At 43.3% G+C, this 120,596-nt stretch overlaps 1 protein-coding gene and 1 long non-coding RNA gene across 2 annotated transcripts; one reads left to right on the forward strand and one right to left on the reverse strand.

The window, feature by feature from the left end:
* Positions 1 to 23,833: 23,833 nt before the first annotated feature.
* On the reverse strand, positions 23,834 to 27,914 carry LOC141736230 (uncharacterized). Its single transcript, XR_012584925.1, has 5 exons — positions 26,649 to 27,914; positions 26,230 to 26,559; positions 26,012 to 26,151; positions 24,369 to 24,478; positions 23,834 to 24,242 (listed from the first exon to the last, which is right to left on the reverse strand). It is a non-coding gene; the product is annotated as an uncharacterized LOC141736230 (long non-coding RNA).
* Positions 27,915 to 27,969: 55 nt separating this feature from the next.
* Positions 27,970 to 97,985, forward strand: SHB (SH2 domain containing adaptor protein B). The gene is made up of 6 exons (XM_074570121.1): positions 27,970 to 28,895; positions 49,975 to 50,092; positions 73,988 to 74,203; positions 81,932 to 82,103; positions 86,450 to 86,569; positions 95,128 to 97,985. Exons 1-6 carry the CDS (start codon positions 28,314 to 28,316, stop codon positions 95,309 to 95,311), a joined length of 1,392 nt encoding a protein of 463 aa, XP_074426222.1. The 5' UTR covers positions 27,970 to 28,313; the 3' UTR covers positions 95,312 to 97,985.
* Positions 97,986 to 120,596: the final 22,611 nt, after the last annotated feature.

The raw sequence follows: 120,596 nt of genomic DNA on the forward strand, positions 1-120,596 counted from the left end.
GTAGTTCCTTCAAGACTGAATCATACAGTGAAACAAGATATTGTCATGTGACTTAAAGAAAAAAAAGTAAAGTATAACTTATTTGAGAGTCGAATAACATAAAATGTCAGTCTCAAGGGCTCAGAGTTAACTGGTTTTGTCTATTTTTATTCCTTTATGCAATGTTTTAAATGCACAGATTTAAAAAAACTTTTTAGATAGCCCCCAGTTTTCAAGACTCTCTGGATACTGTGTTAATGGGCCACACTGCTGATATGAACGGGTAGCCTGACAAAGCTCTATTGTACTTCAGTGGTTTTACAATGAATTACAAAAGCCAAGGATTTAACTCCATAGCTTCTAGACTGAAGATTAGTCTACACAGTATTGGAACTGAGGAATGCTTGGTAGGGTGGCTGTCTGAAACGCAGATTACGTATTTTGAAACATCAATGTGCTATGAGGTGATATAATACTAGGAATATGTAATATAATCACCATGTAACAATGTCAGGGGTAGTCAACTGCATGTTCAACAGCTGCCTCAGTTCATTTAGTGCTGATACACGGCAGTATGTTTCAAGTGTAGATGATGCTTGAAGACTGCCAAATGAGAAGACAAACTACAAACAAACACAGTCACATCAATATGAGAAGGCAAAAAACATCTCCATAGGCAGCAGACAAGGTGTCACTTCCATAATTTAACAAAAAATTTTGTGAGATGAGCATGTGCCCAAAGGACGCTGGTATCTAATAACAGCTTTGCCTCATGCAGGCTCTTACCATGGCAAAGCCTTCTGGGCACACACACATGGAGCAAAGCATTTATTTACACGCAGAGAAATCTGAGCTGATCATAAACAAGTCAGGCTGGGGCTGGGAAGCAATGGGAGCATGCTGCCTCCTCAAGACAGTCAGTTCTATGGCACTAATGTGGCACCTGAGCTGCAATAGGCACTTGGGCTAAATTAAATTGTCTTCTGAGAAGACAATGGAGTCTTCTGCAAAGGAGCTTCCTTGCATGCAGATTCCCCTTCGAAAAAGGCTTGTGAACTCTGTTGCTTAGCTTCTTACAAATCCAAGTGAAAAAGAAATCAGGTAGAAAGATGAAAGGTACTTAGGCACATAAGAAATACGTTCCTATGTATGTTCTGAAGGTTTTACAAAATGTAGATTGGTTTGATATTTGAATGCACTTAGTTTTATTTATCTTTGCTTCATCTTACCAAAAATACTGTCTTACCAAAAAATCGTTGCCAAGCCATTGAAAAGAGATTTCATCTTTATTCAGTTATGGTAAGATTCTTACAAAAAATTAGATTAAAAAAACATTAATACCTGTGTTCACACCAGCAAGATTAGATGATGTCACATCAGGCTTATTTTAAATCTCCCCTTCAAATGTCAACTAACAGGCCAGAAACAGAATATTTTCAGAACAAACTTAACCTGGCATGTACTTGATCATATTGAAATACTGTTACTTGCCTAACTACCTATGAGATCCAGTTATTGTTCGTTGTATTTCATCATCTTGTGGACAACATATTTGAGCTACAGAACAAATATAGGCTTCAGCTATTAGGAAGTTGGAGGCATCTTGACGTAAGTCTTGTTCATTTAAGGGATAGTGATAGAGATAAATAGTAAAAACTTACAGGAAAACTCTTGCACTTACTTGAACCAGTTGAGAGTTTTTGCAGTAAACTATACGTTTTTGGGAAAATATTACTTGCCAAACTGATTTTTTTCCCCAGAAATCTACTGTTACCAATAAAATATTAGTTCAAAAAGATTTTTCACATTATACATGGAATTAATATCTGAATCTAAAGATAGATTAATCTAACCAATTACGTGGCATTTACAGTAGTCATCTAAAATGCAGTTGTGTTAGGATATGCCTGCATTTGATATTTAACTCAGCCTTGAAGAAGGCAATCCTCACCTGTCCTGACTAAGAAGAACAGATGATTTCTTATGCTGTCCACTCTGTCCTTCTTTCTGGTCTTCTCACTATAGACAGAAAATGGAGAGCAGGATGACTGGAAACAGAGAATTGTAGAACTTGCATGGGCTATGTCCTCTGGCTTGGTGTGTGCCTGTAAAATCAAAAAAGAGAGCTGATCCTAGATCTAAACAATCATTTGATCTGCCAAGATTTTGCTGAGCGATAGTAAAGGTCAACTATATGATTGTCTGCAAAAGTTGGTGTGAACTTGAAGACAGCAAAGATGTGATTTTAGGCCTTTTTGTCTTAGTTAATACACTAATTTTCACAGTCTTATAGTCAGTGTGTTTCATGTCTGAGGCTGCTTTAAGGTCAAAATCTTTTCCTAATAGATGACTTACTAAGGTCACTAGTGAGATAGATGGCGTGATTCTGCAGTTCTGAGGTTGTGTCATCTAGTTGCATTTGCCACCTCTGAGTCAGGTAAAACAAGGACTGTATTATGAGCAACCAAGCCCTAAGTAAGTGTCCTGATTACTAGCAACTGAACAATATAAAACCTGCTCTTGTTTTTTTTCTGCAGAGGGAGAATAGCTTCTAACATTCCTAATTCCTCCTTACACAAACACCAATATTGTTTCTAATTTTCAGATAAGTTGTCATTCAAAGTTTTCTCCTTTCAGTCCTGATGTTACACATTTAGTAAAAATTCCTGATTAGTTTATTGGGCAGAAAGTAGATGGGGAAATGTCATCAGTAGTAAAAAGTCAGGCGACCAGAAATCTTACCACAGCTTAACAACCTACGTTCAAGGTAGATTCACTTAACGTAGTTTATTTATGAGACTACATGTCTGCACACAATCATTTATCAAGTACTTGCTGATTCAGCAGTAGCTCATTATGTCATTGTAACTTGATCTCTGCCTTGATCTTTCTAAGGCTTCAGAGTAGACAGGTGTAGCATTGTCAGTGAAAGTCTTTTCTTTTCAGAATTGAGTTCACCATCTCCAAATACATCACTCTACAGTTGTTTGCAGTTATTTCCTGCAAAGCTACATAACATGAGGAAAACATGGAGTATATCATAGTACAAAGCAAATACAGAAGATGGAGAAAAATTACCCAATGGAAGTGACTGGCTGTTGCCAATGGCAAGCCTTCTGATTCTGAATGAAAACTGTTTGACAATGGTATTCAGAATTGGCAGAACAAATTGGCAAGGGCCAAGGGGAAAAAACAGCTCTAAACAGGCCGATTTGTACAGACAGTGAGTAGTATATTTTCTCATCCTCCCAGAGAGGCCTATTAGGAGATCTAATTAGTTGTAAAATTTTCATCATATTAAATGTAAAGAAAATATTGTTGTGTACAGTAGTATTTCTCAGACGCTGGGACCCTGAACTTCACAGGAAGTGCAAGGTATCAGATGCTGTCAGGAAGCATCTCCTCACGTCTCCTTGTTTGTTAGCAATTTGCTTTCTCCAGGGCATACAAATGAGAACTATACAGCTGTAAAGACTGGCTGTAGGTTTCTACACCAGCTACCTACCTTTACTTGCTAGTGGCAGAGCACTTCTCCAGCAGAAAAGAATGACTATGATTGCATGCAGCCACTGAAAGATAGCTGATTCTCACCTCTTTCCAGCCAATGCTAGAAATCATACCTAAGCTAAAAGCAGATGAACTTGCAAAACATCTGAAGAACAGTGTCTCCGTGTTGGAAGTGGCAAACCAAAATCTTAAAGAAGGAAGCAAAAAAAAGCCAAAGCTTATGTGGAAGATGAACCGTACATAATGATGTAAAAACAAACTAGAGATAACGGTGTGATCAGGTGACAGACACAGTATCTCACAGCTCCAGAAACCCTAGAGTAGGTTGTAGCGCACATGACTTGGGAAAAAGGATGTTTCAAATTAGGCATCCAGACTGAAGCATGTAAAGTCCTTAGACATTTTGAACACCTATCTGCATAGTCTTAGCATTCCATTGCGTGAGGCTGCTGTATGCTTTATGAGAGCATGCTTTCACAGAAATAAATCAATTTCTTTCTATTAAAAGCCTCTATATGTCAAGTTACAGCAATCTTAAATGTAAGAGTCAAAGCTTTTTAACTCCTGACTAACTTGAATGGCTTATATAGGGTATTTTGTTGTCTAAATGCCTTTAAGACAACCAAACAATGAAAGCCCTCTAGAATGCTTGCTATGGGCTCTTGAATGAGCCAGTTGTCTTTTTGTGCTTTTACACATTGATCTGGGGGACAAGGGGGTGGGGGGAAACAACGTGTGATATTGTACACTGTTTATCTCTCATATTAGTACTTACTATTTCAACAATTCTGAATTAACAAAGTGAGGATACACACTGTAATTTCAGATGGGGAAGAAGCTGAATTAAGAATCTGCCATGTAGGAAAAGCATTAAAACCAGCATATTCTTCTCCCATGTTTCTGACAGTGAATTTTTATTCCAGTGAATTTTTCAGGCTACAGCTGAGAGGAGAGTCCATTTTAGACCATTGTTACAGAGAAAACTTTCAAGAGGGAGTTTAAATAGATTGTAAAGTTTTCTCAACAGAAGGAAACGGGAGGGCTTGGGGAGAGACAAATGAGGAAATTATTTGACCTGAAGTCAACGACAGAGCCAAAAGTAGAATTAAGATCCTTTCACCCAAGGTCACATGTTTTCTACTGAACAACTACTCTGTAGCAAGTCACTTTCCTATGGAAGCACCTCTTTTCAATCTATTTTCTATGTTCTTTGTCCTTACAGTTGAGACAATTCAGCCTGTACCCAAAAACTTTTAGCAATATCGCATTCATTTTCTTCTGTTATGAAAACCATAAAGAAAATAATAATAATTAATTTGAACAACAGAACAAAAGGAAATCGGAAAAAATATGTACTCAATTTCCTACAGCTAAGCTATAAACAAATTATATTCCCAGGCCAGTATTTACAGCATTGTATTGTGGCAAGACTAAGCCGTTCATGGCCCTTTTTTGCAGCAGATGCTCTTTCCAAACATACTTGACAGTTCTGAACCAGGGAGAACTGCTCAAATTTCCTTCACTTTTTACATGTACATTTGCTCTTGGCAGCTTCACCAGATTTGACTATTTGTCCCAAGATTTTCTTTCTGGATGATTGCTCTACCCAAATCACCACCACAAGGGAGAAAAACACTGGAGTATCTGGTTAGTCACAGGGATGAAAACCACACTGTGCATTCAAAAGGTATGCTGCATGTGGAAGACTGGACACTACTGTTGCAGGCAAATTCTGCCAACAGGAACAGAGACCCTGTCAATCTGGTGGTAACAAATACAATGGAGATACTGCTCCAGGATTTGGTTCACTGGCTCCTCCTCATCATCATACTGTGGGTGATAGGGGATGGAAACAGAGAGTTGCACCTCCAGAGCCAGGTAGAAAACTAGTCCCCATGATTTGTCACCATGCTGTCCTGCAGGCCGTGGCAATGAGACACATGCTGCAGCAACAATCATGCTGTCCATGGAGGATGCATCCAATGCTGCATGAACTCAGCCTTGGAAAACAGAAGCAGCAGAAATCAGTTATGAACCTTTAAAGCATGAATTAATACTAGGCTGAACATCCTAAATTAGGACATGCAAAGAATAGATTTCGTTCCAGATCAGCAAGTTCATCAATATGGGCCTTCAGATTTTAAGGGCTTCCTTCTAGTTTATTTTTTTGGAAGAAGATACTCTCTAAACCCATTAGGGGATGGTTCTGTGTGTCCCAATCTTCCATAGTCAAAATGGGTTTTATTTATACATTTGTTTTCTCCAAGTAAACAAGCGACCTTAGATTCTTTTATTTTTTTCCCTCTATAATACATTAAATCATTTACAGATACATATGGTCTTGCTGGAGAAGTATTTTACTGCTCTTACATTGAACACAGGGGGTGAGGTCCAGGGCGTGGCTGAGTGAGAGCCATCCTTCACTGTAAAGACGATGGCTATTTATATACAGTTTTGAAACACGAGCACATGCTCCTGTTTGGTTATTCTCAGCAAGATGCCTTCACCTTATGCTGTATTGTAAAAAGAACATGGGGCTATAGCTCCTGACGCCTGGATTCTTGTGTTCTAAGATCAGCCCTTCATTTACTTTATTTCAATTATTATTTTTTTTTGCTTAAAAAAAATATCTGGACTCAGTGTTCTCATTGACTGAGAAAAAGATTAAATTCTGCATAAAAATGCAATCAAGGTATCAAAACTATGCATTGGAATTAAGAAATTATTTTTACAACTTTTACTTAAGTCAAACAGTGGATAACTCTTCCAGAGAATAATTGTCCGTTCTAGATTTTACAGAAAAAATGAAAATTAAAAACTCATCTAAGGAAGAATGACTTTTATTACCCTTTAAAAAGATTCAACATGTCAGAATTTTTAATTTCCTACCCAGTAGTCAGTCTGTATTTGCCAAAAGAAGTGTGTCAGATAATTATAAAGACAGCATTAAATGATAATTATTATGGAATGTTTCCTACCTTATTAATTCATTATCATCTCTGCTACTTGATAGAGCTGAGTAGATCTTTCTCTGTTCAGCAACAGATACAAACACTTTGTATCTGTTCAAAGAAAACTCCAACCAGACGCTATTTTGCCTCCAACAAGGTACACAGTTCCAGGGACATCAGACATAATGTTACTGAAGAGGAAAGAAAGTTTCATTTGGAGATGTGGTCTAGTGTTTTTGAACAACAGTGGAAGAATGTTAAAATAAGGATCTGAATCTTTCTGCAGTGATTATCGCATCCTAACATGCAGGAATTTTCTACACTCGAAAATTGAATACCATAGTTTTAAAATAGTCTTGTTATTAATACGTATCTGTCATGACAAAAAGGTACTTTAGTATTTTGCAGATGAATATGTGTCCATAAATTATACAGTTGTCACCTCCCACTCTCAGTAAAGAGAGGGGGTAAGTGACTTCAGATTCATAAATTCCCAAAGTAAAGGACTAAAGTGAGATAAATCTCAAGGTCCATATACAAACATTTATTAGCTTCCCGAAATGGTTAGTATAGGTCTTAACAAGGCCACAGTAATTGGTTAGGTATATACCAAATGATGGCAAATGGTGAGGTATGCATTGTGTTACTTAACAGCAGGTATAGGACAACTTATGGCAAGTGGTACTTAAGGTCGTACTTAAAGTCGTTAGTCAAGGTCATGGCTTAACAACCCTAACCGTTACTTAACAACTCTAAGAGAAAAGAGAAACTGGGGGATAGAGAAAGGAAAAGACAGAGAAAAAGACAGAGATAAAGAGATCACCAGTCCTGGTTCCAGCGTCTTTTTCAAGGAACGTTCCCAGGCATAATCTTCTTTCTTGGAAAAATCTTCCCAGGCACGATCTTCCTCTTTTGTTTCTTCTTTGTTCCCCCTAGGGGCACTTATTTTCCCCGTTCGTGTTTGCTGAATTGGCATGGTCCACCCCCCTTGCCGAGGACAGCCTCTTCTCAGGCTTGTCCCTTCTCCCAGGTGACGTGTAGCATCATTTGGGTGGAGAGACGAGTGCCATAGTCATACATGTTTAGCATGACCTCTATAATCTTCATTAGCATATGCAGGGTTGTGCACTTTCATATGCATTTCACGGATAATGAAGCAAAGGTCACTTGGCCTTGAGAACAGAGAAGTATCAAGCTCACCACATGAGTGGTGGAACTATCCTGTCTTCATGAGACAGTTCTCCCACACTTCCACTGGAATCAGAAAGGACACCTACCTGCTAAAAAATTTTAGTTGATTCCATAATAATGGAAGAAAAAAACTGAAATACTTAAATAAACATATGGAAAGCAAGCAAACAAAACTGGTTATCTGCTCTTACACTGGGAAGTAAAGAAAAAAGTCATTACTCTGAAACCGTTTCACTGAGAAGTGAATTGGCTTCAACTTCTTCACCAGTTATAGACCTTCCAAAATTAAGACAGAACACAAAAGTTTTCTGAAAAGGAAGAGGACCCTTCCTTAGCAAAGTCTCTCTGTAACATATCTTCAAGATAAAGTAGTACTACCATGTTTTGGTATGCAACATCTCAGAATTCAGGGCATGACACAGTCACTACAACCCTTCCGATGCATATCACCCTCTATATTTCCACTGGGATAGCTCTATACATGCTTGGCTGTAGAGCTGTAGACAAGCCTACGACACTACCCGTAACATGACAAAGCTGAAAGATGTTCTGTAGGAATATGCTTTATCCAGGTGAACATATTCCCCTCCTAATTAAACCCAAATTTTACGTTTAACAGAGGAGCAGCTGTTAGAATAGATTCTTATGGAAGCTTTTGCTCCTTTGCAAGCAGAACAAAACAATAGCTCTAGCTTAACAGACTAAAGCAGCAAAACAAAGGAGTCAGAGCATAAAACGAATCTGCCAAAACAGGGGTTAAAAGTCTGAAAGTGCTTATCTTACCTATAAGAAGCCTTGTAGCCTGATAGGCACAGCCACCAGTTACAACTTTGTGGCCCATATGAATCTTAAATTGAACTCAAGTGGCTTTCCAAACACACAAGATCTGATTTACAAACATCGTAACAATAAGAGTACTACCAGAAGACCCGAGAGTGTAGGTTTTGCTACCTATAAGGTTTTGCATGCAAGATTTTGCCATCTGTCTGTTGTGTCCACACATGGAGAATATTCTTGTCTGCTGCTCTTAATTTGCTGGGTGTCACAGCAGTGCAACACGTGACACACATTGTGTGCTGCTGTAGCAGAGGTGGAAGAAAGAGTGGTGTGAAAGAGCAAGTGAAATGACAGGCCTGTGCATGTTCTCCACCTCGGTCACTGCAACCCTTGCAGTGCTGCCTTCATCCATGAAAAAGGAAATCTTGTATAAAAAGGCAACTGTGGGAACAGGAAAATACATCACAAGTTTCAACACGCTATTGGAAACCTGGATGGGAGCGAAAACACTCTGCTGAGCAGGAAAGAGGTATTCGGGCAGCCCTCTTACCATTTACCTAGTTCAGCTGTTCTCTATTTTTTTTCTTCTCTGTTTTCAATGGTTTGAGCCCATCCACATTCATAGAACCTACTGCCCTGTAACTTGTAATTCTAGAGCTAGATCCAGTTCAACTCCACCAACTGAGAAACCCACTTCTCATTTTTGTGACTGTAACTGCAGCCTGAACAAGGTGACTTGTAGAGGTGCTTTTCCCGGATGTGTGATTACATTTCAGTGAAAAATAATACACGTTTTTGAAATAGCCTTTTAACATGCAACCGGAGCTAGAAGCATCCTTCCAACTTTGCCTCATTCTTCCTTCCTGTTTGCAGGTAAGGCTTGATGAAAACTACTATAATTTTTTTGATGGCACCAGAAACAATATTTTTGTGTGTCCTCAGTTAGTCTAGAGCAATTCTAGTAAACTGGTGTGTTTGATCTGTTCAACAAATAAGAGTAGAATTGTACCTTTGGTTATGTCAGACTGAACTGAAATCATGCAAATGAGGGTCAACTGCTTTTTGCCTTGTTTCATTTGAGGGTTTTTTTTCCTTCATTGCTGTTGTTTCCAGAACTATGTAGCACAGCAGGTATTACCAGAGTGCTGGAACACATAGAACAACCAACACAGCATCAATCACCATCTCAGCTGCAGGACAGAGCCCTTCCCCGCACTATCAGACGTGCTGCAAACTGCTTCGTGGAGTTCTTAGTTGCAGCTCTAGGTACCTTCGTTTTCTCAGCACTCCCGAATGTGCCTTCCTGAAAACGCACGGTGTGCCATTCTCCTGGCGTCACCAAAGCTGCGGGGCTGCTGTGTCTTTCCAGCCTGCAGCATGTGGGCACCCTTCCTCCACAGTTTGCACTTCTACAGCCGTGTGCCACCCAGCGGCTGAAGCAGGAGGCCGCCTCCTGCCAAACGAACCTTTCCTGCCTTTACAGAAACGATGCACCAGCCAAACCCGGAGCAATTATGGCGGGGACTAGTGCGATTATTCTTTGTTTTAGGTAAGGCTTAATTCTAATTTAGTGTTCATCGTATTGTATGTTTTTTCTTCATCTTGAGTTTTCTTGTTGACGAACTGGTGATTTCAACAACTTCAACGAGGAAAACACAAACCGTGTTCAGCCTCCTTGTGGTCATTTCCGGTTTTGCAGTTTCTCTCTCCAGCTGCATTTCTTCTTGCCTTCCTTAATCTTAATTTCCCATTTGTCCTCCTTTTACCACCAACTGGAAAAGCTCAAATCTAAATGCCACATAATTGGCACCACTCCTAGACCCTGCTGCCCACATAGCACTGGAGGGAACCCAAGTGTCTGGGATACCCTGCCCCCAAAATCTTATTCCTTAATATTCCTGGTGGAAAAGAAACCAGTGTCCAGCAACTGCACCCTCTTTTGAGAGTACTTAACCCTTGTGTCCTCTGCTTCTCAGAGAAACCAGGTGTCCGGGATCTCACATGCAACATACCAGCCCTTCCCCCAGGCTTGCTGCATTCCCACTGCTACAAAAGGCACAGATGTTTTGGATAACCTGTCCTACAGACACCTATCTCCATCTGGCACAACTCCTCAGCACTGTCTGTGAAGGAGGGTGTAAAGTCTGCTGTGAGAAGGGCCTGAAGTTGTGTGCAAGAAGAAAGTTCCTGTAGCACAGGACAGCCATCCTGGATCCACTACTCTAACATCCTGGCTTCAATAGCATCCTAGACACAGGTGTTAGGGAACCTGTAAAAGAAGCTGAGCACACACAAATTATTGTTTTGCTTGACAAACTTTCTTGGGTTATGAGGTTAAGCAGTTATGTGTCTCCTGATTCCAAAGATCCTTGTGCTCTAGTCAGCTCAGTAGCCCAGGAAATAACTTCAAGCACATGTCAAATTTATAATAGATTTCCTCTTTCTGTAAGACTTTTTTTTCATCTGCCCAGAGTTTTGTTTGTAACTGGCACTGCTGTGTACTTCTGAAGCTGAAAAAAATAGTGAAACTGTCTAATAAAACTTGGTGAAGAGTGGAAGATAATAAAGACATGAATAATGGCACGTTCTTTGATGAACATAAGGTAAGCTTTTCCTTATAGTGAAGTAGTGGTATTAGAGACACTGTAATTCTATCAGCCTTAAATTTTTCCTGTGTTAGCTCTGATGACAGTGAGTTCTGAGACGGTTTTGATTTGCGTTCGATTTTTTCAGAGGCTCTTTGTAGTTTTGAAAGGTTTCCACTCTCTGCCCTTGATCCAGAGCCAAAGAAACCCAGGATCTTGTATTCCTATTTCTTTTTCTCACTGATGCTATAGACAGTTCCAAGAAATAGCAAGGCCACAGTGGCTGACAAGTTTTATGTAAGCTTAGAAGACAGCCTGTAATGTTGCACTTCTTTGGTACTATTGGACATATGAATTTGTTCCAGCAGGTGAATGTAAGCAGTGACACGTGGCTCTGTCTCATCTTGCCTAAGCAATCATTCCAGCACTAGAAATCTTTCAGGTCTGTAATTAAGAGAGGAAACACTCTTGACACTACTCCCTAGGGCTTTGTGTTCTTTAGTTCATTCCTGCTGCACTTGGTCTGCCCAATAGCTGGCCTCCAGATCCCAGCCTCCCCTGTTGCTGGTATCTGGATGTGTACACCCCCTGATCTGCTATGCCACTCCAGTAGCTGGTACAGACCCCCTTATTTGCATGCACACATGCACGTGCATGCACTTACAGCCCTGACTGGGATTCCCCTACTCCCTTGAATAAACAACTCTCTGATGTGGTTTTACCCTTAAGAACACACAGGCACAGACACCAAGCTTGCCAGCAGGCTCTGTGGCCTTGTCAAAATGATGTCTGAGACCCCAGGACCTCACAGAAATACTCAGAGCCACCTTGGAGCCCACCTGGAGGCACCTGGTAGTGTCTGGTGCACACAGAAAAGCACAAGGAGGTCCCTGGAGCACAGGAAGGCACTCCAAGGATGCACTGCAAAAAAAAAAAAATCCCACTCCAAGGGATGCACTGGAAAGTCCTCAGAGCCTCCCAGGGCACAGAGAAAGGCCTTTGGAGGACACTGTCTGCAAAGAAAGGCTGTCAGAGACCCATCGATCTAGTAGAAAGGCACTCAAATGCTCCTTGGTCACAAATAAAAGGCATTCAGAGAGCTCTGGAGCACTAAGAAAATTTAATGAGTGCCTCTGGGGTGCACAGAAAGACCCTTGGAAGGCAGTCATGATGGTTTGTGTGGACTTTGACAAAAAAAAGGAAAACAAACAAAAAAAGTCATGAAAGTCATTCTGCTTATTCTACAATTCTTCTTACAGTGCTAAAGAACTGGGGCAGATGAAAGATCCCCAGAAACTTCTGGTGTGCAAAACTACTGCAGTACACAACACAGGGCTATCGTCTTTTAGAAAGCATCTGTTCTATCCATTGATTGGACTGCTCCACGTTTTTACCCAGAGTCCCAAGCCCAGAGAGAGGAAAAGAGAATGGAAAACAGAGCTATCCCCTTCCTATGTTTTAACAAGTATTAAAAAGCCTGAGCTGCTTTCTGTGAAATACCTGTCTCCAACACAGGCTATCCAACAATACATTGAATATCCTGCAAGCACAGCAAGACTTATTTAAAAAAGCTTTTCCTGTGTGTCACCTTGCTATTTACCAAAAATGTTCACAGTTATATGAAACTCTACTCCAGGATTCTGCTAGAACAGCCACTGAAGAGCACCACATCAACTCTTAGACCGTTACTGCCAACACTGGGGTGTTACAGAGAGAGAACAGCACATATGTAAAACATAAAGTATAAATGACAAGGAATGAGAAATTGGACATCAGGGAGCAGCAAGAACAGGGCTGCTCTACAAGGGGCAACAAACTGAGAGCGAAGGGTGACGACAGCACAGGCAGCACCCTCCCCTGTAAAGGGTTCCATAGCACCTAACCAGGGCAGCGTTGCTGGGTCCATTGACAGTCCCAGACAAAGCGAGCTAAGAGACCAAGTGTAGGGTCCATTCAGCACATCCACTTAGAAACAGCAGGCAACAAGACTGGAGACAGGCTTACCTTCTCAGGGCAGGACTGGGTGCTCAGGGCTGAGCTTAAATGGCCCCCTGGGCAGAGGATGCATGAGTGAGGTTCCCATGAGGCCACTTGGGACAACTAAGGCTTACTAGTGCCCTCAGGGCCTTGACATTATGGTAGTTGATAAGCCATAGGAAAATACCAGACCTAAGGAAAGAAACATTAAACTGTATTGTACTTGCTTCACTCTGTGACAATAGTGCCGTTTCATGGTCAGGCCGTTCCTCTGAAGTGATAACATACAGCTTGACAATCTTGCTCATTTAGATGACAAAACCAAACTCCCCACTGTATTGTTTTAAACCAGTCAGGTATGAAGCTGGAGTTGGGGGTTCTCCATTAAGGTCCAAGACCTAGGCAGCTTCAAACAAGAGTTCATCTATTGTAAAAGATGAAGTAGGCTGTGCCTCTGCCCCACCTTGGCTCTTTTTGTCTCTCTCCTCCTGCTGTCAGAAAGAGGCCCAGAAGCTGTTTTCCTGCTTCCATCTGTCTGCAAAACTGCTAACACTAATGTCTTGATAGAGGACCAGCTTTTATTCTGCAGATAGGAACTGGCAGAGATGGTTGAGGCAAGAGAACACTGAACAAGACCTGATGGAGAGGGAAAAGCTAGTGGAGCACACTAATGATGCACAGGACTCGGGAACACAAGGACAGGGAGGTGTGTAGCACTTGCTTATGGACACAGACCTTCTATCTGCAAGGCTCCAGGAGCCACTGAGAGCCTGTGAGCTGTGACCCTGGCAGAGAGGGAGTGACTCTGGGACCCAGTGCTGGAATTGGAGCACCTGGACACTGCCCACCTACCTGACTGTGCTCAAGGAACTGTCTGGTCCCATGTCCCTTTCTGGCTGTGCTCTCCAGGTGCTGCTGCAACAGGAGACCACTGGCTGCTTGAGCACCATGGTGTGGCAGAAGGTTATGCTTGATATTGCTGCTATAAGGGACCTGCCCCTGCCTCCTGGCTTGGTTAAAGCTTCCCCACTATTCGTCCCTGAAAGCTCCTAGTTGAGAAGGATCCCTCACCCTGAGGTGACTGCCAATGCTGCCTGCTGGGCTTCTGTGCTCCCCTGCACTGAGCCCTAAAGTGATGGAGGCAGGAGGACAGAAAGGGCCTCAGGCCTTTGCAATGTCTCTGTGCTTTTCCCCCAAATGGCGAGGCAGGAGATGGTGAGGTCATTGGACCAAGACTCCCTTAGTCCACACAGAGGCCAGCTTGCCCATGGTCTTGTCCTCAGGCAAACACATGTACATCTGGCACTTAGAGACACCCCCAGTCCCACTGTCTCTGCAGCAGCTGGCTAGGACTCCCCTGGTTCCCCTGGTAGCCAACTCCTGCTGTTGTCTCACCTGTATACACACACCTAGCTCCCAGGACAGTTCAGCTAATTTCTGACTGTCTTGACATTCACTAGCAACCACACATTGCTAGGGTCACACACTCCGGTTGTTGGCACAATGGACACATAAGCCCTCTGGCTCCTGGTCCCACTCAAGTGCCTGGCACTTGGTTTCACTTTCTCCAGTCTCTCCTATTGCTGGCACGCAGGCATGTGAGCCCTCTGGTCCACCATCCCATCCCAGCTGCTCATCACCAGAAGAGCCATGTAGTCACACTCGATACTTTCAAGGTCACCCCTGGCTACTGCCTACTGGCACCTATATGGAAAGATAGAAGCAGGTTACAGTCAGAAGACTGTATGAACTTCAATAGCCTCTCCACAACCTTGTAAATGTGAGCCCCCCCCAGAAAGCAGAAAACCTCACTAAATGACAGGTCAGGTCAGCAGATGGGATCCTCAGACCCCTGCACCAAGGAGTCTCTCATCACTAATACTCACCTTTGGTTCCTTGGTGTGGCTTACACTTAGCTGCTGGAGATGATCCATTTGACAGGAGTTTTCACTTTTTGACTTCATAGACACAGGCCTCTCCACCACTGATACAGGTTCAGCACTTGAAGCTGCAGGGTCTCAGAGAAGATCTGGTCAATATTTCTTAGCCTCTCTGATGTACAGTCTGCTGACCTCCTTCCACAGCTCCTTCACTTGGCACAGATCCTTCCTTCCCTCCTTCCTTCCTTCCCTAGTGCTTTTCTTCTCCAGTGGAAAGTTTACTGACATTCTAGAACTGCAGATCTAATACTTCTAAGACAGATCACCTGAAATTAGAACCAAAACTTTCCAACTTCAAATCATTCCCTTCTCTGATGCAACTGATAGGAAAGTAGCAATTTAGAAAAAGTTCCCAGGAAGCTTCCTTTTCTGGCAGTTCCATATGCAGTATAATGAGAGGTGTTTGTTGCTTTGTACCAACCCAGGATGAGTGAAAAGACCTTACAATTTTGTCAGTCCAATTTTTGTTAGTCATGTACCATGTATTGTTCATTGACTTTCTAGTCTGGATGAAATCAGTTGCGAAACTGCTTGTACTGAAATTTTCCATGGAGTAATTTGTAATTGAGGTGAAAGGAATGTAAATCTGTGACTTTTACTTTTGGTTGTGCCTACAAAGATAGGCTTTGTTAAATGTAATTAAGTCCTTGAATACTGTTGTCCTTTTGGCACTGGTCGTCTGGACAAGCTGTATTAATCAATGTGCAAAAAACTCCAATGTGAATATAAAAATTAAGATCAATGTGAATAAATCCATGCATGTCTCCTTGTAGTTATGGAAAACACTTTTCTAAAAAATGTTAATCTATCTGTAATATCTATTCAGGTTCTTTTATATGCTCTTAATACTTAAACTCAGCGCCTCCGCAAGCCTTGCCGGAGGACAATATGTGTTCATTTATTTTGGTGCAAGCTTGTGATTGCAAAATAGCAAGTACTGAAATCCTTCACATGCTTTCTTTACTGTGAAAAACAGAAGGGAAGTGCCCTTCAGTCACAGTCACAGATCATTTCCTATAATAATGTAACATATAGATATGGTTGCAGTGGCATTTGTTAATTCTATACTATTAGTAACCATAATCACTTCTCAGAAACATTATCAGTACACATTTCATAACATTTATTTTCACTGAACTAATGAAGTAAATACATGTTCTTGAACACACAATGAAACATTAATGGCAGCAGTACATCTTTCTCCTTAACTAACTCCTACATTTCAGGTCACCGCAGCAAGCAAGGATCTTCCAGACATTAACAAATGTGTCCCTGCAGCATTCTAGAGAACATAAATTATTAATCCTATTTTACATAGGGAAAATAATGAACAGAGAAGCAAAGTGCTCAGAGCTGCACAGGGAGCATTATGCAGAGGTGGGAACAGATGGCATTTATGCCACAGGCATTAACTCCTCCCTTTATTGTCTTAGCTTAGGTTCCTTCTCATAATTGAGACACACTCCTTCATACTCTTAACAGGTTGGCTTCAGCTCTGCCTGGGATCTAAGAAGGGAAAAATAGCCTTGAGGAAAGGGACAGGGATTAGACTTGAACCCGATCTTGACTTTTCTCTGTAGGTAAGCTTACTTACAGAAAAACTGATTTCTGGGGAAGATGGTTCAGCCTGCGTAGTTAACCTCATGGTTTCACAGTGCCTGGGACACTCTGTATCACTCTGAAATAAGGTGTGCCCTAGTTTACATTTACTGACAGCTCTGGTACCAACCTTTTCTTGTGTTGTATAGGAATTATGATGATATCAGAATTTTTTTTGAGTTTTGGAAACTATGCTGAGGCACCTGTGCCAGACCATATGTGAATCCATCTGCATTGGTCCAGCCATTAGTACCTAGGAGTGAGGCTTTGGGTATTTCTGCACTATGATACAAAGAGTAAACACTTTATGTGAAAGACCTAATGTTTGACTCACAGTACAGCAGAACTAAGGCCACATTTATAGCCTGGAATAGTGCTGGGATAGCTATATTTTTGCAGCATAGTGAAGTCTTTGAATATAGCTAGTTGCAAATTTCTCAGCCAAAGTAGTTTTTGCCCTAGTGGAGCGTGTACTTAGACCTTCTGAGCACAGATAATTGGCTTATGTGAGCTTTTTCTGATGGTTCCAGATTGACTTAATCTGTCAAATCCTCTCTAAGAAATGTGGGGTGAGCCCATTCCTTTTCAAAATAACAACCTGCTTTCACTTCACTCTCTGAAACTTTCTCCATGGGAAACATTTGACATATGAGGCACTGGGCACATCTGTATTGTCAAGACCATACAGCACATCCATTAGACCTTATTAACCACTGTGTTGCATTTTCTGAGTAAGATGCTTGACAGGATTGTCAGGCAGGTTATTTATTCCGTGGGAGCTGGCTGGGAAAGATGCTTTCTTTGCTGCTGCGTTGGGTTACGTCAGATACAATGCTGAAGGAGCCTGAGGGAGCTGTGCAGGCCTCACACTAGGTTGTTAGTGCTGTACTGTTCCAATACTTCCCTCTGTGAAATTTAATCATCTTTAAACAGGGTAATAATGAAAACACTTGAAGCATAAAGTGGCCGACCCAGAACACCCCTGGGTGAAAGAGGGAGAGAAGCCCAACAACAAACTTTCTTAAATGATAGGGGGGTTCTCCAAAGTTGGGCCCTGACACCTCATGCACAGTTAATACTATTTCTCATCCTGAGCAGCCACTTTGCTCTGTGTCTTCCCCATCTGAAACTCCCAAGCTCAAGCAGATGGGGAAGGTTCCAGGACCCAAAAATGGCCTTGGTGATTCATCAGTGTCTAAGCCTCTAAGCTCCAGAGACTCCTGGTTCAATCCAGCAGTAGTCTTCTCACTGGCTTATATATTTTTGTAATACTGGGACACAACATAACTCTTTGTCACAATGGAGTTAAAAACAGAAATTCCCACTACCATTGCATCGTGTAGGAGAACTCTGTTGGGAGAGGAGAGAGGAAACTTTGAAAAATTATAGCCTTTACTGGAAAACACTGAAGTGGGCCAGTGGAAAGCATGTGAGAAGAAAGAGAAATTGCATCATCTGAGGTCACTGGATGATATACTCATGAAATTTCTGATTACTCTCCCGTATGGAGGCACTGACAGCAGCAGAATATTTGCCCTCTTTGTTTACCTGGATCTACTTCCATTTTCTTGAATGTTTGGTACAACATGACCCACAGGAATAGCAAGGACTGTGGAATGAGAATGCTCAAACCTGGTAGCTCTACTCACTCAACCCCATGCAATCAAAAAATGTGACAACTTAATGCGTGAAAAGAGTTTTCCTGTGGGGGAAGAACTGTGCTGCTCTTTCCTGTGATAAACACAGAATAGTAATATGCTACCTGCCTAGTTTTGAACAAAAGTAATTGGTGTAGCTCTAATGAAGGTGACATAGAATAGGAAGGCCTTCAGCTGAGAGGCTAATGTCCATAGCCACAGGAGTTACCTGTTGTGGAAAGAAACTAAGTACTTAAGGAAATGACCAGAATCTTTGATTTGCCATTCAGGAACTTCTCCAGATTAAGGAAAAAGGAGAGTCAAAAGGGCTCTGCCAGACTGTTCTGAATCCTGAGACACTCCCAAGCTTTCCTGCCTGACTCACCACAGTGGATTTCAAGGAAAAGTACAAAGCCCAGCAGAAATAAATAATTGACTCCTGAATGTGTGACAAGGTGACTCATGACAGTCGAGCTTTTCAGCCAGAAGCAATGAGAATTCACTGTTCTACTACGCAGCCACGGGAAGCAAAGGCCATCTGTACCAAGGTAAAAAGAACCTTTGCTCCAGACATTTGGATTTTGGTTACTTCCATGCTATACTAACATCCTAGCTGAGAAATTAATAATGACAAAACAACTTGATGATTTAAGAAAGGAACAAATATTACTCACAGAATTCCCTTCTTCTGCATAGCCTGGAGAGCATAATCAGTATCAAAAGTTGCAAGGAAACCTTTGCATGATCCATATCACCTACCGTCTTTACTGTTTGTAGACAAATACCTAGTGTATTGCAATGGTGAGTTCCCTTAAAAATCCAAATTACAAAAACTCAACATTAGTCAAGATACTTAATTATTTTTTTAAATAAGTTTGAAACATCAATCTCTAGCCGGAGATGAAAGGAGATGATAAAGAAATCTACTTACATTTATTTCATGTGTTGCTTGTTTCCCAGATTATTAGAATCATTTTTGAAAACCAAATGCAGAAAAGCCCTAGTGTATATGAAAGTGTGTAGGAAAGCCTATGTGTACCTGTTCATCCTAAGTCCATTTCACACCTTCATCCGCATGCACAAATAGGAGCTTCCCTTGTGGTGCTAAAGTTCAAATATATGCAACCAGCTTGTGGAGCCTGTTGATTGACAGAACAAAAGACCAAGAATAAATAGGGAAGATTAGATTTTGGATTAGAGAGCATAGCAGTAGAGTGTAGAGAGTGTCTCCAATATGGAGAAGTAGACAGCTAAGGAGAAAAGTGCTCAGGAGTTCATTTGATGCAATTTCCCTCTGAGATCACCCTTTTAGTTTAAAAGTGAAATTTCCTCTTCATGAATAACAGCATGCAAGGCAAATTCTCAACAGAAGTGAGATGGATTCATTGCTTTCTCTGACCTGTGAATACTCTACAGGTTGTGAAAGTGCTCCATCTAAATGGTATTGATTATTTTTACAGCAAGGGTCAAAGGCTCTTAGTGCTTTTTCCTCAGTACCGTGTTTTGTTCATTCTACCCTGGTCTTTCCATCACACACAGCCCTGCCAGGACTGGGTTCTTTAGCAGCTTTGTAAATTTCAGATTCCTAATTTAGGCACTGTTACAGTCCAGCCTGTGGGTAGCTGGGGAAAAAAAATAAAAAGAAGAAAAAAAAAAGGGAACTATTTCAGCTAGTCTGAATTGTTCTGCTAGTCTGTGTACTTCTAAGGTGGAGCAGTCATTTGTGTCTCTAAAATAATCTAGATGATAGACTCTGGTACTAATTTAGATGCAGAGAATAACCTAGATGCTGGATTATGGACATCAGCTCTCATAGACCCTGAGGGAGGATTAAAATCACACAGTGCATTTAAAAAGGTTCACACTATGAGCTCTGGACCAGAGTGGGGCTAAGGTGCGGCATTTAGCTTTGATATCTTTCCAAAATGTAAGTGCCAAGACATTCTGCAGACAGTACTCAGAGAGAGGGAGTAGACTGCAAACCTAAAAAAACTCTGCCCTCTGTGCAGATGCATTCCACCTAGCAAGCTGTCTATTGCTTAGATGTCTGTGTTACTGTTAAAGGATAGTCTCCCATGCAAAAATTACAAAGACAAGACTTGGTGTTAAGGCAAATTTGTGTGTGCCAGCAGACTGAACACTTTCAATTTCCTTAGAGGAAAATGAATCATTCCTTATGTTTATGAATAATGGCAATGACCTGGATATTATGTCAGCGCTGCTTTAAGGAAGTACCTTTCTGCTTCAGCCATCAGAAACTTACTTATATTGTTCCTATTTCTGGCAATCCTGGGAATCCTGGGAACACCTCACCAAAGTGGAGGTGCAGTTTTGACAGCTCTGTCTTTATTAAGGGTGTAATTCAAGCCTATCGGATTTATAAATGTCAAATTACTTTTTGTCTTGACATTATCCAATAATGTACCCAACGGACACACATCCCTGAGAAATCTGTTACTACACATGTGCTACTACCAGACATTTTCACTTTTAGAGAAGAAGAGGACAGGTTTGCCTAGTGTACTAAGTAAACTATCAGACAGGGAGATGTCCATTCTCCTTCAGACCAGTAACACAAATGATCTCTACCTCCCTGCCAGGAGGCTAAGACAGGAAAAGTTCACCTAAGGCTGACAGAATTGCACTGAATTCCTCACTGAATCTCCACCTCTGATGACCCCACTGTGATTACAGACCAGAAAGAACAGCTGTAGAAAAATAAAGGCTGACGACATGTCTACAGTCAAGCCGGGGAACCACGGTCCATTTTCTGCCTCCTCAGAGTTGCTACAGGACTACGGCTGTGTGACCCATACTCCGACATGGTACAGAACCTCCCTGTCACAAATGGTTGTTGGGGCTAGTCTGGGGCACAGACTCCATTTATCTTTTCCCAAAATCCAGTAATCTTCAGCTCTGTGCCATGACTCTGACAGATGGAATGAAACCTGCAGGACCTGTCAAAATGAAACTGTAAAGCCAACTGGGCACAGAATAATCACAACTGAGATTTAAAGAAATAAAAGAATTGGAAATTGGGGACTACCTTGTATAAAAATTCAATTCAGAGACATTTTACAGGTAGGCCAAACTTTTAGAACCACTATTCAGTGCTTGTCATAGCTCTAGAAACTTGCTTTAAGGCTCAGGTATTTCCTATTCTGTGTTAAGGGGAAGGGTGACATAGGTTCCAAATATGCATGAGGGTGAGATGTGAGTGTAACCTAGGTATTATTCAGAAAGAGCTGCAACCCTCTGTTGGCATATCTACTGCATCTTTCAGGAAACTTAGTGACAGCTGATTAATGTCACCAGCAGAAAAATGCCCATTTGTTCTGATTCTGGTTCTTAGATTCTGGTTTTCTTATTGTTTGATATATTGAGGCTCTCTTTCGTATGAGCTATCTGTCTACAGTAGGTAACAACATGGGCTAGTAATAAGTCCAGTCATAAACTACTAGCCTGGAATCATGAAACTTTGTTGCATTTCAGCCTCTCCTGTTTTCTCTTGTTACTTAATCGCTATGTATCACATCTTCCATGGTATTCTTCTATTTCTTATTCTTCTCCTGACACTTCAGTCCCAAAAGCAGCTTCTAATTTATCTAATGCTCCAGACTACAGCCAGCAACAGGATTTTTCCTTTGACTAGAAAAACCTGACAATTTTTCAGAGGTTTCTTTAGAAGAATGAGCAATAAGAGCTAAATGAGTCTCTGCCAGTTCACTGAGTTCCAGTGGATAGTGCCATGCAAAGTCATTTATTAGAGGCCAAATAGTAACAACTCAAACAGACTAGGTGGGATATTCGGTACATGGAAGAACTTGTGCAGCTTTCCTTCATTGTCTCCATTCACTTGAGCTACAACTGAGCCTCTGATATAGAAATAAATTACAGAAGAATGGGAATAATCCAAGGACACGTTTCCTCTGGTAATGTTTAGCATATCATTCACGCAGGTCACTGTCCTTTTTAAGATACATTAGAGATAGCCTTTCAAAATCAAGAGGGCTTTCTGTTTTCTCTTACAAGTAACCACAAAATACCTCATCTGTATTGTGCATTTTTTACCAAAGGAGTTTGAGACTCATTAAGTCTTTAAAAAAAATGCCTTTAAAGATGTGAAAGACTTCAAAACAATATATTCTGTTAAATCAACCTGCTTTTAGGCTTCTCTAAAAGAAGTTTTCAAGATTTTCTCCCGGTTTTCTATGAAGCTATTTCCAAAATTAACATTGTTATCAGGTGGAGAAACAGGATCTAAAATACTTTCTCTGGTATCCAGTTCTTTGTGCGCTGATAAGGACAAGGAGGAACTTCTTGTGAGATGAGAAAAGCTCATTTCAAATTTTCTCAGACTGTAGCAATGGTGTGCAACAAGACAGGTCAAGAAAGATTATGAGACTTAAGCCACGTATGTCTCTCAGAATATTGTTGTCCTGATTTGAGGTAGGTCAGAAGTAATTTTCTTTTCAGTAATTTTACTAAGGTCAGGTAACTTTGTTATGTGCCACACTGTAGGACTGGAGTCAGAAGAGTGAGGAGTGGGGAGGAGCAGACAGGACAAGTGACCCAAAACTGACCAACGAGGTATTCCACCCCATCTGCATCATGCTTAGTATAAAAGCTGAGGGATCAAAGGGGTCATCCTCTTTCTTTAACGGTCAGCATCTGAAGAGGACTCTGTCTATTCAGCTGCCTTTGATTCCAATCCATGTATTTCTGAATCGAGATCCAGAATCCATCGCTGAGCACAGTCTGGAATTTTCCCAGTGCCTGCTGGCAACGTGATCATCATCCTGAGAGCTCAGTACTGGTTTTGTAGATGTATTGTGTATATTTCATTATTTTCTTATTAATATTATTATCTTTTTATTTGATTATTAATATTTCATGAAAGTAATTTTAGTTTTCTTTTCAACCCGTAAGTCTTCTCTCCTGGGAAGGGAGAAAGAGATTAAAAGAGAACATCTGTCCTTCGTGTAGCGGCCAGCCCAGCCCATACCATGACAATTGTCAATGAGCAACAATGTCTAATACAAGCGTGTTGTGCTGTGGTCTCTGGGCCAATGAGGCCAATCATGAACAGCATATATACAGCAGCTATCTTCTAAAACCAAAACAAAAAGTATAAAACAATTACATTTTACTTTTAGTGCCCTAGAGGTATCTGCCCTGATTCTATGACTGGCTAAATCTTCTCTGTGAATCATCCTTGATTGGCTTAGGCTAATCAGATAATGTAGGAACATTCTAACTTTTTTGCAACCAAGACAGGTTTTTTTCATGAACATTCTCCCAGCTTTTTCAGCTAAACAAAATGGAGGCAGCGTGAAAAGAACACTGGAGCCTGAGGAGGAGTTAAGGGAGTTGTGGCAGCTCAGTCAGAAATGGAGTTACTTTTGACATAACAAATCACTTTGAAAAGTGATTCATAGTGGTGAAAACCATTTGAAATATTTGTCTATTGTGTTTAACTAAATGTGGCATCCAATCATGTTGTCCCATGGCTAACAGAATCCAGCCAGATATTTGGGAGATGATTCAATAGCAGTTCCACTGGTGTGTTAAATATGCGCATACTTGGGATTTAATTATAGGTGTAACAAGCAAAACGGGACCCCTGTAACTCTTGGATAATAACTGCCTGGACTCAGGAGCAGGAATTCAAAAGTTATTAAGATCTGGTACCCCAACAATGACATTTTATTGAGTCAGTGTAAAAGACAAAGTGACATTTCATAAGGGAGCATGTGAAAGGGTGAAAAACAAAGTAGTTAACATGTTAAAGGGTCTTCCAAGTTGCAGTCTTGAAAGATAAATATACTGATTCTTTCCTGTTCATTTCAGTGGCAAGAGTTGTCCATCAAAGCTGGATTCAGTCACTGGTGACTCACCTATATGATGATTTTTCCAGGAGTTCTAGTAGGGAGGTCTTTGCCAGGAGTCTCTGTGGGGCTCCAGAATCCAGCCCCACATTATAATCCTCTCAAAATCTCCTTTGTGACAGACAGCAAGCAGACTCACAAGCCCAGCGACTACTGCTCTGCTATTGGACATGTAGTCAGTCAGCTTTCCAGTGGCCTGTGGGCAGAAGTCCTGTTGAGGAGAAAAAAGGTGCAGCATGGACGCAGACCATGCCTTTCCGTTAGCCATGCTGGTCTGCCCTCATGCTAGAGTTCAGCAGATATACCACCCTGTCCACTTGTTCTTGTTTTCCCTCACCTGCTACATCTTGGCCTGCTGCAGTTCTCTGATAAGTTATCAACTCTGGTTTGAGTGAACAAATGGAACACAGCCAGGACACAATTTTTTGTTGGGGGAAAAGGAGGAATCTGAAATCAAATTCATTGTAGGGTTAGGAATGATACTTTATGGATATATTTAGAGTTATATTTCAAGACAGCATCAAGTGGCAAACCTGGATTAAGCACTTCAGTTAAGCACTACCGACATGTCAGCCTCACCTCTGTGTCTGGGAAGATCATGTAACAGATCCTCCTACAATCTATGCCAAAGCACATGGAGGACAGGGAGATGATTCAAGGCAGCCAGCATGGCTTCACCAGGGGCAAGTCCTGCCTGACCAACCTGGTGGCTTTCTACAATGGAGTGACTGCATCAGTGGACAAGGGAAGAGCAACAGATATCAACTATCTGGACTTCTGCAAGGCCTTTGACATGGTCCCCCACAACATCCTTCTCTCTAAGCTGGAGAGATATGTATTTGATGGGTGGACTGTTTGGTGAATAAGGAACTGGCCAGATGGTCGCATCCAGAGGGTAGTGGTCAATGGCTCGATGTCCAGATGGAGAGCGGTGACAAGTGGTGTCCCTCAGGGATCCGTACTGGGACCGGTGCTGTTCAATATCTTCATCAATGATTTAGACAGTGGGATCAAGTGCACCCTCAGCAAGTTTGCCAGTGACACCAAGCTGAGTGGTGCGGTTGACATGCCAGAGGGACGGGATGTCATCCAGAGGGACCTGGATGAGCTAGAGAGGTGGGCCTGAGCAAACCTTATGAAATTCAACAAGGCCAAGTGCAAGGTTCTACACTTGGGTCAGGACAATCCTCATTATCAATACAGGCTGGGGGATGACGCGATAGAGAGCAGCCCTGCAGAAAAGGACTTGGGGGTACTGCTGGATGAAAAGCTGGACACAAGCCAAGAATGTGCGCTTGCAGCCCACTCTTTCTTTGGTCTCACTGGAGATAAGGATCTCTTTATTACTCATTCTGTAAGTTGGAACAATTTGCAAAGCCTCTCCTGGCACTTCTACTTCAAGAGATGCAGACCCAGCAGAAGCAGATGTTCAATTCAAATTGTAACATTTTAGGATTTTTTATTTCACAGAGAAGTTTTAAGAAAGTTCTCTTTCACCACTACTCCTCTGTCCCTATGTTTGGTAAAAAAATAAATGCCAGAAATCAACCAACCAGAACTCAAAACCCCAGTCAAAGCTCTGAAAAGATGAAGCCTGGTTCATCCAAAAAAGCCATGTGAAAATGACGCAGAGCAGGGACTGTGAGCACTTTAAGTGCAGATATAACCTGCATGAGCAGACTGGGGTTGGAAAGCAGCCTGTGCACATCCAAGAGTGCTGTGGTCCTTGCAGACTCAGGTTGGAACAATCTCTGTGACTGGCATGCTCCAGAGGCAATAGAAATGTCAATATCATTTCTCTGCTTTGCCTGTCTTGCAGATTCTTCTCTTTTCGTTCATAGGTATTATCCGAGTTTGGCTTTTCCTGGGGTTTTCCAGTACCTCCATCTTTCCTATCCTCCCACATTGCTGAGATTTCGTGGTAGATAAATTAAGAGAAATATTACAGAAGCTGCCCTGCATTGGCATCATTTTGCTTACCTGTCACTCCAAGCTGCCCATCAATGCAGTAGAGAAGATGTAGTTCCTCATTACGCCACAAGGGACAGTGTTGATTGAGTTTGGAGTGCTTCCTGCTCCTCCCATGCCTCCATGCTGGAGACAAATTCTTGATGGAAAGACTGGCACAACAGAAATTAGGGACCTGCTAGACTTCCGGGTAATGAGATCTTTCAAGTTTTAAAGAAACTGAAACTCACCTTGCTTCAGGGCAAAAGCTCACCCTTGCATAAAGGGCCTAGAGCATGCCATTCCTAGAAACAGCAACTGTTTGGAGTCTTGCAACCCCCTGAAATACCATGGTACTAGGCCAGCCAAGAAACAGGACACTTCTCAGACTCAGGCTGAGAAGTTGCTCTGAAAAAAAATCTAAAGTCGGACAGGATGAACATGCCAAGCAGAGATGGTAGAACAGCACTAAGGATGTAAAACCAATTTCCAATTTTTTACAATTTCCAGTTGCCCAAGCCAGTAAAGGGGGCGTCCTATCCTCCTTTCCACACAAGCTGATGGCAATGCTGCAGGAATTCCTGCCAGGAAGGAATTATAATTAAACTCTGTATTCATAGTGGAGGAACTCAGCTCTCAGGAGGTCACTAAAACATACGGACACACTTACCTTAAGGAACCTGCGTGATAATGACCAAACTCAAGGCATTCCTTTGCATTCAAGCTGGGACAAGGCCTCCTATAGAGAATGTGGAGCTAAAAGCAAGGTTAAAATGGTCCTAAAAACAGATAAGACCTTCATGTGAAAATCCAATCCATCTTTAAGTAGTGAAGATAACCGACTCCATTCTGCCCTCAGAATTCATGCCCGGGAATGGCTGTGTAAAATACACTACAGGTATGACTCTGATGTTGTGTTTCAACAGCGCCAACAGGGCACTACACAGGTGTTTGCCAAAATGTAACAGGCAACAGGTAACTTGTAATGACAAATAGATATAGGGTTTCTCTTCTTTCCCCTCCCCTATTCTGAATATAAAAAGAGAATATAAGAATAGGTTCCTCTCCCAAATCATTATAAGCAGCACTGCAAAACGTGACTAAAGGTTCAAGTTAGACAGCTGGGCAGAAAGAACTTGAGAAAACCTACTATAGTAGATGTTTATGTTTGGGCAGATGGAGAAAGATAAAAAGAGCAATACTAACTGGTCACAACTATGGTGGTCCAGAAAATGCCAAACCCTCCTGGCAACATGCAGGCTGAGCAGCATGACCCACACAGGTATCATCTCTGCATTTGATTAGCAGGTAGCCCTTACCTAGGAACACACAAGGCAAAGGCACCTAACAACAAAATACTCAATATCCTGTTTACTTATCATCAGCCCTAGCCAACCACAGGGCTTGCTGTGAGCTGGGCCCAGCTGAAGACGCACGACCCCACTGAGGGGAAGGGAGGGGGACATGCAGGGAGCAGTGCTAGAATAGCCAGAGCTCAAACTACGCCGACAGTGGCTGAGACCGCATCCCCCTAGCTGCAGGTGTCCCGGCCACTCCAGAGGACAGGCTGTGGGACAGACAGAAGCCCCTGAACCTCAGACCAGCTAGGAAGGGAAAGGCACTTGTGCCTCCGGCATCCTCACAGCGGCGGCTCCGCTCCCCCGACAGTTCACGAACGCAGAGCGGAAGCCTTGGCCCAGCACCACCTCCTTTCTGCCGCGGAGCACAGGAAGAGGCCGTACGGACGCTTCCCCGCTCCCCGGAGACGCTGGCGGCGGCTGCTGCTCGCCCTGTCCCTCCCAGGCCTTACGCGGAGACAACCATGAGCACCGGAGGACACACCCTGCGGACATCGAGCGGCTGGTCGGCCCGCCTCCTTCCGGCCGGGGCGGAGCGCACGGCACAGCCACCGCCCGCCGGCACCTGGCCCGGCCCCGCCCGGCTCCCCCCGCCCCGGCCGCGGCGGTGGGCGGGCCCCGGCGGCCGGGCCTGCGTGCAGACGCGTCTCTCGCTTGCCCGGTGCGTGCTGAGGTCAGTCCGGGCTGCGCCGTAAGCGCGGAGGAGCCGGGGCTGCCCTCGCGAGAGCCCCGGGGGAGGGCGCGGAGCTGTGTCGAGCGCCTGGAGCGGGTCGGGAACGGTTCCTTCCCGCCGGGGAGGGGGGAGCTAAGCAGGGCCCTTCCAGTCGTTGGGAGCGGTAGGGGCGTGTGCGCGGAGGGGGGCGGCTGGCCCGCCCCGCCGTCCCGCTTCTCCATGCGGCCGGCGGCGGAGAGTGCGTGTGGCGCGCGGGGCGCCGGGGGCAGCGCGCGGTGCTGAGAGGCCGCGGCCGGAAGAGACGATGGCCAAATGGCTGAACAAGTACTTCAGCCTGGGCAACAACAAGACCAAGAGCCCGCCGCAGCCTCCGCGGCCCGACTACCGAGAGAAGTGCAACAGTGCCGGCAGCGTGCCCCGCCCCGACGGGCCGCCGCACCTCCACCGTCACCACCACACCTCGCCGGGCTTTCCGCACCGCTGCCTGCGCGACGACACCAGTGACCTGCTCCGTGCCTACCGTGCCCAGAAAGACCGTGACTTCGAGGACCCCTACAGCGGGCCTGGCTCGTCCCTGCGCAAGTTGCGTGCCATGTGCCGCCCAGACTACTCCGTGCCCGAGGACCTGGGCGAGGCGGCCCCAAAGGCTTTCTCCTCCTCGTCGTGCTGCGCCATGCCCCCCACCACCTGTGCAGCCGGCTCCCCGCACCTCTTTCGCAGCCACAGCGAACGCCGTCCAGTGACACCACCTGACGTGAAGTACATCTCTCCCAAGCACCGGCTTATCAAGGTAGAGAGCGGTAGTGGCAGCGATGGCACAGGCAAGAAGCTCAGCAGGGGCTCCAAGCAGCTGGTGACCTCTGTCCCCTCTGCCATGAAAGATAAAGTAAGTGTTGTGCTCCTGTTCCCACACCCACAGACTAGGTATTAGGGCTAGGACTATGTAAGCCCCTGGAAGGTTTTTTGGTGAGGGGACTGCTTCCTAGAGCAGACACTGGTCTCCATCATGCTTCACTGGGTGGCCTGGCCCTTTTTAATATCCCAGGGCAGGCAGGGTTTGTGCAAGGCTGGCACCTGAAGTGGTTGTGCCCTGTCCTCTGGGCTTTCAAACTCACCTCCCTTCTGATGGGGCAGGTTTGCAGGTGAGCCTAGCCCTGCTCTGGAGCACAGTGCAGTGCCGGCCTCATGACTGGTACCAAGGCTCTTGGGTTGGTATGGTGCTGCAGAATAGGATGTTAGCCTTTGAGAAGGTGTTTGGGGAGGCCTGGGGTCACTTGAGAAGCTCCGTGCTTGTGACCCAAAGTTGCGGTCTCAGCCCCATTGTATGTGGTATGGAGCAGTCATATATAAATAAATAAATAAATGAAAAATCTGATGCTATCTCAAGTCAGACCACCTGTTTTTAAGGAGAGAATTTGTCACGTGTTCAGTAATAACTTGTTTGCTTCCTAGTTTAGTGTCAAAGGTGAAATAGTTCAAACTCCTGTGTTGCGACAGCATCACAACTTCCATGATAACTGTGTTTCCAACTGGCAGATACCCGAAACAAACTCTTTATCTACTGGCTCAGTTGCAAATGTTCTCCTATCTTTTTCTGGTCCTTCTCTACAAATATTAAGAGAATACTGTAGACGCTGGAAAGCGCTGGGCTCAGGAACATGGTTTACAGCTGGGAAGCTTTGCAGAGGGAAGTAGTGTTAATTATTTTGTAAGCACAGTACATATCCCCCTATGTCTGCTGGTCCTGTCGGTATAGTTGAGTTTTTTCATAATAAATAATATTTCTCCAGTTTGTAAATTGGAATTTACAACTTCAGTTTAATAGTCACATCACAGGAATTCTAAGTATGTGCTGAATGTTATCAATTTAAATGATCTGTGTGTATGTGTTTAGATATGTAACATGATTGCACTGAGTAGTGACATATTTCCATGACAACTTGATAAATGATATCCTTTCTAGGTGGAATTCCAAATCAACCAGCTTGTGATGGTGAGGTGATACCACATTAAAAGTCTAGAATTTATTACATTGTCTGTCATTTTAGGTGTAGTTCCTGGCTGGAAGCAACTTCTGTCATGGAAGTGATTCATTAAAGTTAGTCTATGTTACAGTCTCAGTATGTTCAGTCTTCTTTCAATTGCTTGGTTTGATACCATGTATCTGCTCTTAGGCATATACTTTCAGCAACTTCATATTTCAGAGAAAATAACTGCTTAGGGCAAAATGCTTCCATGTGCAACTGCTATTCTTTTCTTTTTTATAGGGCATGATTTTTATTTTTTTTAATTAGCTTTCAATTTTAGACCCTACTGAAGCAATTCTCAAAGCAGAAGCTACATCTGTTGCTATGAAACCTGCTACTTTGTGTTGTCATAAATCTGTGTGCTGCTGTTTTGAATGAGCAGCCCACAATTTTTTAAAAAAAGATACAGAAAACTCACGCCATAGTTATATTCTTTCCTTTTTTGAGAGAGAGAACTATATGTGACAAGTAGGAAATCTTAACATATCTGAGAAATAAAGTTGTCCCTACACCTCTAAAGGTAAGTGTGCCTGCCCCCAGCCTCAACAGAATTTGGTTGTGAGGAGCTACATAGCTTGCCTTTTGTTTAATTGTGTTATTTCCTTTTATTTCTCTTTCATTTCACAGCCCTGAAATGTAAAGTCTCACAGGTAAACCTGGTAAACAGTGGTAGTAGTGGGCAGGCAGAGAACTGTTTCTCTCCTATACCTTTCATTGAGGAGAAAAAATGTGGAATTTAGTTAACATGGTGTGTCTAGGTCAGTGGCAAATAGAGCTAGTGGAAATGGATTTCTGTAAGGATATAGTAGAGGGGACAATAAAGTGGTGTCAAAAAAAATAGAGGTCTGACATTCAGGAGAGTTGATAGAAATGTTAAAAACACAGAGGGGGGAAAAATCTGTGAGTAGCATAGCTTAAACTAGTAAGTACCTTAGAAATGAAAAAAGATCTAGTTGCCATATAGGTCTGTCATTGTAGAAGTATGTTACTGTTTAACCATCCAATAGTGTTTGCACCTCAGTTTTTTCTTATTGATGTACAAGGATCTAGTGCTGTTTTCCTTTATGTGTTAGTTGAGAAGTATGGTTTTCAACAAATTCAGTGAGCAATTTTATAACTTTTGAGATTGGTCATCAGCAAAGATTTAGCTGAAGAGCTCAGTTGTGTGTTAAGCTTGAAAGAGTTACTAGAATGGAAAGGAGGTTCAGGAAGGTGCTTGCTTGGTGTGGTTACATATAAAGGACAAATGGCGAAGTATGAATAATGACAGACTAGTTAGTTAAAATTCCCAGGAAAAAAATTATAGACTAGCTGATTCAGGAAGTAAAAGAGATGGAGATTAAAAGCAATGTTAGGCATGATTGTATTTTGCAAGATTCCAGGCACAGGCTGTAAAAGTAACCACAGACATGTAATATACCTGGGGTTCAGGAAGCTTTGATGTGTAGAGGTAGAAGTACCAACTGAAGTTGAAGCAGAGAAACCCAAATTGCCATGCTTCTTTAATAATGAGGTGACTAACCTCTACAACAGATGCCCAAGGGAGAGTCATCATTGCCTGATCTCTTTGAATTCAAATTGGTGGGTGGATTTTTTTATTTAGGTAGTACAATCAGGCAGGTTTTGGGGCTTTAACAGTGATGCTTATCTTCAAACAAAGGAGAGCAGGCTATGTTAGAATTCATGGTGTAAGGAGCTCAGTTCCAGCATGGAGGATAAGAAACTGTCTTCCATCTTTAGTGCTGGCCTGGGAGATGGTAACTACTTAGCTCTTCTGTGGCAGACGAATGAGTGTAGGCAAGCCAGAACAACGTAAGAAATTACCGGCCTCCATCTTTAGTACTGGCCTGGGAGATGTTAGCTTCTTATCTTTCCTGTGGCAAACAAATGAGTGTAGGCAAGCCAGAACAATGTAGCTATATGCTGGCACAACCTGGCGGCTACTGTGTTTGTGTAAGAATAAATGTGAGACTTGGGTTAGCATCAGCACAATAGACAAACCACTTGGTGAACTAAAAGAACAATTTGAATTCTTCCTGAGTGACTCTCCTCTACGTGGCATTGTGTGGTGTGTGTAAATCCATGACAGGAGTAATAGTTGAGGGGAAAGTGTCAGTGTGAAAGGATACTTGTATTTTCTCACCTGTTACACTTTTTTGAGCCTAAACGTTTCTCTGCCTGGCTTTGCAGCTGAAAAACCTGAAACACTATTCAACGAGCAACTGTATCATATTCTTAGGATTTAAAACCTGGGATTGTAGCGTACTTGTCCTTTAAAAGATAATTATTTCATGAGTAGCGTTTTGCACTCCTGTGCAGTGGAGGCAGAACTGAGCTGCAATTCTGGATGTTGAATGCAGAAGACACTGCAAGTTGCAGGATCGATTTCCACAGGACATAATTGATGCTGTAGACAATAGCTCAGTTCTGCACAGGCAGAGCTGATCCAGTACAAAAGCAAGTAAATGTTGTGTGGCAGCAGCAATCAGGCAAGAAACTGTTCAGGGCAGTGTATTTGCAGACTTGATTTACAGAGATCTGAAAACAATGTCTATGTGTGAATTCTAGACTTTTATAAGAAAAAAACCCAAACCCTTTGTTTCCATGGGATCCACCTCAGAAGTGTGTGGTGCAGAGATCTAGCTGCTTGCTAAGCACGAGGGCTAAAGTGGTTTGTCTTGAAAGCTTTCACCCCATTATGTAAGAAACAAGTACCATTCTGACATTGCAATAGACTGTGGAAATGCTGTTTTAACTTTTAAGGTCTTGCATAAAAGTGCTTAGGCTCCATGGGATATTATTAATAACTGTGTATAATGAAAACCTCTTAGGTAAACACTGAGAAGATGTTTGTGTTACTTCTGTATATGGAAGGTCTAAATTTTAGTTGGTCTTGCAAGTGAGAACAAGTCAGGTGTATTTACCAGAGTCCTGCAGCTGGTATTTCGAGGTGCACTGAGAAAACACTTGAAAGATGTCTAAGCAGCGTTTGGGTTATTTATATCAAAGTATATGGTTTCTAGAGATCCTAAACTACAAATGTAAGTCTGTGTCTTATTCCCATGTTTAATCCATTGCAGCAGGATGTCAAGCTGCCACACTTTACAATTGGTTCAACTTGGAAGCAGTCTTCCTCCCTGCATGTGGTTCCCATAGGCATATAGTTCTACCTCTGAGTCAAAGGTCTCAAGAAAAAGATACCGGTCACCACTGGTCTGTGAACCTGCATGGATGGCTTGGGCAAGGCCACACATAAAGGCAACAAGATGCATTTTTTCCATGTATCCCATGTTGCTATGACGCAGCTAGAAATGCGTTTTCCCGTGTATGCCTGTCTCATGATTAAGAGACTATCACAGTCTTATGAATCAGAAGACATTCAGTTATTACCTGAGCCTGTGGAGTCTTAGTGACTTTGGGGCTGTTCAAAGTGATGTGGTAGGCTGTCCAGTTACAAGTATGCCTGGCATCTGCAGTTTATTGCACAACTTGGGACAGTCTCAGCTCTGAGAACCATCCAAATTTTTAGACTCTTGAACACAGAGATCCAAGTAGAGAAAGGCTATCAGGAAGCAGTACAAAGCAGTTGGACACACGGAGATTGTGAGAGGGAGTGGTAGTCTTCTGGAAGAGTGTATTATGTGTATACCCTTGCAGTAACCAGATCCAAACAATTGAAAGAAAAGTACCTCAGTTACTGTGAGAAATGAGGATTCAAGCGAGAGGACTGATTTGTCATAGAATCATAGAATGGTTTAGGTTGGAAGGAACCTTAAAGACTTTCTAGTTCCAATCCCCCTGCCACGGGCAGAGACACCTCCCACTAGACGAGGGTCCATCCCAACCTGGTCTTGAACATTTCCAGGCATGGGGCATCCACAACTTCCCTGGGCAACCTGTTCCAGTGCCTCACCACTCTCACAGTAAAGAATTTCTTCTTAATATCTAATCTAAATCTACTCTCTTCCAGGTTAAAACCATTATCCTGTTAGTCCTATAACTACACACCCTTGTGAAAAGTCTCATTCCACCTTTCTTGTAGGCCCCCTTCAGATACTGGAAAGCTGCTATAAGGTCTCCTTGGAGCCTTCTCTTCTCCAGGCTGAACAACCCCAGCTCTCTCACTCTGTCTTGATAGACGAGGTGCTTCACCCCTCTGATCACCTTCATGGCCCTTCTTTTGTTTTGGGGGGTCTGACCTGGATGCAGTACTCCAGGTGGGGTCTCACCAGAGTGGAGCAGGGGGGCAGAATCACCTCCCTTGACCTGCTGGCCACGCTTCTTTTGATGCAGCCCCGGATGCAGTTGTCTTTCTGGGTTGTGAGCACCCATTGCCAATTCATGTTGAGCTTCTCGTCCACCAACACCCCCAAGTCCTTCTCCTCAGGGCTGCTCTCAAGCCATTCTCCACCCAGCCTCTATTTGTCCATGGGATTGCCATGACCCAGGTTCAGGACCTTGCACTTGGCCTTGTTGAACTTCATGAGGTTCACATGGGCCCACCTCTCAAGCCTGTCCAGGAACCTCTGGATGGCATCGCTTCCCTGCAGCATGTCAACTGCTCCACAGAGCTTTGTGTTGTCACCAGACTTGCTGAGGGTGCATTCAGTCCAACTGTCCCTGTGTTGTGTTAAGGGGCAAAGTGGTTTTGGCAGAAAATAAACCCCCTTGTGTTCTAACACTCCTCACCAAGGTGGGAGGCTAGCTGTGGCTAGGTTTAAATTCTGAATGGTGCCCAATTCAGCACTATCAGTCCAGTTGCGTTTAATATATTAAACTGTTACGATTCCGGATACACTAACAGTGGACTGCACCTTCAGTGTAGTCATGCTCATGAACTAGCACGGCCACCCTCAAGTCTTTGGTCATGTTCGATGAGAAACCAAAATGACTATCTACTTAAACAGTGCAGTTTATTTAAGCAACAGATATATAGGTTCTTATGGTTGCTGGTGATAAATGCACTGTCTGCAAAGCACGTGCAAATAAAAGTATTATTAATTATACAAAATGTGTGACAAAGTTCTAAACAACACAGCCTGGCTATAAATATAGGAAAGAGACTCTCTAGAGAGATTTCTAAGTTTCCTGAGGAAGCACTCGGTATAGCCTAAGTCTTATGCAAAGACATCCCTATGAGGGGGAAGAAAGGCTCAGCCCGTTGACTGATCCCGGAAGTCAAAGGCAGTCTGTGATGGAGTCCTCCTTGACTTGTTCACAATGGTGTCTTCCCTGATATCCCCCCTTCTTTGGACTATTTTTATATTATTTTTTACCTTCAAGGTGGAGTTTGAGTGACTTTAGTCATACATACTTTTATTATAATTGGTGTAAAATTCTCTTGCTTCACATTTAAAGCTATAGATTACGAAAAATTCAGGGCGCAGACTCAAGGAGGAGTGGTCGCACCTTGGAGGCGGGTATCCTTTGGGATGGAGGTGTGTTTTGGTATTATAATGACATTATAATGAGCAAAGTTCGCACAAAGGACAGCATTTCATCAAAATTCGACAGACTGTTGGCTCAGGGTAGCAGGTATGCAGCTTATCGGTTCCATAGTACCATCTCGTTCCCATATCTGCTGTATATCACAGGGCAGGGCCATGGAAGGTTACGTTCTGCTCTGTCCCCCATGTTGCTTTGCAAGGAATATTGTACAGGGAGTTGCAGATGGGCGCATTCTTCGCATGCCAGCTGCGGCTGTATTCTACCTTAGAAGCCTTTTGATTTTATACCTTTCCTTAATGTGTGAACAGTGCTGTATTTTTGATTATTTTAGTAATTATTCCACACCCTGTTGCCAACAAAGACGTTAAACAGTACCAGTCCTAGTACTGACCCCTGAGGAACACCACTTGTCACTGGCCTCTACTTGGACATTAAGCTGTGGACTGCAACTCATTGAGTGTGACTGTCCAGCCAGTTCCTTATCCATCAAGGGATTCATCAGCCAAATCTGTGTCTCTCCAATTTAGAGACATCGGTGTTGTGTGGGACAGTGTCAAATGCTTTGCACCAATCCAGGTAGATGATCTCAGTTGCTCTTCCCTTATACACCAATGCTGTAACACTGTCATAGAAGGCTACCAAATTTGTCAGGCATGATTTGCCCTTAGTGAAGCCATGTTGGCTGCTACCTATCACCTCCTTATTTTCCATGTGCCTTAGCAGAGTTTCCAGGAGGACCTGCTCCATGATCTTGCCGGGCACAGAGGTGAGACTGACTGGCCTGTAGTTCACTAGGTCTTCCTTTTTTACCCTTTTTAAAAATGGGGATTATGTTTCCCCTTTTCCATTTAGTGGAAACTTCACCGGACTGTCACATCTTCTCAAATATGACGGACACTGGCTTGGCAAGTTCATACACCAAGCTGCAATGTCCCTTCTGAACTAAGATGTGCTTATTGAACTCTTTACTGGGAGTAAGGCTATGTTCCACATAGCCTTATTCTTGAAAAGGCTAATGCTGTAATACAACTGCCCCAGGGGAACTGGGCAGGGCGGTGGACCTTTGTCCTGTTTCCACCTCTTTCCATGCAACCTGTATATTTAATGTCTATGAATCATGCTCACTTGGCCCCCAATGAACAAGAATGCATGCTTGCACCACTGTTTCATTTGTACCCTCTCTTGCTTCACAGGAGAGCATGCAAGATGGATGTATTCCTGTGCTGGGATATCTTCCCAAATCCAAGAGATCCACACTGCTGCTAGGAACACATGTTCTGAGCTGTCATGTGCTTAATTTCTGGGCTCATTACATGGTACAAAGTACTCATTCCTTTTGAACAGAGGTGTAAGGGGTATAGGATATTCGGTATGAGGTTAGAAGTTCTAAGCAAAAACTCTGAAGGAATACTTTTTCCTTTTAAAAAGTGCCTGTGTTTGTCTTTCCTTGTGTTGTCCAGCTATTATCTGTTTGGTTGCATCAGTAATCGTAGACATTTCAATCTTAATGTTGTGTCCTGTCATATTCCTGGACAATAAGAATTAGCGTGTGTGTTTTTCTGTTTTTTCAACCTGTATTCTGAGTGTCCTATGGCATAAGAGGTGGCTGGTACAAGTTCTGGAGCAGAGTTAGTCTTAGCTTGGTGATTAATTTTTGTCTCCCCATCTGTATTCAAAGTCACATTTTGAAATAGTTACCAGAAGACATTTGGTAATGACTGAAATTGGCACCAGGGGCTTAGCCTCTTCTTCAGGGACAGAATCACAGAATTGCAGAATGTATGAGTTTGGAAGGGACCTCTGGAGATTGACTTGTCCGGCCTACCCTGCTCAAGCAGGGTCACATAGATCCAGTTGCCCAGGACCATGTCCAGATGGCTTTTGAATGTTTCCAAGGAGGGAGACTCCGCAATCTCTCTGTGCAACCTGTACCAGTGTTTAGTCACCTTCACAGTGGAAAAAGTGTTTCCTGATGTTCAGATGCATGCTCCTGTGTTTATTTGTGCCCATTGCCTCCTGCTGCTGTGTACCACTGACCAGAGGAGTCCTCTCTGCATGCCCCATTCAGTTATTTGTACACATTTATAAGATCCCTGCTGAATTGTCGCAGCTCGCTCAGCCTTTCCTCGTACCTGAAGTGCACCATGTCCTTTGTAGAGCTGGACTCTCTTGAGTATGTCCATGTCTCTCTTGTACTGGTGATCCCAGAACTGGACCCAGCAGTCCAAGGCCTTACTGAAGTCCAGGCAGACAATATTCGATGCTCCCCTCTCAGCTACCAGCCAGTAATTTGGACTTCCTGACCATAGTTTCCAGTTCTAACTGAAAAACTAACAGAACCACTCATGGTTGCAGTGTACTGCAAGTACTTGGGAAGTTTTCCATTGGCAGTATGGAAGGCCAGCCTAAAGTTAATTGCTTGTTAATATATGACTTTAAAAAATAGCTATAGTCAGTTTGGTCTGGATTTAAAAAACCTGCAGAGCTGCTTTGTTTCTATATCTGATTTCAATACATTTATGTCAGCCACTAACGCCTGAATTCTTGTGTTGTCTCCATGTGGAGACATGGATATGGATATTGGATTATCAGTGGCTATACTCCCAAAGGATTTCACAGGGTTTATGTGTGAGAGTGATAGTGACTACTGGGGGACTTCAGCCACTTACAATTTATAACATGATATTTCATTATGACTGTGGACTAAAGGCTGCTGAATGGAACTACGGGAGGAGTGTGTCTCCCCAGAGCCTTCCTTCTCCAGGCTGAACAAGCCCAGCTCTCTCAGCCTGTCCTCATATGAGAGGTGCTCCACTCTCTGACCATTTTTGTGGCCCTCATCTGGGCCTGCTCCAACAGGTCCGTATATTTCCTGTGCCGAGGACTCCAGAGCTAGATGCGGTACTCAAGGTAGGGTCTCACCAGAGCAGAGTAGAGGGGCATAATCACCTCCCTCAACCGGCTGGCCATGGTTCTTTTGATGCAGCCCAGGATACAGTTTGCCTTCTGGGCTGCAAGTTCACATTCTTCACTCATGTCCAACTTTTCATCTACCAGTACCCCCAAGTCCTTCTCCAGAGGGCTGTTCTCAATCTCTTCATTCCCCCAACCTGTATTGATACCGGGGCTTGCCCTGACCCAGGTGCAGGACCCTGCACTTGTCCTTGTTGAACCTCGTGATATTCACATGGGCCCACTTCTTGAGCCTGTACGGGTCCCTCGGGATGGCATCCCATCCCTCAGGCATGTCAACTGCACCAATCAGCTTGGTGTCATCTGCAAACCCAAACTATTCTATGATTCTGTGGAATGGGTGACTTGTATTGTCTGTGTTTGCTGCACTACACAAATGTTGCTGACAAGTTTCCAGCTGGCTTTCAAGGATGATGGAAAGTGTTGGAGGCAACATAGGTGCTGTTGAGTTGGGCTTGCTGTCACCATAACTCTGAGGGTGCTTGGTGGTATATGTATCCGCTAAATCCTGAAGTAATTTTAGCTGCTGATCTGGCATGGGCAAAGAAACACTGATGGCATACAGGGAGGAAACGTCAAGTTCAGGGGGAATTTCAGCTAGGAGTCCTGAGCTGTGATGTAGGGATCCTGGCTCATCAGGGAGTGACGTTTGTTTTAGGATTGTTTCTCCCTTGTCCATTGTGGGCTGAGTGCTGGGCTATAATATCGGTCTGCTCTGTGCAAGAGGCTTCAGTAAAGCTGAACACGAGACTGGAGAGTGGAGAGTTCTGGAGTGACTTTCTACCCAGGATAATGCAAGGCAGTGAGTCCTAAGCTGTGCAGTGGAACAAGCTAATCATACAGACTTTTCCACTACCATTGTGTTATTAGGAAAATTGTTGCGGGTGCTGTCATTGGTCAGTCTTTGGCACTAAGTCCAGAGAAGCCTTGTGGTAATAGGCAGCTGTTGCTGTTTTTATATATCCAGGTTGTTTTACTGGTCTTCCAGCTGTAGTATAGTATTGAAGAGTGGCCCTCTTGCAGCTGGAAAGCCTGCACAGAGGCACTCTTATCACTCTGAAGTTAAAGCATTTAGTATGCTGTAGGAGTCAACATGCTCGTGTTGCTGAAGGTAAGGTGGAAGGAGGCATGAATAGTTTTCAATGGCAGCTGGAGGTGAGACTGAAATGCCCTGACTTCAGAAGCGGCCAACTGTGTGCAGACCTTTGGGCGGAACAGCAGGATGCTGGCTGTGTTTCTCTTTACAGGGTGATAGGCTGGAGCTGCACACTCGTCCTCTCTGGGGAGATAGAAGGGTGCACCTCTTTCTCTTCTCCCTTCAGCTTTCTGGTGCAGAAAGAGAAGCCATGTGGCCCTATTGCTGCTCAGCAGGTTGGTGCCTTATCTTTGAGAAGTCAGGTGGGCCGCAGAAGGGTAACACTGCATGCAGTAGTCTTCCAGGTCCTAACATAGTTGCTTTACCTCTTTCTGCTTCTATATAAGTTCACCACTTAATCTTTCTACCTGTTGATTGCTATGGGGGTCTATACTCAAAAAGCCAGCTGTGTGAGAGAGGGAGGTAATCCATTGCTTTTACATGTCTTTGCTGATTCAGTAGTGATGACTTTGACCTGGTTCTAGCAGCTGACAGCTTCCTGGAGAAAGAAGAGAAAGCCTCATGCTGCAGATGCAATGCACTCATACGCTACGTCACATATGAAGACCCTGGAGCATTCCTTGTAAAAGTTAAATTTGCATCTGTGAACAAGCGTTAGCTTGTATTAGAGGAACAAATAATAAATAGTAGTAGTGAGATACGTCCCTATGATTGCACTTTCTTTTGTCATTGTGTTTTTATATTCAGCCAGCAATTCTAATTAAAGCCTTCAGACTGATAAAGCTAATAAATGTAGCACACAAGGAGGAGGTATGTTGTTTAACCTCAAAAGGTAGTAACAGTCTGCATATGGCTAAAATGAATAGTGAAAGAAAAAAAAATCTTCTTAAAAATGAATGCAGTGTTGCATTGAATTGCCACCAATGAATGGGTGGCAAAAGAAGGCAGGTGAAAAACATCAAAATGCCAACAGCAGATTTATTGCCTTACAGGTTCTGACTTTAAATACAAGTGAAAGCTACATGGTGGATACCACGTATTGCCTGTAGAAGGATTTTTTGTAAATTATTGAGCTGAGTCCAGAGCAGTCCATCAGTGTAGCACTTCCATGTCTTCCATCTTCATGGGTACCATAATATCTGTGAATGGAAATCCAAATGCCTACTTAATCATATCCTGTAGTCTATGCATCTTCTGACTCTCTGATCTACATATCTTCTGTATGATCTCAAACTGCTGCTGTAATGTACCAGTCTTATTTAAGTAAATTTAGGTTTTCTTGTTACGTATGTTGAAATGATTTGTAAAGTTCTTGAATCTACATTGTGTGTATGTACGTACACATACATATATAAAAATATGATAAACATATAAAATATATAGTTATCATTATTATGTGTTATTTTATATACATAAACATACATATTGCTGGAAAGAGGTTGTGGATCTCTCGTCTTTGGAGACTTTCAAAACTTGTGTGGGCAAGACCCTGAACAACATGGTCTAGTTTTCACATTACCCCTGATTTGGGCACAAGAGTGGTTTAAAGGTCTTTGGAGATCTCATGGAACCTAAGTCTTAATGTAGCTATGATGTTCAAAAACTGCCCTGGAGCCTGAGTGTTGCCAACAGACTTATATTATGTTAATATAGTGCATTCCTATAAGGACAGTAGCGTAGGGTCTAAGGTACAGCTCTGTCATGCTGGAATGCTTTTTTCCCATTCTGCAGAATGGATCTGTGCAGTAAGTGAATGTGGAGTTAGTCTGATAATAGCCTCTAAAGCATACCAGCGTACCTTCTTCTGCAAAAGCATGAAAGAATGAATAGGGCTTTTTTTAGATCAAGTGCATGTGTATACAGTTGGGCATGGCTGGGTGAGTCAATAGGAGAGAATGATATTGTGAGGACGCTAAAGCAGGTCTGAGTACTGTGCTGATCAGCAAGAAAGAATGAATTGTGCTTGCTTCTGTAGATTGTCCTCTGAGTTTTCATATGGGTGTGTGCAGGAGATGGGTTAGTTAAGTCTGCATATGAACATGGAAGTACTGAGACAATAAGCATAGCTAAAACAGCATTGCACAATTCTGCTGCAGCAGTTTGTGAGTTTGTGCCACCATAAATCCACCTTTCTTACTAGTGAATGATAGCACAAATATTATCTGTAGCCTTTCCTTCAAAACAGATCAGATAAGGAAAGAGGTCTGTATTACACGTTTTTACACATCCAACTTAAGGAAAACTAGCAAGCAAACTGTTATCATTAGGACTGTTGTAATGTATATGTGGAAGTGAAACCTTCTACAGACAGAATAAGGTTTTGCAGTTTATTGTGATTTAAAGGGCATTTTAGTTCTAAATGAGAAATTAGGCACAATAAGAACATGTATTGGAACTTAGGTAAATGGCTTTTAGCCTGATTAATGAGGAGAAAGGATCAAGAAAAGAAAAAGGTGAATCTCTCTTTCCCTTTTTAACCACCAAATTTGCTAGTAAACTGGTTTGCAATCTGATCTTGTGGTGTCCAGTTTGCCATTGTATTTGCTTGGATCACTGAAGAAATGTCTATTCTATATATTTTTACAAGCCTCATTGCCCCCCAAGCTCACTGACACTGGTATAAGAGAGATGTTTGTGTCTCTAAACATCCTTGTATATGACCTTGCCTACAAGTAGTTGGTTATAGTGTCCGATTCTCAGACGTTAACACAGAGCACTGCCCCGTGACAAAGAATATGGTTTGACTTCTCATTCCTTTGCTACCCTGTATCAGTGTGATTGTATCCTTGTCTAACAGTATGCTAGGTGCTGTGTTAAAGTGGAGGAAGTAACATGAGTCCTGGAAGTTGAAACAGCATATGTTGGATGCTGGGTATAGATATAAAAGGAACTGTGGTACAGATCTTTCTGTGTATGTCACTGTTTCTCTAAATGTTACTGTAAAACAGTCCATTGACAAGCAAACAGAGATAAGGTGTGTTTGGAGTAGTTCTCCATTGTGCATGAACTCTTCAAAATTATTTTACAAAGCATTCTGCTAATCACAGTGCATGGGATACAAATATATTTTGGTTGGACTTTTTTTTTTTTTTTGGCCTGGTTTTCTGAAGGAAGCAATACCTATTAACTGGTCTGTCTCTCCTTCCTTCCATAACTCTTGGATCTATTGGCAGGTGCTGGAAGATGTATTTTCAAATTTAAAATAGTTGAGTGATGGGTCAAGGAAGGACCCTTTTCTTACTGAGGGGAAAGCAGGTAGAACTCTGTTTTTAAACTTTCAGCAGAAGCATCTGGGTGGCCTGCATTGGCCTATGTCAAGTATTGCGGCCTTTCAATGCTTAAAGGGGGCCTACAAGAAAGGTAGGGACAAACTTTTTAGCAGGGCCTGTTGCGACAGGACAATGGGTAATAGCTTTAAACTAAAAGAGGGAAGGTTTAGACTAGATATAAGGAAGAATTTTTTTACAATGAGGGTGGTGAAACACTGGAACAGGTTGCCCAGAGAGGTGGGGTAGGTGTCCCATCCCTGGAAACATTCAAGGTTGGTTTGGATGCGGTTCTGAGCAACTTGATCTAGTTGAGGACGTCCCTGCTTATTGCAGGGGATTTTGGACTAGATGACCTTTAAAGGTCCCTTCCAACTCAAACTATTCTATAATTCTATGAAATAGGGACACACGTGGGGTAGCAGGGAACTGCAATTACTGCCTGAGGAATCAAGGGCATAGAGGAGAGAAATGGGGAGGCAAGAACACAAGAACCATTGTTTATATATCAGCTTGTTAGCATTTGGGTCATGTCACTGTGAGTGTGTGGGCTTGTAGAAACCACAGAGAGTGATTCATCTTCTCTGAAAACTAAGCCTTGTGTATGGGGGAGCAACTCTTGAAACCCTGTTATTAAATACTGGCTTTTTTAATGTTTTTTTTTCCCTCAGCACCTCGCTACCAGTTCACATGTGTCTTGGAGATTTAGGAGATAGCTTTCCCAATTTGTGTTTCAGTTACATTTGAGACAAGGAATGTGTCCTTCTCTGGAAATCAAAGCTATGAATGAGGCCTATAATTTCTTCTGAGGGCAGAGCTGATGCAGGTCTTTCCAGCACTCAAATTTAGGAGTAGAAGGAAAGGCTCTATACACAGCTCCATCTGTAAAGCAGTTCTCTAGAATCATGACCTAAATTTATGACTCATTAGCAAGATATTAAAAATATTTCTTTTGCTCTTCCTGATCCTTCTGCAGATCCTTTTGGGATTTCAACCATGTACAGATCACTGTATTTGCAGGTTGTCCAAGGCTGTGAACTTTATTTTGAAAAAAGGCCGTACTGAAGCTACAGGGAGGATTACCCAACAGGTTCTTGAACTCAGTGTTTCATGGAAGAAAAGTATAAATGCAAGTATTTATCCATTTCAAAAACAAATCCAGACCAAACTTTGCAGTCCTGCGTGCAGGCTGAGCTTTGTCCAGCTTCATCATCAGAGACCTTTCTGATATATGGTTGTCTGGGCATTAAATGAGAATATTATTTTTAAGGAAACATCTGCCTAGGTCATGTTTGGGATGTGAGACCTGGAGATCACTTAGGGACAAGGAGAGAAATTTGGTATTTGTCAAAAATTTCACATGGTTTTTATAAAAAAATCAACACAAAACATCAAAAATACCTTAATATAGACTGACTTCTACTGTAGCTAGTGACTGGTCTTTTGTGACTATAGATTCTCAGAGAAGATGAGGAATTTTCATTACATTGTGTTAAATGTGTTAACCATGATATTCTCTGACACAAACTCAGTTTCTAACTGCTCTTGTCTTCTGTATCTCTGCTGACAGTCACCTGTTCTTATCTGTGGTATTGGTGGATTTAAATGCTGGTCAAAAAAGCTGAGAGCGGAATATGTAGTCAGCCTTTTTTATTTTTAAATTTAAGTATACATTGATAATAGATTTATAATATATAATATTTAATAGTAAATCTACCCCCCAACAAAGGTCTCCTGTAATAGGTCTCCCAAATATGTGGCTGACAGGACAGCTCTTTTGGTCTTTTGCTTTATGTTGTTTATCACATTTCGTCTTGGATTCTTCTAGAATAGCGAATCCTTAGTCATGATGGCCACTAAATCAGTCAAATAACAGACCTGTGCTGAAGTTGCTGTTTCAAGGATGAATCTTTTGTATTTCCTTTGAGTTCAAAGAGGGGTTATCCGTAAAGACTCAATTTATTTCAGTGTGATAAGTTTTCATTGGTTTCTTTTTTGTTTGTTCCCTTTAAAATGTGCTTTTAGTCAGATAGAGATATCTGCAAAATTGTGCATTTACATATGTTCTTTGTTTTCTTCCTGTGGCTGCATATGCAAATCATGCTTTTGCATGTGCAAATACTCAAACTTGTTTTTAATATAATAATATGTGTAGGTCTTAAATGGTATTTTTTTAAGACTGCAGAAGAACAAAGACTATGCATCAACAGTGAGGCTTGCACCTTAGTTAATATACGTTAGAGGGGGAAACCAGAATCTCAGCTTGTATTTAATTTTCAGGGTTGGGGGGAGGGGTTGTTGTTGGGTTTTGATCTTGTATCTATTAACTGACTTCTTAGCTAGAGCTATGGTTTTGAATTTGTCAACTTGTCTGGTAACTGAGCCATGCTCCTTTTCTTTTGTCTTTAACAGAAAACCTGTTATGGAGTGTTTCCTAAATCCTTGTTCATCTCTGATCACGGAAGCTCAAATACAAGTTTTACTTACTTTTTGTCAGTGCACTTCTATATATGTGTCGGAGTTTCTTTTGCTTGAAGTTACTCATGCCTTGAGTTACTGTTACTAGATCTACATGACAGAAAACAATATTGTCTGTGTATGGGGAGCCATAGGATGTGATTGTATAGAACAGGAATCAGTTGTTGTAGGAGCTCACAGTCCACTCTGATAATCTTGCATTCTGTTAAGAGATAAGCCACAGGTCTTTAACAATAGCCCTGACAAATGCAGCCAATTGAGACATGAATTTGGAATCTGAATGGCTGCCTGAGGCCTTCCAGGGATTCCCTGACAGCTGTGATTCATTTTGACAGGTAGGACCCACATGAAATGTGGGTGGATTTGTCAGAGAGGAGAGGCAAGTTAGCTGTGTCCCACTCTAGTAGTCAGACCCTGTGTGTGAATGCCCTTTCTAGCCTGCTGTTACAAAATCTCAGTATGTTGGCACGCCTCTGATTGTGTCTAGGGCAGAAGTGGCAGGTACAGCATTACATCATGGGTAGCCTGGCTAGTTGAGACTTCTGTGAGGGATGCGTTGGCAGATGATGGATGGCATCCTTTCCCTTCTGTTTCCTGTCCTTTGTTTGTCAGTCACTAAAATAAAGGATCAATTCAGAGGCCAGTTGAACAAGTTTAGCCATTTGCCTTGGAAGTGCACTTAACCCAAGGTATGGGAGAGGCACTGCATGCCGGCCTGAAGTTAGGATCTTCTGTGCTGGCCTTGGCTTCCAGACTACAGCAAACAAATGGCTGACTGAGACCAGTTTGCTGGGCAGTGGCTGAAAGGTTGTTGGGAGGGAAAAAACCAACACAAATAGCCCTGTCTGGAACACTGATGAGCCGTGGAGAACATGAGGCATTTTGATTATCACACAGAAAGGCCTGCTCCTACATGCCCATGGGGGATAGGTGACAGCAAGGTGCTCCCACATTGGATCTTCTTCACATGGCATGGAGGTATTAAGATCATGATCTGCAGAGCCCCACTGCACATGCAAGGGACGCATCTAGGATACTTATAGGCTTGTGAACAGAACTTGCATGTAAAATGGGCTTGTGTTTTGTGAGGATGGCATAAAGGGGTATGAGGACAACGTATTCGTATCCTCTGGTGTGAAGCAAATGTTTTTTTTATTATGTTTGCCGTGACTAGAAAACTCTTGTACTCAGAACCTTGTCGTTCATCACAAGACTTTGTACTTTGTCTGACTTTGTTTGACCTACTGCATATAGGCTTGGAAAATGAGCTTGCTAAGGTAAAAGTAATTTCTGGAGAGATGGCACAAAGACTTGCAGAATAGGAACCCTGTTTCTGACTGGGATTTCTGAGAACAGGAGAAATAATCTTCCATAATGGGATTGTGAAAAGGAGTTTAGGCATTTACAGTAGGTATGTCTTAATAGAGCTAACATGCATACTCATTTGAGGTTTTCAAGCCTTTTTGAATGAAGACTTCTTTTTGAAAGAAGTAGAAAAACTTGAGACTTCCTAGAAGTGGAAAATTTATTACAGTTAGCAAGTATAGAAGAAATCAAATGTTGGCGCTGGCCAACTGCTATATCTAGGCTGAAAATTAGTAAATTTTAATATATATGGAAACATTAACACTCAGCTGGGCAGCCCTCTGACAGCTCTGAACTGTAAAGCTACTTTTAATAAGGAAATACAGATGTACACTCCAGGAAGGTGAAACAGACTGCTCTTTCTACCTGACTGAGTGCTGAAAAGTGCATTTGGGGTTTGTTTGGCGGTTTTGTTTGTTTTTTTGGTTTTGGGTGGGTTTTTTGGGGGAGTCATCGTTTGGCAGAGTAGGTGTGCCCAATCTGACAAATCTGGTAGGTGACCTGATTGAAAACATAGTTATGGTGAGCTGTATACAATCTCACAGTGCTTGTGACACTATTATTCATCTGAAGGGGAGGACACAGCTAGGGGAAGTTTGCACTCCAGGGATTACTGTAGTGGATATATTTCCAGCCTCAGTCTGATCTGGTACAGATCTACAGATAATAAAATGTAATAATAGTAATAAATACAATATTCACAGAATCATAGAATGGTTTGAGTTGGAAGGGACATTAAAGTTCCAATCCCCCTGCCCTGGGCAGGGACACCTCCCAGGTTGCTAGACCAGGTTGCTCAAAGCCCCATCCAACCCAGCCTTGAACACTTCCAGGGACGGCACATCTCTGAGCAATAATGAAATAACGTGGTTTGGACCTTCTTACATTTTCTTTATTTTCTTTGTTAGAAAGCAGCTTTTGCTTTATTAGACCTCTTCTGAATAACAAGTTATTTGCTTTAGTCCTTCTGTTTATGTTCAGTACAATAAGCTCCTGAGTATGTTGCCATTATGCTTAAAGCAAATCAGTCTTGATTTTTATCTTGTTTGACAGCATTTTATAGATATAATATCCCTCCTAGTATAGTCTTGGCAAATGGAGAAGAAATATGAAATAACTGTGCTAGACTGCTTTCTGTTACATGTTTTAGTACAGTTATGTCAAGGATTGGGAAATATTCCTTGTCAACGTTTTTAATAGGAGAGCACAGAGCTCTTGACAGGATTGCACCAGAAGACTAAATGGGTGGAATTTCAACTGCAGCACTTTTGGAGATAAAGCTGTCCTTGTGACTAGGAGAAATTACTGCAAGCACGTTGTTGTCTTTGTCTTAAGTGTGTGCAGCTGCTGTCACTTGATTTGCTGCCTGGGCATATGTCGCCAGACATGAGGGAAGAGATTTTTTTCCTTTGGGTTAACTGTTTTTCACAGTAATGAGGCAGTAATTTCAGACACTGAGAGAAAGAATTATCTTTTCCTCCCGCTATTATCCATGCCAGTCTGATGGTTTCTGGTCAAACAAAAACTTCCAGTCACTTTATACTTTGAGTGTAGGAAAACACAACTAATTTGTAATTAAAACATCAATCCCAGATACTTCGGTATTCCAGCTGTTAACCTGTGACTGTAGGACGCTGAGTGTCTTCATCTGACATTTACATCTGTGTGTTCAGTGATAACAAATACATCTTTTAAAATGTCCGTTCTTTGGGATGTGCTTGCAAGTGATATGTGTAGTCCAGGGGTTGGGAGCTTGTGCTGAAGAATGTGGTGGGGTTTTTTTGGTTGACTTTTTTTTGTTTTGTTTTGTTCCGGGAGACTTTTTGGTAAGCAAAATAAGTAGTATAAAATCACAGCGTGGCAGTGTTCCAGGGCCTGAATAGCGACTCCAAAAATGTGTTATATGTTTTGTTCCTTAATCTGAAAGGAGATCTCCGCCTTTCCTAATACAGTGCTCATTTACTCCATGGCATTTGTGCAAGCGTTTGATCTGGAAATGCTTGTGTATCCTGTTTTTTTGCTCTCTCTTGTGGGGTATGCCAGCAGCAGGAGACAGAAGCAGATGCAGCTTCAGTCTCGTAGCTGGCAATGTACTCCTGGTTCTTTGTTGAAAAGACTGAAGCTGTTGGAACAGCAGTCTGCTGTCAGTCTTACTGGTGCTTGTCTTAAAAATGTAAAGTAGCCAATGGGATATAAGTCTTGGTTGAAAAATCCCTCTTAAAGAGAATACGCCTTCAGGGCAAAACTCTTTGGGCTTGCCCTGCTTTGAGTGAGGGGTTGGACAGGGGTGATACCCTGGGGTCTTTTCCCACCTGAATTATTTTATGATTCTGTGGGGACTCTGATGCTGAGGCCTGCCTCTGCCCTCTCTGCCTCAGTCTCTTTTGACTGTCCTACACTACATCTCTACGCTCTGCAGTAATTCTCACAGGAGGATTTTTTTCTTTGCCCTGGTCCCCTTGCCAGCTTCTAGAAACCAAGATTAGCTCTACCCTTTCAATAACAGGGAGGAATGATTCCTGTTACTTGTATAACCAGTGGGACTTATACAGCATACGATTTTGCAGCAAACAGGGGAGCATGGTAATGTAGGGTAAGGGGTGAGATTTTCTAACCTTCAGTTTTTTTCAGTCTCCTAATGGAAGAAGGAAACTTGTTCTTCTGACAGATAATTTATTTTTGCTGCCTTTTGTCCTAGTTCACAAAATAAAGTTAAACATAATGTTCCTTTGAAAGAAAGTGGCACAGGTCGGTTCAAGGAAATAAGTTTAAGCAAGAAGCTTGTATTGTGTCTTGTTCCTTTTCAACTGATAGCTGAAACTACAAAGCTTCTTATTAATGCGGTGAAAAGAATAGCCTTTGAGTATTTATTTGAAAAAAATTTAACCATATTTTCATTTATAGCTGATAAACCTAAAGAGCAGAGGGGGTAAAGTAAGTGCAAGCAAAAGTGTGTTTTTTTGTTGAATATTAGCAAACTTCTCTGATAAGAATTGCAATGGGTTGACTGACTGAATCTTTCTAATTTGTCCATCCCAATTATTCCATATCTCATGATTATCAGAAATCTTTTGACATAGAGTCTACCTTTGTGAGGTTTCTGGTATGAACAGGAGCACACTTCTATTTCAGCACCATTTAGTAACTGATTTGTGGCAATTTTGTTTTTGTCCTCTGAACTCAGACTGTACTTTGAAGTGGCATAGGATGCAGCTGTGTGAAACTGGTTTTATTGCTGGCAGGGTGTTACTGCCTTCTGGTTTGCACACCTGACTCGGAGATTCTAGTAACAGTTCCTTTCCTGTCTTTCAGGTATTCATAGCTGATGACTACTCAGATCCCTTTGATGCCAAAAGTGAGTTGAATAGAATGGGAAAAGGGGAGAACGCTGGCTATATGGAACCGTATGAAGCCCAGAGAATAATGACTGGTAAGAAAAGACAGTTGCACATGTGACCTTTAATTCCATGGCAGTTCACATGGATATCACAGCTGCTATGAAACAGAAATATCCTTTGGCTTGCAAAACCATGTTTCTGAAGATGCTTAGTAGTAAATGCTGCAGAGACTTTTCAGGTGCCTGCGCATGCCTTCATGTTTAAAAATACTGCTCTGGACCTCGCTATTGAATATAGGTGGTTTGTACTGTCATGGGGGAAGATGAAAATGTGAGCAGTTGGAGTGTGTATTGCTCAGCTTGCCAATGTCAAGGCTGTCATCTGTGTACATAGTAGGGATGGCCAAAGCATGACATTGTTAACACCATGTTCACTTAAAAACAGTTGATCAGTTTGCTTATGGCCTTTTTTTTCCTCAATCAGATTCAGACTTCTTGGTTTTCCTTCTGTTGGGGGAGGGCTGCAAAGCTACGTCTTTGTGTAGCTGCCTTCCTGCCTTCCCTCCTCACTTCTCTGATGTTTTTTTGTACCAGTGGTCAAAATGAGACACTGCAGGATGCTTGTGAGCCTCTAAATGCCATTCTTGGTAGTGTCCTTCCTTTTTGGTCATGTAGGGAGGTGGTTAATGGTGGTATTGTTGTAGGAGTTTGGACTGTTTGAGTCCCTTGTCCTGGTATTGTGCAACTGTACTGTCTGTGTATTTTCCTCATATTATCTGCATCCATTTCCTACTTGTTGGCTGTGCGATCTGTAAACTTTTGAAAGGTATGGAGCTGTACATTTTTAATTTAGGATCATTTGGCTTTGTCAAAACACATCTTTGGGCAGATAATTTGTGCATTTCTTGGATTTGTACAGCAGGTCCTCTTTTTCTCATTACGAGGTAAAAGTCACTCTTGTGCCCAGTTAAGTTGATTGTATGCTTTCCTTTTCTATTGGCAGCTCCTGTTTTGAGTGCTCAGGAAAAATTATTCAATGGGGGAAGATGAGGCTGTTGGATGCAAAGATCCTTTTTTCATGCAAGTGTTCCTATTTTTCTTTTCTTAAATAGCATTTCTGAAGAGAGACACAGGAAATGACGTATTGTCTGGAAGTTTTCAGCATCTTATAGAGGGGCTGGGAGCTTTTATTTCTCATTGGTGTAACTATATTCGTTCTCGTTGAGTAATTTCTCGGAAAAACAAATTAGTCCCAATAAGTTCTTGCTTTTTATACAGCAGTGATGAGCATTTGTAGTTTTAACTATGAATTTTACAGTGCTTTGTTTTCTTTCTTCCTGTGTTTACGACAGGATCTTATTCTATCTTCTCTTCCAGATTAACTGTGATAAATAGGATGGTTTAGTGGACAATACTGGATGGTTTAGGCAAAGTAAGGGAGAGTAAATTTGTGTACCCTTGCAATTCCAAGACACCCTTTTGCCAAATCGGTGTGTGGTGCAGCAATAAGCTGTTATATCTGCTCTGTAAAGCAAACATGATGCACTCTCAAAGATGCTAAAGGCAGTTTTGAGACTGGGGTTTAATTGAGTGTAATGATGTAGCAAGTGTTCTGAATATGCATTTGATTGAGCCAGTAGAAGGTGCTTGATATCTCCCTGAAGATTAGTGTTTTGAGATCCAGGTATTTAGTTTCCAGTCATCTTATCCTAATGCTAGTAGAAATAGGAAAACTCTTGCCATAAACCTCCGGAGGTCAGGTTGTATTCCTGTCCTGTCGTAAACATGTTTGATTACAATGGATGTTTGATTTATTTTATTTTTTTAAAAAGCCTTTAAATTGATGATTTCAATTAGCTATTGAATGGTCTATCTGATTCCATGCTGTCTATGGTTAGAATTGGGTTTAATCAGGCTTGAAGTTTCTTCTGCTGATAGTGTCCCCAAAAAATACTGTCTTCTCAGATCTGTGGTTATGTCGATTGAAAGAAAGCAACCTTTATGCCAAGATTTGTAAAGGCTTTTCAAGGAAAGGCTTGACCTGAGGTTAAGGTAGAGCATGTTCAGAACAAATGTTCATAAGAAGCTGTCATCTCCTGGCAGCCAGACATACCTGCTGGCCTGTGCTGTTATTCATAAGTGTCTGTCCTGTCTTCAGGAAGTCCATGTCAGATGTTCAGAGAAAATTCCTGGGAAGCCAGTTCCTGGTGTGCTTTGTGGTGTGCTCTCAGCCTGGGTGGGTGTGCACACAAAGTTGAAAGAACAATGTTGCACCTTTGCCTTATCCCCAGCCTGTTTGGGGATTGGTCGTCCCAGTGTAAATACAGAAGTGTGGAAGTTCTCTGTGATCTTAATCTGACATAGTGTATCCTGTACTATGCATGGAGTGAGCTTCTGGCCTGGCTGCTATCAGCATGAAAACAAGTAGAGATAGCTAAGAAGATGATGATTTCTAAGGATCCTGAGAAGTAGGTGGGCCAGAGAGAAAAAAGTAACCTGCTAAGAAGTTACTGGCATTGCTGATGCTGCCTGGATAGCCATATCCTGGCAAGAAATAGATAAGGAAGGATTGGAGGCAAAGAGAAGAGGAAAGAAGAAACAGTGCAAGTTAACATTACTGTGACTGGGGGTCCTCATAAAGCTGCAACTCCATTTGCTGGTTTACATTGGGGCTAACAGCTGAAAGGACCCTGTTCTCACTTGGAGTAGCAGTATAAATCCCTTTGTTGCCTTGCAAGGGCTAGACTGTCCATTCAAGCCTGTTGTAAGTATGGTGTTTCCAATGCTTTCTTATACAAGCTTTCAATTCTTATTTTTCCCCTAGCATCAGTCTGTAGCTGCTGCAATAGTTCCTGCTATAGCTGTTGCAAAAACATGTAGCCCATCATGGAAATAGGCCTAGCTGCCTTACCAAGCCTGTAACCAAGTGTCATTGCTTGGATCAGGTGTAGGAGATACTTCAAGCTTGAGAGAGAGTTTCCCAGAGGAGCAGTGGCTGGAGATGCTGCATTTGAACAGAAGTGAATGGTTGAGATATAGGCCACAGTGGTAATACCCGTAACATACAGACTGTTTCATCATCCATTCTTCTTACGGAAACTAGGGGAAGAAAAGTTAGTTTCCATCTGAGTATTTAATCCCATCAGCCTGCACTGGATGTCAAATATTGTAGAGGAGTCTGTTTGTTTTCTGTGGTAATCCCTTGCCCAAGAGAAGGAAAGATGCCTTCAGTTCATAGATATGGCAGTGCTGGGGAAAAATGTGTTGCTTTTTTTTTTTTTTCCTTTAAAATCCCCTTAAAGTCATAAGGCCCTATTCCAGCCATACCTTGTGAGCTGGAAGGTGTAGTACCTTTCCACTTTCTTCTGACAACTGCATGCATTAACACAGCTCTTCCAGGTATCTCTGTCTCTCAGAAGGAATTAAGTCAAGTCCTCAGACTGCATGAAACATTTGCAATCAAATACCAAATCAAGGCAGTCTATACCACAGCCATCTGTGTGCTGTATTATAGAGTACATCTAAAACTCACCTTTGGAGGAGGATCCAATTTTGGACCATCATTCAGAGATAATGCTGTCAGCCAAGTTGTTGCACAAAGAACTGTACCCTTTTAAGGTATGATAAAGAATACTGTCTACAAGAATGAGACAATAGACTGTGTCTGTTGCCCTTCTTAACTTGCTGCTTGGCTTTAAAGGGAGCCCCTTAAGTCCAACTCACAATTTTTTGAGTACAAGGTACCTAGCATGCTGTACATGCTATAATATAAAAATCAGTTTATTTGAACAATAGTAAAATTAAGGTCAGTTCAAGTCTCAAACTAATTTCGAACGACATTATCAAAAATGGAGGGTGGGGGTGGTGAGGTGCTTCTGTGAGAAGGGAAGTAGAAAGCATTACCTGAGGGGCATGCCTACCTTGAGGGATGTGAGTTGGCAAAAACACTTCTGTCTTTTCCAGATCAGGAGCTGTGTTTTCTGTGCTCTAGAACGGGTAGTGAGGAGAGTTGGGGCAGACTAGGCCCTTGAGTTAGGGCAATGGTTTTAAGTTGAGGTAAGAACATGGAACATCAGTGCCTTGATTTCTTAGAGGCCTGGAAGTGCCTTAGCTCTGTGCCCTGCCTGGAAGTTTGAATGTTCACCATGTTTTTCCTTTGTGTTTTTAGGAATCACCTGTGCCAGGGACTTTAGCCCTTGCATGGTGTTCTGGACTCTGTATCATGCATCTGCCTCAAGGATATGGTAGACAGGGAGAAACCCCTGTTCTTGTGTTTCAGAATTCTGTAAACTTCAATGGGTAGCATTTCTGAAAATACTTTTCCTGAGATGTACTATGCCATTCTCATGGCCTATTCCATTCCTCATGGAGCAAATGCTTTGTTGTGAACAGTCTTCAGAAGGCTGTCATAACACTATTGATAAATATGCGCTTCTGTTTGCGGTGACTTTTGAGGCTACTCAGGGCATAAAAAAATGTCCTTCCAGACAGTCAAAGGCAGGTGTTTGAGGAAGCAGGAATTCAATTTTTGTATTGATGCATTTCTTACGAGAGGCTAGTCACACAGTCATCCTGGGAACTGGGCGTATTAGATGCTGTAGGTGGGATATGCTGACCCACGATATCAGGGGAAGTGCTCTATGTGCATTGATTCAGTTCCCAATCAACACAGCAGCATGCTGCTAGTACCCCTTGAAGACTGGAAGATCTAAGTTGCAAAAGGGCTTCTGGCTATAAATGGAAAGCTGAGTTCAAGTCTCCTGGATGCAGCTAAATCTGAAAAGAACTTGTCCTTCCCTATACAAGCCTGACTGAACAGACAAGCTCGTGTACGTGCTCCGTGGGTGGGTGACTGATACAGGAGAAGGATCTGTGTGCTGGACCTGAAGAGCTGGAATTTATTTCTAAGGATGCTCTAGAGCATGTGGATCATGGCACAGAGATACCTGTTGTCTTTCCTTGTGTTGTTCACTGTGTTCATCAACCTGGGTGATGACACATCTGCACTATGAACTAAGGGAAGTGCTCGATGAGGAATGGCAGAGCCTCCATCCAGAAGGGCCTTAATAAATGTGAGGATTGTGTCAACAGGAGCTTTTTTGAGGTTAAACAAGGGGGATATTAGAGAGAATTACAAAGGAAAATTCACAGGCTCACAACATTAGCAACCTCCTTGGTTTCTTCTTTTTCTGTGTATTTATCATCCTGTCTATGCAGTAGAACAGCAGTAAGCAAGTTTAACTAGCTCACGCCTAGGGATTTTGTGCTTTGCCTCCCTCTCCATGGATGCAGAAAGATGAGCCTCCTCTCTAGATGCAGGCAGTGCTAGAAGAGCAAATGCCTTCATGCACTTCGCTGCTTCTTTCCAGGGACTGCAGTAAGTCTGTGCCTGAATCACAATGGAATCTCCAATGCATGACAGAGAGCCTAGCAAAGGTGTGCACCTGCCTTAACTGGGAGCTCCCCATGGACATGCTGGGAGCAGTAGCCCTGTGTTGCTGCAAGCTATCACAGAAATGCTGGGAGTGTAGGGAAAACAGCATTCCCATGAACCTGCACCTACTTCAAAAGGTTTTGGGTGTCAGTTTCCCTTGTAACTGGAGAGGTCGTTTTTTTGTTCAGACATGTAACTTCATCTGAATAGTCACTACAGCACATTGGTGGTGAGTCAGTTCTTGTAAAATTCTTTAACAGGTGGCCTCTGGCATGTTGCTTGTTGGCGCTGATTTTACCACTGAAAATAAAAGAGCAACGATAATTACTTTGATAAATATTAGGCTGCATAGATTAGCATGTACAGCATGGGATGTTTAGAAAGAACATTTCTGGCCTATTGAAGGTCACTGAGCCTAGCAAGCCAGGTTTCTTACTTCATTAGAAATTTGGACAGAGATTTCATTCAGCAATGATTTTAAGGAAAGAAGTTGTCTAGGGACAATTAAATTAGAGGACTTCTTCCTTTGCATTAGGTCAGATGCGCATGAATTGAGGCTGGATCTGCTTCAACATAAGTCCTTACCTTCTCTCTGAGCAAAGCAATAGATCTCACATATGCTGTGAAACTGTATCACTTTAGATCTATGTCCAGTTGCCACAATGATCAGTGCTTGTCTTCCTGTCTTTGTGGAGCACTTCACACCCCATTATTGAGTATGAGGAGATAAGACCAGAATTCATAAAGTCTTAGTTCTCATGTTGGGAGAGACTGTGGTGTGCTGTGGTTGCTATAACTAGATGTGTAACTGGGAGTGGAAACCAGCTGTGCATAAAATGCATAGCACTTCTCTGTGTTTAAATCTGTCTCCTCCACTAAAATAATGTAAGGCATTTTCTCTAATGTTTAGTATTATGGTGGTGCTTGCTGCTCTGGATAGTGCATACCAGTTTACAACTGGGTGAAAATAAAAAACTAACTCTTCTCTACTCTGTATAGCTGAGTACCTGTAAATTGGACTTTTCCTGAAAGACTAACCATCTCCCACCTTGGTCTGGAATAGGAGTTAGTAGGAGTTAGAGAGACCCTATGTCTTGTCACTCAATGCATCAGTTGCATGTGCAGAATTTTGTTCCTTAGTTTCAGTGTACACATATTGTCCAGAACGGGTTTAAGCCAAGATTTAAATGTCTTTTTTTTTTTTTTCCTTTTTTCCTGTTTCACAGAATCACAGAATGGTAGGGGTTGGAAAGGACCTTCGGAGATCATCTAGTCCAACCCCCCTGCCAAAACAGGTTGGACCTAGAACAGGTTGGACAGGAATACATGCAGGCGGGTTTTGAATATCTCTGGAGAAGGAGACACAACCTCCACAATCTCTCTGGGCAGCCTGTTCCAGTGCTCTGCTACCCTCAAAGCAAAGAAGTTTTTCTTCATGCAGAGATGGAACTTCCTGTGTTCCAGTTTGTGCCTGTTGCTGGGCACCACTGAAACGAGTCTGGCCCCATCTTCTTGACACCCACCCTTTAGATTATTTATGAGCATTGATGAGATCCTCTCTCAGTCTTCTCTTCTCCAGGTGAAACAGACCGCGGACTCTGAGCCTTTCCTCATGAGAGAGGTGCTCCAGCCCCTTGATCATCTTCATAGCCCTCTGCTGGTCTCTTGACAGCAGTTCCTTGTCTTTCTTGAACTGGGGAGCCCAGAACTGGACACGGTACTTCAGATGTGGCCTCACCAGGGCAGAGTAGAGGGGGAAGGATGACCTCCCTCAATGTGCTGGCCACACTCTTTTTAATGCACCCCAGGAGACCATTTGTCTTCTTGACCACAAGGGCACACTGGTGCCTCATGGTCAACTTGCTGTCCACCACGACTTCTGGGTCCCGCTCTGCAGAGCTGATTTCCAGCAGGTCAGCCCCTAACCTGTACTGGTTATTCCTCCCCAGGTGCAGGACCTTAGGGAGGACACTTGCCCTTGTTGAATTTCATTAGGTTCCTCTCTGTATGGCGCCACAGCCTTCTGGTGTGTCAGCCGCTCCTCTTGGTTTTGTGTCATCAGCAAATGTGCAGAGGGTGCACTCTGTCCCCTCATCCCGGCCGTTGATGAATATGTTGAACAAGCCTGGATCCAGTACTGACCCCTGGGGAACACCGCCAGTTACAGGCTTCCAAGTGGACTCTGCACCGCTGATCACAACCCTCTGAGCTCTGACATTCAGCCAGTTCTCAATCCACCCCACTGCCCATTCATCTGACCCACACTTCCTAAGCCTTTCTATGAGGATGTTATGGGAGACAGTGTCAAAAGCCTTGCTGAAGTCAAGGTAGACAATATTCACTGCTCTCCCCTCATCCTTCCAGCCAGTCATGCCACCGTAGAAGGCTATCAGTTTGGTCGAGCATGAATTTCCCCTTGGTGAATGTATGCTGACCACTCCTGATAACCTTCTTTCTTTTACATGCTTAGACATGACATCCATGATGAGCTGTTCCATCATCTTTCCAGGGATGCAAAGTGGCAGCTCCCTCAGCACTCGTGGGTGCATCTCATCAGAGCCCATGGATTTGTGGGTGTTGAGTTTGTCTAAGTGATCTCTAACCCGATCCTCCTCGAGCAAGGGAAAGTCTTCCTTTCTCAGGCTCTCTCTCTTACCTCCAGGGTCTGGGATTCCTGAGGGCCATTCCTTTCTTAGCAGTGAAGTCTGTAGAAAAGAAGGCATTCAGAGTAATTCTGCCTTCTCTGCATCCTCTGTCACCGGGGAGGTCACTTCATTCAGCAGCGAGCTCACATTTTCCTAGTCGTCTTTTTGCTGATATACTGTTATACTTCTTCTTGTCCTTGACAAGAAGGTTGACATCCCTTGCCAGGTTTAATTCCAAGTGGGCCTTAGCCTTCCTTGTTGCATCCCCGCATACTCTGACAATGTTCCTATATTCCTCCCCTTTCATGACGGAGGAATGTTTCATCTGTTTTAACACCCTCATCTTGCTCTTGTGACTTTGTGTAGTCTGGAAATGGACTAAATGGTGAAACATGAAACACAAGCCTGAATATAAATGGAGGTTTTTCAGCTTCTTGCCATTTCTTCCCATTAAGACACGACTTACGCCCAAAATAATGGGAACAAGATGTCCAGAACTTGGGAAAGGTGGGTCAGCATCATAATAGACTAGGTGAGAGTGCATGTGGAAGAAACTTACCTTAATTCATGCAATTTACTTGCTCAGTGTTTGATGAATCTGGCCTATGGTCTTCCACAAAAAGCGAAGTGAAGGAATAGATGCTTGGATGGTTGGGAAAGAGAAACCATTGAACTCAAAATGCTCAACCCCATCTCCCTTACCCCAGACAAATTTCAAGTTTTTGGGCTGCTTTTCTTAAGAACAGTGGTCTTTTTAATATTGGGTGAGAACTGCCTGTCTTTTCAAGACAGGGATGCTAGTGGCAGAAGTTTGAGGACCACTGAAGTCTGCGTAGTCCAAGAGGGTCTGTCATTTTAGAACTCTAGCAGATGTCTCTTGAGAAATGCAAAAAAGATCTATGAGAAAAGGGAGAAGAATTCTGAATTCACGGGAAATGTTGGAAATTTTTTAGTTACAAAGGTGAAAGAGGTCCTTGTTTTTTCATTTCACGTCTTACTGGATTAAGCAAGTTGCTGACACAATGTCATTTTAGTCTCCCTCCCATCTTGCTTCCCCCTCCTCCCCTCATCCCTGCCCCCTAGTACCAAGTATGCTGAATTCGAAAATTTCTCACTGCTCCGGCCATCCAGTGGGATAGAAAAGATGAATGTCAGCTTGCTGCAAGGATTCTCTTATGTAGAAAGTGCCTGTGCATGAGGGTATGTGGCAGGTAAGGAAGCTTTTCCCTGTCCTGTAAAGATTTGTGTGAGTTGTGTAAACCCTTAAACTGGATGAAGTAAATTAAAAATGAAAGTGTTTTGCATTTTACCTTGAAAGGAGAGTTCTGTAAACTGTAATTCCTTCTGATTTCATCAGTGTTCCATCTGTCCTTTCCATGCCTGAAAAGGGTGACAGGCAATGAACATAAACGGAAATTAGAGGTTCCAACTGAATGTAATGAAAAAAAATTTTCTCACTATGAGGACAGTCAAATGGTAGAGAAGATAGCCCAGTGACATTGTGTGGTCTCCATCTTCAGAATTTTTCAAGACTGGACTGAGCAACCAGAACCTGAGTAGCCTTATCTGACCTCATAGCTGACCCTCCTTTGAGTGGGAGATTGAACAAGATGGCTTCCTGAGATCTTGTTTAACCTAACTTACCCTATGATTGTGTGACTAATCTGTAGCTGTTCTGTGAAAATAAGAAATGGCTGTAAGAATCAGGGTATCCCAGGTTAGCTTGTGGGAGTCCATGTTTGTTTGTCTCAGTCCATTTCCAGCTTTGCCACAGCTGGAAACTCCTGACAGCTGTTCATTATCCCTTCTTGGGGTGAAGAAGCAGAGGCTGGACGGATGGGCTTGCAGGTTGGACTGGGCCTGTAGGTGCATACCTGGGCTCTGTTGACAGGAATTCTGGGTGCTTTACAGCTGGAAGTGTGATGGAATTCTAGGTGACTGATACCACTGTGGTCTGCGTGGAAAAGGAAGGGAGCGCTGTAAACTTGCTGTTGGCACTGATGGGGAGGAATGTTACTTTACTGGGTGGAGGACATCAGTAGTACTTCTTGTTGACTTATCAGTTCATCCCTCAATCTTCCCAAACTGGCCCCAGTTCTATTGTTCTTCTGCAACATTGCTCAAAAGCAGAATAGAGAGGATTTGTTACATGAAGAGTCACCAGCTTGGGAGAGAGATGTACTGTTGCTTATGAGATTTACAGGGATATGTTAATGGGAGCTAGAACAGTGAAAGGAAAAATGAGACAGGCAGCGCTTGGGACAAAAAGTGAGACAAAAGTCCCTTGTCACACTCGTATGCCTCTTCTTCAAAGTTATGATTTGTTTTCTGCTTCTCTTTCCTCGTGTTCTTTTACAAAAAGGCTTTTAGCCAAAGAAATTGTTTGAAGCCCATGTGAAAATGTTCAAGAGCAACATGTGCTACGAAGCCAGAAGGAATTTCTACCTTTTCCCCAGCTAGCTCAAGTGCTCAAGTGCTGGGCATTTTTTTTTTTTTAAACTAGTGGGGATTTTTTTTCTCAGAAGTACTTTCTCAATCATCCCTTCATATTATATTCTCTCTTACTCCAGTCACTTTGTTTTTTTTCTCCATACTGTACAGACAAGTTAAGTAAGCTCAAACAACATGGTACAGGAAGTATTAGTTAAGCATGTGATGAACATAATACTTCTTGGAAGGAAGAAGATACTGTGCTTAGCTTGCTGAGTAATGGATAGAATTTTTGCCTGCTGGCTTTGCATCCAAACTCTGAAAGTTTTTAGTGGCAAAACAGGAGTGAAACCTCAAGTAAATGGAGTCTGTTTCTGACATCAGTTGTAATGTGGTAGCTACAGTTTCTCCTGCATGTTTTTTGGTTTTGTAACCCAAACCAGATTTTTCTTATCTTTAAAAGTAAATGGGGGCTGGAGATTCAGCCAGTTCTGTGTCTGCTTGCCACAGAGACTGAACATCTTGCCACATCAGTTTACCAGCATTTTAATGTGGCTTCACAGCAGTGTCATAAAAGCTTCAGTGGGAAGTGGTGAGAAACACAGCTTCTTTTGTGCTCTGTGCGTTTTATGTAGGCTGGCAACAACGTACAGCTTCTCTCCTTCTCAGGTTTCTGGGTAGGAAGATCTCTGCTTGAAAGTGCTCTTTTGCAAGAACTCAAATACCTATGCAAACTCAGCTGTTCATTACCATTCAGGTTGCTAAAATTATTAGAAGCTGTTGTCTGCAAGAGCCATCTGCCCTTTCTGGATGGGGTCAGGTAAGCCTCATCTGGTTTTGGTGTGTTGATAAGTGCATTTCTTTTTGTCATCCTTACCCAAGCAAAGATCAAGGAAGCCTGCAGTGTGTTTCTGCTTGCTGATGGACCATGTTGTTCTACTGTGACTGAATTTTTTGAGCAATGGGCAAAAAGAAGATGGAAATACTCAATTTACATCTGAGCTTGCTCTTGGTTTTGCTGCATTCAGTTTCATGTGTTGGTGGCTTGGAGTATCAGAGTTCACATCCAGTTTGGTTTTATGAAGCAGGATATAGGCATGCAAAACTGATCTTGTTGTAGGTTAGACTAGCAATTAAGAACAAACAAGGCAAACTGGCGGGAAATAAGGCTTGCCTGGAGGAACTCTGTGTTTGCTTTGGGTTCTGCATTCATTTTCTGTGGAGTGGGTAATTTGAAAAGCTTTGTGAAGAAGCAGTGGGTTTTGTGGCTCTTGTGCTGTTGTAGCTCTCATGTGGTCTGTCAGTTGCACTTAGCTGGGGTGGGCTGCAAGGCAGAAAAGTGTGATGGCATAGCTGAGCCTTTGAGGTTTTCCTAAGCAAGTTCTGCAGCAGTTGTTGTGGTTGTAATGCAGCCTGAGGTGGGCTAGAAGGTGTCTGTGCTGCTGTCTCAATTGAAATAGAAAGGGAAGAGGGAGACAAAAGAAAAAAAATCTGATGTCTTTCAGATATACCATTGCTTTTGTAAGTTAAGCTGAGTAGCACTTATTATTTCCTTCTCCTTTATTTGTGGGATGCACCATCGCATTGTGGTAGAATACAGAGCATATCAACAGACAGCCTCTCCTAATCATTTTTTCTAAGGATCTTTTTGTATCTTTTATAAAAAACAAACAAAGAACAAAACACCCAGCAAAAATCCATTTTTCCACAATTGTATCTTTGGGTAGTGCTTTGTGCATTGGAAGTGTTTGTAGAGACGCATATTGGAAAATAGGAGTGTAACTGGAGAAATTACCAGAAAGTGTTGACTCAGTTGTGTGTATCAAGATCATGACTGGAATGAATTTTTATAGCACAACATTTTCTGACTTGACCTAAGTGGAAAATACCAGATGTTACTCTTGATGATTTGTGATGCTTCTGTTGCAAGAAGGGAAGAAAAGAACTGACTTACTGTGTTTGCACAACTGTGTTTTGCTTTCCTTAACAGTAGAGTCTGCTGTTAATGACAGTCTGCTGAATGCTAACTAGATTTATTTGCTGTTGTTAGATATCCATGTAAACACAAATGCTCTTGAGTGATGACGTGACAGACTGTATACTTTAGAACATCTTATCAATAGCTGCATACATTCAAATACCACTTCACCTTCTGTACTGTTATATAAAAGTGTTGTCCAAGGGGAAAAAAAACAACATTGCATTACTGGCACTTTACTCTGTGAGCGGGCTTTCAACTAAGAATTGGCATCTCGTCAGGGTTTGCCTCGGTAGTATAATAACTACAGACAAATCTGCAAACAAGTGCAAGGTACTGACTATTAGCAGCTGCACAGGTCAGCATAGAACATTTGAAGTCTTACAAATGCTAGGTACTAGTTGCTCCTTCCATCAATCACTTCCTGAGCTGACTCAATGAGTAAAGGGATCATAAGCCAAAGCGGATGAGTTGAAATATTTTCCCAGTAATTTCAACGTTCATAGTCCTGTCACTATAGACAACTTCTTCCCCACTATGTATTGCAGGGCAATTAAGTCTGAATTAAGGCCTCTGTCCTTCATTGTTCTTTGTTCTTTGTTTTTTAGAAAAGATACAGAAAGGTCTCTCTTCACTTCCCCTTCTTTGCCCCATCCCCCGTACCAAGTAAGGCCATGTTCAAAGTTAGTTACATGCAGAGAAGGTAACTCCTGCCTGGGTAATTCTCATTGAACTTAAACCTCCAGCTATGACGGAAATAGTTGCATATTTTGTCTTGGTTTTAATAAACTCACTTTTGCTCACACCTAGATATCCCTTGCAATATCATCTTGAATGTATAAATATTGATAAATACTTATACTCACTAAAAATCTTTTTGATCAGTCAGTGGTTATCTCATCGATGCTTTTATGTAAGCTTTCAGTAAGCAGAGACTCTCACAGGCAGAGAATATTCAAGAAAATGTCTTCCTTCTGTGTAAGTGTTGAATGGCGTTTACATTATGAATGGGTTCTTCTTCCACTCCTTTACCCTTTCAAGGCAATTCTTATGAAGGGGTGAGATTGTGTGCCTGAAGAGAGCTGGTAAAGGCATTGTGAGCATCAGTAGCAGTCATGAGTAGCAAGACTGATCTAACTGCAGGAAATAGTATTCATATTTGCAGACAACTTCTCTGCCCTGACATTGGAGAGTATTAACTTGCTTAAATAGCCACCACTTTGTTGTTGGAATGTCTTTCAAGGGAACTGATTTGGCTTATGCTAATCTTAGAACGTTTTTCTGGGGACACTGTAGTTTATGTCATGGGCTGGTGAGAACTATTGTCCTAACAGGTGTACATGAAAATACCTGCACTGCGCTCTGTTTCCAACAGGGCTTCCATTCCCACTCAGTGTAAGGAATTAATCCGCTTTTGCACAGCTTTGAAGCTTTGGAGTATGGAATGAGAATCATGGATTTTGATTGAGACAAAGTCTCTGCTTTCATTTTTACCACTTGAATTGCTCCATTTTAGCCCATGGAACAATGATCTTTGAATCCCAAACATCAGTGCTCCTGATCAGAAAGGTCACAAAAACCTACAAGCAGACTGTGGATGTAGTATCATGATGCAGCTAGCTGTAGCAACACCTAGGGTTGGCTATTGGACAGGCAGCAGAAAATGTACAGAGTCTTGTGGAGGCTGTTTGGATTCTTTCTGTGTAAGGAGTAAGTAGCTAAGCAACATCAAAGCACCTGCGAAAAGGTAAAGTCTGCAGAAATTATGAATTTTAAGATGGCAGTTGTAATGTTTAATCACTGATTATTAAACAGAAAATTGTGTGTTGAGGGGGAAGCCTTTGTATAATAAACTTCTGCCTGGGGCAGAACTTCCTGCCAGGGAACTGAAGAAATTAATTTTTTCTTTTTTTTCGCTCTTCCATAAAAGAAATACGTCTTCAAGGACAGTTTTCACATCCTTTGGAAGCAGTACTGCTGCTGCTATGATCCACTAAAATTTAGGTATTCTTCCCCTGCGTTTTGTTTTTTTAATCATCCTCCTCTGACTCCACCAACACCCACCCCTCCTCTTCCCCACCTCTCCCCACCCCTGAAGAAAAATGTGTACTTCCGGTCATCTTGGGCAGGGTATGGTTCCTTGTTTGTTTTATTTCAGTACATACCTTCTGTGGAAGATATTAATGGTTTTGTTGTGGTTTATTGATACTTATCGTAAAAAGACTTCTCCCCTCCTGCCTTTACTCTGCCTGGCTTAATAGTCTTTCATTATCAGGACTGTTGTAATGTTAGGTTGCTTTGAATGCTTCTTCCTGTAGTAATGAGTCATACTTGGACTTCAGTAGGTTTTCCATCGTGATGCAGGCTGTTTCAAGACGTTGCTTTTTACATCAAGAGGTTATGCCAAGCTCGCACACAAAGGCAGGGAAACAAATGTTGTTAATTCCTGGGAAGTGGCTCACTTTTGAGTTACTTGGCTTCTGTTCAGAAGGAAAAATGAGTGAAGGTCTTCTTATATCCAGCTTTTCCTGCAGGACAATCTGGAATCATGAGCATTGGGAGGCAGTTGCTGCAGTCTCAAAGCAAAACAGCCCTCTTTGCTATTGAAATGTTATCGGTGTCCTCTTGTGTCCCAGCAGTTGAAGGCATCCAGCTGGACCTGGAAGCAGCGCAGAAAGTTTGACTTCTGGTGGCCTGAGGTGAAGTTTGAGGTGAAGTTTGAGCAGAGGTAAAACTTCACTTCTGTGATGAATAGACTTTGCACTAATACAATGAGAATTCTTCAACGTGAGATCTAAAATGTTTCCAGGTTATCTTGCCAAGATGGGCATGAAAAGAAGCATTAATGGTGAGGCTTGGAATAATTAAGCAGCTGGCAAAGTATTTCTGACCTGTTTATGGAGAGGGAGAGGAAATGGGTTCAGTGGGAGCAAATGTTCTTGTGTCAGGGTGATCTTTGCATTAACATCTGTCTTACGCCTCTGGCAAACTGGCAAGTTATTTGTTGATGTGTAGCCTACCCATAAACCTAGTGCAAACAGCTCACTACCGTTACATGCCAGTTCAGTGGCTTTCCATTGGAAGCCTCAAGAACAGAGCATGTGGATAGCAGAGGTTTGGCCAGTTCAGGAAGGCCTGTTCCCTGATAGAGAGCAAGAAGAACTCCAGATGAGACTTGACTTTTTGTGTTCAGACCTGGATCTGATGTGGCCTTCACCTGCTAGAGATGATCAGGCTGTCAGGATAATGTCTAGGGACGTGCATCAGGTATTCACCAGTACCTCTCAATGTGAGTCTGAGCCTTCCCAAGTTTCTTTCTACTCCCACTGATAACTTCAGGTTTTCAGTGACAGGTAAGACTACAAGGAGTACAAGTGGCTGTTGTCCACAATCAGGCCTTGTTCTTGAGTTATATTCTCAGGTACCTTTTTTTTTTGGCGGGGGGGAATTTTTTGGTTTTGTTTTGGTGGGGTTTTTTTTGTTTGTTTGTTTGTTTTTTGAAGTATGGTGCTCTCCCAGTTATCCCAGGCTTATCTAAGAAAGCCAGTGTGCTGCAGCAAGTCCTTCAAACACTTAGGAGACTGCCCTTCTGGGGCTCTTCGATATAAAATGTTTGAATGCACATTTCAAAGGTTGTGCTGCCCATAAGTCTGCTCTGACTATCCTAGTTGAAGACAGATTAGCCTGTTCCCTGACTGCTGAAACACTCCCTTTCCCTGTGGTGCATTTTGTTTAAACAGGAGAACAAGATGTAAATAGTGGACTCTTGCAAGGGGTTCTTGCTTGCTTGCTTGCCTTAATTAAACATCCAGAATCTTTCTGATGATAAATGTTTAGTTTGTCCGTGTGCCTTGAAAACTTAATACCAGAAAGATCTGTGATTTCCAGATAAAGTTGCTTCAATGCTAAGATCCTTGCAGCTGGAATTATCTAGTAGATTTGAGTGGTGCAAATGTACTGAGTGAGAATAGCGGTGGTATTCACTCCAGGTTGGTTCTAGTTTTGTATGTTGTGTAGTTGACAGCAGGTTGCATTTTTGATGTGGTTAGCAAGAAACTAAATCCAGGTACTGGGACTAAAGCTGTTTAAATGCTGACTTCTGGACGTAAGTGAAGCAAACATCTGGAGGAGACCTGTAGTCTGAATCTAGATAGTGGACAGAGGCTGACATCTGTGCTCTGTCCAATCCTATTCCAGCACAGTGTTTACATGTTAATGCATGTTAAATAAATGATTGAACAATCTGCTGACCTTTCTCCAAATATCTATGTATCTGAAAAAGTTAAGTGCACGCACAAATGACCTTTAAAAATCATTGTACTTTCAAGGACTTCTGTCAACAGCTATTTGTTAGGGTTAGAAGCATTGCCAAGTATTTTGTCCCATGCTTTAGGAAATAGTGTAAAGCTTTATCTACCAGTATAACTGGTTTTAACTCTACATTGAGCTCGGTACTGTTGAATGGAGATAGGTGCAACTAAGTGATGTCTAAAATTCTGTCACCTGTCCTGAGTTCTTCTCTTAGGCTTGTCATGTACAAAGGATGTTGGATAGCCCCTGTACTTAACTTAAAAGTCAATTTCAATGCTAGCTTTTCAAAAGCTGGCCTTGCATGGCAATACTGTTTCCAGCATGTTACCGTAATAATCAGGTTTGTCTGACTAAGATAGGCCTTTGGTGGTAGAGAAAGCAGCTGAGGAGCTGGTAGGACTATCACTTTAAATCCTGCACCAGCCCTGAAATCTGTAGCTGAAGTGGAGATGGGTCTGGTTTATCACAGTTGCACCTGATATGCATGGGTCAGTACACTTTGAATATGACATACTGGTGAGTCAAAAGAGCTTTATTGTGCTGCAGTTGATTAGTCTATATGTTAATGTGTCTGTATCTAATTACATTATAAATCTCTGTATTTCTCAGTGGGGCATGCATAAATAACTGCTGACAGAATGATAAGGAAGCTCATATGCCTGTGTTACCACAGATGCTGTAAGATCCTTGCGCGTAAAATGTTTATAAGCTTTCCCAGTAGGACAGTAGAGGTTGAAAAAAATCAGGAGATTTATATGACTTAGTGCTTTGCCTCTTGCAGGCTAAGACTCTTTCTGCATATTGGATGTAGGCAAGCAAGATGATGCAGGAACCTGCCTTTACGTCCCAGCCTGCCAACGGAGTCTGTATCTCGTTGTCTTTCGCCAGACAGGGAAACAGAAGCATTCTTGCAAGTGCTTAACTTCAGGGAATTTTTCTGTATCTGACATTCTTTACTCAACTGTTGCAGGAGGACTCCTACATTTTGCTTGTATCATATTTCATCCAAAGAAAAATGCTGCAAAGGGGCTGTAAAATGGTGTTGTGTTTTTTGCTGCCTGATGAGACTTACGAGCATGCTTGATTTTGCAAAACAGGGGGGTTTATGTTCTCCAAACTTTTTTTTTTTTAGGAGTGCAACTACATTGTTTGACCTCTTGTAACTGCACGCTTTAGTTTGAAATGAAGGAAATATCTATTGGCATCTGTACATTGTAGAAGAATACCTTTGTTTTGTTGTCTGTTGCATGCTCTTGGAAGGAAAGAAGTCTGCTTATTGGGCTCTGTAAGCAAGTAGTACTGTCTTCAAAGTTTCCTTTTGTTGGCTTCATAGCTATTCTGTTTCCTTGATGGTATATCCCATAATTCTCTCCAAAGTCACCTCAGGAATATGGTGCATCTATAAGTAATGCTGTTGAATTATTTAAGACTATTAAGAGTTTTAGTGTGTCTGCTGGAAAGGTTACCATGAGGTTATCTGCTTGTCCTGTGGAGCTTTGTCTGCTCTGTATGTGAGTGTTTGTCGGAATTGTTGAAATGGGAAGAATAATGTTAAGTTCAGTCTTCTGTCTCACAATCTTGTGTTCCCAGATGTCTTAGTTTCTGTACCTTCCTGGTCAGGTTCTTGGTGTTACACAGGAGTCCAAACTCCTGAAGCCTGATTCTGTTATAACTGCTAATCTGGGAGAATAAGAATTATTTGCGGGGGTCTTCCAGGGTGCTAGAAAAATAAGTTCTTTCAAAACTTCAGTTGTGTTTCTTCTTCTAGTAGCTAATTAACTTAATGAGCATAATTTTATAAAAATGTACCTTTCTTTATCAGCAATAAGAATTCAAAGGACAAAATTAATAAAAGTGAAAAATAAAATTAAAAAAAAGTCAAATTAACACAGTTTTGGACTCCCTAGTCATTCCAGTAACTATTTTAGCACTAAGAGCTGTCATTGTTAGCGATTGCATGAAAATTATAAGAAATGCATCATCACAAATGTTCTGTTGTCTTTAATTACCTAAATCTTAAACATCAAGTCTGGACTGAGCTATCATTGTGTATAATGCTAATACTGCTTGTGTGCTTCTGGTACAGATTCAGTTTTGCTGTCTATTACTGAAGTATTTCTGATTAAACTTTTGGTAAAATTACTTCTCTTTACAAATACGATTCCAATATATTAAGTAAAAGATGAACTTTAAAGCAAATTCATAGGAAGTTTTATAAAAGAGACTGTATGGGAGTATGTGCGTGTAAGTATATATGGGTATACATACATATATTTGTTATATATACGTGTATATATGTTCTCCTTCCAGTTCTTCACTCTTCCTAGGCTTTAATTTTTCCTAGAGAAACTTTTCTGCTTTAGGATCAAATATTTGTAATTTTTGTGATTGTGGTCCCTGAACATGAACCATGACTCAGTAGCATACCACCTTCAATTTACAGGTAATCTTTTCTGTGCAGTATGATGCTTTGGTCCTGTGGATAAAAGAAAAATATTGATCACGGGCTTCTCTATTGAAATATACTCATGCACCAGGAGCGAGTGTTGCAGCTGTGCCTGGTACTTAAAATGAATAGTTTAGTTTGGTTTGGTTTGTGTTTTTTGGGGTTTTTTTTGGAAAGTCTTTGATTCGCTAGGATCATGGCTCCGGTTCCTCACAAATGCACACTTCCTGGTGTAGCAATGGCTGGCTTCACAGGACTGAAAGACAGACAGATACATACCACATTTCTGACTTAAGAATAAATAAAATGTTTATCCTTTTGATCCAGGAGAATTCCAGAGAATATCAGCTGTGTGTTTTTTCTAATAGAGGTTTTTCTTAAATCATCATTTTTCCTTGAGCAAAACTATTTTCAAAAGATAGCTGAAAGAGAAAAACTGTGTTTTAATTGAAAAGTTTTCAAGCGCTTTTTCAAATAAGCTGCCCTTTAAGATGCTCTTTTCCAGATTTGGCTTATATTGAAAGGTGGTAATGTGGTTATCATTCATAACTGGGAATTATCATGAAGTATCTTGCTTTTATTTACATCATTGGTTTGGGTGTATATTTTTTCAAGTTTAGTGTATTTGTAATGTATAAACTTAATTTTTTTTTTTACAAGCAATAAGGACACTTATTGTAGACAAACAAAGTAGACCAAATATTGCAGACATTTCACAGTACTTTTGAAATGGTTTGGAGCAATTACTTGGTTATAATGTTCTTGCTGATAGATTAATTGATGAATGGCTTTTGTTACAGTAATGGAGAGAACTACTTTAAACCTTCACTTCATTTGTAGGTTAAAAGGTTCTCTCCCTTCGCCCTGAGTCTTTTTTTTTAAAGTAACTTTCCAAATTGCTACATATAATGAAATTCTTATTTTGTCCTTGCAGTTGTCAGGATAATCACGAAAGCCTGCGGTTGTAAGGGACCTCTTCATATCATCTAATAAAACATACTTTCCGAGCAGGGTCAACTAGAACAGGCTGCCATGACTGTCCAGTCAGGTCTTCAATATCTCCACAGGTGGAAACTCCACACCCCCTTCAGGCAACGTCTTTCAGTGTTTGACCATCATCACAGTAAAAGGTGTTTTCTTGTGTTCATATGGAATTTCATGTATTTTGATTTGTGCCTGTTGTATCTTGCCCTGTCACTGGGCGCTGCTAAGAAAAGTCTGTCTCCATCTTCAGTCTCTTCCATCAAGTATCTGTATGCATTGATAAGGTTTCCACTAAAGGTTATATTCTCTAGGCTGACCAGTCACAGTTCTGTCAGCCTCTCCTCATATGAAAAATGCCCCAGTGCCATCATCACCTTCATGGACCTTTATTGGACTTGCTTCGGTATGTCTATGTCTTTCTTGTGCTGGAGAGGTGAGAACTTGACCCAGCAGCCCAGATGGGGCCAGTGCTGACTAGAGGCAAAGAGTCACCTCCTTTGACCTGCTTTCAACACTCGTCTTAATGCAGACTGAGTTAGTATTGGCCCTCTTTTACCATGAGGGTGCATTGCTGGCTCATGTTCAACTTGCTGTCATACATGACCCGAAAGTCCTTCTCTGCTGAGCTGTTTTCAAGCCACTTGGCCTGCATGGCATTCATGGCTGGGACAGGTAAAAAACGGTTTAGGTTGCTGGGCCCAAAGAGTGGTGGGGAATGGAGTTAAAGCCAGTAACAAGTGGTGTTCCTCAGGGCTCAGTACTGGGACAGTTCTGTATAATATCTTTAGCAGTGGCCTGGATGAGGGGATCGAGTGCACCCTCAGTAAGTTTGCAGATGAGACTTGGATAGATTGGACCGATGGGCCAATGCTAACAGTATGAGCTTCAACAAGGCCAAGTGCCAGGTCCTGCACTTGGGCCACAACAATGCCATGCATCGCTACAGGCCTGGGGAAGTGTGGCTGGAGAGCTGCCTGGCAGAAAAGGACCTGGGGGTTCTAATTGACAAGCAGCTGAACATGAGCCAGCAGTGTGCCCAGGTGGCCAAGAGGGCCAATGGCATCCTGGCTTGTATTAGAAATAGTGTGACCAGCAGAAGGAGGGAGGTGATTGTCCCCCTGTACTCAACACTGGTGAGGCCACCCCTTGAGTATTGTGTCCAGTTCTGGGCACCTCAATATGAGAGAGATATCGAGGTGCTGGAGCGAGTGCAGAGGAGGGCAACGAAGCTGGTGAAGGGCCTGGAGAATAAATCTTATGAGGAGAGACTGAAGGAGCTGGGACTGTTTAGTTTGAGGAAGAGGAGGCTGCAGGGAGACCTCATCACTCTCTACAACTACTGGAAAGGACACTGTAGAGAGGTTGGTGCTGGTCTCTTCGCATGGGTAATTAGCGATAGAACAAGAAGGAATGGCGTCAAGCTGCAGCAGGGAACGTTTAGGCTGGACATTAGGAAAAAATTCTTCACAGAAAGAGTGGTCAGACACTGGAATAGGCTGCCCAGGGAGGTGGTGGAATCACCATCCCTGACTGTGTTTAAGAGTCGTTTAGATGTAGTGTTAAGGGATATGGCGTAAGGGAGAACTTTGTAGAGTGGTGTTGATGGTTGGATTCGATGATCCCAAGGGTCTTTTCCAACCTAAATGATTCTATGATTCTATGACATCAAGTTGGGAGGGAGTGTTGACCTGCTTGAGGGGTAGAAAGGCTCTACAGCAGGATCTGGACAGGCTGGGTCGATGAGCCACAGCCAACTGTATGAGGTTCAACAAGGCTAAGCACTGGGTCCTGCACTTGGGTCATAACAACCCCATGCAATGCTACAGGCTTAGGGAAGAGTGTCTGGAAAGCTGCCTGGCAGAAAAGAACCTGGGGGTATTGGTTGACAGGCAGCTACATATGAGCCAGTAGTGTGCCCAGGTGGCCAAGAAGGTCGATAGCATCCTGGCTGGTATCAGAAATAGTGTGGCTAGCAGGACTAGGCAAGCGATCATCTCCCTGTAATTGAGACTGGTGAGGCTACACCTTGAATATAGTGTTCAGTATTGGACCCCTCGCTACAAGAAAGACATTGAAGTGCTGGAGTGTGTCCAAAGAAAGGCAATGAAGCTGGTGATGGGTCTAGAGCACAAGTTTTATGAGGAGTGGCTGAGGGAACTGGGGTTGTTTAGAGAAAAGGAGACTGAGGGGAGACCCTTTCCACAACTACCTGAAAGGAGGTTGTGGCGAAGTGGATGTCAGTCTCTTTTCCCAGGTAACGAGTGATAGGACAAGAAGAAATGGCCTCAAGTAGTGCCAGGGGAGGTTTAGATTGGATATTAGGAAAAATTTCTTCACTGAAAGGTTTGTCAGGCACTGGAACAGGCTGCCCAGGGAAGTGATTAAGTCACCATCCCTGGAGGTATTTAAAAGACGTGTAGGTGTGGTGCTTTTTAGTGGTGGACTTGGTAGTGTTAGGTTAACAGTTGAACTTGATGATCCTAAGGGTCTTTTTCAACCTAAGCAATTCTGTGATTGTAATTTTCCAGCATTTCCAGATCCCTCTGAATGGCAGCGCAGCCATTTTGTCTATCAACCAACTGCAAGGACAAACAAAGCAGTGACCCTGGCTTTGTTTAGCCAAGGCTTTGCAAACTCCAAAGAATGGAGACACCTCCCACAATCTACTGGTGAACTGTCCTAGGAGTGTACTAGGGGAAGAAGGTTTCCCCAGTGTTCTACTTGTATCTCTCAACCTATATGTTGTGTCTGTTTCTCTTTGTTGTATCTTCTGACATTGTCCCAGAAGGGTTTGGCTCTGACAGGCAGCTGAGAGCTGCTATTACATCCCCCTTGGCCTTCCCCTCATCAGACTAACCAAAACCATCTCTCCTTATCATAGGCGCAAAGACTCTGCTATCTTGGTAGCTCTGTACTGGCTCCTTCCTAGTTTTATGAACTAGCTCACTCCTTGCACACTCCTTGTAGGGAGTGGGCAGATTGGATGCAGTAGGACGCACATGTTGTTGGTTGTAGCGTCCTTGGGGCCAAGGGTGAAGGCATGACAGCTTTGCCCCTTGATTTGCTAGCTGTGCTCCTTCTAACAAAGCCCGGTTCTTGGTTTGCTGCATTCAGGAGGGCAGTACCCTGTTCCTTTCTTGTGAAGCTTCAACATGTTTATTTTTTGATAAGGTCAGTGTTAAAGAAATACATGTTTCTTAATACAATGTGAACTAAGCTGTGGTTAAAAATGCTTTTGTCTAGTGTGCTTACTCTAGTCCTAGCTCATTTTCTGCTGATATTCCTTGGAGGTAATTGCAGAGAATTTTTTTTATAAGCATGCTGTGGGATTATACTGTGGGATTTCTTTTTTTGTAATCTTTGTGTGTTTGAATTGCACTTTTGAATGATCTCCTCTTGAAGAGTTAACAGCATACACAAATTTCATCATTCTTGGGGGTTTACCTCAGTTGCTTGTAAGCATGCTTTACACAGGCTGACAGAGATTGTGTACTTCCTGTAATCTGGCTCTGTGCGAACTGGGGAATGTTGGTGGAGCCATGAGACTGCTTGTACTGTGGTTGTTAGCTGGAGCAAACTTTCGTTTCCAGACAGTTACCAAATGTAGAGGTAGAATTTAGAAGTCTTGTACAAGCTTGCCATCTGTATAATTATGTGGCTATTAAGGAATGAATGGAAGTTTGATGCTCTAAAATTATTGACTCTAATGATAAGGCATGGCTGGTAGTGATGCTGATGCAATTTGCTTTCTTGCCAACAGAGTTTCAGAAGGAGGAAGGCATGAAGTCCCATCCGAAAAGCATGCAGCTCTATGACACACCCTATGAACCAGAAGGCAGTGGTGTGGAATCCGATTCTGAAAGTGTGGTGAGTCAACGTTTACGAGAAAGCAAATTGCCACAGGATGATGACAGGCCTTCAGATGAGTATGATCAGCCATGGGAGTGGAACAAAGTCACCATCCCAGCTCTGGCAGGTAGGATTCTTAGATCCTAACCAGGAAATTCTCTCACACTCATAGCATGTGTACTTGTCTTTGGAAGAAATCAAGTATTTCTGCTCTTTTGGTGTGTGGTGGAGAAATCTCTGAAAAGCAAATGTGGGTAGTCTCAAATCTTTACCTGATACAAAAACGTGCACTTTTTGTTTGGTGCTTCAGCTGACTTATTGTCAACCATCTCAGCACTTGGTTCATGTTAGTAAAACTTCTGTTTCTTCCACTCCTTGCCCCTATCCCTATTTTAATTGACATGATATAGATAGTGTTTATTGTTGAGTGGCTCTATGATGAGGGAGTTGCTTTGCAAGGTCCTTAAATTGTGGGGCAATTCTTAAAGGGGCAGGACAAAAAATAGCTGTGCAACATGCATGCAGTAACATGCTTCTACTCAGTGATGAGTTTCTTGGTATTTGGAGTATTTTCCTTGTAATTGCAAGCCTTTCTATGGATACGTAGAACTTGGTTTTGGACTAATCCTTTTGAGCTGATGAAGTTCTCCCACACCAGAACTTGTCAGTCAGGGAGATCTGGCACAAACTGTTTTCTGTTGCTATGAATGCCTGTGCTTGGTATTGGTTACACTGTTTTCTCTTCTGTTGCTTTGCAGAACTGGCTGAGGGGGCCTTCATTCAGTGAGGATGTGGTTCAAAGGCCAAGGACTTTTCTGTCATAGAGACACTGTGTGCCCAGCAAAGCCCAGCTGTTGACCTAACCATGTTCCAGGATGCTTTTGTGGGGTGCTAGAGTCATACATGCTCTGTGATATTCCTTTCAACGGCATGTTCTAGTGAAAAGTTGTGTCTAGAAGTAGGGTTGTTCCCCTTCCTTTTTAGGAGTCAGCGTGGCAGAAAGCTTGAGAAGGAGAAATATGTGTGGTAATGGTTGTGGGGATAAGGAGGGTAGAAAAGAGATGCAGCTCTGGGAGGGAGCCTGGAAGAAGCCTGAGTGCAATGATTAGTAGTCAGCGTGCATTTACTCCAGGTAAATCCTGCTTGATAAACCTGTTTGCTTTCTGCATTGAAACTGCTGGATCTGTTAATGGAAGGAGAGCAGTAGATGTCATCTACGTTGACTTTAGCCTCCAGCATGTTGTGCTGTGGCATCAGCTGTGTTACCTGGTTTGGAATGCTATAGCCTAGATAGGTGGACTACTAGATGCACGAAAATCTGTCAGGGTCTTGACTTCAATGGATAGTGCTAAGTGATTCATATGTTTCCTGGAGTCTCGTTACAAGAGTGATTCCTCAGGGGATCTGTTCTGGAACTCTTCCTGTTTAGCATCTTTGTCAGTAACCCAGAGGAGGAGGAGGAGAAATGTATCTCATAAAGTTTGGAATTATATCAAATGGTGGGGAGTGTGTGTGTGTGCAGAGCTGCCATTCAGAGGTACCTGGACAGGCTGGAGAAATGGGCTGACAACAAGCTTACAAAATCCAACCAGGACAAACTCAAAGACCTGCATCTGGAGCAGACTAACCCTTTGCAATGATATGGACCAGGGATTCATTGAGTTGCTGGGTTACAGCTTTGCTGGAAAGGGCTTAAGGAGGCCTGGGGGCAAGTGGACTAAATGTGTCTAGCAGTGCTCCTCCCCAGCAGTGATGAAGGCTAGCAGCATCCTGGCCTGTGTGAACAGGAGCATAGCCAGTAGATCAAGCTAAGTGACTGTTCCTCCTTACTTCACATTTCTTGGACAACAAGTGTAATGCTGCGTCCAGTATTCTGATGCCAGAAGGATGTTGATAAATGTTGATGTCAGCAGAGAGCCACCAAAATGACAGGGAACTGCAGCACATGACTTGTGAGGAGATGCTGAGAGAACTGGGCTTGCTTAGCCTGGAGAAGAGACATCTTTGAGTGGATGTAGTAGCAGCTTTCCAATGTCTATGAGGAGATCTTCAAGAAGATGGGGCTAGGTTCTTCCCAAATGAGCAGGTTGTATGATGGAAAGATGAGACATAAGTTGAATCAGGAGAGGTTCTGACTTGATATGAGGAATTTTTTCTTACCTCTGCAAGGACAGTCAAGCATTGGAACCAATTGTCCAGTTCCAATTGACTTGCTCTTGCACTCTCCATCTTCATATTTTTTCATCCTGTGTGAAGAGATGACCGGATAAAGTTCTGAACAACCTGATCTGATCACAAAGCAGACCCTGCCTTGAGCAGGTTGGACTAGACACCACCCACAGTCCCTTTCCACCTGACTTATTCTATGTTTTTGCAATTCTCTGTACCATGATATTGCCACACTTCAGAAATGAGAAGTGACTTCTCTCCACAGCTATAGTGGGCTACTGTTCTGTAAACAGAGCCTGTTGTGACAATACCCTTCTTGGGTGTTTCTGTCATAATCCCCTAATAGGTAGGTGGATGTGGGTGACAGAAATGTGATTCTTTTCTAGGACAGTGGAGTAGAGCAGTGGTGATCTGTTGTGAGAGTGATTCCGCCTCTCTGCTTCATTTAGGTTGTGGGTGATTTGTGTTTGTTTCCAAGCCAAGCTGATATTTGCAGTATGCATCCTGTGCAATGTGGGTGGGACCAAGAGGCGCATGGATGAATCTGAAGCAGTTACTTAAAAAGAAACCTGTTGCTCAGCATCACCTTTCCTCTTATTGGTTTCCTATGGAACAGAGGAGGAGGTTAGAGAAAGCTGATCTTCGCTTCCTGGCAGCATGGTTTGCTATGGCATGTGAGCTGCTAATAATCTTGCAGAGTTCCAGGCTCAGCCACTTTCTTATTAAGCATATGCTGATAGTTCTTTCAAGCCTGGATCTAAGCCAGCATCCAGTTCTGCTGGATGCTGTGCAGGTAAAGTAGTCTCTTTCCCTAAAGAGCATGAACAGAAAAGTCTAATCTGCTTGTGTGACTTTTAGTAGGATACACAGTTCTGCTGCTGAGCTCTACCTGGTGGAAGCAAGCTTTGTTTTGGGTTTACCTGAGCTGGCTCATCTGCTTTTGCTGGACCAATTAAAATGCTTGCAAGACTTATGCTGGGAGATTGCCTGGCTGTGAGATCCTGGCGATGATTTGGGTTATCTATTGTGTGTCAAGACAGGCTAATCAGCAGAGACATGTATCACTAGGTTTCCAGGGCCACAATGGCTGTTTTGCACAAGTTGAATATCAGTCTGGCGTACGTCTGTAAATCCTTCTGCTTGGGTTTATGCTATGGCATGCGTGTCTGCCCCAGTTCAGTAGATACTTCCCTGCCTTTTCATGTGTGCCTATGATAGCAGCAGTGTTGCCTTTGTCTAGAGCATATGTGTAGCCTGCATCTCCTGACAGGTGTGCCTTACTACACAGCAGCATGATCCACAGTAACTCTGTTGTAGAGGTAAGATGTCTGCTACCTGGAAGAATCCACAAGCATGTCCCACAGGACGTGTAGGGATGTGAAGTGCCACAAGAAGTGGATTTGCGGTGTGTCTTAAGCTGGTCTGTGCATTGTTTTCCATGGAGTTTCTGTATTCTCCATTCCAGACTCTGGAGGGTTTTCCACCGTTTTCCCTTTGCCATGATGTCTACCACTTGCCCAGCTTTCTTTCTTTTGTTTGTGGTTTTCTTTTCCCCTTTGTTTTGTCCCACATAACTGCATCTATGTCTAGACTCGCTCATTCATCTTCCTACCTGACACCTGGTCCCACTCTGTTACCTTCTTCTGTCTCCTTGGAATTTCTCTTCTCCCACCTTCAGACACCTGCTCCCTATCACCCAAGACCCTCTCCTTTTAGCTGTGTGTGCATTTCTGCCCACAAGGAAGAAGGATGATGTGCTTCCTCATTCATCCCCATCCTTCTAGCCCCCTGGGCTAGGCCAGATGCCACGGGGAATGTCTGGGAATGTCTACAGTGACTACAGATTTCTGTCGAAGAGCTCCTGCAAGGAACTGACTGTGTTAACTGAAAGGCTTCCAGTTTTTTTTGCCAACTTGTCCAGTGTTTACTTGACTGGAGGCATGTTCAGCCATTCTTGTTTGTATTCTTGGACAGTTTGGGGGTAGAGCTACTTTTGAGCAAAGCATATTTTGTTTGAAGGTGAAAGAGCAGGGGGGAAGAAATGCTGAGCAGGTGACACTTAAGTCTTCAAAGGTGGAATTCTTTAGGACTATTTATCTCTTTGCAGCTTGTTTCTGTGGTTTAGCATAGTACAGGGATTCTGTGAGTTGAGGTTGTCTTTACATACTAGTTTTGATAATTTTCCGATGGCTAAGAGTAATATCAGAGTTATTGTGAGCTTTCCACACAAGGATGGTGATTGTGTGCTCCCAGAAGTAATTTTCCTTTCAAAGTATGCAAAATACCTAAACCAAAAAATTCATTCTTTAGCAAAACTGAGATACAAACTGTGGGACCGGTACACATCTGTCTGCAGTGAGGTCACACTTTGCAGATTTTTAAATTAGTAATACAGCAGACACAGAAATGGAATTATTAGTATTAAAAGTTATTGTCTTAAGAGTCATATGTGTGCATATGGAAATCTTAGACCTTGTTCTTCATGTATTGCGCATATTACATGAAATGGCTGATTTTTAATTCATCAAATACAAAGAACAAATGTATTAGTTTCTACTGCATACCTTTTTGTGCACAACTCATTTGGTGTTTGTTATGTCTTTGAGTTCTGTAATCGTATTCAAGCCCACTTTTTTGGTCTTTATCAGGTAAATTCTGAAATAGTTTTTTTGAGTGTTGATTTAAAAAAAATAATCTAAGTTTTAGCAATTGTTTTCTTCATCTGTAGTTTTTGGTTTGTCTACGTGTAACTGTAAATTAATAAGGCACAATACATCCAATATGAGATTTTATGATTGGCCTATCCTATGTGAAAATATTCTTCCAAGTATTATGTGGTTAACTCTTATGAAAGCACACTAAATTAACATATTATTTTACAGAAGTAAGAGGCTAAAAAGAAGTTTAATTAAAAAGTATTATGATATGGTTGAATTCCTTGTGGGTTCAGCATGCGGTGTTCTGTTTTAAAATGCTAGGAGAGTAAACATTTTTGAGATTAATTAGATTCCTTTGATTGCATCTGTCACTCATTATAACAAGGTATGTTTTCATTACCTGGTTATTTGTTACAAAGGATTGCGTAAGGATTGGCTCAAGCATAAATTCAAGCTGCTGTCTCATCTGGTGTCTCTATATGTAATCTAACTCCTAAAAATTATAAATGTTTAAAATACAGAAAGAAGAAGTCCAACTTTTAAGTTTGAAGCAGTGGAAGGTTTGCAGTGGAGAAGTATTGTACTGACTGCTGAGATGTGTGTTGTGCTTTCTGACTTACTGTATGTGTGAGAAATCAGGCCTTTCCAGGCTGTCACGTGCGGATAGCAAACCTTTGGGTAAAGGAAATGTATGTGAAGTCTGTAGACCCCATCATAGCATTGCTTCACAAAATAAGTGGCCCTCCGTTATGAAGAGGGCCATCTAGTACAAGTTTTCAGCACTGATTGTGGACTTCTCGAAGGAGGATCTGTAGATGCCAAACTTGGTCATCTCTGCTGGCTGCAACTGCCGTTGCACAGAAAACTGGTGCCTAGGACCCTGGGGGGCTCGAAGCAAGGGAGTTCTGGCATGCCCCCACCAGAGGGGTATGGTACCAGCCACAGGGCAGAGGAAAAGAGGCCACATGGAGAGTGAGGAAGGGTCAGGTATGCAGTCAGTTCCATAACTGTAAAGGCTATGTAAACAGAAGTACCATAACAGTAAAAAACTTTACAATCCCGGCTGCATGTAATTGAGCTTCTGAACCTTCACTGTATACGCTAGAGCTTTGGTTTAGAGGGTGTTTATAGCAGCTGAAACTCAGTCCTGATAACAACATTGCATGGGTTGATGCCTGGCTGGGTATTGCACTTGCCAGTCTAATCTGCCTGGATATCCCTTTCAGGCTGCTTCTTCCTGCCAATTTAATTTGCAAAAAAAGAAATAGGGCAGGAGTCCAGAGACATGCCTGAGCTTTTCAGACAGAGAAAACATTCAAAACCATCTGAAATTTAACTTTGTGCTATTTTTGGAGAACACATCCTGCTTCTAACCATCATGTTGTAAAGATATTATTGTTTACTGTCAGAACTGAGTTTCATGTGTGTTTTGTGAAATTATTTTTTTGGTGTCTGAAAGATGTTGTTTGGTCAGAAGCTTACATTAAGTTTACCAGTTTTCAGAGAGTTCCCAAATTACATCCAGGTGTTTTTCTTATAGTTGAAATAACAATGCTGTTCATATATGTATGTCACTGGCAAGTACACACATGAAATGTTTCTCCTTGTTATGCTAATCAGCTTTCATTATCCAGTAATGAGGTTAAATCAGAGTTTCAATTTTAAGAAATAATCAGCATATTTCTGCCATGCATACTTCAGAATATTATTAAAAACATTTGGCCAATTTTTGCAATAACTTTTGCTTACTTTCTATGAGTAGAGGGGAAATTTGGAAGTGTCCTAAGCCCCTTGAGGAAAGAATACAAAAATAACAAAAAAATGCTCCAAAACATTTCCCATGTCCCAACACATCTCTGCTCTGTATGCATTATCTTTTTGAACACTACAGCTGTCTTCCTGTTGCATGGAGTTGCTTTAAAACAGCAAGTACTACTAGCCACATGCCTGACTGTCTGTGTGTTATAGTAAGTTGAGTTCTAAATGCATGCTGTTGTAGGGAGTCTCTTTAATTGTCCTTATAACTTTTTCTTTGAATTTGGTGTTGAAAATCACAGAGGAGCTGCTTGCACTGTGTGTGTTTATGTGCATTGTGATGTTTGCCTTCTGATACGGTGAAATTTTTTTCTGCCTGGTCCCCGCTAGATGACCTCAAAACAATAATCCATCTGCAGCTGGGAGCTGTTTTGATGAAGAAACAAACCATAGAAGGCAGTGAAAGTCAGGAAGATGCTATGGGTAGCTCCTTTCACTGTTTCTGTTGGTATTCTGTCCTTCAATAGTTTGAAATTATAGATATGTAGAATCTGCAAGTGTAAGTGTAGTAAATGCAGGATGAGAATGCTGGCATCATTAGTATGTGCTTTGCCACAGATGTTGCAGTGCACTAAGATATTACAGCTTTGCAAAATAAGTTGTATTGCTTTTCTTGGAGTAATATAATTTGTGAGAGAGACTAACAAATGCCATTTTCCCCTTTCATCATTTTGTACCATAGTGTTTCAAGACAAAAGCTTTGTGCCAGCATTGTATAAGTGGATACAGTTTTTATTCATTGCTGCTTGACAGTAGTTCTGATGTGGATAGATGAGCGTTAGCTGTCTGGATTTACGCCCAGACCACTGTTAGGATGATTCCACATAAACTGAGGCAGGCTAGATGTTCTCACTTGTTTGTTGTTGTAATTACAGCAGGTGACTGAAAGCCAGTCTTTGTTACTGTTACATGTTTAACAGTATCATCTCTAAGGGAAGAAAGTATCAAATGTTAAGATGAGCACTAATTATTGTAAAAAGGTTTAGAAGACTGTGGGTTTTGTTACTGGAAAAGCAGGAGAGTTTTAGGACCATATTTATATAGTAAGTAACGCCTTTACCTGATACATATAGCTTTGCAGATAGACCACTACATCTTCATGCTACCGGGTGCATGTTTATTCTCCCTGCGAAGTGTGAAACCTCTCTAAGTGCTACAACTATTTTAGTCCTTGTTAACCTTGCCTGGAGAGGTAATTATTGTGTATCTTGCAGCCCAATTTAATGGAAGTGAGAAACGGCAAGCATCTCCTTGTCCCTCAAATGACCAGCGCAGGCAGTTAAGAGCACCTGGAGGAGGCTTTAAACCCATCAAACATGGCAGTCCAGAATTTTGTGGGATCCTGGGAGAGAGAATAGATCCAACTATTCAACTGGAAAAGCAGATGTAAGTAAGCACAGTAATTGATTTCTAGCTCTTTGCCTCCCCACTTACAGGAGCAGGAAATGTCCCAGATCCTGCTGTCCACCTCCCCCTCCCTCCTCAGTATCCCCTGTGTTAGTGCTCACAAAAAACTATTCTTATTCTGTAAAGTGTAAGTAACTTTTATGGGAGTCAAAATAGAGTTAAACAGGAAAGTCATCTCGGGAACACTGAATTTTATCTGCCAAGTATGTGCAGTTATTCCACTTTCAGCCGTGTTGACTACATTGCATTAGGGTGTATATCAATCGCGTATATACAAATTGTGCTTTAAAATGGCACAAATTCCAATTCCATATATTTATGGCATGTTTCTAGTACCTCAGATGTGCCTTGCATCTGGCAGTAATGCTGCTCCAGGAAGACACTTAAAAAACCACTTACAAAGTTTTCAGAAAAGAGACTGTTATTTCTACTCTAGTGGTGTCAAACTTGAGGGTGATATTTAGAGGCAATTTTGTCAGCTCCAAACTCAAGTTCTGGGGAAATTCCCTGGAGTGAATGTCTGGTATCCACGAGGGTGGCCTCTGTCCTGCCTCATTGTTACCCCTTCCTTCAACCATTTGGACAGACTGGTTGCGTGACAGAATGACCCACTGTCCCTGTATCATACCAAAAGTGCAGCCTCATAGAAGGGGACAGAATCCCCTCTTACACAAAGAAAGAAAAATCTTCTTGTGGAGCAATTTACACAGATATTTGAGAAGCCAATGGATTCACACAGTAAAACAAGGAAGCTGTGTCTTGAATCCCTGAAGGCAGTCCCATTCCAGACACTGTCATTCTAAGTTAGATGCAGAATTTATTTTCACAGGAGAGGGAGGGCATAATTTAGCATGGATGTGAGCGTGTTTTTTATGGGAATACTTTGTTCCTGAATGGTAGCAGTATTGAGAGGATTAGCAATCCTTTTGCATTTCAGATCCTCAGTAGGAGAGAATTGCCTCTGTCAGTTGCATCTGAGAGAAGGTAGTTCCAGAAATTCCTTTTTCTTTGACATTCTATTTTTACATGCAATATTTGGAAACTTAAATTGAAACAGAGAATAAAATCAACTGCATGGTGTCATATTCCATCCAATTAACCTCAGCCTTTGAACCTTCTGCTTATTGACAGATTGTAGACTTATCTCCAACAGAGGAAATACCAACTACTATTGTGAAATCACTCACTGATACTGATAGGTAAACTATTAGAAGGCTACAAATTTGACTGTAAAATTTGGTGCTCAGATTTGGGTAGTTCCAGCCCACCATAGCCTCAAAAAGTACATCTAAAATACTGCAGGAAATTGAGCATCCGTTAATTGACTTTTGACTCTTAAATATATTGTTGTGTAGTTCTGTCTTGTAGTATAACTGCAGTTATATGTAACTGCAATTGATAATAACTGAAAACTGCAGAGCTAGTTTTGCTTCCTTTCATTATTCAAATGTTAATCGCAAGAGATTCTTTTTGATTCTTTATTATGCAGGATCAGATTTGAAATGAATGCACAGTTAATAATGTGTCAGAAAATGGAAAAGTTTAGATTTATTGTACCTTAGATTATTGGGTGTTATTGTTTTTTACCTTATTATTATTATTATTATTCATAATAATTCAAACTGCTCAAGTTTTAGTAGCATTCTAACTTTCCACAGCAATGTCAAACTATTCCATCTTTGTCTACAAAAATTGATCTGTTTTTGTAGAAAGGAGTAAAAGATCTATAGGAAAGGGTGCATGCGAGTTGACAAGTGCATAGATAGGTTAAGTTTCCCAAACAGGCAAAAATACCAAGGTATGATAATATATCAAGAAAATACATTTAGTTGCTTGTGATTAAGGAATCTGTAACTATGAACTTACTAATGCACGGACCCAGGGGAATTGAATGAATTTGTTTCATTTCCTCAATAACAGTGAAAACTGTTGTTTCCATCGTCTTACTGAAAGTGAATTCCTCCCAGCCTTATACGCAAGATCTGGTGACATCCTGTTTTGCTCTGACCAATTCAGAAAGAGGGTACTGTTGTGCATTATATGACCTGTAGTAACTGATTATACTTACTGTATAGTTGATGCAGCTGTCCTGTCTTCAGTGAAGCTGTGGCCACTTTAGTGGCTGAAACCTGAGCATTGAGAAAGTAAGGGACGTCAGGAAGAACGTTCTATAAACCACAATCAGGATGCTTTCAGTCTTGGGAGGAGATCCTGATAGAGGTCGAATGTGTGATTATGTTTGAATTTTGCTTTCAGGTTTGCGTTGTGTGACTATGTTTTCCAGGATATCTTAGAAGTCATGCACGTCTTGAGGTTTTTATGTCCCATGCTTTGGTACCAGTATCTTTCACAAGTTGTCATTTAACTATTTTGTGATCACACCATTGACATTTGAATCTTTGACCTTTTCGCACAAATACATGTATGTTGATATTTAAAAAATAGACACACCCAAGGCAAACAGACCCAATACAGTTGAAACAGGAAATTGGTCAGGAACTTTAAGCTGATTATAGCACTATGCTTATCTTTCTAGCTAGCTGGAACAGGAGCAATCCGAGTGTCCCATTTACATGGGCATATGATTCATAAGCAATTACACTTCCGGATACTGTTGTTTACTCTCAGCCAAAACAGCTTCCAGGCATCACTTCTGAATCAGATGTTTTCCCATCAGCAGTTGTCTTCATACTTTGCTGTTTTTTTTCCAACTCTTTTAAAAGCAGGTTTTGCTTCCTGGAGACAGCCCTGCATTCCTTTTCCATGAACTTCTCTGCCAACTGGGGAACACCAGATCTGAAGAATATATTAAATACTTTCCTCTGAATATCAGAGTCCAGGGTATCTCCCTGGTTTTGGCTGCATCATATTTAATTTGGTTTTATTTGTCCCTTTGGGGAGAAAAGGAAGAAAAAATATTTATAGCTAATAGGAATAATTTTTAGACTCTCCCAAATCCATTTTATGATTTACACTTTGTGTTAATATTCTTCCCTTACTCTCAGAAGACAACCCAGTCTTTAAATTGCTTGTTGAGAAATATCCTTCAGCAGCAAATAATGGGAGATAAGGAAAACACAACCTGAAAACATTGGCATCTGTGTCTTTATTTTATTTGTGAAGTGATGGAGCTGTTGGGGCCTCCCTTTCTAGTCTGTCTTGAATATACAATAGTACAACCCTCTTTTTAGCTTTCTCTAATGCAGACTTTGGTTGTAACCAGGCACACAATGAATTTTTAATTTCAGCACCAACTTTTGTTTAGCATATTCATCAGATTTGACAATGGAACTGACATTAACACAAATTAGTTAAGAGCATGACTTCTGTCAAAGGGATCTGCCTGGTCTTTATTCACTCACTTTTTAGTTGGAACATCTCCGTTAGAGTGAGTTCAGCAGAGAAATAAAATTAGAACAAATGGAAGAAAAATTTTTTCCACAAGGCTGATGACAGTTCCTGGTAATAACAGAGAGCACTTCTGACGAAGCATTATACTGCAGGCATGGTAGTGTCACATTGTGCTTCAAAGTGCGTCTGGCAATGGCAGGGAAACATCTTCCTCAGAGATGTAAATGACCCAGTGCAGGGCCAGGCATATTACATTGCTTGGGAAACCTGGGGGAAGGGTCAAAGTGTTTACTGTGAGATTTTAATTGCTGATACAAAGCAGCATGTGCTGAGGATGTTCTTTAGTTGTAGTGGTCAGTTTAGTGAAGGACCCACCTCTCCTCTCCCCATTTCCTTTCTTCCCTGAATTTATCACACCCGCTCCACAGACCCACCAGAGATTTGCTTAAAGCACTCTGATTTGTCAAAGCTGAGTTTAGAGCAAGTGTCTTTGTTACAGATCTCCACACTTCATCACTTTCCTTCTTTCTCAAAGATTTATTTTAGCAAAACCTTTCTACTGTCAACTGTTCATATTCTTCAGATGTTATTTTATTTTTGTTTGCTTTTGATTGTTTTATTTTTGTTATTTTGTATCATAGGGATGAAATAGAGTAAATATGTATGTTGTGGATCTACTACTTGCAAGATAGAGATTATAATGTGTTGCTCTGAGTGGGAATTTCTTACATAAATATGTACACCAATACTATTGTATCCTCTCCTGATCTATTTTTTTTCCTTCAGCTGACAGGAACTACAGCCCTCCAAGTTAACTTCAGATAATGCAAGCAATGTGCTTTTTATCCATAATATGTTAGATCTTAAAGATATTCATGTGATATTAACCATTATTGATACCTTAAAGAAACAAAGTATTGAAAGGAGTATGAGGTGGAACATGTATGTGTATTAATCTCTCTGCTTTTTCCTAGATGGTATCATGGAGCAATCAGTCGGACGGATGCTGAAAACCTGTTACGTTTATGTAAAGAGTGTAGCTACCTTGTAAGAAATAGTCAAACAAGCAAGCATGACTATTCTCTTTCACTGAAGTAAGTACTTGTCAGTAAAACATAATAAATGCAATTTCTAAGCCATAACTTCTATAGAGCAAGAAGAGAAAAAAGATCCCGTTTATTGCTGCACGGGTTCAGCTCAGAAGGGCACCGAGAGAATTTGAGACTGTCAGTCTGCATGACTCTGCATGGCGTATAGTGACAGTCACTCAATTAGGACCTTGCGATTAGGGGATGTTAAGAGCTTTTTAGTCTTCACTTGATGCCCATTCAACTAAATAAACTTGGATTATTTTTTTTCTGGTTCTGATTTGAAATGCTCCTGCTACTTCTGTTTCAGGCTGAATAAGCAATTGTATTGTTTGAGGATTTTATTCCTTTGGCTTCGTACACGGAAGGAAGGCTTTGTGTGGTTTACTGTGTCTCGTGGTTTGGCCTCAGATGGCAACAAAGAGCCACGTGCAGCTCGCTCGGGCCTTCCCAATACGGGAAGAATCGGAAGAAAAGGCAAGACTCTTGGGTTGAGACAAAGGCAGTTTAACAGAACAGCAAAGGGATCAAGCAAACAACAACAATAACACGGATAGAGGCATATACAAACACGATTGTATGAGAGCTCCCCGCTGCTCACCCGCCGCTCACCCCAGCCCGCTCCGAGCAGGGACTTCCCACCCCCTCCCCCAGCAGCTCAGGGTGGGCATGGCTCACATGGCATGGAATACCAGGGAAAATTAACCCTATCCCCGCCGGAACCAGGACACTGTGGTAGAGATGTACAGTATTGCTACAACTCTTGAAAGTAAAAAGTCCAGGATCAAGGATGAAATATCTACAGAATTAGGAAATGAGCATTGTTCCAGTCTTAGTGCTGCTTTGAACTTGCCTCACCTACCTTAGGCTGATTAGGGTACGTTACAGATGCTGGCTTCAACATAGCATAGAACAGAATCATAGGATAGTTTGGGTTGGAAGGGACTTTCAAAGATCATCTAGTCCAACACTTCTGCTGTGGGCAGGGACATAAGCTCACTTGCTTTTCCAGCAAAGGAAAATTTCCAGGTTTTCCTTGCAGGAGAAAAAGAAGCTCCTTGACCTTGGTATAGGCAGTACAAGTGCAAAGAGAATTGTTTCCTTTCTTTCCTTCTCACAGGATAGGGTCTGATGTGGAATCTGCCCTTCCAAGTAAGTCTGGGACACAGGCCTACTTACCTTTTTCACAAGCATTACTCCTGCCAGTTTGGCTTTTACATGGTTTCTTCATCGGTCTGTTCTGGAAACACACTATGGTAAGGTAGCTGAATGACTGACCTTCTCCAATCTGTGTTTTCTGGAGCATAAGATTCTTGTACTACTCTTCAGCTTTTCTGCCATACATTTGTCAAAACTAGCGCTGACTCTGACATCTTGATGCAGTCTGTTAATTCTATATACCCTGTGATGACGACCGTTCTCCTGTGGCCCCTCTAAAGCTCACGTAATCCTCTTGAACTCATGGTATTGCAGTTAGAATTCATGTCCTGTCCGTTAGCCGGTGATCAATTTTCGTTTTTTCCAGGTTTGCAAATGAGTTGTTTGTTTGGTTCGAACTCCAAAATGACTGTTCCAAATGTAAGAAACAAGCATCAGAGTTGCTTTGTTACCAAATTAAAATGCATCTGTAGATAAAACATTCATCAGGGTGGTTTAAGTTGCTTGTGTCAACATCTGTTATTTTGAGATACCCTAGTTTACCCCAAGGAAAATTAACTGCATGTTAATTGGCCACCTCTAGGGCATCAAAGGAGGTCTTTATGATGTACAGATTCATGTGGTGCTCATCTCAGTTAGAAATAAGGAATTGTTATTGTTGATGACAAGCGTTTGAGGCAAAAAGCATCTTTCTATGGATTGTGATGCAGAGAGCTGGGACTTCTTGTCACCATTGTTTAAATTCTCCATAGCAAAAGACGGAATGAATATGTTTTACCTTCCCAGAACAAAGTGATCCCCAAAGGTCTGAGGGCAGCTGTGCACTCTCCTCCAGCAGCCCTGCATTGTTCCTTCTGTTTCCTCTTCCCTGTATTCCTTCAGGGTTGTAGGTATTTGGCTCACTCATACCCTCCCACTCTTTCCTTAAACGCAGTTTTCATTGCATAAGGCTGGGTAAAAACTGGATATCCGTACTCCCGGTAACTGTGTTGTGACCAGGGCTCCCAGTCTCTGGGTGCCATTGAAATGCCTAGTTGAGAGCTCCTTATATTCGGTCTCTCCTCTACCAGCAAGCAGGCTGGTCAAAGAAGCAGAAGCAGAAGTGCAAAGGGAAGAGGAGAGCCATCTCTCACTTTTAAGCGTGTTTTAGGTGCTCAGCAATGACTTCACTGCACATCAAGCTCATAGAGCTGCCTTCCTAATATAACAATAGAACAACGTCTCAGTATGGGATTGAAACATAATAATGTTTCAGTCTTGCTCAAAGAAGACCAGACACCTGCTGAGCTCTAGTAGCTAATTCTTTCAGTCAGGATTTCCCCTTCCCAAGGCTCTTTGCAGCAGCGTGTACCATGCCTGCACCGCTTCATTTACTGACTCTCATTTCAATTTCAGGGAAAGTGGCTGTTCTAAATTCTAGATTATCATTATTTCACAAGTCAACTAAATGTGCAAACTGTGAGTAAAACCAGTAATGGACTTTGCTTTCTGCTCTGTCAGGTTAATTTCTGCATAATCATTGCCATGGGAGGAAGAACAGAGCTGAATTCAGAGATGATGGTGTCTACTGACATACTGATCCTATGGATTCATAAACAGGCATTTGTTTTTTTCCCTAAATAGCAAAGGGAACTGCAAGCAAAGTTTTTTGTCATCATGGAGATGCAGGATTGATCTGTAGAAGAGGTTCTGTTTTCCAAAGCTGAGAACATAGACTTTGGGTGGTTCTGGTTTTTGGATTAATGCTAGAACTTGTACATTTTCATTGATTTAAAACACGTAATATATTCTTGGAAAGTTACTGTTGTGATATTGTAAAAAAATATGAGTTTCTTCCTGTCAATATAATATATAAAGAGGCAGTGGGATTTCTGATGGCTTGCTAAATCAGCAGTTGAATAGAAGTATTTAGAAGTGTATTACTAGTCTGCTGTTGGCCTAAAAGTAATAATAAGGACCTGGCTGTTAGCAGACAGCAAGGATTCTGTCACTTCTGCAGAACTCCAGCAAGCTAAACGTCCTTACTGCCTTCAAAGCAGTAGATGGGAATTGGTTATAGAGAATGGAGCCTGGGTTCAATAGAGTAGTCTTCAATCACATGTTGGATGCTGTTGCAAATGGGCACTGCTAGCCCTTGCTAACAGGGGGGAAGACACATTGTTTATTGTACCATGGAGACAGTTGCTGTCAGATATAGCACAGATGTCAAGCACAGATATTCTGTACTTGAAAAAGCAGAGCTGAGGCAGGAAAAGCGATGGACAGGTCAGCCTCTGAAATCTCCAGTAAAGGACTTTTCAAAGTAATCATTCATCTGTGGGAAAAGAAATGAGTTTTTCTTTTTCAGAGGAGATTTTAATTTATTTCTTTGTTGCTGTAGGTTAGCATGAAACATTATAGGTTTTGATCATGAAACATTGTAGGTTTTCTTCAAAGTGATGGCATATAATGTAAAATAAAATTTTGAAATGGAAAGGCATTTCAGAATGTAAAAACAAAGCAACACAATATGTGTATCCTACATTGCTAGAATGTTTTTTTTTTCTTATGTTACTGCAACGTTGTTACGTCTTTCCTTGCCCAAGTGACATTTCATCAAAATGAATGCATAAAAAACTGTTTTGACAAAATCTGTTCCTTCAGCAAAAACAGTGTTCAGAAGGCTTGGCCTATTTTTCTGATCATGAACATGAATGACGTTTCAAAGCCATTAACATTGTATGGAAAAAAATACTAGACTTAACATCTAATTAATATTTCTTGAATGGTTTTATATCACACTTAAGGCATAAGATAAAAAAAAGCAGTCTGATGTACTGTCTGCACAATTCCTTTCACATCCTCATCAGGTTTTGAAAACTGAAGGAAAATATGTCGGAAAGCTGTAATTCAAAGTCACTTGGTTTTATGGTTGTGTTGCAAAACATCTTAAATGAGGTGTGACTATTAGTCACATGGCAATTATTGTATCTGTGTAAACACCTGTGCTTCAGAGTTCCAAAGCAATTTGGTGCAGGGATTAGCAACTAGGAATTCTCCTGTTCTATATTTGAAACTCATGGGAATGGTTGCAATAAGTAAAGAAAGGAGTGAATATTGTCTGTAGTGGCACTGTTTTGTTACTGTTTTCCCTCATTTGAACACAAAAACTTGGCAAAGAATTATTGCAACATTTAAGAAATGATAGTGACATTCAGAATTCACAGTAACAATATCACATGACAGATCAGGTCCCAGCATCTTCTCTTGTAAAATGCGTATGTCTGATCTCTCCAAGGCACTGTCTTTCATCAGTGTTCACATATCTGAATTTGGGATTGCCATTTAGGTTCTGCTCTTTGAAAACCTTGGGCCTGGCAGGTTCCAATAGTTGTTGCTGTTGAAAGAGCTGAGATACTGGTATTCCAAAACCAGGACTACTCACTATCAGGCATATGTTCTGCTTGTACTTGTTCAGGTAGACTTCACAGTGCTCAAGAGAACTAATCAGAAACTGATTTACAACCAGTTAACCATGAGGTTTTTTCCTTATAGCTACCTGAAATTTCAGTAATCTCACTGCCTAAAATCCGAGCTTAGATTGAAATGGTTTGGAGGAGAGGAGGGAGGAGTACAACTTCCGGATTCCTTTCTTAACAGTTCTCTCTGTTCTCTCTCAGTTCTAGTCACTGGTCTAGCAGCAATAGTGCTGTTAAATAAGTGTAGATGCATTCTGCCCTTGCCAGTTACTAATAGGCACTGGTTCTCAATGAGTCCAGGCATACCAGACCAGAAGAGGGTAGACTGTAAGACAGACTTCAAGAACAAATGGGGAGGGGGAGGCAGCACAGGGATCCGTAGTGTAGATGTGAACAGTTTCGAATCCTATACACCTGGAAGTGCTTAATTCAAGGGCATGGTTTCAAGGTGCGAAGATGACTTTCTTCCAACTTAATTTGTTGTTCATTTTAGAAGATGAGAAATATTTGGTTTGATATTTCTAGCTGCAACTAGTGACAGCTCAGTTGATTTAGTTGGAACAAGGAAGGCAGATAACAGATTCACAATGTAACTTTCGGAAACTAAAAGGAGACTTGAAGGGAGTGAAGGAGGAAAGTATTTGAAAGTATGACTTTGTTTTCATCCACCAGTAAGCCTGGAATAATGCTCAATTTAAAGAGTTCTGGACATCCAGAGAAGTAGCAGGGATAGAAATTAGAACTCAGCCCATCATTAACAACGTGGTGATAACAATTGGCTCAAACACTTAACAGTCAGTAGAATCAGTTCACTGACTGAATGTTGTTGCCTCTCAGTTCTCCTTTGTGAACAGAAAATTGGCATGCTTGACACCGCAAAGCTTTGAGGTCACTTTTACACAGCTCCCAGTTGCCACCTCTGCTCTTCCTCACACAAAATGACCTCTGAAATCCATTTCTGAGACCTTTCCATTCAGACTGGGTTTTACCTAATGAAAGTAACTCCGATTTTTTTAGGAGAACCAAAAAAAACCAGAAATACATGAGAACGAAGAAAAACAGAATACATACATCCCCAATATAGTGGGATGTGATTTTTTTATGGAATTATTATTCCACAAGAAACAACAATAAAATCCACATCCATTTCAAAGCAGCCACAAAACACTACTAAGAGGAAGACCTGCAAAAGGGAAACTCTACGTTTTGACCTGGTCTAATTCTAAAAGGTGAAGAAACACCACGTTCGCTGAAGGGGAGAAGATACAAAGGAGATAGGGCATGAGATAGTATGGAGTTGGGAAATAACTGCTTTTCAGCAGTCAGAATGCTAGGTTAGATGGTCATTCATTTCCTCCCAGTTTTCCAACATACTGCATTGAAAAGAAAATGGGGTTGTTGGACTGAAGGCTGTTAGGGATGTCGCTTAATAATCAGAAGAGGTAGCTGAGAATGAAGATGACTAATAACTGAATGAAGATAACCTCATCTGCCAATGGCCATCTGACAGTTGAATCATCTGGGATGTTCCACAAAGATCCTGGTTAACAGTTGGTTTTAACAAAAAAGCTATGTGCAAATAAAATCTCCAGGTTTGTTAGTCTTAGGCAGTCAGCTTGCAATGGCTAAATGAGGAGATGGATAGTGAACCAAAGGAAGGGAACAATACATCTCTCTTCATAATATTTAAAGATGCCACCCCTGTTTAAAGGAAATAATTTAGAAAGCAATCATGATACAAAAGAGATTTTTTTCCACTGAGAAATTGATGTTTAGAGCAAGATTTTAAGCATGTAAAGCTGTAATTGCAGTGCCTGTGGTGGTTTGTGCTCACCAGAAAGTTTGAGAGAATTGTTGAACAAATCTGAAAGATATGAGCTTGATTGTGCTACAGGCACTTCCAAAGTAAGTGCTGCTCGTGCTAACTAGAAAATGGCAGTTTTCAGAGGAGCTGCTTTTAATATGGCATGATTTGTTTTCCTGCTGTAGCTTTCTGTGTCATCTTAGACTGGGTTTCTTTGCTGACATAGACTGACTGCAGTTTTAACACTGTTGTCTTTGTCCCTGAACAGGCTTGGAGGAAACAATGGTTTTGAGCCAGAAAGTTAGGGAGCTGTAAAGTTAGCAAGCTGTAAAAAGCCTCTAGGCCTCATTTTAACATCTTGAGGTGTGGAGCTGTCCTTTGCTCTTGTTTTCTTCTGCCTAAACTGTACAAACTTAAGATAGCCTACATGACATGCTAAAGAGAGAAGACACTGAAGGGTCACTGCTGGGAAAAGATGAGGTCAGCTCTACCACCTACTGTATTATATGGCAGTGTGGGTGCTACCAGTCAGAGTGGCATTATAGAATCACAGAATGGTTTGGGTTGGAAGTGACCTTAAAGATCATCTGGTTCCAACCCCCCTGCCCTGGGCAGGGACACCTCCCACTAGACCAGAGTCCACTAGCCCCATCCAACCTGGCTTTGAACACTTCCAGGGATGGGGCATCCACAACTTCTCTGGGCAACCTGTTCCAGTGCCTCACCACCCTCACAGTAAAGAATTTCTTCCTAATATCTAATCTAAATCTCCCCTCTTTCAGTTTAAAACCGTTACTTCTTGTCCTATCACTCCACTCCCTGATAAAGAGCCCCTCACCATCCTTCCTGTAAGCCCCCTTCAGGTACTGGAAGGCCACTATAAGGTCTCCCCGGAGCCTTCTCTTCTCCAGGCTGAACAACCCCAACTCTCTCAGCCTGTTCTCATAGCATAGGTGCTCCAACCCTCTGATCATCTTCATGGCCCTCTGCTGGACCCTCTCGAACAGGTCCGTGTCCTTCTTGTGCTGAGACTCCAGAGCTGGATGCAGTACTCCAGGTGGGGTCTCACCAGAGCAGAGTAGAGGGGGAGGATCACCTCCCTCGACGTGCTGGCCATACTTCTTTTGATGCGGCCCAGCATGCAGTTTCGTTTCTGGGCTGCAAGCACACATTGCTGGCTCATGTTGAGTTTCTCATCCACCAACACCCCCAAGTCCTCCTCTTCAGGACTGCTCTCAGTCCATTCTCCGCCCAACCTGTATTTGTGCCTGGGATTGCCATGACCCAGGTTCAGGACCTTGCACTTATATTGGATGGGTTGCTTTTGTGGCAACAGACAGGGCAGTTACCATGCCACTCTTTTCCTACCTGTATAATCATGAGCCTTTCCTCAAAGAGGCAGCATACTGCGCAGGCAGGCAGGTCATCTAGGAATAGAATGCTTCTGGTTTGGAAGTCACTGACTGGTTTCTGCCTGTAGAAGGGCTGCAGGATAGCAGCCTTTGCTCAGTACAGTGCAGGTGAAAGTCTTTATGCCATTAATCTTAGGAATGGGCTCATCTGAGGAAGTTTTTCTGGCTGAAGCCACCAGGTTCTGCACATAGCCATGTTCTGGGCAGTTGCTGCAAGGGTGGGATGGGTGTGTGGTATGTCCTGAGGTATCCATGGGACAGGACAGGACAGGCCTTTCCTCACCTGCTTATGGCCTGCCTATGTATCTATGAAGAGAGCCTCAGACTTCTGACAGGCCAAAATCAATGATACCTTTTGGTCCAGAATAATGATTTGCTGTAGTGAAAAGTGAATGTTCACAGGAAAACACTGGGGGGGACAGGAAAGGGGTTTTCCTCTGGCACACATCTGGATCAATTCCAGGATAAGCCAGCCTTGCACCTGTATCCATACAGCACAGGTGGTGAAAACAGAATATGAGTTTAGGCTGCCTTTCTGTTAGACTGTCCATGGGGGTTTGCAGCTTGCAGTCACTGTCCATCAGAGTCTGGCCACAGTCTTGGCCTGTCACCCAGCAACTACATGCATTTTGTTCTCCTGCATTCCCCTATGTCATGAAGGAGAGCCTGTTGTGGTGCTGCTACCCTCTTCCCTATGCACAAGCATGAACTAACACTTTGCTTTCCTTGCAGGAGCAGCCAAGGTTTTATGCACATGAAACTGACGAAAACCAAAGAGAAATACATCTTGGGTCAGAACAGCCCTCCCTTCGACAGCGTTCCTGAAGTCATCCACTACTACACCACAAAAAAGCTGCCCATCAAAGGGGCAGAACACTTGTCACTGCTCTATCCTGTGGCTGTGCGGACTCTCTAATAATCTAGTCTCACCCCTTCCTGTGGATGGGAGGTGAGAGGTAAGCTGGGTTGCACATAATTCATTGCCGGAATTCAGTGCTTGAGTCTGTGATGGAGAGCGGCAGCCTTTGTTCTTGGGAACATGGGCACTCTGCAGTTGTGTATGGGACTGTGTGTATAGACTCTCATGCTGCAGCATGCCTCTAGAACTGTGCTTCTACATAAGAGAAAGAAATCTTATTTTAGTGCAAGCAGAACAGATAACCTTCCACAGGGCTTCTCTGTGAGTAAAAGTACTTCCTAATGAAAGTTCTTTCTCAGTGTTTTGAGAAGAATCGACAAGTTCTACTCAGCAGTAAAACACCAGCGACTTTTATTGTCTTACTACCCTGAGAAACTTCTGCATGTGAAAGAGTAACCTGACTCTGAGGCACCCCAGGGTGTTCTTGGTGGACCTGAGAAGGAGCTGCCTAGCAGGCAAGTCTTTGTAGCTCTGGTCACTTAGCTTGGTGGGTTTTGGGTTTTTTTAATGCAGTTTTTTGGGGTAGTCAAATGTTGAACTACTAGGCACACAATCTTAAAATAATTTTGTGAGAGCAAATCATTGTTAATTATTTATGAACAGGGAATGTAATTAAAAAGTAGTTTGTTATATATTTTTATCTTTTTTGGTACACTAATCTCTTAAGGGGATACTGTCTTCATTTTCAAGTTTCATTCATAGACACAGGCAGCTTCTTGTTTGGGGCAGTTACACCATAATGTTTTAAGTAGTTGAGAATGAGTCATTTTAATATGTGGGTTAGTATTTATGCATGAGGTTGGTCAAACAGTTGTCTTACTGAAGTAGAAGACTAACAAGTGTGTGTCACTTTCCATAAGATGGCTCTTGCAGTTGCATAAATGAGAACTGGGGTATGTAGCAGAGCAGAATTTGTTTTTCTGGTGTACCAAGGCATTCTTAAAATATGGTCCCTTGACACGTACCTTCTGGCCAGTGTTTATTTTCACTATGAGCAGAAGCCTCCTGCTGTATTTCAGTCACTGTCAGCCAGAAGCACTCCAGAAGCTGCTCTGTACCTTCGTCCCGCCAATTCAGTGCCCGTCAACTGCAGAGAGATTTTCTACGTGCTCTGCGTGCTTATTTAATGGGAAAAGTGAAAAAAATATAATTGTGCAAAAAGTGGAACTGGGGAATTGATAGCCTGGTAGTCTTCACGTTGTGCCATCTCCCACCTATGTCTAGAATGTTGTGCAATAACCCATCAGCTGTTATAGCAGCAAACTGGTTATATGCAGTTTATGTATTTTACAGACTGCAACAGGACTGTGAAATTATGTGTTATTTAATTCAGCTTTCTTACCTACTACTCCCTTTTATGTATGCTTAGAAAGAAATGCAAATCTGAAAATTGTAATAGAATAACCACTTACTGTCTGTAAAAGTAGTGCTTCATTGTATTGTCTAATCTGATAAGAACCTCAAGGATTTCCCATATAATGTCATTGGTGATGAAAGTTCTGCCTCCTTTTAAGCCTGCCTTGTTCTTTATATGACATCCGACACAGTTTGAACAGGAGGGAATCACACATATGTGAGGAACCCAGTGCCATTATGTGCAGTGACAGTAGTGGGTCAAACTGTCCCTATCTCACAGAATTTGAAGCTGTGTTGGAATTGCTTCTTACTGGTTTTCTGAGAGAAGTGTGGCACAATGCAGTACAAAGAGACAACACTCCTCTGCAAGTGAAACCAAACACACCCTTTTTCATGTAGTCGTCTACACACCCTTTTTATTTCCCTAAAATCTTTGCAGACTCTTCATTCTCCTCCTAACATCATCCAATCGGCAAGAGCGTACAGGCACATTTAAGTTAACATATTCTTCTCTCACCAGAGTAGGAGTTCATGAAGGTGGCAGAGCTCGCAGAGATTAGGAATCAGATTGCACCTGCTGCTGAGTCTTTGCCTGTGTGGGCTCTGGCAACTCCATAACACCCCTTGGGGCAGGAATATATCATATTTCTTCTTTTGCATGTTGAAGTGCATTTTTGAGAATTGTTGCTGTTCTATGGCCTCTTCTTCTGTAACGGAAAAGCCCATACTCTCTCTAACAGCAATTACCAGTAGAAACCAACAGCATCGTTAACCAAGGCCTTGACAGGCTTCTCTAAGCACGTTGTGCTTAGCTTATGGGGATAACTGTTGTACCAAAACTTTCTTGTCATGGACCTGATTGAAAGTCAGCTGAAGCCAGCAGGTGCCACTTTATTGCTGCCTGCGGATTTCGGGTTGGGATCCCTTGCTTCATACAAATCAGGTCAATACGCATCATACAAATGTGTATACACTTTATTACAGCTTCAAGGATCAGATGGGTTCTTGGTTCAGCAAGAGGAAATCATCTCAGAAAATGTTGGTTGTCTGTGGAAAGTTTTTTCCGATTATTTTTTAAAAGGACTTCTAGAAAGTATTCAGTAATTGCAAAATAAATAAAACCAGGATTTTGTTTGCACTGTAATGTTGTCTTTGTTTATTTAAGTGATTGTATGATATTTTTCCAATGAAGGAATATTCTGCCCAGAATTTTTAATGTACAGTGAAAATGTGGTGTGTTGCAGTGTGTAGTATTGCATATAGGTGGAAGATCTCGTAGCGATCATACCTATATAGCACATTAAAAGTTTATTTTAAAAAAAATCGTAAACTTCTCCCTTTTCTTCCTCTAATTGTCAAAGTTTGCTCAGATTATCTTGAACAGCCAATAGTTGATGCAGCCTTTAAGAACAACTTGTGTTTCTGTGTCTTAATTGTGTAGTGAAAATAATCATTAGGCTATAATCTGGTTTGGAGTCTGAAAAATCATACAGCTCAGTTCTGCCCTGTGCACCTTTGCAAGGGCTGTGCCAAAACAACACGGGTGCATGTGTGAATGACATTGCTGTCCAATTCCTTGAGGTGCTCAAGGAATCCAGTTATTGCTGTTTACAGCATAACACCAGTGAATCGCGTGTTGCAGACTTCTATTTTGATAAGTATTTCACAGCGTGATGAAAGCCCCTGAGCTGTGAACATCTGTATGATGGGTAGGAGAGTTTTAGTGGCCAGGATTACATCTCACAGCTCCTGACATTGTTGGAAAAAATGTTAAGGTTTGTGGAAGTACAGTCATCACCATGGGTTCTGTACTTGGTAATAATAGTTTATTCTCTGACTCTGAAATTAAGTCTTTAGAGCTGGGATGAAAAGTGCAGAGCTCTCCTAAGTGCAAAGGTCCAAAACACATTTCCAGCTTCTCAAAGAACATGGCCTGAGACTATGCTCTGAGGAAAACTGGTTGCTGCTTGGAGGATGACACATTTATGTGCTGCTCCTCGCCATCCCAATAAGGTTCAGTATTTGCCCTTTTTCTTGCTGTCATTGTCTCAAGTTGGCGATACAAACACTGTGTGGCAATGTTGGTGGAGGCTGCACATGCCATCTTTCATCCAGCCTGTGATTTCATATTCACCCTGCTGCACTATTGAGCTACACTCTGGGGTACTCAGTTGGTCCTCTGCTGCTGTTCGTTATTTGTGCTGTCCTCAGGTAGTACCTAGGGTGGTGCCTGAACAGAACAAGCGAGCTCTTAATGCTTGTTTAAATAAATAAATAAATAAACCCCACCCAACAGGCTGCTGCACTAGCTCCTTGGACAGGGGAAAAAACAAAATAGAAATTAAACAGACCTGTCTGCACTCCTGGTCTGAGCAAGGGTGGAAGGGAATGAACAGCGGAGAGTCAACTGGTTTTCATATGTTCTTTCCTTTTTAATGATCTGCAATGATCACACATAAAACGCTTCAAGTTGCTTCCTTCTGTTACTTCTTTCTGGAGTCCCCAGTAAGAAGGGAAGAAGAAAGGAAGGAAGGAAATGGCAGCAGCTGAACAAAGTTGTTGGTCTGAAAAGAAGCATGTAGAAGGCCTACTGAAAAAGGATGTTCATAGGTTCCAAGGGATGACCATGTACAATCCCATTTTCTGCAGCATGTTATTGTCTGTCTCGGGCCTTGAGCTTACTCTGAGAACTACGTACCCACAATTCAGCATTGCTGTGTTGACCTGGACCTTCTAGTTAGCTCAGTGACAAGATGAATCCAAACATTGCCCGTGCTTTCTCAAGTGTCTTTCAGGGTTCCTGGATTGCATTTATTGCTGCTGACAGTTCCAAGACACAAGTATAGTAGCTTAATTGCAGCTTTGCAGGACTCAAATTTTCTTTCTAAGCTTGGTTTGGAGATTGTTATTACTGTGACATTGCATTGAATACAGGTAACAGTTAAGTGTTGATAACTGCAGTATAGGAAAAACAAAATGTTGCATTTTATGCCAGACTATCAGAGCCTTCCTTGGTCCTCGTATTGCCCTGAGTGGTGCACAGGGCCCTCAGTGTCTGCCTATAAGCAAAGCTGATATGGCATTTTTGCCATTGACTTCTGCTTATGGGCTCTATGCAATTACTACAGCATAGCCTACAGCCCTGTGAAGCCACAGAAAAATCTCAAGGTTCCTACTGCCAGCCACACCACTTGAAGTAACTTTGGGGGACTGATATCAGCATCTCCTCTGTTTTGAGTCAAGCTATTTTGCCACTGGAAAGGGACTGTTTACCTGTCAGCCAAAGGTCAAAGTGTACAAGGCTTGTAAACCAAGAATTTATTGAAGAGTAAATCCAGTGACTCTCCTATGCTTGTGTCTTGAACAGGCATCCTGGAGTGGCTACATTTGGCAGTCCATATTTTGGAGATGACTGTTAGCCTTTGATAAACTATAGGGAAATTCAGAGGGAGCTATACAGAGTGAGCTTGATTGGCACAAGGAATGGGCCAGCATGAACCTCCATAAAGGTTCCATAAAGGCAGTCCTGCACTGAGATGCACTGGCACCTTGCAAAAGGACAGACTGGAGGGTCACCAATGGGAGGGAGAAGAGTAGCAAGGAGCTGAACAGAAGTCAGCAATCTGCCTTTGCAGTCATGAAGGCCTACTGTAGTCAGGACTGTGTAGTGGAAATGTAGCCAGCAGGTGAAGGAAGTGATTATTTCCTCTACAGAGCACTGATGAGGCTGCATCTAGATACTGTGTCTGGTTTGGGTGGCTCCAGGTACAAGGAGAGATGTCAACAAACTGAAACAAGTCTAGAGCAGGACCTTTAGGATGGTCTGTGGATTGGAACACATGACGTATGAGGACCTGCAGTGGGAATCAGACTGGTTTAGCTGGAAGAAAAGGTGGCAAAACGTGGGTACCTGAGGGCCTGGGTACCTGGCCTACGAGGAGAGGAATGTTGCTCTTACTTCTAATCTGGTGCTTTTGCTAGTGTCTTAAGCTCTCCCTCCTTTATTGCTTTCCAGTTTCCTTGTGGGAATTCTGAAAGGTATTATTGGAACCCACCAATGCTGTTCTGGTGCTGCAAGCTCCGGGGGGCAGATTGCGTGGTAGAGATTTTAGCAGAGCCTTTCTGTTGTCAGTCAATCTGATGGAGGGTGGAAGTTTGCTTAGGCCTCTTCTATCACCACCACCTTTCCCATCTTCATCACTACTATTCTGTTTGCAGGCAGCAGGCTGTCAAAGTGGGCTTGGAACGAGGTGTTGCATTTAGCATTGAGGGGCATATGGAACACTACACAGACACATCCACAACACAGGTTTGAAAGCATGCTTTGTTTTTTTGGCCAGTGTGGCGGTTGACCTCGGTTGGGCTTGGCTAAACTTTATTTACAAAAAAGTAGACAAGAATAGGGGAGTAAATTCAGGGTTTAGTTTAAGAGACATCCTCTAGCTGCAGTAAGAATTGGAAACAGAAGTAGTAAAATGGTATGCCAGCACTGACATAGCCAACATGTTCTTTTCTATTCCCATAATGAAAGGGCATAGGCTTCAATTTGCTTTCACCTGGGAAGGAATCTAGTGTACCTGGAATCAGTTACCCCAGGGCTGAATGCATGGTGTCACCATTTGCTGTAGACTCATTCAGGAAATCTTAGAGATGGGCAGTGCCCTTGAACACCAGCAGTACACTGATGACATCATCCCGTGGGGACAAACAAAAGACGAAATATTTGAAAAAAGGTTAAGCTGTCATTAAAATCTTCCTACAGGTAAGGTGTGCCATCAGAAATCTGAAAACTAAGAGAGAAGTACAATTACTAGGAGTTAAATGGATGGAAGATGACGTATCCAGTGAAGCGGTAGAAAAGATTAGTAAGTTTCCCAAAGCTACCAACTAAATGGAAGCTCAGGCATTCCCTTGAAAAGGTAGGATTCTGACAAATGTGCATTCCTGGATACAGTCGACTAACGAAACTATAAACAGTGGTGTAAGCAAGATTGCTTTATGCAGGGACACAAGCAACAGCAAGCCTTCCAACAAGAGAAGCTGGAAGTGGCACAGGAAACAGCCCTGGGCCCTATCCAAACTGGTAATAAGTGCAAGACATCCTATATGTCACCTAAGGAGATGTAATCTCCTGGAATATGTGGCAAAGGAGCCCTGATGAATCCAAGGCTGACACTGAGATTTTGGAACTGCAGCTACCAGGGGTCAGAAGATAATTACACACCTCAGGAGCTTATTCTCTTGAATAAGACCCTTTCCACCAATGAAAGAGTCCAAACAGCATCTGAGATACCAGGAGCAGAACAACCACTTACATAAGTGCTTCAATTGCCTGTACTACACTGGATGTTCAAAGAACGGGTGTCACCCATCCATCACACTACTGCCCATACTTGGAATAAGTGGTCTGCCCCGATGACCCAGTGAGCACATTTGGGAAGTTGAGTTAAACCCTTTTGGGCCACCAAGGTGTGGCAAGAAATTGCCTGCAGCAAAGATGAGTATTCATACATCATGTGAGTGCACTCATCCAAACAACTGGGCCACAGAAGAGTGCCAAAACGCTAAAGCCAACCAATGTACAAAGAAGGACATCACAGCCCTGGTTGCAACAATGAAACTAGACTGGCAACACAAAGGAGAATCAGTCATGGCCCAATGGGCCCATGAGATAGCAGGCCATAGAGGCCAAGATGATACCTGCACCAGGCTGGAGAATGAGGAACAGATCTTCCACTATCAGTGACTACCCACGTCATTCGGGACTGTGAAGTATGTGCTGTGGTTGAGGAAGCCTGACGGAGGAAATTACGTGTTGCCTACCCCTGAAAGCATACGTGGAAATTTGGTAAAGCTTGTTGGCAAGTTAACGATATTAACCCAATCCCCAGGTCTGCCTCCAAGGAACAATGGTCCTAGCCATGGTATAAATATGGACAGGATGGTTGGAAGCCTACTTAGTTGCACAAGCCATAGGGATTACTGGAACATGCTGATGATTACATGGAATGAATGTATAGGAAGAGTTACAAGATTGTGTATAGAGTAAAGGCTAGATTGTGTGGCGGGTGGTATGGGTTGGGCCTGGCTGAAATTTAGCTATAAAAGAATACAGAAAAATAAGGGAACAATTTCAGAGTAAATAACCTGTTAATTGCTATGAAAGTTGCAAATGTGTCATGGGGCAAGTGTGGAGATAGTTTTAGAAAGGGCAGGCAGCGAGGAAAGAGCGAAGCGTGAGACACTGAGAGAATTTGGATAAGCCAATCAGGAATCAGCCATTTTCTACCAGACTATAACTGGTACTGTTCAGAGTCACTCAAAAGAGACCTGGAAGACACCTCCAATAGAGAGCCCAGAGAGAGAAAATATGGGGAGAGACTAGAGAAACCTGGGGAGAATCCAGGGAGACTCAGAACCAATTTCAAGCAAAACCCTGGAGAGAAAATGGGGGGATTACAGGAATACCTTGAGAGAAACAGAGTGCACCTCACATCCTTACACACAGGCTCCACTGACCCATCTGACTTCTCTCCTAGACCATGTGGTCTCCCACACCAGCAAGGAAGTTGTCAGGAACCACTACAGTGACCAACGCAACTTCTCCCCTGGACTGCACAAACTGTCCTGTGTAACAGGGAAGTCACGTTACTCATCGTTAACATCACACATATCTGTGATTCGAGTGTTTTGACATCTGACTCCATTTAGTGTCTGCACTATCAATTTAGTTTTAAACTGCAACAACCAGCCCTGAGCTCCCTGTTCCTTATTAATTAATTACTGTTAATTATTGTTAATTATTTCCAAATACAAATGTACACGATATAATTGTATTAAATCATTATAATAAAAAGGATTCCTGACAGTGAATTCATATGTCCAGGAAGGACTCAGAGTTGAAACCCTGGAAGAAGCTACGTATTCTGCTGTCTCCATGTTTTTAACCCGTGTGTCATCAGTTCTGTGAAAATAAGGGCCATTTAAACAACATCTTTGATTCTTGCTGTTCATTTATAACCTTCTTTCAGCACAAATGAAGTAAACTTTCCTCTGAAATGATCTTATTAATTAGCTCCATTAATTAGATCCATTAATGGACAGGATGGCCTGTGAGATTTTGCCATCTCTCTGTTGTGTCCACACATGGAGAATATTCTTGTTTTCATAGAATCATAGAATCATTTAGGTTGGAAAAGACCCTTAAGATCACCAAGTCCAACCATTAACCTAACACTACCAAGTCCAGCTCTAAATGATGTCCCTAAGTGCCATGTCTATCCGTCTATTAAATACCTCTATGGATGATGACTCAACCACTTCCCCGGGCAGCCTGTTCCAGTGCCTGACAAACCTTTCAGTGAAGAAATTTTTCCTAATATCCAATCTAAACCTCCCCTGGCACTACTTGAGGCCTTTTCCTCTTGTCCTATCACTCGTTACCTGGGAAAAGAGGCTGACAGCCACCTCGTTACTGTCTCCTTTCAGGTAGTTGTAGAGCACGATAAGCTCTCCCCTCAGCCTCCTTTTCTCCAGACTAAACAACCCCAGCTCCCTCAGCCGCTTCTCACAAGACTTGTGCTCGAGACCCATCACCAGCTTCATTGCCTTTCTTTGGACCCGCTCCAGCACTTCAATGTCTTTCTTGTATTGAGGGGCCCAAAACTGAAGATGGTATTCGAAGCGCAGTCTCGCTGAGTACAGGAAGACAATCACTTCCCTAATTCTGCTGGCCACATTATTTCTGATACCAGCCAGGATGCTATCAGCCTTCTTGGCCACCTGGGCACACTGCTGGCTCCTATTTAGCCACCTGTCAACCAATACCCCCAAGTCCTTTTCTGACAGGCATCATTCCAGCCACTCTACCCCAATCCTGTAGCATTGCATGGCGTTATTATAACCCATGTGCAGGACCCAGCACTTAGCCTTGGCCCATTGACCCGGCCTGTCCAGATCCTGCTGTAGAGCCTTTCTCTACCCTCAAGCAGAACAACCCTCCTGCCCAGCTAGGTGTCATCTGCAAACTTACTGTGGGTGCATTCAATCCCCTTATCCAGGCCATTGATAAAGATATTAAACAGAACTGTCCCAGTACTGAGCCCTGGAGAACACCAGTTGTGACCAGCCACCAACTGGATTTAACTCCATTCTCCACCACTCTTTGGGCCCAGCCATCCAGTCAGTTTTTTATCCGGTGAACTGTACACCTGTCCGAGCTATGAGCAGCCACTTTCTCCAGGAGAATGCTGTGCATAATTGTGTCAAAGGCTTTACTAAAGTCCAAGTAAACAACACCCACAGCCTTTCCTTCATCCACTAAGAAGGCCATCTTAGTCATAGAAGGAGATCAGGTTAGTCAAGCAGGACCTGCATTTCATAAACCCATGTTGACTGGACCTGTTCACTTGGTTGTCCTGTACATGCCATGTGATGGCACTCAAGATGATCTGCTCTATAATCTTCCTGGGTACCAAGGTCAGACTGACAGGTCTGTAGTTCTCCATATCCTTCTTCCGGCTCTTCCTGTAGATGAGCATCACATTTGCTAACCTCCAGTCAACTGGGACCTCCCCAGTTAGTCAGGACTGCTGATAAATGATGGTAAGCATCTTGGTGAGCACTCCCACCAGATTGCATACGGTGTCACATGGGCTGAGTAGAGAGGAAGAATCACTTAATTCTGGAAATTTATTCTGGATTGAATATGCTGGCTATCCTCTTGCTGAAAGATCCTGGAGTGCAGTTGCCCTTCATTGCTGCCAAGTGTGCATTGCTGTTTTATGTACAATTGTGTGTCCCACAGAACTCCTTGGTTCTTTTCTGCAAAGCTGGTTTCTGTCCATTCAGGGACAATTCTACACTGGTACAGAGCGTCAAACCATTGTGGGCGCATGACTTCACATTTCCCTTTGTTCACAGGTGGCCCATTCCTCCAGCCTGTCAATGTCCCTCTTGAATAGCAGCCCTCCATACCTACTGTTCCACCCCTGCCCCAGCATTTGGTACTTTCTGTGAATTGGCTGCAAGGCTAGTGGGTCCATCACCCTGGTTAATGGAGACATTAAAAGGTGTTTACCTAATTATCAATCCCTAAGGGCATGCCATTCGTACCCAGCTGCCAGTTGGACTTTGTATGACACATCACAGTATTTTGCACCCAGTGGTTCAGCCAGTTTGCCATTTACCTTATAGGTCACTTGTCAATTCCTGCCTTACCCATTAGGCTACAAGGATGCTATGGGAGGCAATGTCCAAGACCTTGCCAAAGTGTGCAACATCCATGGCTCCCCCCCATCCAGTCAGCCAATCATCTCATCATAGTGTAGTTTCCAAGGAAGACTTCCTCCATAAGCTTCCTGGGGACTGAAATGGGACTGACTGGCCTCTAGTTCCACAGACCACACTCTTTGCCTTCTTGGAGGTGAGTGTGAGGCTTACCTTTTTCCAGTCATCAGGATCCTACCCTGATTGTGTTTTCCTACAACCCTTGGTATAGCTTATTAAGTCAAGATGAAGAAAAAGTCCATGAAATTCTGTGACAGGTTAGAAGTTTAGGTATCTTAATATATATAGCTGCGAAATTCTGACGAATAGTGTGCTAAAATTAATATGGAATTTCAAACAGCGGTTCTACGACTATAAATATCCTGCATGTAATGTAAGGAAAGAAACATTATAATATTTAAGGAAGGAAGTAGTACACATAAGATCCAAAGTTTTTATAATATAAAGTATTGTATTTCTATGAAAGTGAGTTTACAATGGCTGAAGACTGGACCATACTCCTCTTTGGTAGGAGTTAAGATTTTATTCTCTTGTTAGTTTAACTTAGATAAACCCAGCATCCAAAGAAAACACAAAATCAGCATTTTTTTCTTCCTCAGGTGTTCAGGTGTGTATCTGCTATACTCAGTCCATTTTTCCATTAGTTGATTGCATCCCTGGGAGTCTTGCTGCCAAATGGTCCATTCTGCTATTGCAGTTTTTAATGCCAGATATGGCTCCATGGTAGCGCTGGACAATCAGACCTATAGATGATGTGACCCTGTGCTCCTTCATACCTCATTTGCCTGAGCAGACCCTTCCTGAACAGGGCACTGAACTGATCAAGGATTGAGCTGCCTCAGGAAGGCAATTCAATGCAGAAGCTCATCACTGTTTTGCTGGTGAGTTTTCAGCAAGGACTGTTGTCATAACTGGTTCCCCTTGCACCGGCAGACCAAGAGAGGAGTGGGAAAATGTGACAAGGTGTCATGGTTTAACCCCATCCGGCATCTAGAACCACACGCACACTTGCTCAGCTTGCTCACCTCCTGCCTTCCCTCCCCCACCCCGAATAAGGGTGGGTGGGAAGAGGGTAAAAAAAAAAAAAAAAAAAAGAGGGGGAAACAGAGAAAAAAACTTGTGGGCTGAGATAAAGACAGTTTAGTAGAAACCGTAACAGGAAAGGGAAAATAACAATAGTAACTGTAATAATAATGACACAGGTCACTCTCACTGCCTGGTGAATTGACACCATCCAGAGTGGTGATCACAGATTCCCCCCCTCACCCCACTCCTGTCCCCCGGCCAACCCCCATTTATATACTGACATCTATCATAAGGAATATTTCATTGGCCATTCCATCGTTCTATCTATTCTTCTATGAGAAGCTGAAAAAAGTCCTTGAATAGCAACTTAGCAACAACTAAAAACAATAGGTATTATCAACATTCCTTTCACAGCAATAGCTAGAAAGAACTCTTTCCCAGCTGAAATGAGGACACAAGGGAAGGCAGGAGTGGGCCCTGACACCTACAACTTTGAGGAGATTAATTTGCTATGGAACCTTTCCATAAGAAACACATCAAGCATAAATATATGGGAGAAGCTCTTCTCCTGCCCATGGTATTGAACCAAACTTTGAAGTATGTATAGTAAAACCTGCATGAATTAGTTAGGACTTCTCCAGGCCTGTTACATGTAAAGTAAAAAATATAGCAAACAAGGTATCACAGTGGCAAAGATGTAATTTGGAGCAAGCTCTTCTTTCTGTTCCCCTGTTCTTCAGATGTGTAGGCATTTTTTGTGGTATTCAGTTGGCACACAAACAATTCACTTCATCCTGATTTTTGTTTGGGAATTTATGTTATAACATATATTTCCATCTACTAATATGATGTGATGGGTTCACCTTGGCTAGCCATCAGGTACTCACCAAGACACTGTATCACTCCCCTTGTTCAACTGGACAGGGGGAGAAAATACAATGAAAGACTTGTGGATCAAGATAAGGACGGGAAAATCACTCAGCAATTACTGTCACGGGCAAAATAGACTCAACTCAGGGAACTTAATTTAATGTATTGCCAATCTAAATCAAATAGGATAATGACAAATAAGAACAATCATAAAACAGCTTCCCCCCACCCCTCCCTTCTTCCCAGGTTCAACTTCACTCCCGATTTTCTCTACCTCCTCCTCCCCAGTGGTGCAGGGAAACAGGGAATGAGGGTTGAGGGCAGTTCATCACACATTGTCTCTGCCACTCCTTCCTCTACAAGTTCTTCCCCTGCTCCAGTGTGGGGTCCCTCCCACAGGAGACAGTGTTCCATGAAATTCCGCTCCAGCATGGGTTCTTTCCATGGGGTGCAGTCCTTCAGGAACAGACTGCTCCAGTGCGGGTTCCCCACAGGGTTACAAGTCCTGCCAGCAAACCTGCCCCAGTGAGGGCTCCTCTTCACGGGTCCACAGGTCCTGCCAGAAGCCTGCTCCAGCACGGGGTTTCCATGGGGTCACGGCCTTCTTCAGGCATATATACCTGTTCTAATGTGGGGTCTTCCACAAGCTGCAAGGTGGACATCTGCTCCAGATTTAACCTCCATGGGCTGCCCGGGGACAACCTGTTGCACTATGGTCTTCACCATGCGCTGCAGGGAAATCTCTACTCTGGTACCTGTAGCACATCTGCCTCCTCCTTCCTCACTGACCTTCGTGTCGGCAGAGTTGTTTCTCTTACTCTTCTCTCTTGGCTGCTGTGGCACAGCAGTTTTTACCCCTTCTCAAATATGTTATCACAGAGGTGCTACCACCATCGCTAATGGACTTGGCCGTGGCCAGCAACGGGTCTGTCAGTAGATGACTTCAGTTGCTTTTCCCTTATCCACCTATGCTATAACCCTGTCATAGGCAGCCACCAAATTTGTCAGGCACGATTTGCCCTTAGTGAAACCATGTTGGCTGTCACCAATCACCTCCTTATTTTCAATGTGCCTTAGTGGAGTTTCCAGGAGGGTCTGCTCCATGATCTTGCCGGGCACAGAAACGAGATGACCATCCTGTAGTTCCCCAAGTCTTCCATTTTTCTCTTTTTAAAAATAGGCATTATATTTCCCCTTTTCCAGTTAGCAGGAACTTCACCGGACTGCCATGACTTCTCAAATATGACAGAGAGCAACTTAGCAACTTCATCCGCCAGTTGCCTCAGGACCTGTGGATGTATCTCATCAGGTCCCATGGACTTTTGAACCTTCAGATTCCTTAGATAGTTTCAAGCCTGGTCTTCTCCTACAGTGGGCAGTTCCTCATTCTCCCAGTCCATGCCTTTGCCTTCTGCAACTTGAGTGGCGTGGCTAGAGCACTTACCAGTGAAGACTGAGGTAAAAAAGTTGTTGAGTACCTCAACCTTCTCCATATCCTGGATGTCCAGTCTCCTGTTTCCTTCCAGAGAGGGACAACACTTTTCCTAGTCCTCCTTTCATCACCGACATACCCATAGAAGCTTTTCTTGTTGCCCTTAACATCCTAGGCTAGATTTAATTCTATCAGAACTTTGGCTTTCCTAACCTGATCCCTGGCTGCTCAGACAATTTCTCTATGTTCCTCCTGGGCTACCTGTCCTTGCTTCCACCCTCTCTAGGCTTAGTTTTTCCATTTCAGTTTGTCCAAGAACTCCTTGTTGATCCATGGAGGTCTCGTGGCGTTTTTGCCTGACTTCCTCTTAGTTGGGATCCATTGCTCCTGAGCTTGGAGAAGGTGGTCCTTGAATATTAACCAGCTCTCTTGGGCCCTTGTTCCCTCCAGGGCTTTATCCCATGGTACTCTGCCAAGCAGATCCTTGAATTGGCCAAAGTCTGCTCTCCTGAAGCCCAGGGTAGTGAGCTTGCTGTGTGCCCTCCTCACTGCCCTAAGGATTGTGAAATCCACCATCTCATGGTCACTGAAGCCAAGGCTGCCCTTGAGCTTCACATAGCCCACCAGCCCCTGCTTGTTGGTGAGAACAAGGTCCAGCATGGCATCTCTCCTCATAGGCTGCTCCATCACTTGGAGAAGGAAGTTATCATCAATGCATCCCAGGAACCTCCTGGATTGCTTATGCCCTGCTGTGTTGTCCCTTTAACAGATATCAGCGTGGTTGAAGTCCACCATGAATACCAGGGCTTGTGAACATGAGGCTGCTCCTATCTGTCTATAGAGGGCCCCATCTGCTCAGTCTTCTTGGTGGGATGGCCTGGAGCAGATGGCCACTGTAACATCACCTGTCCCTGCTCTTCCTTTCATCCTGACCCATAAGCTCTCAGTCACCTCCTCATCCAACACCAAGTGGAGCTCCACGTGCTCCAGCAGGTCACTGGCATAGAGGGTGACACCCCCTCCTCATCTCCCCTCCTGTCCTTCCTGAACAGCCTGTATCCTTCCATTCCAACACTCCAGTCATAGGAACCACCCCACCATGTCTTTGGGATGCCGATAAGATCATAGTCCTGCAGGCGTGTGCACGTCTCTTAGCTCCTCTTGTTTATTCCCCATGCTACATGCATTTGCACAGAGGCATTTAGGTTGAGCCCCCAGTAAAGCTGACTTACTGTCTGGAGTGGCTGGAATTCCTTTGTGCTGCACTATCAGACGTGCTGCAAACTGCTTCGTGGAGTTCTTAGTTGCAGCTCTAGGTACCTTCGTTTTCTCAGCACTCCCGAATGTGCCTTCCTGAAAACGCACGGTGTGCCATTCTCCTGGCGTCACCAAAGCTGCGGGGCTGCTGTGTCTTTCCAGCCTGCAGCATGTGGGCACCCTTCCTCCACAGTTTGCACTTCTTCTACAGCCGTGTGCCACCCAGCGGCTGAAGCAGGAGGCCGCCTCCTGCCAAACGAACCTTTCCTGCCTTTACAGAAACGATGCACCAGCCAAACCCGGAGCAATTATGGCGGGGACTAGTGCGATTATTCTTTGTTTTAGGTAAGGCTTAATTCTAATTTAGTGTTCATCGTATTGTATGTTTTTTCTTCATCTTGAGTTTTCTTCTTGACAAACTGGTGATTTCAACAACTTCAAAGAGGAAAACACAAACCGTGTTCAGCCTCCTTGTGGTCATTTCCGGTTTTGCAGTTTTGCAGCTAAAATAAAGTGTTCCACGGATTCTTGGCCTTTACAAACTTTTTCTCACAGGTGACGCATGAGGACTGCAGATAGGGATGTGATGGCAATATGACTCTGGGAGGAAAACGGTGTCCTTATAGTACTAGTATGTGATGGCCCCACCCAGGAAGCACATTGTGCTTAGCACCGGGGAGGGACCAGGTCCTGGGTCCCTAGGCTGTGTCAGTGAGACTGTCTATACTAGCCAAAGGTCTGGCCTTGGAGAATCATAGAATCATAGAATTGCTGAGGTTGGAAGGGACCTTTGAGATCATCAAGTCCAACCTTTAACCTACCCTGACAAAAGCCACTTCTAAACCACGTCCCGAAGTGCCCCATCTACCCTTTTTTTAAACACCTCCAGGGATGGTAAATACACCACCTCCCTGGGCAGCCTATTCCAATGTTTAATAACCCTTTCAGTGAAAAAATGTTTCCTAATATCCAATCTAAACCTCCCCTGACATAACTTGAACCCATTTCCTCTCGTCCCATCACTTGTCACCAGGGAGAAGAGGTCAGCCCCCATCTCTCTACAGCCTCCTTTCAGCCTCCTCTTCTCCAGGCTAAACAACCCCAGCTCCCTCAGTCGTTCTTCATAAGGTTTGTCCTCTAGACCCCTCACCAGCTTTGTAGCCCTTCTCTGGACACGCTCCAGCACCTCAATGTCCCTCTTGTAGCGAGGGGCCCAAAACTGAACACAGTACTCGAGGTGGGGCCTCACCAGTGCCGAGTACAGGGGGATGATCACTTCCCTAGTCCGGCTCACCACACTATTCCTGATACAGGCTAGGATGCTGTTGGCCTTCTTGGCCACCTGGGCACACTGCTGCCTCATATTCAGCCGGCTGTCAACCAACACCCCCAGGTCCTTTTCTGCCGGGCTGCTTTCGAGCCACTCTGCCCCAATCCTGTAGTGCTGCATGGGGTTGTTGTGTCCCAAGTGCAGGACCCGGCATTTGGCCTTGTTGAAACTCATACCATTGGTCTCAGCCCATCGGTCCAGCCTGTCCAGATCCCTCTGCAGAGCCAACCTACCCTCAAGCAGATCAACACGCCCGCCTAGTTTAGTGTCATCTGCGAACTTACTGAGGGTGCATTCGATCCCTTCATCCAGATCATTGATAAAGATATTAAAGAGAACCGGCCCCAGCACCGAGCCCTGGGGGACACCACTTGTGACCGGACACCAACTGGATTTAACTCCATTTACCACCACTCTCTGGGCACGGCCATCCAGCCAGTTTTTTACCCAGAGAAGAGTACACCTGTCCAGGCCATGAGCAGCCAGTTTCTCCAGGAGAATGCTGTGGGAAACAGTGTCAAAAGCTTTGCAAAAATCCAAGTAGATAACATCCACAGCTTTTCCCCCATCCACTAAGTGGGTCACCTTATCATAGAAGGATATTAGGTTTGATAGGCATGACCTGACCTTCACAAACCCATCCTGACTGGGCCTGATCACCCTGTTCTCCTGCATGTGCCGTGTATTGGCACTGAGGAGGATCTGTTCCATGACCTTCCCAGGCACTGAGGTCAAACTGACTGGCCTGTAGTACCCCAGATCCTCCTCCAGGCCCTTCTTGTGGATGTCACATTTGCTAACCTCCAGTCAGCTGGGACCTCCCGGGTTGTCCAGGACTACTCATAAATGATGCAAAGTGGCCTGGCGAGCACTTCCGCCAGCTCTTTCAATACCCTTGGGTGGATCCCATCCGGCCCCATAGATTTGTGCACCTCCAGGTGCTGAAGCAGGTCCCTCACCATTTCCCTTTGGATTACGGGGGCTTCATTCTGCTCCCCATCCCTGTCTTCTAGCTCAGAAGAAGCAGCAGTTTACAAGCTGCTTGGAGAAGCCCTAAGTTTCCCTCAGTCCGACTGCTTCAAGTCGAAACACTTTTACTTCCTCAGGCATTGTGCCCCACCTGACAGCCCTGGCTGAGTAATCACAGTTATCTTCTGTCATCCTGAAAATCAGAAGGGAAAATGTTAATTTGCTAGCCACAAACTAGCTCTCCTTAGCCCGCTTTTCCTACCGGACTTGTAGAATGTGGCAGAGAGAAGGCCTTTAGGGAGGCTCTTCATTATTAGGTTTCACTGTATCTCTAGACTTGTATAATTCAAAGTAGTATAGCAGTTTTAACATCGCTTTGTGGACAAAAGCCACAGAACTCAGCAATCCCAGGACCCATCTCACCGCATACTCAGATCATAAAGCTGTAGAAATGTTATGTAGAAACATAAAACGTAGAAAGAGTGGTCAAGACAGACAAAAAATCTCTGTTCGACACTTGCCTTGAAGAACACTTATGATCCTCATCAACTCCCATGAACCTCAAGAGGGTAAGGCGGCTATCTCCTATCAAGCCTGGTGCTTTCACTCGTGCTAACAGCAGAACTTCATTACAGTGACAACAGGCATAGCCTGTTGCTCTCAGGTGAGAACTCCAAAACCTTGCTCTTTTCTTTGTCCTTGTAGACACCTAAAATGCAGGAGGAGCCTGAGTGTTACATGAAGAGTGTACGTGAGCATTACATCCAAAAGCGCTGAAAGAGTGGGCAGACGTGCTCGCCAAGCCACTTTCCATTATCTACCTGAAGTCATGGCTAACTGGGGAGGTCCCAAAGGACTGGAGGGTAGCAAATGTAGCAGCCGTCTACAAGAAAGGCAGAAAGGAGGATCCAGGAAACTATAGACCTGTCAGTCTGACCTCGGTACCAGTGAAGGTCACGGAGCAGATCATTCTGAGTGCCATTACGAGTCATATAATGGACAGGAAGGGGATCAGGCCTAGTCAGCATGGGTTTATGAAAGGCAGGTCCTGCCTGACGAACCTCGTCTCCTTCTATGACAAGATGACCCCATTATTGGACGAGGGAAAGGCTGTGGATATTGTCTACCTAGACTTTCGAAAAGCATTTGACACTGTTCCCCAGAGAATTCTCATGGAAAATCTGGCTGCTCATGGCCTGGATGAGAATACGATCTTCTGGGTCAAGCACTGGCTGGATGGGCGGTCACAAAGAGTGGTGGTTTCAGGTTTCTGCCTTGGTCCTGAATTGCATTTTGGACCTGGATTCTCCAATGCTGGATTTCGCATTCCTTTTTTGCTACTCTGGCTGTGCCTGAGACACTGTCTGGTTTTTGTCCTGGCAGGTTCAGTCATGGACTCTGTGGTGCTTCATGAGGAAATGTCCCAGCGCCTGGGTGCTCACCTGAGATGGCAGCCTGGGCTGCCTGGAGCCTGCCTTCCCCTGGAGACTCCTCCTGCCTCTGGATCAAAGCTTGTACTGCAGCACTGTAGCCAAAGACACCCAGGGACTGCTGAATCCCTCCCTCTAGCCAGTGCAAGTACAGTAAGTACCTTATGCAATGGTGTGCAGCCTGAGCCCTTTTTTCTTTTTGTGGGCTTGTCCCCGTGGGTCACGGTGACCCCACTGCTGGGGGGGTCCTCTGTGCCCCAAATTTTGTGTGCCCCAAATTTTGTGTGCCCCAAATACAGGCTGGGATGATCTCAGCCCTCTGCCACCCGCTGTGCCCTGGAGACAAGCAAACCCGCATGGGTAGGGGCCTGGGCAGGCTGCTACAGGGGATGCTGCTTGAGCTGCTGGTTGGACTAAATGGTCCAAGAGGTGCCCTCCTGCATGATGTTCCGTGTTGTTTGCCTCTGCGTGTGTTTCCCACTTAGGGATGCGGGCTATAGCAGTAGTAGGGTTGCTTTACAGGCTTTGGGTTTGCTTCTCCCAAGGAATACTAGATGGTAAAAGCCCCAGCCCCAGCTCCTGTTTGGACAGGAGTCCACAGAGAGTGAGACATCAGGCCAAGGAAGCACAGAGGCTGGCGAAGCAGAAATAAAAGGCATTGAGGGAAGGTGGAGAGGGAGAATGGGAGAGAGAGACTGGACAAAGCTCATCTTTTCTGACAGACAGTGCTGCTGGGAGCTCCCCGGCTTGGGGTCCAGATCCTGGGGCCCGGCCAGCCACAGGAGCAGTTCAGCTTTGCCCTGGGGGAGCTTCCTGGTGGGCTTCTGGCCTGTGACAGTGAGTGGCCACCAGCCCTGGGCTCTGCCCAGAGGAGAGACCCAAGTCTTTGGGACCAGGCTTGCTGCTGGCACAAGACTGAGCCGAGGGGAGAGTTTTGGCAAGATATAGAGAGCTGAGTCACAAACTCTCCCCAAAAAGCTTTCCCTCCCCACTCCTCCAGCAGGGAAGTCCCCAGAATCCACCTGTAAAGGCAGGGGCCAGGGCAAGAGCTGCGCAGGAGAGAGGCTCCCACGCTCACATGGTTTATTGCCATGGAAGAAGGCCATTTCTGCCATGACTTCCCAGCTTGTGGTCCCACTGCTTTTTGTTGTGGAGGCAGCGTGTCACCAAAGCGCTAAGGAGTTCAGGAGACAGATGCTGGGCCACCTGTGACATTGAGGTGCCATCCCAAGGTCCTGTGCTGTGGCCCAGTGTCCTGGTTCCGGCGGGGATAGGGTTAATTTTTCCTGGTATTCCATGCCATGTGAGCCATGCCCACCCTGAGCTGCCGGGGGAGGGGGCAGGAAGTCGCCGCTCAGAGCAGGCTGGGGCGTCCCGGTCTGGTCGGTGAGCGATGGGGCTGGGGCGTCCCCGGTCGGTGAGCGGCGGGGAGCGGCGGTTCCGTAATCATGTTTGTACATGCCTCTATCCGTGTTATTGTTGTTGTTTGCCTGTTCCCTTTGCTGTTCTGTTAAACTGCCTTTGTCCCAACCCAAGAGTCTTGCCTTTTCTTCTGATTCTTCCTGTATCAGGAAGGCCCGAGCGAGCGGCACGTGGTTCTTTGTTGCCGTCTCAGGCTAAACCACGACAGTCCTTTTTGGCGCCCAACGTGGGGCCCGACGGGTTGAGATAACGACAGAATTCAACTAGAGCTTGAAAAAATGAATGTGTTGTATGCGTTTATTGTATTAGGCAAATAGTCGCTGGTCACCATGTTGCTTGGTTTGTTCTCATGGCTGTGTTATGTGAATTCCTATATGTCTTATGTCCTCCTTCCGATGATTTTTGTTACTTCTGGGAGAGGAATGAGGATTATCATTTTGTTGTCTTGTGCAATATCGGTTTAGGAGATGATAACATCACTTGTTAGACAGTTACTTTGGGGCTTTTATGTGGTGTTGCTGTCCTGTCCGTACCTTGGGCATCGTCTCTCAGAATTTATTAATAATTACACCCAGTCTGTGGGGGAAACAGGGGGGGACACTTTCCCCAGCTCTTTTGCCTCCCTTTTCTCCTTCGGGTCAGGTATGGCAGCTTTTGAGAATTTTGAATATCCTTGGGATACTCAAACCAGCCTGGTCCTATTGTTTTGTCTGCTGAATGTGTTCCAGGTCCTGTTTAAGGTTAAACAGCTATTTAAGACTACTACCCAGAGATCTGCTCCGAGGCTGGATAGTCAGGGGTGGCACGGCATGTGGGAGAACATGGGCAGGTACCTAGAGAACTACTCACCTCCAATGGTCTGGGACTTCACCCCTGAACAATTACGGGACCCTGATAAAGTGGTAGAATATTTGAAGGGAAAATGCTGTGGCTATTCTAGAGAGGCACAACTCACCGCGCTGTGCTGGGCCCTGGCCAGTATCTACCAGGCACTGCTCAGAATTATGCAGCACCCTCAGGGGGAAGAGATGGAGACCAGACCAGCAGCCACTGCGGCTACTGCAACCCCTGCAGCAGCCACTGTGGCTACTCCAACCCCTGTGGCAGCCACTGCCACTGAACCAGGGAACCAACCCGTGCCGGTATCAGTTGCCCCCATACAGAAGAAGAAGTACACGAAGAAATCAGTTCGCTTAGTAAGAGATGATGATGAACCAGGGTCATCACGAGAGCAGGAGGAAGAGGCAGAACCAGAGATAATTACTCGATCCCTATCCCTGAGTGAGCTGCGGGATATGCGAAAAGATTTTAGCCGACTTTCAGGCGAGCACATTGTCACCTGGCTGCTCCGGTGCTGGCATAATGGGGCCAGTAGCCTGGAATTAGAGGGTAGGGAGGCCAGGCAGCTGGGATCCCTGTCTAGGGAAGGCGGCATTGACAAGGCGATTGGGAAAAAGACCCAAGCCCTCAGCCTCTGGAAACGACTCCTGTCAGGCGTGAGGGAGAGGTACCCCTTCAGTGAGGATGTTGTATGTCAACCAAGCAGGTGGACTACCACGGAAAGAGGTATCCAGTACCTGAGAGAATTAGCCGTGCGGGAGATGATTTATTATGACTTGGACAATGCAGACTTACCCACAGACCCTGATGAGGTGCGATGCACAAGGCCCATGTGGTGGAAGTTTGTACGGAGCGCACCATCGTCATATGCCAACTCCCTGGCAGTAATGGAATGGAAAGGTGAAGAGGGACCAACGGTGGATGAGGTGGCTGGCCGGCTCCAGCGATATGACGAAAGTCTCTCTTCCCCCCTTGTCTCAGCTGTGGAGAAACTGTCACGGAAGGTCCAGCAACTTGAAGAGAATATGTCCTACTCTCCACCTGTACGGGCCAGCGTCTCAGCTATTAGAAGCAGGCATTTCCCCACTCAAGAGAGAGAGTACAGAGGGTACACACCACGAGGCACCCTGTGGTTCTACCTGCGTGACCACGGAGAGGACATGAGGAAGTGGGATGGACAACCTCCTTCGATCCTGCGGACACGGGTACAGGAGTTGCAAGGAAGGACAACCACAAAAGGGGATCCCTCCAGGAAAAGTGCCACCCCAGTTTCCAGTGGGCAGTTCCCCAGACAGAGCAGAAGGCCTGATCTTGCTTCTGATCCTCTTGAAGGAACTTCCAAGTCATTTATGCAAGAAGTGAGTAATGGATACTATGACCAGTATTAGAGGGGCCCTGCCTCTGGCCAGGTGGAGGAAAGGGACAACCGGGTTTATTGGACGGTGTGGATTCGATGGCCTGGCACATCAGACCCACAGGAGTATAAGGCTCTAGTGGACACGGGTGCACAGCGTACTTTAATACCATCAAGCTATAGAGGGGCAGAACCCATTTGTATTTCTGGGGTGACAGGGGGATCCCAAGAGTTGACTGTACTGGAGGCGGAAGTGAGCCTAACTGGGAATGAGTGGCAAAAGCATCCCATTGTGACTGGCCCAGAGGCTCCATGCATCCTTGGTATAGATTACCTCAGGAGAGGGTATTTTAAGGACCCAAAAGGGTACCGTTGGGCTTTTGGCATAGCTGCCTTGGAGACGGAGGAAGTTAAACAGTTGTCTACCTTGCCTGGTCTCTCAGAGGACTCTGCTGTTGTGGGGTTGTTGAGGGTCGAAGAACAGCAGGTGCCAATTGCTACCACGACGGTGCATCGGCGGCAATATCGCACTAACCGAGACTCTCTGATTCCCATCCATGAGCTGATTCGTCAACTAGAGGTTCAAGGAGTGATCAGCAAGACTCGCTCACCCTTTAACAGTCCCATATGGCCGGTGCGAAAATCTAATGGAGAGTGGAGGCTAACTGTAGACTATCGTGGTCTGAATGAAGTCACGCCACCGCTGAGTGCTGCCGTGCCGGACATGCTAGAACTCCAGTACGAACTGGAGTCCAAGGCAGCCAAGTGGTATGCCACAATTGATATAGCGAATGCATTCTTCTCAATCCCTTTGGAGGCGGAGTGCGGGCCACAGTTTGCTTTCACTTGGAGGGGCGTTCAATACACCTGGAATCGACTGCCCCAGGGGTGGAAACACAGCCCCACCATTTGCCATGGACTGGTCCAGACTGCACTGGAACAGGGTGAAGCTCCAGAACATCTGCAATACATTGATGACATCATTGTATGGGGAAACACAGCAGAAGAAGTTTTTGAGAAAGGGAGTAAAATAGTCCAAATCCTTCTGAAAGCTGGTTTTGCCATAAAATGAAGTAAGGTCAAGGGACCTGCGCAGGAGATCCAGTTTTTAGGAATAAAATGGCAAGATGGACGCCGTCAGATTCCAATGGATGTGATCAACAAAATAGCAGCTATGTCTCCACCAACTAGTAAAAAGGAAACACAAGCTTTCTTAGGCATTGTGGGTTTTTGGAGAATGCATATCCCAGATTACAGTCTAATTGTGAGCCCTCTGTATCAAGTAACCCGGAAGAAGAATGATTTTAAATGGGGTCCTGAGCAACGACAAGCTTTTGAACAAATCAAACAGGAAATAGTCCATGCAGTGGCCCTGGGGCCAGTCCGTGCAGGACAAGATGTTAAAAATGTGCTCTACACCGCAGCCGGGGAGAACGGCCCTACCTGGAGCCTCTGGCAGAAAGCACCAGGGGAGACTCGAGGTCGACCCCTAGGGTTTTGGAGTCGGGGATACAGAGGATCCGAAGCCCGCTACACTCCAAGAGAAAAAGAGATATTGGCAGCATATGAAGGGGTTCGAGCTGCTTCGGAAGTAGTTGGTACAGAAGCACAGCTCCTCTTAGCACCTCGACTGCCGGTGCTGGGTTGGATGTTCAAAGAAAGGGTCCCCACCACACATTATGCAACCGATGCTACATGGAGTAAGTGGATTGCACTGATCACGCAGCGAACTCGAATGGGAAACCCCACTCGCCCAGGAATTCTGGAAGTGATCATGGACTGGCCAGAAGGCAAGGATTTCGGAATGTCACCAGAGGAGGAGGTGACGCATGCAGAAGAGGCCCCACCATATAATAAACTGCCAGAAAATGAGAAGAAATATGCCCTGTTCACTGATGGGTCCTGCCGGATTGTGGGAAAGCATCGAAAGTGGAAGGCTGCTGTGTGGAGTCCTACATGACAAGTTGCAGAAGCCAGTGAAGGACAGGTTGAATCGAGCCAGTTTGCAGAGGTGAAAGCCATTCAGCTGGCCTTGGACATTGCTGAGCGAGAAAAATGGCCAGTACTTTACCTCTACACTGACTCATGGATGGTGGCAAATGCTCTGTGGGGGTGGTTACAGCAGTGGAAGCAGGGCAACTGGCAGCACAGAGGCAAACCCATCTGGGCTGCTGAAGTATGGCAAGATATTGCTGCCTGGATAGAGAATCTGGTTGTGAAAGTACGCCATGTAGATGCCCACATACTGAAGAATCGGGCCACGGAGGAACATCAGAACAACCAGCAAGTGGATCGGGCTGCTAGGATTGAAGTGGCTCAGGTGGATCTGGACTGGCAACATAAGGGTGAACTATTCATAGCTCGGTGGGCCCATGACTCCTCAGGCCATCGAGGAAGAGATGCGACATATAGATGGGCTCGTGACCGAGGGGTGGACTTGACCATGGACACTATTGCACAGGTCATCCATGAATGTGAGACATGCGCTGCGATCAAGCAAGCCAAGCGTTTGAAGCCTCTTTGGTATGGAGGGCGATGGCTGAAATATAAATATGGGGAGGCCTGGCAGATTGATTATATCACACTGCCACAAACCCGTCAAGGCAAGCGCTATGTGCTCACAATGGTGGAAGCAACCACTGGATGGCTGGAAACATACCCTGTGCCCCATGCCACTGCCCAGAACACTATCCTGGGCCTTGAAAAGC

This window comes from Larus michahellis, chromosome Z (assembly GCF_964199755.1).
Source record: "Larus michahellis chromosome Z, bLarMic1.1, whole genome shotgun sequence".
NCBI classification, from domain to species: domain Eukaryota; kingdom Metazoa; phylum Chordata; class Aves; order Charadriiformes; family Laridae; genus Larus; species Larus michahellis.

Coding starts and splice junctions, on each gene's coding strand:
- SHB (XM_074570121.1), top strand. CDS start 28,314: ATGGCCAAATGGCTGAACAAGTACTTCAGCCTGGGCAACAACAAGACC. Junction 50,093..73,987: donor AGCCCAGAGAATAATGACTG/GTAAGAAAAGAC, acceptor TCTTGCCAACAG/AGTTTCAGAAGGAGGAAGGC. Junction 74,204..81,931: donor CACCATCCCAGCTCTGGCAG/GTAGGATTCTTA, acceptor TGTATCTTGCAG/CCCAATTTAATGGAAGTGAG.